Raw genomic sequence first — 119,479 nt, forward strand, 5'->3', positions numbered from 1 at the left:
ATGGTAACCAATGATGTTCTACTTATACATATATGTTACGTCCATACTATTTTGCGTCTTATTACTTCTTCTTCTTACTTTTCCGAACAATTTTCAAATTCAAAATTGCAGACATTGACAAATTTGACAGATAAGTGAAACAAAAGATACGAAAAACCATTTACATAAAAGAGACAGTTCTATTTTTAAACGTCGAATCGTATCGCTGTCTCTTTCTTTGCCTGAGCTATGACGAAATTTTCAATTTATTTAGGTAAGACAAGACGCGGCACGTTCGTGACTGCGCTCGATGCAGACTAAACAACAGATGGCCCAATTGGGCCGTATTTGAAGTTTCACAACGCGCGCGGTAGTAACATATCTGGTTTGAGTATTTCATCATTGATGGTAACGATACTTCTTAACGATACTGGTAACGTTAAAACGTTAAAAAGTAGCGGTAATTAATACCGGTATAAATTAACGTTAATGACAACGTTACTTTATGTTTTGTCTCAATATTCAAATAAAATGCTACTTTATGACTTAGAATTTCAGTATCATTTTCTACTGACATTTGCGTGGCGACCCACGCTGCCGCCGGCGGCGGTGGCGTAAGCTAGTATGTAGGTAAGTAGAGTAAAATGAAACCTGTTGCCTATATCATAAAGTGGCATTTCGTTTGAATTTTCGTCAGTCATCTTTATACACTTCAAATTTTCTTTTGAAACGACGAAGTGCCTGTTTTTTCACACTTTATATCCTTTTTTCCGTCCCTTTTTGATAGTAATCCTACTAATATTATAAAGGCGAAAGTTTGTTTGAATGTATGGATGTGTGGATGTTTGTTACTCTTTCACGCAAAAACTACTGAACGGATTTTAATGAAACTTTACAATATTATAGCTTATACATTCGAATAACACAAAGGCTACAATTTTAACCGACTTTCAAAATGGGGGAGGTGTTTGTTTTCTTATGTTCAACGATTACTCCGCCGTTGGTTAACCGATTTTCAAAATTTTTCTTTTGGTGTAGGTATAGGGTATCATCCTAAGTTGGTCTTATATTCACAAAAGTAGTAATCTGATGAAGTATCCATATGTAATCGAGGGAACTCCTTAAAATTTAATGGGAAACATGTGAGAAGTATTCTAAGCATATCCTACAAAAAAAGTAAGATTTTGCATCGAGGTATACCTGGTATACCGTGGTTTGGAAGGTGCTGAGAGAACTCCTGATTCTTTATAGTTTGGGACAGTGTATGTTCGCGACAAAGTTCGCGACAGCATTCGTATACGAATGTTTCGTCGAATCAACGTCGAATGACGAGGCGAATAGCGAACGCGAATGTATAATGCAGTATGATGTGTCAAGTATGTTCCTAAACGTATCAAATGTTTTCGGTGCCATCTGATGTCTCTTTAGCAAATAAAACCTCATAAAATCGTGCAAGCCAGTTGTTGCTAGAGTTTAGAAACGCACCATTCGTTTGTTGTGGTGTGTTCTTTTCTTATGTCAATGGTTATTTTATATTTTTGTCAAACTGGCTAAACGATTTGATGAGATTTTATTGGCTATCGTAACGTCAGTCCATACTGACTTATATAAAGGACGTCATGCAAAAGTCGTGTCATTAGTCACCACTTCACCAGTCATTATTTCAATATTTTTTTTGTAGTAAAATCTCCTTGTGAGTATAGTATTCGTTGAGTAAAATACTTTTATGAATTTCGCAAAAAATTGCCCCACTTTAATCGAAATTGGAATTCATCAAAAATTGCGTTGCGGTGCCGCAAACCTTTACATCTGCTTAGTGCTTACCACACTAATTATTAATCTACGATCGTGATCTCCAAAATATCTCATAAATGAAGACCCACAGACCTAACTGATTTATCACTATCGAGTAAAAGTGGTGTAAAGCGATAACTACAATGGGCAGAAATAAGATGATTGCTAAAAGCTGTCCCAAGTGCGAAATGCAGGTATGATATTATATCTCAAAAAGTCTAATGTTACTTAATACGAAATGAATAAGTTCTTTACATCTATACAGTAGGGAAATATGGATTCTATAAAGCGACATAGACAGCAGTTGCTAGAGATATTGTTAACATAATGCATTTTATGTATTGATAAAGTGCTCATCAAATCAAATAATAGTTAATTTTAAAGTGTTTAAAAAAATGGTATTGGCTTCAGAGCTGTACTTACTACACTAGCTGCACAGACAGTGCTCTGTCTAGGACCTAGGTACTATTTAGACAGCATCGAAAACCATAGTCTTTATTACTAAAAATAAATATTGCAGGTAGCAGTGGCATCGAAGTCCTGTAAGTGTGGTCACACATTTTTTGCCTCTCGTAAAGGGGCAGACTCCCTGCCTGCTGTGGAGGATATAAAACGCAGAACGGGGAGAGTCAGACGCTCACAGCCACAGTTTTATGATGCACAACATTATCAGAAACAAAAGAAAAGGGTAAGCCAAATGAAAATTGAAAAACAGTTTCGTTACTTCAACTAACAGTTGGAAAATAAGTTTACCAATTATTTTTCTATACTAAAAGTTTTCAGTGTGAAAACATGCCCTGTGTTTTAGGGTAGAAAGATATGCTTGTCATGTCATTTTATTAAACTCCCAAACTGCACCTGGGTGCCGCATAACAATTGAATATCTATTGGGTCTGCAATTTGTATGATCAAGGTATTAAAACACCATTCCTTTGTTTGAAAACATTTATTGCAAAAAGGACATTTCTATTTTTGTATTTGTATAATAGGTACATTAATATTTAATCAAGCTTTGAATGTTAATTTCATATATTAACCTATCAACCTCCCAAGCAGTCGAATTAAACTGCGTAAACAATAGATTTCCAAGAATCCGCAATTGAAGGATTTACATGTAAATTTTAATTAATTGCAGTCACCAAAAAAGAGGTCCTTATCGAGATCTATGGATGAAGATTATAAAACTAAAGAGAAAAGTGATAGTGGTGAGTTTAAATTCTGTTTACTATAATTTTGTATGTGTGCATTTTCACAGAAAATAATCTTGTATTGTTTTTGTAGCAACAGCAAGAGCGAGAAGGAGAAGAGCCTTGCGTCGGGCACAGCGAGAGCGTCCAGCACAGGAGAGGACTCGTGATCCCACACCGCAGCTCCGACCCGCTCAGATAGCTCGGTGTCAATTGATATTATCGGAAATTAATAGGAAAATGCAATCTGTTACGTGGCAACCTCCGGCTGATATGCAATAAAAAGTGTCTCTTGAAAGACTCTTCCATTTGGAGTGGCTGTATACCATGCACCTTTAAGAAAACAGGATTCTATGGACTGTGCCTATAAAACAATTTAAGACCTCAAATAAGCCCATTGGACTGACAAACAGTTTGTGTATGGCCAAAATAATGTAGAAATTATGATAGTATGACAGAAAACTTAGCAGGTTTCCTTTGAATCAAAAGGATCAAATGCGTGAAAAAATGATGCGTTATAAGCAGGTTGTAACTTTGTAATTGTCAAAGTGTATTAGCTAACTTTATTAATTCGCTTATTGAGAACTGAAGTAACCTAATGGAAATGTTTATGAGAAAGATTAGATAGAAAGAAGAGAAGAAGAAAACAATTTTGAGTTCTTTGACAACAACTGAAAAACCGAGATTTTGGTTTTGGTCTCAATGAGTTGTATGTAAATGACTGAAGAGTGAAGCACTATAACTATGTTAGTAGACTGTATAATTAAATTAATGTTAAATATTAATTAAATATTTTATTTCTTTGCCTACAGTACTTTTTATAGCAGTGGTACTAAACCTTTATTTTTTGTTTGGGTCTTGGTTTCGCGGGCCGCAAGTCGCAACCAAAATTGTTTAGGGTTAAAAAACAAAGTTCTGCAGCGATTTAGAAGTGGAAAATTTTTCACGACTATTTTACTGGTGGGCGTGAATTTTAAAATGGTTTTAACTTCTCGCGGGCCACCAACAAAGTTTCGGCGGGCCGCAGAATCTATACTAATATTATAATTGGGAAGAGTTTGTTTGTTTGTTTTTTTGAACGCGCTAATCTCAGAAACTACTGGTCCGATTTGAAAAATTCTTTCAGTGTTAGATAGCCCATTTATCGAGGAAGGCTATCCATACTAATATTATAAATGCGAAAGTATCTCTGTCTGTCTGTCTGTCTGTCTGTCTTGCTTTCACGCCAAAACTACTGAACCGATTGCAATGAAATTTTGTATACAGTTATTCTAGAGTCTGAGAAAGGACATAGGCTACATTTTGATGTGGGAAAATATCTTATTTCCATGAAAATTTCGATGATAATGAATTCGCATTGCGCGTGGCCAGCGCTCATCCCGGGGGTCCTGGGTTCGAGTCCCGCAGGCGGAACAAAAAGTTTTCAATGTTCCTGGGTCTTGGATGTGTATTAAAATAAAATTTCAAAAATCTTAAACATATTTTATGTATAATAAGTATTATAAAAAATCCAGAAATATATCGATGGAATGAACATTTTAGTTCTAATACGATTCAACAGATGGCGTTTTATTTTTTACTTTATTGTAACATAGAACTAATCATACTTATTAGTTAGTATGTTTTTGTTTATAGTTTTTAATACGTTAGAATATTATGTTTAATAATATTATCACTTGGTATAATAATAATCAATCTATCTTATCTTATGTAGAACTCCTACTGCATTTCTAATCCATACTATCCATACTAATATTATAAATGCGAAAGTATCTCTGTCTGTCTGTCTGTCTGTCTTGCTTTCACGCCAAAACTACTGAACCGATTGCAATGAAATTTTGTATACAGTTATTCTAGAGTCTGAGAAAGGACATAGGCTACATTTTGATGTGGGAAAATATCTTATTTCCATGAAAATATCGATGAAAATGAATTCGCATTGCGCGTATATATATATTATATATATACGCGTATATATTGAACTAATCATACTTATTAGTTAGTATGTTTTTGTTTATAGTTTTTAATACGTTAGAATATTATGTTTAATAATATTATCACTTGGTATAATAATAATCAATCTATCTTATCTTATGTAGAACTTTTACTGCATTTCTAATCCATACTATCCATACTAATATTATAAATGCGAAAGTATCTCTGTCTGTCTGTCTGTCTGTCTTGCTTTCACGCCAAAACTACTGAACCGATTGCAATGAAATTTTGTATACAGTTATTCTAGAGTCTGAGAAAGGACGGCTACATTTTGATGTGGGAAAATATCTTATTTCCATGAAAATATCGATGAAAATGAATTCGCATTGCACGTGGCCAGCGCTCATGCCGGGGGTCCTGGGTTCGAGTCCCGCAGGCGGAACAAAAAGTTTTCAATGTTCCTGGGTCTTGGATGTGTATTAAAATAAAATTTCAAAAATCTTAAACATATTTTATGTATAATCTATACTAATATTATAAATGCGAAAGTATCTCTGTCTGTCTGTCTGTCTGTCTGTCTCGCTTTCACGCCAAAACTACTGAACCGATTGTAATGAAATTTTGTACACAGATAGTCTAAAGCCTGAGAAAGGACATAGGCTACTTTTTAACTGGAAAAGGGGGTTGTAAGGGGGTGAAAATGCGTAAATTTGGTCAAATTAAGTTAGTTCCAAAAACTCAAAATAGATGGCGCCAAGAGTCCCCTAGATCGCGCTATTGCTTGCTCATGCGTATTTCTATAAGAGGTGGTACCATGTTAAGCCAGGTTTTTCGATTCTTTCGATTGTTATACACGTTCTATACTTAATATTATAAATGCGAAAGTATCTCTGTCTGTCTGTCTGTCTCGCTTTCACGCCAAAACTACTGAACCGATTGTAATGAAATTTTGTACACAGATAGTCTAAAGCCTAAGAAAGGACATAGGCTACTTTTTAACTGGAAAAGGGTAAGGGGGTGAAAATGCGTAAATTTGGTCAAATTAAGTTAGTTCCAAAAACTCAAAATAGATGGCACCAAGAGTCCCCTAGATCGCGCTATTGCTTGCTCATGCGTATTTCTATAAGAGGTGAAACCATGCAAAGCTAGGTTTTTCGATTCTTTCGATTGTTATACACGTTATTAACTATGAACTCACCTACCAACTTAGATTAGATATCAAATTCAAAAACAACAGCGCCAAAACTACTGAGCCGATTGTAATGAAATTTTGTACACAGATAGTCTAAAGCCTGAGAAAGGACATAGGCTACTTCTTACTGGAAAAAGGGGTTGTAAGGGGGTGTTTATGCGTAAATTTGTTCAAATTAAGTTAGTTCCAAAAACTGGAACAGATGGCGCCAAGAGTCGCTTAGATCGCGCTATCGCTTGCTCATATGTATTTTTATAAGAGGTGGTACCATGTTGAGTTAATATTTCGATTCTTTCGATTGTTATACATGTTATTAAATAACTCACGTACCAACATAGAAATCAGAAACAACAGTCTACCAATAATAAGTACTAAATAGTTTATGGCCTATGGGTATTGGCTATTGGGCAAAGCTAAAGTTGTGTAATGCATTATGCAGCTAAGTTGTGTACCGCTAAATAAGCTTTAAAAGGTATAAAAAAGTTTAGGTACCAGGGTTTTAAAAAGCTTTTGACACCAATTTTATTGACACCGCGCGCTATAAACTGAAGTCCACGCGGACGAAGTCGCGGGCAACAGCTAGTAGGCTATATTTTATCACGCTAATACTAATAGGAGCGAAGAAATATGAGGGAAATGTGGGAAATATTAACTACACATGAACAATAGACCACTTAAAAGGACATAGGTTTATTTTTTGCGGAAAAATGTACGGTTTCCATGACATTCCAAAATTACGCGGGCGAAGCCGCGCGGAACATCTGGTGATGCCGGCTGTACACTCTCGTCGAGACACAGCGAGGCGGCCCGAGTGGCGAGAGTGTAAATGGCTGCGCTCGCCTCGTCTCGCCTGCCTCGGACCCTCTCGGTCCGGTGTCGGTATTTTGCGCCCGAGACAAAGGGCCTCGCGAGGAAAGCGAGCGCATTACTGTACACTCTCGTGTTTTTTATTACTAGTCGCGCCTCTAGACAGTGCAGAACAGAAAAATAACAATAATAAAATCAGTCATTATCTGTGAGAACTGAGAAATAAAATGAAATAAGATTATAGATCTTTGGATTACAATGATATCTTTCGATGCATGGCGAATTCTCTTAACTGCGATTGAACTAAGCGAGAATGTACATGATCGCACTCGGGCAAGGCTCTCACACGAGACTCTCACCCGAGAGCTCTCGGCGAGAGTGTACAGCCGACATTAAAAATATAATCTATAATGTTGATCATGTTGAGGATCACTGGTCAAATCTAGACTGAATTTATTAAGCTTTGTTATTTGTACATTCAAATACCTAACTATCCTATTCTAATATTATAGTTAACTGATAAAATGAAATTGTAGATAACGGAGGTCATTTTATCACAGATTGACCTATGCTTGACCTCAGGGAGTACATAAATACAATTTTTATTCGTGATAGCTCGTTATTCAATCACTGGCAACGATGGCTAACACAAAGCTTTGCTTATTTCTTTTCACAGTATGTCTGAGTTGCGGTCTATGCAAGTAAGTAGTAATAATTCAGTGTTTTACGTTTTAACTTGTATAATATGTAAATTGTAATTTCTGAATGATAAGGTTTTAATCGTATAATAGATACCTACTTAATTTAACTGTTTCTTAAATTTAAGTATCGTGTTATCCATTTCACACAGTCACAGTCCATAACAACTATTTAATTTAAGTTTTTTGCGTTCCGATTCACACACTGAAACTTGAGAGCGGAATAATAATTATAAACGTCACAATCAGCTGGCCTCAGTTGACATGTCTGTCATTCCACCACAGAGTACTTTATTAGATACAGTAATCTGTGTTAGATACTCATTCCACATCCACAGACGACAGCGGACAACTGAAAATTATGATTTTTTGTAAACAAGATCCTAATTATTGCTAATTTAAAATTAATTTAGATTAATTATAGTTGCGTAATAACATAATATCTAATCAACAGGTAGGTAAACGATGTCCAGATAAATTAACAGCAGAAACAAATTGGTCACAGTCAATTTTTGTTGAAAGGTGTACAAAATTCTAATTCTATTTTAGACCCAATATGAGTAACTCGTACGATACGATCGTGGTGGGCATGGGCGCCGCCGGCGTGACGGCCGCGGCGACGCTGGCCAAGGCCGGCAGGAGAGTACTCGGGCTGGAGGCCGACGACAGGATCGGCGGAAGAGTCAAGACTGTGCCCTTCGGAGACGGCGTCGTCGAAGTCGGCGCTGAATGGTATATATTTAGAAAACACCATATTTTTTATACATCCTAAGATAAATCGTACTTTTAAGTTTTATGTTACAATTTTGCAATAATACCACAAAGTATAATAATCACAATGTCGGAAAACACTTTATTATGTATGTCTGTAATTTGTATTAACATAACCATGTTGTGCTTGTAGGATCCATGGCACAGTAAACAGCAGAGTGTATGATGCTGCTGTCCAACACAACGTGTCTACAGTAGAGCAGAGTTTATCAAGTGAAGTGTTCAGATCTGATGGATCATATGGTAACCGAGATCTATTTAATGAGCTGACAAAGTTTTGCATAGAAATAGTTGAACAATCAAGTGATACTCCCGAACCGCTTGGACAGTTTGTCACTGCAAGGTGAGAATTATTTGCTCTATTTTAGAGTATGATAAAAACTCACTTTTATCTGGTTTGTCTAAGATGTTTATTCAAAATAGTGTGATTGATTTATTATTATATCTTCCTGTCTTTTGTTAGCAATAACATAATTAGTTGTTTCCCATAAATTAATGAAGTGTGATAATGATAAAAATAATTTTTAGACTCATGGAATATTTAAAGAAGAATCATCCAGATGTGTTGAAAGACCAGGACTTTGTTACTGAGTTTTTGGAGGTAATGAACCTCTTCACAAACAACCACGAGTCTTCGAACGACTGGAATGATGTAACAACTCACACAACCTACGAAGTACTTGGAGGACATTTACATGCTAGTTGGCACAAACACGGATACAAAACTTTTTTTGAAATTTTACTGGTAAGTTTATTATTATCCTAAATCTGGAATGGCGAACCAACGGCATACAATTTAGAGCATGCCACTGGTCCCAAAACTGGAATTGTAATTATTTTAAGCAACAATGAAGGTTATAGTTCCTCCTCTGCACATTTTGAAATATGCATAGGATCACAAAAAATATTGAATAGCATGTTTGACTTAACTGAAGATATATTCAGAAAAGATAACATTAATATGAAAAGGTTTACCATCCCTGTCCTATATTATGTCATAACTCATAATGGATGTTACTAACTTACCAACAACTGTTTAGGTTCAAATGAAAACTATGTGCAACGATTTTTTAAAAACTTGACACAGTCTATTAAATGGATGGAGCTGGATGGGGCCTATTAAATCCAAAAAAATGTAACTAAAAATGATGTATGTTTCAGAATAAATACAATAATGGTTCTGGTTTGCCTTCCCTGGACATCAAATTGAACAAAGAGGTGACCCAGATAAAATGGCCAAAAGACTCAACAGGAGGGGTGGAGGTGGTGTGCAAAGATGGGGAGAAATTTACTGCTAGTAATGTCATTGTAACTGTGTCTGTGGGTGTGCTTAAAGAGAGGTATAATATTTGCAGTTTAATTTTATATTCCTGATAAATTACGTGCTGGTTTTTGTACAGCAATTAATTAATTATTAATAATTACAATACAAAATCCGCCACATATTATGTCATATGCGTTTTAGATTAGTAAAGTATATTGTGTTCATCCAGGGTCGTTGATTAGTTAAACTTATTATTTTCAGATACTCACAACTTTTTTCGCCGTTGTTGCCACAGGAAAAAATTGATATGATCCAAACAATACCCATCGGTGTCATGGACAAAGTTATATTGAAATTCGACCAGCCCTGGTGGAAGAGTATACCGTATACCTTCATGTTTTTCCTCTGGAAGGGCCAGGATAAGAAGCAAGTCAGTGACGAAGACTATTGGACGACCAGAATATTCGGCTGCAGCACTCCCATGGGCTCAAAGAATGCTCTAACGTTATGGACTAGCGGGGACGTCGGAAAATTGGTATGTTACCGTACACACACACGCACGCACGTACACACACACACACGCACGCACCCGCGCAAACACGCACGCCTCCGTTCACACACTCTCACATCCGCACCGCACGCTTGCACTCGTAAACACACGCTAGCACCCACACACACACGCTTGCACCCGTACACACACGCGCTAGCGTGCTTACCCGCACACACACGCACCCATGCGCACATATAAAGTTAAAATTAGTAAGATAAACTAAAGATGATGATGACTTTTTTTCTTTAGGTTGAAACACTTCCTGAGGATGTTGTTATCAAAAAGTCGGTGGCGCTTCTCAGAAAATTCATGGGTGCCAACTTCACGATACCGGAGCCCACCGGAATGGTGAGGTGAGTAAAACGCACCGAAAAACGAAACTGTAACTTCCCTCTCGGTGACCAACATTTTGTTGGAGAAAATAGAACATACTGATTGCAATGGTACGCATATGTCATACTAAACGTCAGTCCTAAATATGCACATTGATCGGTCCTATATAAATATACAATAAGTATGACGTGTCACGTGAGAACTAAGAGGGCCCCTAATGCAGTCTAGGTTTTTCTTCTGCAGAAGAACAGCTTTCCTCACTGCCTTATACATACAACTCTCTATAAATAAATCACATTCTCCAGATCAACGTGGTACTCCAACCCGTTCACTCGCGGCAGCTACTCGTACGACAACCTGGCGATGCCGCAGCACCCCGACGCCAGGTCCGTCCTCCGGCAGCCGCTGCTGGATGCCGCCGGCACGCCCAGGGTGCTCTTCGCCGGGGAGGCCACGGACCTCACCCACTTCTCCACGGTCCACGGCGCCAGCGACTCCGGCTACAGAGAGGCCATGCGACTGCTGCCAGCCAGCAAAATATAGAATATTTGTACATGAACAATGGAGGTACCGCAGTAGTGTAGTAAACTTTTGTACGCCGCAAATATAAGGAAAATCCAGCCCCCTTATTATGAACATGGACTTTGTTGCTTATGTTCACAATTTTGTCGTTTGACCTTTTTATATCTTAGTATTTAAAAAGTATTTATACTTTTAAAATACTTAGATATAAAAAGGTCAGGTTTTTTGCCGAAAGCCAAAAAAATATATTTTGACATTTACGTCAAAATATATTTTTTTGGCTTTTGGCACTGACACCGGGGGTGTACTTTGCCACATACAAGGGTAGTCGGGTTTCTTCATAATAATTTTAATCAACGTTTTACTATATCGTCAAGTCAAAGTAAAAGTCAAAGCAGTCAAGGAGTCAAGTCGGTCAATTCAGCAAAGTGATAGACGCTGTGCACAATAACGAATATCTAATGGTTAATATTCTACCAATATATCATACTAAATACCCAGTAGGAAAAAAATACAAAAACACAACAGCATACTTTCACATTCCCGGCAAAACTCCAGCAATGAAGTTCACGTTCATCAAAGTTACATATTTATTAGGTCTGTCACTTAAACTATTAGGGCTCAGCCTCGTAATCAGCGGGCAGCGGGGCGGTGGTGGTGGCGGCGCGGGAGCGGCGCGTGTGTAGATTTATTGGCTTCGAAAGCAGCGGTGCGGCGAGCGGCGAACACATACTCACATACTAGAAGACGACTTCCCGCGCTGCCGTCACCGCTCCCACCCTGCTGCTCGCTGGTTTCGAGGCTGAGGCCTTAGTAACATAGATGGCGCTGTAATATCTAGGCGACACTAGAGCCAATGTGATAAGGCCTTTTATCGAAACATTGTTGTGGTTTCAGCAAATCAGCAGTGATTTAAGTTACACCTATTTTTGTTCGTTCAGTCACACTGAAAAGTGAAATGTAATGCCTCTTAATTTACTATGATCACCCTAGTTTATGTATTTTAATTAAAACGTTATTGTGTTTTTTGAAGATTTTTACAATTTTACTTTGATTAAATATTTTATTTATTTCACTGCCAAAGATTTTGTAATTTTTGTAAAAAGAATCAACTATTATACGTGCCATCTTATTATAAATTTGTGTGAGTAAAGTTCATATTATTTATAAACGCGCGGGCGCACGCTCGCGTGCGTATAAATGAAAAATAGTATGGGCAGCGTAGTCGCCCGCGTCCGCGCTCCGTCGCACGCGCCTACGCTGCTCTGGATACTAATTTTCATATACCCACGTGAGCGTGCGCCCGCGCGAGTTTTAGCGTTGGTCCTTAAGGTACACAATATCAAATAAAATTTTAATTATAATTGAAATTATACATATTCAAATTTTAATACTATGTAAATATGTTTTTTACCGTACGCGTATGTATATTGTATGAATTTGTATACATATTTACAAAATAAAATATTATTTATTTATACACCTTTTGAAAATAATGTTGTTATTTAGATCACCAAAATACTAAAACCATTACTTACTTTATAACTTGGCTTTGACGGCCAAGTTGACAAAAATATGCAAAAATGAGGGCGCTCGCGCTAGTTCCTGGGGCCTACTACCACGATTGGCGTGCAAACTGTCATAAAGTGTCAACGGCTGCCGTCGACTGCCGCAAACACGTGCCGTCGACTGCCGCCGACACATGCCGTTCGTCTGTAAGAAGCCTTAAACAGCGCTTAATGGTTTGGTTGTGGCTGGCCATATAAATAATGGCTTATAGAAATAATTCTCTGAAACTGGGCATAGGCATATAAATTCAAACCTATTATAATGTTATTAGTTATTACAACGCAAGGCTATATTGTCAATCTAAATAAAACGAAGAGCCGTGCAGTTTTTCACAACTACCCACCAAATAACATATTTTTATTTCATTGCAAACCATAATATTATAACACTATTAAAATATGTTGTCAACTTATTTAATTTATAATGATTAAAGGTGGATTATACTCAGATATTTTGAATAGAAAAAATAATATTTGTCTTTTAATATTGAAATACGAAAAATTTTAAGTGGATACCACTTTTTAGAGTTCCGTACCTTTAGTACACCGACGCTGCGAAACGCGAAACAGCGGAGAACCGATTTGCTGTCTCACTCGCCACACGGCAATGCGTTATATGGCATCTCGCTCTATACCTGTTTCGCAGATATTGTAATTTGTAGTGTGTACTAGAGGCGTAAGGGTTCCGTTTTTTGCCATTAGGTTGCGGAACCCTAAAGGTGACCTGCGTATGGCCTTCGTGACAAATATATATTGCTGGCATATCTACCGTGTTGCTTGAGTATTGTGCAATAAGATGAAGAGTATAGTACTGCTCGTGGTGATATTTACAGCATGGCTGAGCTGTGCTTTATGCGAGTAAGCGCTACATTTTTTTATGCTTGTTTATGGTATTACAAGAAAAAGCTTCTCCAAGTAATAGTAATTGAAATTTGAACCCAGAACAGAACAGCTTTTTTTATATTTTATTTATTTATTTATTATACAGTCTTACAAATATCATTACAGACTAATATCCAACTCGATAGTGTTGCGTCGATTATGAATGTTACTAATAAGTAATATGTATTCTGTGTTATGAATGTAATAGGCTCTATGAAAGTGAAATAATCTCAACGAGGGCGCCAAACGCAAACAAAAGGGGCGCCGCCGTACAGGCCCGGATCTAGGGGGGGCGAGAGGGTGTACTTGCCCCGGGCGGCAAAGATTGGGGGGCGGCCGGAGGCCACCTGCCAAACTTTTGCCGCTTTTTTCACCGCCGCGTGCGCCACCAATGGCCCACCGCGCTACCTTGTCAACGTTGTTTCGCAGAATTCTATCTGTTGTTAAAATACTTGGAGGCGCCCCTTGTCGCGGGGCAATCATAGCATTTTATTTAAGTACCAATTGAAGACGCACATTTTTGCTTGGAGGGCGGCAAATTGGGATTCTGCTCCACCCTTTTTAAAACGTAGATCCGGGCCTGCCGCCGTACCGTGGACGCCGAAGAAATCTCGCCTAGGCGCTGGTAGTGCCAAAACTGGCGCTGTCTCAACAATGTTTTCAGGCCAAACGAGAAGTATGACACGATCGTGGTGGGCATGGGCGCCGCCGGCGTGAAGGCCGCGGCGACGCTGGCCAAGGCCGGCAGGAGGGTGCTCGGGCTGGAGGCCGACGACAGGATCGGCGGGAGAATCCACACCGTCGCCTTCGAAGACGGCGTCATCGAAATCGGCGCTGAGTGGTGAGAATGGTCCAATGGTTTAGGGCGCAGCTCTTGACACGGAGGTCGTGGGTTCGATTCCCATGTATTGTATATGTACGATTCCCATGATAAATGTTAAGAAAAAAAAACATACCAGTTTCATACTCTACCTGGACTTGTGCTGTGCTTTTAGGATCCATGGCACAGTAAACAACAGCGTGTATGATGCTGCTGCCCAAAACAACGTGTCGACAGAAGAGCAGAGTTTAACAAACGAAGTGTTCAGATCTGACGGATCATACGGTGATAGAGATCTATTTAATGAGCTTATAGAGTTTTGCGAAGAGACGATTGAAGAATCTGGTGATGCTCCCGAACCGCTTGGACAGTTTGTCACTGCGAGGTGAGAATGACTTGGTGATTTCGATCCGTTTTATTTTGCTTTTCGGTTTCATCTGGTTCAATCTCAATTTTTTATTTAACTCCCCGATGACTCCTGCAAAAATCGTTCAAAGCGCGGGAACCGTACACTATTTCGGGATAAAAAATATCCAATCCATACCAAATTTCAGCAAAATCGGTGCAGCGGCTTAGGTGTAAGAGCATATAAACACGATACGACGTCGTGTCGTACCACATTTCACAATGCGATGTCGTGTCGTGGGAATCTACGACGAACATCGTTGTGTAATCTTTGAATTTCTACGTGAGTTTCTACGACGCGACGTCGTGCCGTATATCGTGGCACGTCATGATATCGCTTCGTAGTTTTTCACGTCGCATCGTGAAACGACGCCGCGTCGTGGTACGACACGACGTCGTATCGTGTTTTTGTGTCCCGGCCCTAAGGATGTAAAGACATAAATAGACAGACGCACTTTCGCATTTATAATATTTGTATGGATTTAACCTATCAAGCCCCACAAGATCAACGGTGATCGCGAGTCACGACAACAATAGAATAGCAATAGATTTCCAAGAATCCACGATCGAAGGATTAATCTGGTAACACTCAATGATAATACATTTCAGACTCATGGAATACTTAGAAGAGAATCATCCAGATGTTTTAAAAGACCAGGACTTTATAACCGAGTTCTTGGAAGTGATGAACCTCTATACCGACAACGACCAGGCCTCCAACGACTGGAATGACATCACAGCTACCACAACCTACGAAGTGCTCGAAGGGCATTATCATACAAGTTGGCATAAACACGGATATAACACTTTCTTTGAAATTTTATTGGTAAGTTTATTAATGTTTTAAATGAGGAAGATTTGACCCGAGGGCGCTATTTGGGTATATTATTTGTTCTATAATCAGCCAAGCTTATGTTGTTATGTCGCACCGGTGCAGTGTTACGTCACACCGCTCACACGTCAAAACAACCAATCACGGATATGAGCGAAGCGGATCGTAGTATCGCGATACATAACGTGATAATTTGGCAAAAATCTTCCCCTTATACTGGATGTTATTAGCAATTACTGTTTTGGTGCAAATGAAATTAGGTAGGTAAAGGTATATATCGGACTAGTTTGAAAATTTTATTTTTTTAATTGTACATTTTTTGTATGTTTCAGAATGAATACAATGACGGTCCCGGTTTGCCTTCGCTGGATATCAAATTGAACAAAGAGGTGACCCAGATAAAATGGCCAAAAGACTCAACAGAAGACGTGGAGGTGGTATGCAAAGACGGGGAGACATTTACCGCCGACAATGTCATTGTAACAGTGTCTTTAGGCGTGCTTAAAGAGAGGTTAGATTTGAAGCAGTTTGATTTTCATTCCCTAAGGCTCTATTTATATACGTCGCCCGAACGCGCGGTTTGGCGGCTACACGGTACACCGCGAGATCACAAGCAATATAGTATGTAAATGACTGTTACGGATACGGACACACAGTACCATCTGGCGTCAAACCAGTGGAACTTATCGGGGGAACACAGACTACATAAATACCCTACTCGATACTAGATGGCGTAACTGCCAAATCGCACGATCGCGCCGCTGCATATAAATCCTTCTTAAAAGTTTAGTTCTTTTAAAAGTATTTGCTCAGGAAGTAACTACACAAATTCTTCCGTCTTTGTCAGTCAAACATTTTATTTACAGATATTCCGAACTATTTTCGCCGTCGTTGCCACAGGAAAAAATCGAGGCGATCCAAATCATATCCATAGGAATTGTGGACAAAATAATAATAAAATTCGACAAGGCCTGGTGGACGAGTATACCGTATACATACATGTTTTTCCTCTGGAAGGGCGAGGATAAGCAGCAAGTCAGCGACGAAGACTATTGGACGACCAGAATATTCGCGTGCAGCATTTCCTTGGGCTCCCAGAATACTCTAACGTTGTGGACTAGCGGGGAAGTCGGGAAATTGGTATGTTAACGCACATGTACGGACTCGCACGCACCCGCACTCACACGCATGCCCACTAACAGATACGCGCGCACCCACATATGCATGCGTGGGTGTGTGTATACTGGGCGTATGTGTGAATGAACGCGTTAGGTGCTTGTGCGTACAGTTTAAACTTAAAAGAAAAAATACCAAAAAAAAAACGAACGATGACATTTCCATTCCTTCAGGTTGAAACACTACCTGAGGACGTTGTTTTGGAAAAGTCGGTGGCGCTTCTCAGACAATTCATAGGCAACTTTACGATACCAGATCCCATCGGAATGATAAGGTGAGTAAAAATGAAGTGTAAAGCTGATCACACATATGTCAGCACTATACGCGCCGTACGCATCGAACGTACCGCATTATACACGTAATGTGGCGCGTACGGTGCGTGCGAGCTGAAAAGTGTCGCGTCGCTCCATTGCAGCACCGTCGCCTAGTGCGTTCTCGCCTTAAATAAATCACATTCTCCAGATCAACGTGGTACTCCAACCCGTTCACTCGCGGCAGCTACTCGTACGACAGCCTGGCGATGCTGCAGCACCCCGACGCCAGGTCCGTCCTCCGGCAGCCGCTGCTGGACGCCGCCGGCACGCCCAAGGTGCTCTTCGCCGGGGAGGCCACGGACCTCACCCACTTCTCCACGGTCCACGGCGCCAGCGACTCCGGCTACAGAGAGGCCATGAGGCTGCTGTCGGCCAGCAAAATATAGCCGAAGCCAGCCCGTGACCGATAAAAGGGTGGCGTTTACGCCACGAGTCCGCGACGCGCCGTATTCACACAGTATAAATTGTGCAAAATTTGTATTTTCACAAAATAAAATTATTTATTTTGTTTATGCACTTTATTAATTATATGATCACTAATTAGTAATCACCCTTTTAAATTATTCTTATTAACCGGCTATTTCCGAAGAGGAGGATCTGCGTTCGGTTTTGTACTCTGGTTAACATTAAGTGCCATTTTCGTCAAAACCTGATCTCATGCACCGAAAATTATGATTTTCTCATTCGATTAGGAATACCATCTAGAACATTCTATCAAAATTACAAGAGGGGCTGAAAAAAAATGCAAAAGTTATAAACAATTAAGTAAACATAAAAAGAAGGGTTTGGTTTTTTTTTAATATTTCGAAAACTATTTGAGATAATCAAAATTTGAAAACAGATCCTTAAAGAGCAGGAAATTTCCTAAAAAAATCCTCGATTTTGGAACCTTATCAATAATCCTTATAGCTTTAATTAAGCGACGAAAGTAACGGTAAAAACGCGTGGTTCGGGCTTCGCGTATGCAATCTGCCACGTGAACTAAAAAATATATTTTAACTGATTAAATATTAATATAAAGAAAGTAAAAAAAGTCGGACGGAGTCTCATCAGAATCATCAAGCTGCTCCCACACATTCTCACTCCAGTCGGCCATATCTTCTATCTTTACGAGCAATTCTTATATATATATATATATATATATATATATATATATATATATATATATATAATCGGCTCCAAACGATTTTCATGAAATTTGGTATATAGGGGGTTTCGGGGGCGATAAATCGATCTAGCTAGGAATCATTTTTAGAAAATGTCATTTTCTTCGTGTTTTATCGTATACCGAGCGAAGCTCGGTCAAATAGCTAGTTTTCCTTTATGTGACACAGTTTCGTCTTATTAGGAGCTCTGTACGACTTATTTTACGTCCATGGTTATAGCAAATATAGAGTTCTGAAATAGTAATAAACAAAGATAATTCGTAATACAAAGAAGTGAAACAAACTAAAATTTAGTAAAATGTAAAAGTAGAAAAAGATACCTACATTCGTACTACTCTAGTGAATGGAACTGCTTGCAATGCGTCAAAAAACGAATATCTATCAGCGAAATGAAAAAATATTGATAGCCAATAGCTATACCAACAATAACTAACTATAAACATAGAGTAATATCTGCTATAAATTATTAAACCTATGTTGTGACTTAGCTCTAGGCGTTGGGCCTATATTTATCAATACTTAACAAAAATGACCTACATGACCTACATTTGACCTCAAGTATTACTGTATATATAATAATCTGTTTGGAGCACCCTCGAGTATTCATCAGAATGAAGGGATCAGTGCATCTTGTGGTGACATTAGCTTGGCTCGGCGGCGCTCTGTGCTTGTAAGTATTTATAAACAGCTACAATTTCATTATATAAATATAAATAAGTACTGAAATATAATGATATTGGACGAGTAATATTCTCAACAATTCTAGACCTACAGAGAAGTATGATACGATCGTGGTGGGCATGGGCGCCGCCGGCGTGACGGCTGCGGCGACGCTGGCCAAGGCCGATAGGAGGGTGCTCGGGCTGGAGGCCGACGACAGGATCGGCGGCAGAGTCAAGACTGTGCCTTTCGGAGATGGCGTTGTCGAAGTCGGCGCTGAGTGGTAAGAATAGAGGATTGTGGTTTTAGCAGAAGGGTTTCACATGATAGGTGGCACTAATCCCACTACCAATTCATAGCCCTATCTACTGATGGTACGATGGAGCTTTACGGGCTGAGACATGGGAATGCCCTACTGTACTCGCATGAGATAAATCAGATTAGCTATGTCCACACTGTGCACTTTCCTCTTAAATTTTCGTCATCTACTTTCATATTGGCGCATTCAATAATTGAATGCGTCAAGGAACGCAACGCCAATATTGTCATTTTTTAAGTTTTGGATACGGTCAGAGGGCATGCGTCGCGGGCATGCCTCACGTTCGCTGTTGACTGCGCTATAATATAACGCATGCCCTTGACGAACAGAAAAAGGCACAGTGTGGACAAAGCTAATCACCGAGATGGAATAGGTATGTGGAGTGCCATAACGTTTTCTATGTTCTAATTTCATTTTTGCGGGTTGTTGAGCGGTTTTGCGCTTGAAGTTGATAAGTATACGTGAAACCAATTAATAAGTTGCGAAAATCCCAGCAAGAGTAGACCCTTTTGGATGCAGCTCCTACTGGCTGTTTTCTCTTTCAGGATCCATGGAACAGTAAACAGTCGAGTGTATGATGCAGCAGTACGGAGCAATGTGACCACTCTGGAGCAGAACTTAGCTAGTGAGGTGTTCAGGTCGGACGGAACGTTTGTTGATAGAGAGCTATTCAACGAACTCATCAAGTTTAGTATAGAGATAGTCGAAAACTCTACTGGCGATCCCAAACCACTTGGACAGTACATAACTGGAAAGTAAGTTAGCATAGCTCTAAATCTGTTTAAGAAAAACTCAAGCTCAATATAATAATTCGAGATGCCTTGAATGTAATATTAAACTAATCTTATGTCCCTCTGACCTTTGTTTAAATCTCGGCGGTGGTACCAGTCAAGGCATTTCTCCAAACCATAAAATGGACATTTATTTTTATTTTTATATTAATAGGTACATACATAAGCCGATCAGACCATGCCTTATCAATTGTTTACCTATATTGTGCATTTATTGATAGAATCTCACAATAACAAACTAAGAATTATGAAATGTAAATATTTCTAGAGTTATGGAATATCTAGAAAATAATCATCCAGATATTCTGAAAGATAAGGATTATGTTCATGAGCTTTTGGAGATCTTGAACCTTTTCATGAACAATCACGAGGCTTCCAACGATTGGAACGACGTCTCCACTCACACATCCTACGAATTTCTCGAGGGACACTTGCATACGAGTTGGCACAAGCATGGATACAAGACGTTCTTTGAGATCCTATTAGTAAGTCCTTATTGATTGCTTCGAAACCTGACATTACAATTATTATAATAACAGCGCCCATACCGATTTCAGAGATATTCACCGGTTTTGTTAAAACTAATCTACCAACTATAAAATTATGTTTTGTATATTTTATTCAGAACAAATACAACAATGGTGCCGGTTTGCCTTCGCTCGATATCAAACTGAACAAGGAGGTGATGCAGATAAAATGGCCAAAAGATTCGTCCGGTAATGTAGAGGTAGTGTGCAGGGATGGGGAGAGGTTCACCGCCGACAACGTCATCGTCACCGTCTCGCTGGGGGTGCTTAAAGAAAGGTAGGGTCATGCTTATTGGGTAGAGATTATAATTTTATGGCAACAAATCTCAAAATTATCAAAAACATCATAATCCCTAATCAAATATTTCAGGTTCTCAAGTCTTTTCGACCCACCTCTACCACAAAACAAGATAGATATGATAAAAATCATGTCCATGGGAGTAATGGATAAAATTATATTAAGATTCGATGAGCCCTGGTGGAAGGCGATGCCATATGGCTTTATGTTTTTCCTATGGAAGGGCGACGACAAGAAGAAAGTGAGCAAAGAGGACTACTGGACGACTAGAATATTTGGGGCCAGCACTCCAATGGGCTCAGACCAAGCCCTCACATTATGGACCAGTGGTGAAGTTGCCAAGTCGGTATGTGTTTTAAGTTATTCTTTATCTCGGGCTAAACATGTAGTAAAAATAAGTCCGCGCCTTGGGTACCCCACTCTCTTACGTCTGTATGATCGCAAATAATATTTTGCATGCGTTTGTAACTCTGTAGCAAATGAATTGAGTTGAAAATCGAACACATGGCGGCATAATAAATAAAAACATAGTAAAGATAAATTAATTAAAATCAAATCATATTATTTGATTAATTTATAGGTGGAGATACTACCGGAAGACGTTGTAAAGGCTAAAGCTGTAGAACTTTTAAAAAAGTTTGTAGGAGCTAACTTTACGGTACCAGATCCGACTGAAATGATACGGTAAGTACATACATTCTATAGAAAGATAAAGATTGGGTAGATGTCACTATTAAGGGCCCCGAAGACCATCAAACGGTTTGACTCAAACACGTAATTTCTGGTTTGACTCAAACCGATTTGATCGTTTACAAAGCTAGTTTGAACGGTTTGTCAAACATTTACGTGTTGGAAGCTTGTTGGATGAAATTTCATATTTTCGTTGTGTTGACTCGCCGTTTGATCGTGTACCGACGCGTTTGATCAACCCCGCTTAGTTTAGTGCTGGATTATAAAGAAGAAAAAAAAGAAGCTGTAGTTTCTAGCACTTTCTGTAGATGTTCGTGAGTACAACGATATTATCTTATTCGATAGGCCATACCATTAATTTGGACCAAAGTCGTTTTCGTTTTTTTTTTCTCTTCTGACGCAGGACATTAACGTTATAAACATAAGATAAGAAAATCGCGATCCTCGTCTAAACTCTAAGAGTCTAGATTCTAGAAATCTAGACTCTTAGAGTTTAGACTCTAGAGCATCTTCTGCATCACAAGACGTGTACTCGACAGCGCGTACTGAATGAAACTGCGCAGTGTCGTTTGACAAACCATTCAAACCGACATCAAACGGTTGCTTGATGCAACCGTTTGATGTCGGTTTGAATGGTTTGAATCAAACCGTTTGATCGTCTCGGGGGCCCTTTACACACCAAAAAGTGCTAAACGTTAGAATTTAAGCTCTGAATTACTCGATTACTTTCGTCACTAATACAAGCTAGCTGATAATGAAAAACTAGAAATACCAAAAAACCTTGATTTCCAGATCGACCTGGTTCTCAAATCCTTACACGAGAGGAAGCTACACCTTCGATAATATTGAGATGCTCCAACATCCGGATGCCAGGAAAATTCTCAGGGAACCACTACTGGATTCTGCTGGCACACCCAAGGTGCTGTTTGCTGGCGAGGCAACAGACCTCACTCATTACTCCACAGTCCATGGCGCCAGTGGCTCCGGATATAGAGAAGCTATGAGGCTGTTACCTAAATGTGGTGTGTTATTCCGTCGAAATAAATAAAGATGTTTTTACCTATTAAAATGTTTTAAGTATTGTTAAACTCAAGGTTAAACGTAAGACAAAAATAAAAACTAGAATACACTTTACTGAAGTATAATATTATCCCACCAAAAACATTTTCATGTAAAAATGTTGCCAAGATGAGAACATAATATTATAGTTGTCGTGTCAAAAAGTAGTGAGATCTCATGTAGAGCCAAGTTTCTAACCTTACATACTCAACCCTAAATCTAAAAACCTATGGAGCTCCCGTATGGTTGGAAGGCCTAAGCGAACAGGATAAAGCGCTTTTAAAGGGTGTCCAGCGGGTAATGGCGTTGCGAGTGATCCGTGGCTATCGCACAATAGCTGGTGATGCAGCACTTGCTCTTGCGGGGACCCTGGGACATTGAGGCACAAGGGCTGGCGGAGATTTATTTTCGAACAGCGGAGATTAAACGGAGCGGGGAACGGGTGTCACCCGAGCTTATAGCCCGATGGCGCCGCCAGACGCGCATAATCACAATGCGTACCTGGGAAGACAGGCTGGCGGCTCCGACTTACGGACGACGAGTCGTAGAGGCGATTCGGCCTCACATACGACAGTGGGTGACAAACCAGAGGGGTTCTCTCACATACCGGATGGTGCAGATGTTGACCGGGCATGGCTGCTTTGGTCATTACCTGCACCATACGGCCAGACGGGAGCCGACCCCCCGGTGCCACCACTGTGACCATGACGACGACACCGCACAGCACAAGGCTGGGACGCTGTGGCTACCTTCTGTGAAGATGTTATCTCACAGAAGGAGGCCGCCGAACGGGTCAGAGAGGCGGATGTGGCCGCAGACCCGGCTCGAAGACGGCGCGGAGGGCGCAGGCGCGCCGAACACGAACGCCAGCTCCCGCCGTAGATAGGACTCGGGCGACGGAATGGGGAACCCGCCGCCCATTGCACGAGTCTTTCCGGTTATAGAGCGCCCAGAGCCTTGGGCAGCTCTCCCGGAGTAAGCGGCAGCAGAATGTCGCGCGGAGGAGCTGCGCTGGAAGCAGGTGCCGCTGACTGGGCCGCTGCAGTTTTCGTCTCAGACGGGTCCAGCGGCCCAGCACAAAGCGGAGGAGCAGGCACGGACGGGTTTTAGTGGGTAGAGCTGCGGCCAACTTACCATCTTCTCGGCCGTAGCGAGTCCCACATACCCCGGTGGTCTTTCCCCAGTGTCGCCGGGCATGCTTAAGCGCATTTCCCGTCTTGAAAAAAAAAAGTTATACCCTGGATCCTAAGGTACCCAACAGAACTTTTGAATCCTTATACATACAGGTTCGGGGATTTCGGCATTGTTTAAACAACTGAAAGCATAAGCCAACACATAAATTTATTTGATCATCATCATCAAAATCATAATTATTCCATGGGTCATCACATTATGACCCAATTATTGATGCTTTTCGTGATATTTTGCGTCGAAGCAGATGTTTTTGATGATTATTTCGCTGTTTGTGCACCGATTTTCAAAATTCTTGTGTTGTTTTATAGGATATAATCTTGATTTTGTATAATAATTACGAAAGTGGTGAGCTGATGATGGGATCTATGAGCAATCGAGGGAAATCCTTGAAATTTATCAAAAGACTCATAGTGGTTAAAATGTTGTTTCTAGTAACTTAAACATAATATGTTACGAATAAGAGAAAGTTCATACGAAGGTGTCTCTTGGTCCAAAGGCACTGAACAAAACTCCTGAACCTTTAATTTTTTAAATTGCAGCATCGCTTAGATAACTGCAAGCATTTACCACAATTTCGCTTACAGTAACATAATGTGAATAGTTAACATTCGTAGTGGTTATTTACGCATAAAGTCTTATCTTGTAGATAACTAAAAAGAGTGAAATTATTATTTTTAACAAAAAATTAAAACCGACTTCCAAGGTAAAAACAATAATAATATGAACTAAAAGGTATAATAACTCTTCCTCTATAATAGTGCCTTTTTCAGAATTCGTCTAAATCTCAACTATTTCTGTACATACTACAGTCTTCATTATTTTAAAGTCGGTACCAGTCCCAAAAGCTTCAGATATTCTGACATTGACTGAACTTACGATAAAATTAGCTGGTACCGACTTCAAATAATGAAGACTGTAGTATGTACAGAAATAGTTGAGATTTAGACGAATTCTGAAAAAGGCACTATTATAGAGTAAGAGTTATTATACCTTTTAGTTCATATTATTATTGTTTTTACCTTGGAAGTCGGTTTTAATTTTTTGTTAAAAATAATAGTTGTGGACTAATTTGTCTGTGAAATATCTAATTTATGCGAGCGAATCCGCGCGGAACGTCTAGTAACATTATAATAACTTGACAATAACTTCTTAGATATAACATGAAAAATACTAGGCCTAGGTTTGAACCTTGCGGAACTTTTATTTTAAAGTTTGCAGTTTAAAACGCTAAGGCGTTTTATTTTAATTATATAAACATGAATGATTAGTTAGTACCGCTGGATATATTTATTGTCCTAACTGATATTTTTATGATTAACTTTCTATGATTATTTCGGCTCAAGTGACTATCTTTATGTCACCCTATTTTATCATTTATCAATCTACAATAATAAAAATGACCTGCGTATGACCTTTGAGACAAATATATATGGCTGGGATGCCTACCGTGTTGCTTGAGTATTGTGCAATAACATGAAGAGTATAGTACTGCTCGTGGTGATATTTACAGCGCGGCTGGACTGTGCTTTAAGCGAGTAAGTACTACATTTTAAAATCCATGTCCATATACTAACAATTATAAAATTTATAGATTATGATTTATGATTATGAATATAAAATCTACGAAAATGATCTGTAATCTCAATAATGACTTTCAGGCCAACCCAAAAGTATGACACCATCGTTGTGGGTCTAGGATCATCCGGTGTGACGGCCGCGACCACACTGGCCAAGGCCGGCAGGAGGGTGCTCGGGCTGGAGGCCGACGACAGGATCGGCGGCAGAGTCAAGACTGTGCCCTTCGGAGACGGCGTCGTCGAAGTCGGCGCTGAATGGTTGGTAAATTAAAATCTAAGTGCTGATTTACAATGATACAGAGCGACCAGTGTCACCATAATAGAACCAGTAGCATTGGGTTCCAGTACTGGATGATGGATCTGTAGCAAAGAAAACATGTCCAGCATACGGTGATTCTATATAATATTATATACGTTGCACTATGGATTCTATGTATCTAGTGCCTGTTCTGTGTCAATAAATCAGAACTAACACATGTGAAAAATGAATAAGTAACTGCCATAAAAACACTATTTTTAGGATCCATGGGATAGTGAACAGTAGGGTTTACGATGCAGCAGTACAGAATAATGTGACAACATTGGAACAGAAGATGGAAAGTCAAGTTTTCAGGTCAGACGGATCGTTCGTTGACAGAGATCTGTTTATTGAGTTGTTTGAATATGGCACTGAAGTGGCTGAGAACGCAACCGGCGCTCCCAAACCAGTTGGACAACATACACAAGAAAAGTATGTAATCTATACATCTATAGATACATATAAATAAAATTGGAGTGTCTGTTTGTAATATTAAAATAACCGTGTTTTACTACATGCATATGAATATTTAGACGTTACTTACACCAAAATAACAATTTTTAGAATTTTTGTCTGTCTGTATGTCTGTCTGTTTGTTCCGCCTAATCTCCAAAACGGCTGGACCGATTTTGACGGGACTTTTATTGGCAGATAGTTGATGTAATAAGGAGTGACTTAGGCTACTTTTAACCGACTTCCAAAAAGGAGGAGGATATTTTTTTACTTTTTTATTTTTTACCTATGTATTTTACATTTTGTTGACGCGGACGAAGTCGCGGGTAACAGCTAGTATAAAATAAAATAATTTAATGGTTGCACTTATTCGGTCACGGTTTTTTTTCTTGGGTACGTGGTAGTAGTTAAAGGAGGGAATCATTCCAGCTGTTGGAAAGGAAAAGCCTTGATACCCTAAAACCCCTCCGGGTCCGGATATAAGACTGCTTCCTGCATAACAATCAGTGTGGGATCAAGAGCATATTTGAAAATTTTACACAAAACTAGTAATAGCAAAACAGCACTATATCTATCTTATCTTAATGACCATTTCACCTTCCAATATTATATAACGAGTTAAATGATTAGGTCAACCTCACTTATCAATTGTTTACTTTCGCTATTTTGTTACTTATCAATTGTTTACTACTTTATTATATTTCTAGACTAATGGAATACTTGGAAAAGAATCATCCGGATGTTCTGAAGGATCAGGATTACGTTAACGGGGTTTTGGAAGCATTAAATCTTGCCTTGAGTGCTCTCGAGGCCACTAGCGACTGGAACGAGGTTTCGACTCAGTCTTCATACGAAGACCTTGGCGGAAGCCTGCACTACAGTTGGAACAAGCATGGATATAAAACATTTTTTGAAATCTTATTAGTACGTCCAGCTGATAATATTTGGTTTGCTAATTCTACTCCATAGCTTTAATTTTTTTTTTTAACCTTTATTTATCAATAAAAATTACAAAAACATGTTATACGGCGCAATATAAGCTTATACAAGTTTTACCATGCGCCGTCCAGTCGTTGTTTCACATATCAAAATAAGTGCAAATTATTATAAGTACATTGATCATCTATTAACGTGTGTATAAGTGTAAATGTAGTGTGTAAGGCGTCATGATCATACTAAACGTGCGCGCGCACCCGCGCCGCGCAGCGACTGACGTGCACTGCACAGCCCACGGCTGCGCATATGTCTTATTGTCGTCGCATATGTCTCCAAACTATCGAAATAATCTCTATTCTGCTGATTTGTAGAACAAATACAACAATGGTCCAGGTTTACCGTCGCTGGATATCAAATTGAACAAAGAGGTGACCCAGATAAAATGGCCAAAAGATTCGACTGGTGACGTGGAGGTGGTGTGCAAAGATGGTGAGATATTCACTGCCGACAACGTCATCGTCACCGTCTCGCTGGGGGTGCTTAAAGAAAGGTAGGATTAACACAGGAGTCTTCCTTAGTCAGAATTCAAATTGAGGCTCAGAAAGAATCAAAATTTTCAACCAAACATTTTAGATACTCGGAGCTCTTCAAACCAGCGTTACCACAAAAGAAAATCGAATCAATCAAAGTCATGTCAATGGGACTCCTAGATAAAATCATATTTCAGTTTGACGAACCGTGGTGGAAATCAATGACGTATGATTCTATATTTTTGCTGTGGAGAGGAGAAGATAAAAGGAAAGTCAGCATTGAGGATAATTGGACAACAAAAATATATGGAGCCACTACTCCTATGGGGTCAGATAACACCCTAACATTATGGATTAGCGGTGAAAATGCTAAACTGGTATGTTTTTCACTTAATGCCGTATACCATGTAGACTTTTCACATTGGTAATATGTAGTTATATATTAAATTAAACTTATTTTTTTTTAGATGGAAACACTTCCAGAAGAGGTTGTTAGAAGCAAAGCTTTTGGAGTTATCAAACAATTTATGGGAGCCAACTTTACCATACCGAGACCGACTGGAATGATAAGGTGCGTACCTTAGAAAGAAATATTTTCGATCGAAGACCAAAAATGTGTTTGTTTCTTGGGTTTGTTTGAATAACTAATATAATATGTAATTTTATGAATTTTTAGGTCCACATGGTATTCTAATCCATACACAAGAGGAAGCTATACCTTCGATGACGTAGGTTTCCCCCAACATCCCAACGCAAGAAATATACTTGGGGAACCCTTGCTTGATTCTGCTGGGAAACCCAAAGTGTTGTTCGCTGGAGAAGCTACAAATCCTAAACATTATGGAACCGTCCATGGTGCAAGCGAAACCGGATTTAGGGAGGCTCAAAGGCTGCTAGATAGCAAGATGTAAGGGGGCATGTATAATGTTGGAAGTGATTCCGTATTTCTTACAGTTATTTCGCCTTTTCAAAACCTTTATATGCTATCGAGACAAGAGCAGTTATAAAAACTCTGAGGTAGAACAACTATATATGTACTACACAAATCACTTTTGAATATATTACGTTCCTCGGTATTATAGGTATCCAAAGATTACAAAACAGAGTTTGTTGAATAAATATATTTATTTTCTTATTAAAACTTTGTATATTATTTATGCTTATTGGTCATCCAACCTTATTCTCCTTACTGTATAGTTGCACTTGATCATTTTACTAATAAACGTGTATAGAAATATTTCAGTACAATATCATAAAAACACCCTGTACTAGTTTGTACATCATTATTTAAAATCATCATTAATAATAATAAATAATACTAAGCCAAATATTAGACCTTGTAGTACTCTTTTTCACATTCAGCATTGTGATCTATATCAAAAAATATTAAAGTGCTTAAACAGTATTTTAATGCATAATATGATAGTAACTTAAAAATAGTATTAAATTCAGTAAATTGTTCTATTACAATTAAATAACTGAAAAATCACACCATATCAAATGCATGACTGAGTTCATTTGCCTTTTGTTATTATTTAAAAAGTGTTACAGGCAATTTTTTTTTTTGTAAACTTTTGATCTTCGAATATTTCGTAATGAGTAATACCTACGATATCAAGAAAAAAAATTGATTTTTCTCTTACTTACACCATCTTATAGTAAGAAGCGTTTAATGTTTTCATAGCTTCTCTGTATCCAGTCTCGCTGGCTCCGTGCACGGTAGAGAAGTGGGTTTGGTTGGTGGCTTCTCCGGCGAACAGCACTCTTGCTCTTCCGAAAGCATCTAACAACGGTTCCCCTAAGATAGTCCTCGCGTTTGGTTGTTGGGGCGTCAGCAAGTTGTCATACGTATAACTTCCCCGCGTATACGGATTCGAGTGCCACTTGGTTCTGTAAAACGATTATTTAATCTTAGGTACTATCAGAGTAGTTGATTCATAGGTAGTTGACGGACCTACGTAAGTTGATGGCGTTATGTCAAACCCAGCCGACAGATCTCGATTTATATTGAATTGACAGAACTCAACCAAATGACGTAGGTCCGTCAACTGCCTATGAATTTCTTCGATGGTACATAGTTTGGACTACATTTCATAATATTTTTGTTAAGAGATGTTTTTGATTCAATTTAGTACATATTTTTTTTTTATGAAATAAGGGGGCAAACGAGCAAACGGGTCACCTGATGGAAAGCAACTTCCGTCGCCCATGGACACTCGCAGCATCAGAAGAGCTGCATGTGCGTTGCCGGCCTTTTAAGAAGGGAATAGGGTAATAGGGGAGGGTAGGAAAGGGAACAGGGTAGGGGATTGGGCCTCCGGTAAACTCACTTTTCTGTGAAAACGTGGTACAATAACCACTATTGGCCATAATAATACTATTTTTTGATACAACTTGGTCGCAAATGCTGTGTTTGTATGAGTCGGTTCACTTGCTTAACAGACAAGGATAGCAAATGTAAATAGGATAACCACTTAGTAAATGTTTTTATTAGTAACGGTGTCTACTTACATTAACGTTCTTTTTGGTTCGGGTATCGAGAACTGCTTTCCCATAAACCGCCGCAGCAGCTCCATGGTCTTTTTCGTCACCACCTCCTCTGGAAGTGTTTCCACCTGAGCGGAAACCAAAAGAACCGCTTTTAACATTTAAAAAATGGTCACAAAATATGGTAAAATGTTACTCAGAGGAATATGGCTTAATGAACAACACATTAATGAAAACGTATTATTTGATATATAACCATATCTATTAATTGCTCATGTGTGGGTAATGTGATCGTGCTAAGTGAGATTTGGTATATTTTCGAACTTACCAATTTCGCAACATCCCCACTTGTCCATACTGTAAAAGCATTCTTGGATCCAATAGGCACGCTGCATCCGAATATTTTCGTAACCCACAAATCCTCTTCGCTAACTTTCTTCCTGTCCTCTGATCTCCACATAAAAATTAGGGAGGTAAAGGGTGAATCGTTCCACCATGGAGTCTCGAATTCCAGGATAATCTTGCCAAGAACTCCAATAGACATCGAATTTATTAGGTCCACCTTTTCTTTTGGTAGGCTTGGCAGAAACATGTGTGTGTGTCTGTAATCATATAAATTGTTATTAGGGATTAGAAGCGTTCTGAAATGATTAAATACTGATAAATATTGGGACCCAATGTTTATTTGACTACATGATTGTGTGTGTTTTTTAAGATTACCTCAAAACAAAAAGCCAACCGTTTTCAGTAGTCATTTTATTATAGCGCGGTAAATAAATGGTCTGTAAAATGGACATAGTATGAATTCTATCAACCTGAAAGTATGCCTCTTTTGAATTTACATCAAATTAAATATGAATGGCCTTTACCTCTCTTTAAGCACCCCCAGCGAGACAGTCACGATGACGGTGTCAGTGGTGAATCTCTCCCCGTCTTTGCACACCACCTCAACGTCACCACTCGAATCTTTTGGCCATTGTATCTGCATCACCTCTTTGTGCAGTTTGATATTCAGCGAAGGCAACCCAGCACCATTGTTGTATTTGTTCTGTAAGTTTAAATATCAGATTGAATTATTATTATTGCGTTGCACTTTAACCTCAAGCATATTATTATTTTCATTAAAAACAGTTACGAAATCCCAAAAACCTCTCTAATCATTCCTCAGTCCTCATTGATGTGAGTCAGCTAATTGACAAAACGTAACTTTTAGTAAGAAACATGCATGATACTCGTATGGCACTGAGATCGTCCGTAAGGACTGTGCTATGTGAACAGCTGATTATATATGAAAACTGATTTTAGGGCCTCCACTGCAGATAACTACAAATTCGCATCTAATCGCAATGTCATATTTAGAGTTTTGCCGCAGATATTTACGATGCGAGTTCGCAGTTCTGAGTCTTTAAAGTTCATAAACTCACCAGAAGTATCTGGAACAGCGTGTTATAGCCGTGTTTATGCCAGCTCAGGTGCTGATGGCCGTCCAGCGGCGCGTACGAGCTGTGCGATGTGCTGTCGTCCCAGTCGCTCAGAGCCAGGTAACCGCTCATGATACAGTTGTTCATCGCCAGGAACTCTCTCATGAATTCCTCGTCTTTCGCGAGGTCCGGATACTTCTTCTGTGTGTACTCCGTGAAGCTGAAATAATAATTACTTCCACACCTGTTTCGGTGACGGCGGCCGGTTTCATCGAAACTAGGCCACTTACGCAGGAGTGATTTTTATAGTGCCCTAGTGTGTGCGCAGTGAACAAGAGCACTATCTTTTTTCTATCTCCTTTTACTCTCATAACCCTGGCGAGAGATCAGGCATTTTACGAATTTCACTTGTCAGACATGAGACAGACTAGACGACATCTTACTTGTCAGAGCAGTCAGACAATCGGGTGATCAGCCTGCAATCTGCATTGTCCTAACCAAACTTGGAAATAACACGTTTCCAACGCGGGAATCGGACAAGACATCCGAGTCAAGAGCCACGCTCTAAACCACTGGACCACGCACGGAGGCATCCATATGGTCGCGTCGGAAGGTGAAATGGTAGTAATTTGTACAGCATATTTTACACTTTGATGACCAACTTAATATTTTAAGTAGGTATCAGTAGGTAGTTGCAAATATTAAGGTAGTATCGTCCAGTTTTATTGGTTAAGAGGGTACGTGATATGCCCTCGCCTGACAATATAGCATTTAAAATATAGTGTTAGGGGCTACAGAAATAGTACCTATATTGTTCGAGTCATTATCATAATATTCACGTACACGACATTCAGACGCTTTGAGAGAAAGTTTATACCGTTCAGCGATGCTCTTTCCAAGTGGCATTGGAGTTACAGGCGGGTCTTCGGAGCATGCGTAGCAGTAGTCCATGAGCTCGTTCATCAGCTCCGCATCCGTCAAGCTCCCATCCGACATGTAAACGCCAGATTTGAAGTCTTGCTCCACAATCGGGATGTTGTTTTCGGTAGCCAGTTCGTATATCCTATTGTGACTGCTTCCGTGAATCCTGAAAAGTAAGTTTATTGTCATTGTATTCTGATTGACTTCGGGAGTCATTCATATCCACACTTCCTACTAATATTGGTGAAAGTTTGTCAGTTTGTATGTTAACTCTTCACGCCCAAATCACTGAACCGATTTTGCTAAAATTTGGTATGGAGATACTTTGAGTCCTGGGAAAGGACATAGGATACCTTTATCCCGGAAAAATGTACGGTCTCCGCGCGATAAACGATTTATCTAGTAAGATCATAAAACCGTTCCATATGCATCCCATGCATATTCGCCAAGAACGGGACGAGAGTGGTGCGATTCGGCAGCCTTTACAACTTTCGCCAGAGGCCTCAAAGGTTGGACTCACAGAGATGTCCTTTTACTGCTGATGTCTATTGTTGGATGTTTAGCGCCTTACAAATAACGCAGTTATCCCGAAAACATAAGTCTAATTGTTTAAAAGTACTCACCACTCAGCGCCGACTTCGACGACGCCGTCTCCGAAGGGCACAGTCTTGACTCTGCCGCCGATTCTGTCGTCGGCCTCCAGCCCGAGCACCCTCCTGCCGGCCTTGGCCAGCGTCGCCGCGGCCGTCATGCCGGCGGCGCCCATGCCCACCACGATCGTATCGTATCCCATCGAGCTGCAAACCCGTTGACTCACATTATTAATCATATTCCAAATTCAAAAAGAATTGGATACGCGCCAATTACGTCTTTATTTTTATAAGCACATTTTCGTGAACCCTACGCGAGGCCCACGGAATTAATGGCCAAATTAAACGAACCTTAGTAGTGGCAATGACGCAATATTGATAAATCAACAACACAATTTTAAAACACGCTAGCCCAGCACTCATTCGTATATCACACGTACAATACGATACTGCAACGGTGTTTTTATCTATTTACAATATTGTGTTTACCATTTTCCTTGATTGTTGTGAATATTCTGCACGTGTAGTCATCGGTTGTGGCAACTGGCAACTCGTTTTATCTTATCGATATCACCAGACAACGAACTGGTTCCTTGAAAATTAAAACAAAATAATTATTATGATATGTATACAGTAGAAACTCGATTCGACCGCTCTCAGTTATATGGATCCATGATTATCCGGACTGCTATCATTAAATGTATATCTCTTTAGTCTTTACTCTTTATGTGTTACATGTTCTGAAGTCTAACTGTGTAATATTATGCGCCGATGACCGAACCCGCAATTTCTTCATAAATTCGATTAATTATTCAGGTTTTGAAATATCCGAATGCCCAACTAGACAGTGGTCTGTGACTGAATATATTGATGAAATTGTGACTGAATTGCGACTTAATAGGGATGATGACAAGGTCAACGGTAAAAAATAAGTGTTCCCAAAATTTCAGCTCGATAGCATTTGTATTTTTTTTGTTATGCGCCTTCAAAGTTGGATATTCAAGTCGATTTTTTTTTCAATTATATTTCTTAATACTTGTATACCATTCGATAACTTATGCAATTAAATGCAACATTTGTTATAAAACCACTTTCATAAACGCAATATTTAATATACCTATCGAACAAAGTTCTCTCCCGATGCATACAAACTACGAAAGAGTGACGTCAGTCTTTCGTAGCACTTTGTATGGAGCGTTTCGGGCAGGTCTATTTTATGAGATGTTTGAATTGTCATATCTTGGTGAATTTATAAGCTATCAGAGTCATTCTTTCAGCGATGTTTCTATATTTAAAAAAAAAAATAGTCATCAAGCCTATTGTATAACTGCGACCGACTTGCAACCAAATGGGGACAAATTTGAGGCCAAATTGCGATTGCATTGCGACTGAACCGCTATTGAATTGCGACCGAATCGTGATTGAATTGTGACTGAAATGCGTCCTACAATCGCGTTTTAGACCTTATCAACTCGGCTAAATTAAATGAAATGACTCGTAAACATAATAAAGCAACAGCAGGCATTTAATTATTATTTTCATTCCAAAACTCTACTTTCTCGAACATGGTTCTCTTATATTTTGTGTTGCTTTTGAAAAGTGTTAGCTGTTTTGTTAACTTGACGGACATAAGGCCGCCGGTTGATGCCAACCACACCATAATGGCAGATGGAAATTTCACCGTAGAAGGTGTTGAAAATTTGTGTGAAAACCGAGAGAGTATTTGCAGAGATGCCGGCATTCGCGTTTGCGCAAAAAGGATTAAGAATTCGACGACAGAATACAAAGAATTCAGTAACGCCTGTTTCCTTTTTATGGGCAATCTCTGTGAATATTCAGATTATGGTGCGTAATTAGACTAATTACTTAATTAGTAATTAAATACTACATTTATTATTCTATGAGATGACTTCCGCGACACCGTCGCGCCAAAATGAGTTTATCGCGCGCTACGAATAATAAATAGTTTTTATTATTCGTAGATCGCGCGGGAACCGTAATTCTTTTTCGGGATAAAAAGTATCTATGTCCTTTTCCAGTATCAAAGTAAGCTCATGAATAGGTAACAGACAGACATGAGATAGCCAGACAGGCACACTTTCGCATATATATTATAAGGATTAATATTATTTAATACCATGACGCTCGCAACTCCGTTGCGCCAAAACTCTCACCGGGAACTTACGAGGGCTGCTATTTATGTATCCGGAACTGGCCACTTACAAGAACAATATTTAAAAAGTAATTACAACATTTGAAAATAGAACTCTTTGGTTGAAGAATACATTTTGTTTCATGTGACTGTCAATTATTTTTCCATCGTGGCGTCATTTTGAAAATTGCGTGTCTTCATTTGCCATGGATTTAACGCGTGAACATTTTCGTGCAATGATTTACTACGATTTTCGGCGTGGGCTAAATCAACAACAGTGCTTTATTCAACTCACCGCCACTTTTGGAGATGAAGCACCATCAAAAACCACTGTTTATCACTGGTACAGTGAGTTTAATCGTGGGCGGTCTATGCTCACGGATGAAAATAAAGAAGGTCGCCCAAAAACAGCTGTTGTCCCACAAAATATAGATGCTGTGCGGGAACTAATAATGCGTGATCGTCATGTTACATATCGCGAGATAGAGGCGTCCTTAGGCATAAGTATGACGAGCATACATAAGATATTACACGAACATTTGGCTGTAAAAAAAATATGTTCGCGTTGGATTCCGCACAACTTGACAATCGATCAAAAACGGGCTCGTGTCGATTGGTGCAAAAAAATACAACCGTGGTACGTCAAAAGCCGTTTATAATATCTACACAGGTGATGAATCTTGGATCTATGCATATGACCCCGAAACTAAACAACAGTCAACGGTGTGGGTGTTCCAAGATGAGCCGAAACCAACAAAAGTTACTCGTGCAAAAAGCACTTTGAAGCATTTGGTCGCCTGTTTTTTTGGAATTAATGGACATGTGGCTACAGTGCCATTAGAGAATCGTAAAACGGTTAATTCTGAATGGTATACGACCATTTGTTTACCAGAAGTCTTTGAAGAAATAAGAAAGAACAACCGACAACGCAGAATCATATTACATCACGACAATGCTAGCTGTCACACCTCAGCTGAAACAACTCAGTTTTTGGAGGGTCAAAAGATCGAATTGACTGGTCATCCGCCGTACAGCCCTGATTTGGCACCTAACGATTTCTTTTTATTTCCATACGCGAAGAACAAATTACGTGGTCAACGTTTTTCGAGCCGCGAAGAGGCTGTTGATGCGTTCAAAATGCACGTTTTGGAGATACCTCAATCAGAATGGAAAAAGTGCTATGAAAATTGGTTCCAGCGTATGCAAAAGTGTGTCGATCATCGCGGCGAATATTTTGAAAAGCAATAAAACCATATTAAATGATATATGTTTGTTTCTTTTTTTCATTCCGGATACATAAATAGCAGCCCTCGTATGACATTTGTTACGCCATGGTATTTGGTAATTAACTTATTAACAAGATTTTGGGAGGGAGTCATAACCAGTGGCCAATTAAGGCCAGTGGCTAAATAGTCGAAACATTGGTAAACATTCGAAATGAATTATTTTCAGAGTTTGCAATCGTCCGAAGCGGTCGTTGCCGTCCTACTGAGACGAGGCGAATCTACACTGTCGATTTCGCTCAGACAACTACTTTGAGGAAATTTTATAAAACTAGTAAGATTTTCAGATTTTTTTACCGACTTCCAAAAAGGAGGAGGTTATACGGCTGTATGTATCTTATTTTTTTTTTGTATGTTCAACGATAACTCAGCCGTTTGTGATCCGATTTTCAAAATTCTTTTTGTGTTGTATAGGGTTTGACTCGAATTTGGTACCATGTTCACAAAAGTGGTGATCTGATGAGGGTATCCTGGGGGAATCGAGGGGACTCCTTAAAATTTGTATAGAAACATATAGTGATTACAAATTTCGAAAATTCGAGTTAAATGCTACCAAAAAGTAAGATTTCGCACCAGGTTATATCCTGGATCCGAAGGTACCCAACAGAACTTTTGAATCCTTATAGATACAGGTACGGGGACTTCGGCGTTGTTTAAACAACTGAAAGCATAAGCCAACACATCAATTTATTTGATCACCATCATCAGAATCATAATAATTATGCCATGGGTCATCACATTATGACCCAATTATTGATGCTTTTCGTGATATTCTGCATCGAAGCAGATGTTTTTGATGATTATTTCGCTGTTTGTGGACCGATTTTCAAAATTCTTGTGTTGTATAGGATATAATCTTGATAAATAAAAAATATTAAAAATATAAAAATAATAAATAAAATATCTTTTTATTCAAAATGGGTATCATGATACACTTTTTGAAAGTCGAACGAAGAAACTACGTTGCCTACCACCGGTTCGGGAACAACCCCGCCGAGAAGAACCGGCGTAAGAAACTCGCACGGGGCCATCTTTTACTAAAAAAATGGAAAATTACAATGTTATGGCTTACAGCTATGTAACAAAATTAAAAGAAAAGTAACCTGCATGGAGCCACCCTATTCCCAAAGTGTGCTGTCCTCGAAGAAATCATTGACTTTATAATACGCTTTATCACACAAACGTTCTTTAACTGCTTTTTTAAATTTGTTTAAAGGTAGATTTTGAACATTTTCTGGGATTTTATTGTATAGGTAGGCGTATACATTGGCCTTTAAAGGATTTGCTTATTTTGGCTAGTCTGAACATTGGTATTGCTAACTTGTTCTTATTTCTAGTATTTACATTATGATTATCACTTTTCTTTTTGAAAATATTTATGTTCTTTGTAACATATATAAGAGATTTTCCAAAATGTATTGAGATGTGACGGTCAGAATTCTTATTTCTTTAAATTTTTCTCTTAGACATTCCAAAGACGACATCTTATAAATAGAACGTTTATAAGATGTCGTCTTATAAATATATTATCTTCGTCTTATCTTATAAATAGAATTGATTTTGTATAGTAATTACGAAGCGGTGAGCTGATGATGGGATCTATGAGCAATCGAGGGAAATCCTTGAAATTTATCAAAAGACTCATAGTGGTTAAAATGTTGTTTCTAGTAACTTAAACATATATTACGAATAAGAGAAAGTTCATACGAAGTTGTCTCTTGGTCCAAAGGCACTTAACAGAACTCCTGAACCTTTAAAAAGTGTTTAAATTGCAGCATCGCTTAGATAACTGCAAGCATTTACCACAATTTCGCTTACAGTAACATAATGTGAATAGTTAACATTCGTAGTGGTTATTTACGCATATAGCCTTATCTTGTAAATAACTAAAAAGAGTGAAATTATTATTTAAAAAAAAAATAAAACCGACTTCCAAGGTAAAAACAATAATAATATGAACTAAAAAGTATTAAATAACTCTTACTCTATAATAATGCCTTTTTCAGAATTGTCTAAATCTCAACTATTTCTGTACATACTACAGTCTTCATTACTTTGAAGTCGGTACCAGTCCCAAAAGCTTCAGATATTCTGACATTGACTGAACTCACGATAAAATTAGCTGGTACCGACTTCAAATACACGTTGGACACGCTCTGGGGCAGTCAGAACACCTCCTGTGTGAGTCATCTATTTATTATAACGTATTAAAATAAACAACTAAGAAAGCAAAACTGGCCACTTGCACTTCGCGTCTCGTAGATATTTATCACAGTGTGCAGGCCGCCCCGCGAAGTGGCCTAGAAAAGCCCACACGGGGGCCGCGATGCGCAGGAGCACCATGCCTTTCACGGCTCTCTCTGGGACGCGGTACAATCGGCGGCGGCGTTGTCCCCACACTGCCACTCCGAGTATCCCGGCTAAGGCATTAGGCAAGGCGCTGCGCCCACTCCGTGGTGCGCGTCTTCTTCTCGGCCGTCTAAAGGGGTCGAGCGCGTCCCGTTTCCGCTTGCGCTCGGCCTCCTCCTTGGCAGAGATGACCTCCTGGGGCCCAAATATATAAAGATGATGATACAGAATATGTTGTCGTTTAGTCGTGCCGATATTCAACGATACGCCTACGACGATATACGAGATACTGACGGCGATCGACGGCCACCCGTGCCCGCTGAGCTGCCCCAGCACGTACGAACCGTGGTGCATCTTCGCCAACCCCAACGACAAGTACGTGAAGATCTACAAGTTTGCCAACCACTGCGCAATGGACCTCTACTACTGTAAGAATTGGAATGGTAAGTCCAAGAACAATGACTACTGTAAGAACTGGAATAGTAAGTCCAAGAACCATTACTACTGTAAGAACTGTAATGGTAAGTCCCAGAACCATTACTACTGTAAGAACTGTAATGGTAAGTCCCAGAACCATTACTACTATAAGAACTGTAATGGTAAATCCAAGAACTATGTAACGAGAGAAGAGAGAGAGAGATTGTGACAAGGGGATGTGTGGCTTTTTTTAATGAGGTATTAAAATCTCGATACTTATTAAAATTAAACATAGTTTATACGTACAGGTTTTTAAACTAACCAATTCTTAACATAATATTCTCAGACTAAATTTGTTATCAAATTGTATGTAAATTTTATAAAAAACCGGACCAAATTACGTAGTTAGGTGCACCATCTGCTCTATCAATTTCTTTGATAGATAAAACGTATGAGTTATGAGTTATGACTACTGTAAATTACGCTCTTTTTCCGTTGCATACATTATGACCATGATTAAAAGACCAAGACATCTTCTGTTCTGTTTCTGTCACTAGAGTTCGAGCCGCCAGATGAGTTGCTAGATAAGGATCCCGACGCGTACACCAGCACCGACCAGTCCGCCCTGAAAACTACCGGCTGTGCTTCCCAAAGGTATGGAACACTTTTTGGAACAAAGTTCCTTATCGCGCGTTGCGAAAGGGGGCTAGACGAAAAAAGTTGTAACGACATGACACAAAAGTGTCGACTAGAGCAAAAATGCTATAGTTGTAAGCCGTGCGGTAGCGCGTGTTTCTCTCTCTTTTTTTTGGGTTAATTTTTTTTATAACTTCGTTCCATCCGGGTGTCCCTTGACACCTCTTAAGTTTTTTTATTATAATGTGGCTTCCCGATCCTCGCAGTAAGCGACTGCGACCGACAAAAACCAAATAAAATGCCACTTTATTTTTCAATGGAATATATGCAATGTTTTCACGCTAGATGGCGACACCAGCATAAACAGTAAACAAAAAGTTTTGTTCGACGTTTGACAACGTTTCTGATAATATTCTGATATTATGACGTGTGCAGCATGTCGGATATTGGTCGGATTCGGGAATTATTGGTCGGGTCGGACATGCAGTAATGTGAAATTAGTGCCCTCTGCTCCATCCTTTGCTTAATATCCCCCATTTGTGACTTTGTCTACAGAGTACAGGCTATCGGCAGCTCTCGTTTACTGAAAGAAACTTAAGTCTCCTCTCTATGGTGGCCACACTTTAGGCCCGTATAAATAGTCAGTACGATGCGACCCGGTCTCAAGACGCGGTTCGGCTCTGTGATTGGTCCAAATTTTGACAGCCAACCAATCACAGAGCCTGAATCGAGTCTTGAGACCAAGATGCATCTTGAGTACTATTTATACGGGCCTAAGCTTGCTGATTGAAGTGTTGAAATATTATAGTTACAATTATTATTGCAGATTTTACTACTATTTTCATTTTGCTGAGATAGCATCGTCCTTGCAGAGGCACGGCTTTTTGGAGGGAAACCAGAGGTAAGATTCTTTCAACTCAAAGCCATAGTCTGGTCTTGAAGCATCTAGGAATTTCTATATTGCACCCTCGAACCGTTGATATTCGAATTTCTATGTGATAAAAGCATTAAACATTACCTACTGAAAAGATGTTTTTTAAAGTGTGATGAGACGTGCAAATTTGGAACAGGCAGCCCAACATCGCGAGCCGCAACTTGTATCTTCTTGCTTCTTGTGAAGTAAATCTAGTGTGCTTATTGATATAATAATAATGAATAAATAAAGTTCCGTCTTGAATGGGCAATAGGCATGATGACTATTTTTTTTTCTTATCGGTAATTGAAGGACACTTAAAAAATAGAAACATCGTTGAAAGAATGACTCTGATAGCTTAAAAATTCACCAAGATATGACAATTCAAATATCTCATAAGAAAGACCTGCCCTAAACGCTCCATACAAAGTGCTACGAAAGACTGACGTCAGTCTTTCGTAGTTTATACGCATCGGGAGACAACTTTGTTCAACAGGTATATTAAATATTGTGTTTATGAAAGTGGTTTCATAACAAAAGTTGCTTTTAATTGCATAAGTTATCAAATTGTATACAAATATTAAGAAATTTAATTGAAAAAAAATTCGACTTGAATATCCAACTTTAAAGGCGCATAACAAAAAAAATACAAATGCTATGAAGCTGAAATTTTGGGAACACTTATTTTTACCGTGATTTCTTTATTTTCTTAAGAAAGTTCGCTAAACTTTGACCTTGTCATCTATTATAAATGCATCGCATTGCATCAACTCGACATGTTGCAATACAAACTGTTATAATATTTTAATCTTTTTTTCAGATATAACAAAATCTTAAGGCCCTATGAACGTAATCCCGCATTTGGTAGATAAAAAACATGTTCCAAGAAAATAATTTGTTTCTTTTGCACCAAGATTTTTTTTTAATGTTTAAAATTATTGTCTTAAATTGTATTTAGTTTGATTTTTTTTAAACTAGACTAGGATGACTTATAAAAAATAAATTATTAGAGGTGATAAGTAGTATTTGTGATAAATAACTTTTTAAATTAAGAATCACCTCAATAAAGATTTTACACATAGGTGAGGGGTCGATAGAGTTTTTAAAGTGTGTAATTTTTTATAAATTTTTATTGTGTGTACAGTATTATTTGGCATTACTTCTAGGTATATAGCAATAAACACTTACATTATTCCATGTTTTCGCAGTATTGAAACATCAATAAGATTTTCATCAACTGTTTGCGGATGATGTACCAAATGTAATAATATTTTGGAAATGAATTTTCTGTGAAGAGAACCACTCCAATCGCACATAACGCATTGGAACAGCCCCGTCTGTTTCTTGAATGTCTTAATATTGTCATGTTTAAGCTTGTGTTTGTCCAAAAGAGACTTCGAACATGTAATGTAGTCGCATACATTACATTTTATTTGCACAGAAATATGGTTGGCTCGGTCCAATGCTGTAGAAAATGTTTTGTTACAAACTAAACACACCAACCCCTGCAGCTTTGAATGGAAATTCCTTAAATGATAAGCTAATCCCTTTTGGTGCCTCGCAATATAATTGCACTGGCTACATTTCAGAGGGTTATCGGAGCGGTGTATCAGCTCGTGCTTCTTTAAATTCTTCTTTGATACACTCTTGTGATTGCAGAAGGTGCATTTATATGGTTTTATACCTTTATGTATGTAGACATGCTCCTCAAAAAGGATTTTGTTGTATGTACTATAATCACACATATAGCATTGGAATGGATTTTCTCCTTTGTGGACCTTCCGGATGTGACGCAATAACTGATCCTCATCTTTAGCTGTATATCTGTTACACTCTGTGCACCGAAATCGAACCTTTTCAGTCTTTGAGTGACCTCTGCTTCTAGTTTTAGTATATTCCGGTTTCAATTCTATTGTCGCATCATTGGAGTCTTCTTTGTTAATAACTTCCCTAAAAAAAGAAAATATTTTTCAATTTTGTTTTATATACTTACTTACCTAATTAAATACTTGGGGATGCGAACGTGGGGACTGGGGAGGCATCGCATTCCAGCGAGGTGCGTAGTTAACTTGACCGAGTTGTAACTTGTAGGTACCTAGTATACAGTATTACTTGCTTCCGCAAAACGAAGGTCAATGTACCATACCATACCATACCAGACATAGTTATCCAGTAGTCTGTGCAATGTACTTACGTTTTTATTTCTGTAGGACAATCATTTAATTCAGGTTGATCCTGCTCTTTTGCTACAATTTCGATGTTCTCATTATGTAGGTCTTTTGCAAAATTATCAAGGCCTGAAAAAGCGTTACCCTCAGTAACGTCTATGAATACCGTCGTATCTCTTAGCGAATCATCCATTCTGTTCATCCAATTAACAATAAGGATCTTATTATACATGTACGAATAAATATTATTTCTGCACTACAAAACAGAACTCAATACCTACATGGTTTTCAATCAGTGTTTTTATTTTGAGATTTTTAAATTTACGGTACTTTGTTTTTCTTCTTCTTCTTTTAAAAATGGCCGCCTCGGTGAGTTGCCAATTTTTTATCAGCAGCTGTGGAAATTGGAATAGATACAAGAGAAATGTCAATTGTCAGATTGTCATGTTGACTGTTGTCTGTTGATTGCTGATCGCGCGAGCCACGAGACGAGTCACGAGCCGCGAAACGTGCCGCGAGCCCTGGGTGTAAACTCGAGCTCGCGGCTTGTGGTTCGCAGGGCTCCACCACAGATTAATATATGTAGCAAGCTCCACATATACAAAGGAGCACGAGGGGGACGCGAGCTTTGTGTACAGGGGGTGACAGACACGCGAGTAAGTACGCGGACTTATGGCTCGACGACCTTACTCGCCTGTGTCAGCAAAGAGCCGCGAGCCTGGGGGTATGGTCAAGACTGGTCAAGGCTGGTCAAGGCTTGTACCAAGGTCACCCTCTATGGCGCGTCACGCGGGCCGCGGCCCGCGAGACGCGCCTCAAGCCGAGCCACCGGCCACGAGACGCGAGCACAGAGTAGGTACTTTATTATATACTGGAAGTCTGGAACGCGAGTAATCTCGTGTGGCTCGCGTCGCGTCTCGCGGCTCGTCTCGTGGCTCGCGCGCGAGTGTAAATAGATTATCAGATTTCTCAGCCAGTAAATAACTAAAGACTGGATTGCATCAACTAACTTTAACTTTGACTACAGTGTAAAATGTCAAATCTTTGGGTAAAGGAAAAAAGGAAAAAAATGGACGCCATCAAGACGCCATATTTAACTATAACCATAGAGCTCGACAAGGTTTTAAATGCATATGGCGAAAAAAGGAACTAACGCTGTCATCATACATGACAATGCCATGCAATTTTTGACAGTTTTCCTTTACCAGCAGCGCCCCCGTCCACGCGCATGTATAACCTTGTTGGATCAGCTGTCATCTGTCAATTTCTCCGGGCAAAGTTAAGGGTAAAGTTAAAGTTAAATTTACCTTAACTATAACCATAACTTAAACTTTACTCACGCCTGTGGTGCAACCCAGTCTAAAAAGGGCATACTATCAGATGAACTTTTGACTACTGACAGAGTTGAACACCACTGGAGTTTATTTCGCATTTATGTCTCGACTCTCGGATACAGATGGGTAATGGAAAATTTTCCGAAAGAAAAGAAAAGAAAAATGAAAAAATTCCAATATATTTTTCCAGTTTTTCACACAGACGTAAAAAAATTTCAAATATTTTTCCAAATTGAAATGTCAACCAAGAATAGAAAATAAAACAAGATAACTACGGGATAACATTTTAAGGCTTTTATTTATTCTTTTTCTTGAAAACTTCTATGATTTGTTACACAAGCCGGCCCTTAGACGATCAATTATATTGTGCAATATCACGCTTCAATTTTATTGAACAGTTTATTTGAAGATTATTAGATTGAAGACGCGCGATGTTCAATGTCAACCCTGGACGGTCAATATTATTACGCAATACCTACGTGATAATATGGCGCAATAAAATTGCTCGTCTAGTAGGGGCCGCTAAGATTATAGCGTTCATCATCGGTATTACAGTCGCGTTAGATATTTTCTGAAATTAATATTTATAGAAAGTTTTTTTTGCGCTAGTGTTTAGAAGAGGCCATAAATAGCTCAAATTAAAAAACTCCACCAAATCTGACAAATCTGCAAATTTAATTCTCTACAAGTTTGATTCTTACACTTTTTTAACAAGTCGAAGTATAATTTCGCCTGTATGACATCAAAAGAAAAAAAAATACATTATCATTCAATTTCCTCCAACTTTTATTCTTATGTTTTTTCAGTAATAAATATTTAAGTCCCTTTTTCACACTACCTAACGTTGGGTTACACCTTCAGGCGCCTAGTTTCTTTTACGTGGTATCCCCAGTAATTATAGATCTCATTAGCGCCTGTTAGCGCCTTCTTCATTATCTATACCTACTTCTATACTAATATTATAAATGCGAAAGTATCTCTGTCTGTCTGTCTCGCTTTCGCGGCAAAACTACAGAACCGATTGTAATGAAATTTTGTATACAGATAGTCTAGAGCCTGACAAAGGACATAGGCTACTTTTTTACTGGAAAAAAGCGTTGTAAAGGGGTGAAAATGCGTAAATTTGTTCAAATTAATTTAGTTCCAAAAATTCAAAATCATAAGTTTGCTTTTTAATTTCTTATTAATACTTAATACTACAATACTATCTAAATAATATAACCTTTTTTATATTATAAATAACAATAAATACAAATCTGTGCTGTTTTCCTAAATTTAAATGACATTTTAATAGTAAGTACCTTATGGGTGGTTGACGATGTAATTTTAATACTTACCCAAAAATATTCAATAATAATTAATTTAAACATTTTCTCACTATTTAATTATACTTAATATTTTTCACATGGTTACTTTGCTTATTTTTTTACACTCTTTAAAATATAAACTCTATAATATCTCCTTTACTCATTAACTAATGAACTTTTATAAAACCTCTTAAATTACAAAAATGCAATATTTATTCAATTCATTGTCAAATATTCACTATAGTACCTACTCATAAAATATTATATTATATGAAACCTTCAAATTTTAATTAATATTAATAATGTTTTATCTTTCAATATTTTATATGTAATAATGTAATATTCTATTTTAAATTCATTTTCAGTAGGTATCTATTTCACTTTGTGACCTATTCATTTTATAGTCATTCGTCTTATATAAATAATAAGTAGCTGTTTGACCGAACTTTGCTCGGTATCCGATGTAAATGACATTTTCTAGAAATGATTCCTAGCTAGATCGATTTATCGCCCCCGAAACCCCCTATATACTTACTAAATTTCATGAAAATCGTTGGAGCCGATTCCAAGATTCCAGTTATATATATATATATATATATAATTAATAATTATATTACATTATTACATATAAAATATTGAAAGATAAAACATTATATATTATTTACATAATTAACATATATATATTATTTAGATAGTATTGTAGTATTAAGTATTAATAAGAAATTAAAAAGCAAACTTATGATTTTAGTAAGTAGATAATATATAACATTAGTATTTTAGTAAAAAAAAAAAATCTAGTATAAGTATTTTTTTTTTTTCAAAAAAACGGGGGAGGTGTAGTGTATGTCACACCTCCCTCCTATATAAGTTAGGTTAATTAATTATTAAGTTAGTTAATAAAGATCAGTCACGACTAAAACATCTCTTTCAATCAGTCTCCCCTAAGCCGCACATTGCACCACCACACGCTCAACCATTGAGCCACAGAAATTGTCAAAGTAAAGTCATAAAAAATTAGTGATAATTTAATACAATAACATAAATAGAGCTTGTAGAACTTATGGACCTATTTCTTAATACCAATTATCTCTGAAGTTATAAAATGAAAACAACTATAGCAGGATTTTTCAACTTTATTTCAGAGAGAAGAATACTTTTAATTAAATGTTAGACAAGCAGATTGTTTTATTTCATCGTCTACGCTTCTTGGACTTCTTTTTAATATTATTTTTACTTTTAGTCATTTTAGCAATCTTTCTTTTGTGGAGCCATATAGGAAACTGGCCATTTTGATCCCTCAATGTTTTTGAACTGTAAACCTTTTTCTTGCCATTTTCAGCAGCTACCTCAACTTTCTCGTCGTCTGAACTCATTTCCACGTCCTCCTCTTCAACAGAAGCAGGCTTCTCTTCATTCTTCTTTTTCTTATTTTTACCAATTTGACCTGCGTCGAGGAAAATCACCTGTTCTGATTCCATAACCTCACTTTCCTTAACATTTTCGTCTTCTTTCACACCAAGCATCTTTTTCAATCTTGCCAACTCCTTCACGGCGTATCTTTCTCTTTTGATTGCCCTGCATTTTCTCTTCCATCTGCTTCTTAATGATTTAGCCATATCAAATAAGTTTTATTTTAATAAAACGTGTTGTATTTTGAAAAACATTGGAAAATGACATTGATAAATGATAGCCGATCGGGCCATTGACACTGTCAATTTGACAGGAAACAATGTTTTTTCTTTGCGCTCGGCTTTGGCCAATGTCAAGTAAAATATGGCGGAAAAATTTTTTTTCGTAAAAAGTATACAAAATTTAGTCTTTTCCATCTGCTTCTTAATGATTTAGCCATATCAAATAAGTTTTATTTTAATAAAACTTGTTGTATTTTGAAAAACATTGGAAAATGACATTGATAAATGATAGCCGATCGGGCCATTGACACTGTCAATTTGACAGGAAACAATGTTTTTTCTTTGCGCTCGGCTTTGGCCAATGTCAAGTAAAATATGGCGGAAAAATTTTTTTTCGTAAAAAGTTTACAAAATTTAGTCTTTTTTCCAATTTATTGTCAAGTTGAAAGTCTAGTACAGGGTTGGGAAAACCATAGACATAATATATACTAGCATTATAGGTTTATGGGGAAAACTACGGCCCGCGGGCCATCTCCGGCCCGCGACCATCAAACAAAAACCAAGAGAATATTTCGTATTGTTAGTTGTTAGTAAATAAAAGTTTAATTTAATTACAATTTCTAATTTCTTTTTTATTCCAACAGTTATTTTGTAATATTTGCACAATAAATTAGTGTTTCAGAAAATACATATCAATATTTGTATTTCAGTACTTAATTAACATAGTCAAAAATGCAACAACTTGGCCCGCCATATAATTTGATAAGATTATATTGGCACGCGAAGGAAAAAGTTTCCCCATCCCTGGTCTAGTAAAAGTCTAAAAAGTAGTCAGTAAAGTCAACGAGTCAAGTCAGTAGTTTTAGTAAAGTGGCACCCTACCCTTTAATGGCACGTTTAACTGTGTGTGTAAAACCCCTTAAAATATGATCAATCCATCAATCCGTGGGTAAAGGTACAATTCCGTGCATCGCGACAGTCGTAAGCCGCGCGCGGCTACTTTGATAGGCGCGCGCGGCCGATGACAGTCGTAAGTTACGACTATCGCGGTACCTTGACGATCAAATCGTCAATATTTACCGGATTGATGGATCAGATCACAGATCCTTAGGCAGCCATTACACAGTCAATCCAGATCGCGATCCAACCGAGGTCACTGATCAAAGTTTGATCAGTGACCTCGGTTGGATCGCGATCTGATTGGATTGAACGTTTGATCATCAAACGTTCAATCCAAATCACATCAGTCGACTGTTCGCTACCGTATGATGAACACGCGTTTACTAGTATAAAATATAAATTGGCTTCCGATAAGAAAAAAGCTTGTGCAGCAATCGTTATTGCTACTGCTGTGAAGAAACGCGTTAAGAGGAAACGTTGGGTTATATCAGCCTTTCACAAAGTGGGCGATAACGCCTCCTTGTGGGCGCTGAAGGTCTACAGGGTGTGGGACCCAGAAAAATAATCCCCTTTTTTCTGGGTCCCAAACCCTGTTGTTTTGAGGCTTGGGCCCGCTTGGGGGTTATTTATTTCATCTGGATGCGTTTTAAATTGAAACAAAGGGAGCGCTAAAACATAATTTGTTCTCAAATTAGAGGGCAGTAGACGAAATAAGTTTGGGAGCCCCTGGGTTAAACCTGGTTACTAAAAAGGAACATCACTCATTTGAACTTGTTAGATGAAATTCATAGTACTGAGGAAGAGGAGGATTATGCAAACTAACTAGTCTAGTCGTCCGACTCCATTGCGGTGTGAACGCTGACTGATGTAAATAGACCTAATTTCACATTAGGTCTATTTACATCATTCACGCTCAATCTGGATCGCGATCTTCGGATCACGATCATGGATTTCAAAAAGTCTAAATATTTGGGATCCGATTTCGCGATTCATCAATCCAACACGTTACACAGTCAATCAGGATTGCGATCAATGATCACGATCACGGATCGCGATCTGGATTGACTGTGTAATGGCTGCCTAAGGGTTATAATAAGTTTATTAATCACACTTTAAAGAGGCCCATTCACGGCAGGACTGCCGTGCAGTCCTGTGGGGCTAAAATGGTCGCTTTGGAGAATCATATATAGAATCATAATATGATTCTTTTTTAAACTCCACTTTGCGTGCAATTCATATAGTGATCCGCTTCGATTAATGATTGGTCGCTGCGCGCGAGCGCCGTGCGAGAGACCAATCATTGATGTAAGCGAATCACTATATGAATTGCACGCAAAGTTGAGCTTAAAAGTGATTCGCTTCGATTAATAATTGGTCTCCGCGCGCGAGCGCCGCTCGCGGGACCAATCATTAATCTAAGTGAATCACAATATGAATTGCACGCAAAGTGGAGTTGAAAAATTAATCATATTATGATTAACTAGCTATTTGACCGAGCTTTGCTCGGTATTCGATGAAAATGTCATTTTCTACAAATGATTCTTAGCTAGATCCATTTATCGCCCCCGAAAACCCCTATATACTAAATTTCATGATAATCGTTGGAGCCTTAGGTCAATGATCGCTTAGGCTTAAGATATTTTGATTTATGTCACACTTGACAGTACACTGATATTTTTTGGAAACACAACCCATCTCTAGTCAGTGATGCCAACCTGCAGATAATTTCAGATCGGTGAGGAACCAATAGAAAATCTAGAAGTGTCTATCCTTATTCCTTACTCTAGTTGGCGCACTGATCTCCATTATACAAGTACGCTGGATCTATGATACCCACTTTTTTTGTGCCATTTGAAGCGGAATCAGCGCCCCCATTATTAGGACCGAGAACTAAATTTGACGTAACTATTGGTAACCATGTATTTATTTTAATTCTCTATGGCCTAATCATTTGAATTGTTTTCGTGTTTTTAAAGTGTTTTAAAAGGTTTTACGCGATTAGGTAATAGTATATATATCTTAACAGCTCATTTCTGCGATATTAAACTTTTATTGATAATGTAGGCAAGTTGTAAAATTTGGCACTAATCTTACCACATATTTACCTTTGTTTTACCGATTTTTGATACACAATAATATTCAATAGTGCTGGAGTTTTCTGTCGATAAAACTTATCGATATCTATAATAATTGTATTGAAATCTCCGTTAACCGATTTTTATTATCAAATACATATTATGCTCTTAAAATAATTGACAGGTTTCCGTCTGACGAAGGAAGACTGGAATTATGGTTGAAAAAAATTAAAAAGCCTGGTTGGCGTCCGAAAATTGCTACTACCGCTTGCCGTTACTATTTGAAGATTGATTTGAAGTGTACAAACGTTCCCTGTGAAAATACAAGGCGCCAAATTACCATTTGATCGTGATTATGTTTGGAAAATTTATTTCAGCGTCTACTCTTTCTTGACAGACTGTAACTGTGTAACGGTAACTAATAAAATATAATGTTAAAGTATCGCACATATATTTTTATTATTTATAAATAAATACCTTACCTACTCCACCCCAATAAAAAATGTATTCAAACGTTCCATATTTATTTATGGATCGCATTATCCAATAGTCTACTTGACCTATATTCAATTTCATTGAACAAATACATATTTCTAGTAGAACTTGGCATAGGAAACCGTATTTTACCCTTATCATCAAATAAAAGCTTATGATTGAAAGTCGATTTGAAAATACGATTTTATGAAAATAGGATTTGTACTGACGAAAACGCTTTTGCGGTACTTCCGAATTGGATGTGACGTCATTCTATTCGTAATTTAATATCTTTTATTTATCGCGCTCGTTATATGTAAGTTTATTTGTACATAAATAATAAAAATAAGCCTAGAAAGATTTGTAAAATATATTTTCTTGAATAATTCAAATAAAACATCAGTTTTATAAATTATCTCCATTTATTGTAGACGGGAAATGAAATGGTCAAAACTTTTCTCCAAAAGATGTCAACATTACAAATGATTTCTAATTTCTTATTTAATTGTTTTATAATTTTTGGGCACTTTTAGACGCGTACATTTAGCATATAAAAAATTTTCAATAAAGAGAGCTTAAAATACAAAACGTCACACTATGGCGGACAGTGTTTTCGGCGCCATTTATAAGGCATATTTTTCAATTAACATTTTTATGGGTTTCTACTGTGTAAAATATTAAAATATTAGTTTTTTTTGTAATAATGAATGATTATGAAGCGATTAGCATGAAGGAAAAAAATGAGGTCAACATATATGTCTCTAATGTCTAATCTGAGCTATTCCTATCTCTAGTAGGGCAAAACCAGAGATAGATCAAATATTGGGAACGGCCGCAATAGAGTCTGGCTAGCGAAAGATGAGACTGGAAAAAGGCGGCAAATTAAAAAAATCGACGTTTAACAACCATGTCTATAGCCGGAATTATAGTTTTGATCTACGAACTTCGAATAATAAGGTTTCTTAGTTTTTATTATTCGTAGTTCGTAGATTAAAATTCCGGCTATAAACAGGGTTGTTATACGTCGATTTTTTGAATTTGTCGCCTTTTTCCAGTCTCATCTTTCACTAGCCAGACTCTATTTTACCAATAATGAATATCACAAACCCAAAAACCACAATTTGGGAAAAAATAATAAAAAACACACCAACAATAAAAAGTAGAAGAAGTTTGAAAGTGACATGCTCGCCAAAACTCTTTCAGTTGTCAAGTTTCAGTTTGACAAGTTTTTATTATGTCAGCGTGTTCCTAAACTATTACGAGTGTACTGGCGTAATACGCCAACTCACTGACCTCCATTATACAAGTACGCTGGACTGATGATACCCTTTGAAATGACAGCTATTTTTGTGCCTATTTGAAGCGGAATCAGCTACCCCATTATTAGGGATAGGAACTAAATTTGACGTAAAAATGACGTTTGAAAGTCACCATCATGTCGCCATATTGGCGCTGATAGTAGTAGTGGGAGTATTTGGAACTAATACTAGTGATGTACAACTGTCTTTTCTATTATCGATGAAATGTTTCCAGATTCAGATAATGTCGACCATTAGGATAAAAATATTAAATTGAACAATACAAACGCTACATATTTGTATTAAAGATTACAAACTTCCTCTCCGTTATTTAGATAGGCGTAATAAATTAACAACGATTTGATACGTAGATAACGTGAAGTAGCAGTACCTATCTATAATCCATTTATTTTTAGCAGTTAGCACTACGAAAAACTAAAAACAAAACTGAAGATAAGCTTCTAACGAAAACTTTGTTGTATTGTATTTTCTAATTTCATTTCTAATATTATCAAAGTAGTGCTACAGTGTATCGTATTAAAGCTGAACAAAGCTGACTAAGTGTTCTGTGTGATTAGACCCTAACTAACCTCATCATATTATATTATAAAGCGGAAGAGTTTGTTTGTTTGAACGCTCTAATCTCAGGAACTGCTGGTCAAAAACGTGTTTAAAAAAACCCATTTTACGTAGTTGCAACAACCACAACGCCTTAAAGCGCTGTGGCCGGCCACAAATTTATATTAGTAATCTGTGGCCGGCCAATGCGGGCGCGCGACGAATGGGGCTCCGTTGCGAGCGGCGCTCGGCGCCCCTAGGGCCGCGGCGCCCGTGTGCAACGCACACCCTGCACATAAGGGAAAGACGCCCCTGATCCCGTGTACAGCATGCTAGTGTAGCCAGCGTTGAGCTACGTATGCACCATATTCGAGCAAGCCACGTATGTCAATCCATACGTAGCGTGCTCGTGGGTTGCAGTGGACACAGTCACATATATTTTCTTGAAGCTTGAAGCACGTGCGTTTTCTTTCCGCTGCGGTGGATCCGCGCCTTAAGCTTGGTGCGATTTTATGCAACCTCAAATGTCTAACTTGACTGGGTATGAAGGCGCGCGATGTTCAATATCAACCCTAGACAGTTAAAAATATTACGCAATACGTGATATTGCACAATAAAATTGCTCGTCTAGGGGGCCGGTTAGTTTTCCAAAAAGAGAGCATGGTGCGACTCAGTGGCGCACAATGCCGAATTATGCTGAAGCTTAATTGGAACGAGAATTAGTTTTGAAATGCACCAGTACAGTGCGCTAAGTGCAGTGTTGAAAATAAAACATAGGTAGCAATAACCACAGATTTATTGTTGCTTTTTCATGTCAATCTTATAAGTAGGTCCTTACTTCCAGTCCTTATGATACATAAAAGATCAAGACTTTATCTTCTGTATTGAGGTGATTCTTATTTTTTTTTAAATCACTTATAATATTAAGCAAGCTTGCCTTCTTTTTTATAAGCCTACGATTAGCTTCTCTTAATTTTTTTATTTGCTTTAGTCGTTTTAAAGCAATTTTTTTTGCTCTTGCCAATTTTGATACAAGTTTAAATGAATAAAAATTACAATATCTTGGGTCGAGACCACTTTCTAGCATCCTTTTGCGCTTTCTTGAAGAAAATTCAATTTCAGTTATGCGCTTACTTGGTTTTCTTTTCGGCACTGCCTAAAATCCAGATACAAATATCTTTGATTGGAATTGTTATTTCAAGTACATACATGTGTATATATAATTAAAAAATCTTACCAATTGATAATATGTCGAATAACCTTCAAAAATTGTTGGTACTGCATCAGGTTTTAATTTTTTAATTGACAATCCCTCGACAAAACAAGATTCATCAAAGTGCTTTGAACAGAGCCTCGAGAATTTTGTTGGCTGCCAATTATCACGTCTGACAGCTTTTAACCATTCGGCTCTTATCTCTGGATATTTCGGAAATCTGGGGAAAAATAAAGTTATGTATATTAATTATCTTCTGTGCAATAAAATTGCTCATCTATAACGGGCCCGCTAAGAGTGCTTTTCCTGTTATGCGGTTGTCACTCGCGCACATTTGACCCGCATGACAGGAATACCGGCCATTATAAAGCGCTCCCAAGACAATCATGCAGCATGACATGCGTTACGTGCTGTCATGCACGCATGATCATTTATTTTATTCATTGATGCGCATGACATGAAAACTACGTGCATTACATTGCAGTACATTTGATTGTTTAATTTTTCGTCATCACTGACCTCGTGTCCGTCATGCAATATGTGCATGACATTGCACGCATGATCGTTTCGCGATCGGCATGTCATGCAACAACTGAGTTCCAGGGTGGTTCTTTCGAACATAAAAAAATTGCATGGGGCATACACTGATAATCTGTGCAAAATTAAAAAATCAACTAGGTAGTAGGTACATATTTTTTACATACTTAATATATTTTTACAACATAATATTTTCATTTATTTTACCTTAGCTATGTGTAATATTTGAGTGAAATTATACCTTTTGAGCCTTTGACAAATACTGATCCATAGTGACCTTCGACAAAGATGACCTTCTCACCGTATATATATTAAGTCTATGGTATTACCAGGTATTACATAGACGTCTTGACAAAAATAAAATGACTAGCTGTTGCCCGCAACTTCGTCCGCGTCAATGTATATAGTTTTATGAACGCTATTAAGAACATTATTTTGCGCCTTCGTGGTCCAGTGGTCTAGAGCGTCGCTCTTGACTCGGAGGTCGTGAGTTCAATTCCCGCGTTGGAAATATGTTATTTCCAAGTTTCATTAGGACAATACAGGCTGATCACTTGATTGTCTGACAAGTAAGATGATCCATGCGTCGGATGGGCATGTAAAAAGTCCGTCCTACACCTAATCTCTCGCCAGTCGTGTCGGTCTTCCGTCCCACTGGGTTATGAGAGTAAAGGAATGAGTGTGCTCTTGTGTACTGCGCACACACCTGGGCAATATAAAAATTACTCCTTCTTACCTGGCCTGGTATCAATGAAACTGGCCACCGTCACCAAAACCGGTGTGGGGAGTATTATCATTATTTGCTGTGATGTTATTTAAATCTGCGATATCTTTTAAGGTTTTCATTAGATTGAATGATGTAAAAGGCAATTTTATTTTGAATTAAATACTTGTGATGAATTTATTTATTTATTTGGATAAGGATCATCCTCGTAAAAACACCTTCGCCAATAATGCATTATTTTAGAACAAATTTGGTTAGAATAAAAAAGGTTATAGAGAGCTAACCTTAAAAGATATATAATATAAAGTCATGGGCTTTTTTTACAACAAATGTTCTAAAAAAAAGTGCTCCCAAAATTTCAGCTTGATAGCATTTGTATTTTTTTTGTTATGCACCTTCAAAGTTGGATATTCAAGTCAAATTTTTTTTCAATTAAATTCCTTAATATTTGTATACAATTCGATAACTTATGCAATTAAAAGCAAATTTGTTATGAAACCACTTTCATAAACGCAATATTTAATATACCTGTCGAACAAAGTTGTCTCCCGATGCGTACAAACTACGAAAGACGTTGTATGGAGCGTTTCGGGCAGGTCTTTTTATGAGATATTTGAATTGTCATATCTTGGTGAATTTTTAAGCCAACAGAGTCATTCTTTCAACAATGTTTCTATTTTTTAAGTGTCTTTCAATTACCGATAAGAAAAAAAAAATTGTCATCATGCCTATTCATGATTTTGAAAATCTTTTACTGTTTATGCAGCGCATGCAGCTCAATAGGAAAAATCCCCCGCTTTTTTCCACATTTTCCTCTGTTTCTTCGCTCCCAAAAGTCACAGCGTGATGCTATATAGCCTATAGCCTTCCTCGATAAATGGGCTATCTAACACTAAAAGAATTTTTCAAATCAGACCAGTAGTTCCTGAGATTAGCGCGTTCAAATAACCAAACAGAAAAAAAAAAACAATTTTTGTGACTTTTCACCCCTGATTTTAAAACTTGCAACCATCGAATTATATGTGAATTTTGAGAACTGTTTTAGGATGCCAAACTACAAATTTTGAAGTGGTAATATTATATTGGGTACCTCGATTTTCCGAGGTTAACCCCCTATAGTGACTGGGCTATAGTGTAATTCAGTAATTCCGAAAGTGGTCCAGGTGGACCCCAGGAAACTCGACGGGGGTCTACGATGTGCGTGGCAAATACTGGGGGTCCAAAATCGTGAGCTGGGGGTGCATGAAAATGTAATTTTATTTTTATAGTAAAAAGCTAAAATGCTTGCTTGATTCCATATTATATTCCATAAAATATAGGTACCTTATGTTATATTGTGTGTATTGACCTCTAATCTTAATCGCAACTTAATATGTTTAGAAGCTTAGAGTTTGTTTTTGCATGTTTACAACTGCAGATCTAATGTTTAATTTCCTAAAGAAGATTTGGGGTCCACGGGATGGAGCAAAATTTTAAAAGTGGTTTATAAAACAAAAGAGTTTGGGAACCTCTGGTGTTAATCATAGAATTCGCTGTAGTTTGAGCTCTATGATTTTGAATTTTTTCCATGCATGGCAGCAAAATCATACTTATGTACTTACAAATAGTTTTTTGAGTGTGCATAATTTGTATAATTTTTATTACTTACAAATGAAATGACACTTCCTGGTTTTTACGACCTCCCTTTGTCGTCCTGGAAGTGCAATATATGGCGGAACAGCTCATTCTAACTTATCAGTATCTAAAGAAATTTTAAGCAACGAAGAGTCCTAATAGTAATAGTTTCAAACAGTGACCGTCTTCGTTAGCACTTATGTAACGTAGTTTATATCCTCTTTGAGCACTTATGAAACGTAGTTTATATCCTCTTTGAGCACTTATGAAAATTATTAACGTAGTTTATTTATTGTTTATATCCTCCAAAATATCCCCTTTGAAAATTGAAAATCATAAACACGAGCGAATTATCTTGTTTGTTCTTGACCACAGATTACTATATAGCAGGGTTGCCAGATCAAAGACCGGTCAAATCGCCACTTCGCGATAAAAAGATAGCCCAAAGTAGTCCAATAAAAAAAAAAAAAAGGGCAATTAAAAGCATAGACATAATATATAGTAATGTCAATAAAAATGTTATAAGGAGACTCGCTTCGTTTAATTCAAGAAGCTTATATACCTATAACATAAGATTCTTGGTTTAATTGGATACTTACTTGTAAATTTGTATTAAGTAGTGGTAACCAGTTGTTTTTATTTTTGGCGTTTTTTTTTCAACTATAAAAGTGATATTTAGCAATGAAAATCTATAATTCATATTATGTATTTATTTTAAAATTATGTATTTACAAAAAAAATCTTTTATGCATATTAATCGTCATCTGCTGCAAAAAGTTGGACTGAAAGTGGATTTCCATTTTGTAACCGGCGTGTCGCATTGGATGCGATGCCGTTTTATAATATTGTTAATCCACCAAGTGAGATCCTCAAGAATAGAACAAGGTAACTTTGTCTTACGTTCGTAATTTGGATTTTCTAGTATTGAAAAATATCTACGGCCGGACTCGCCGCAACTAGATTTCCATTCAATTGAGCAAATTCTCGCAAAGTGCATTCGGGTAATTTTTTTTTGCGCTATAAAATACTGTTTCTTTTACTATCTGGAAGTGAGATTATTAAATTTTTAGTATCGAAAAGAAAACCTAAAAATTTACGCTTGGGTTTATCAAAATTAATCACGAATCCCAGGCAGTGCAATAGTTTCAAAGTCTCATTTACGTTAGCTAAGCAATCGTCAATCAAAACCTTAAGGATGAAATAACTTCCTTTATAATTTTAGTAAAAACCCTAGGAAGCAAGAGCCACGGATAATCCGTAGGTCATTGACGTGAACTCGTAAGTTGTGATCGAGTTACCATTTTTAATTGATTCCTTTAGGCCACATAGTTGCTAAATAATACTGTCTTTAGGTATTAATTTAGCAGCTCTTTGATGGTCTTCCATCTGAAAATGTGACTTTGAACAAAATTGTTAAATAGCTTTAAGTTTAAAATGAAACGCTTACCCCAATTAGGCTTGGGGGCAAGAAATATTTTGGATACGAACTGGTCTTTGCATGGTGAACATTTTGTCACGGCGCCTAATTCGACTAGTTTTTAATTCGCAGTGGACATTTCTTGATGTTCCGCTTTCGAAAAAGTATTACGAGGAACATTACTTTGATGAACTTCTTTGCAAAGAGGTACTATGTAGAGATAATTTTGTATCCAATCAAGAAATACTGCATTAAGACGAGATTTTGTAAAAAATCTGATTCGGCCAGCATGTACCTTGGTCACTGCGGCGCCGGAGTACGCGGCTTGTTCGCCGTCGTAGGTGCAGACTGTTGCTGCATCAAGTTCGCGTATGCTCGGCTCTGCGTTGTTGTTCTCCTCCTACCTTGGTTGCCACGGTTCGGTGTATACCAGTGTGGGCCCGACCAGTTTCCCGAATTAGTATAGGAACGGTTATTATTGGGATGTGAACCGGAAGCTCTCGGATTGGTTTTTTGAATTTTTTGACCCCGTCGTTCGATCGCTTTAGCCGCTTTGATCTTTTCCGACAGCTTGTTTCCGAAATGAGTGTCATCTCTCACTGAATCCTGGATGACATGATGTAGAAAGTTCTTGTCCAGGTTTGGTGTAATTACGTTTTATATTCTACTGTGAGCATTTGTGGGATCCAAATCCGACAGCAAGCGACAGACGTTGCTTAGGTGGTGAATGACACTCTTCCTGTCCTCCCACTTAAGAGAATATCGAGAGCCCTATATTTAACAGCCGTTATACCACAACAAAGGTGTTGGTGGATAAATAAAATTTTATCTCAGTTCCTAGTGAATCGGAATCGGGGACAGCTGCTGAAATTTCAGCATTGAGTTTCGGTGCTTGTAGCAACCTGTGGTTGTCGGGAATTGAATAGTCCTTTAATATCTTCTCCCGATTCTCTAATTTGTCAACCCTTTTGTTAGAAGAGGAAGCCATATGGCTAAATTATCATGAATTTTAGATCCATAGTCAGGAGTGTCACTAATGGATTCTTCGAGTGCTTCCGAAATTTTAGGATCAAGTGCTTGATCCGCTGCCTCGGTATTTTATAATTGTTACACCAGAACTATTCCTGGAACCGGGTTCTTCGGTTCCAATGTGTCTAAATTCTAGAATAACCTCGGTTCCCGAAATGGATTCGGGTACTACGAGGGACGGAGCAGGGCTCCATCTAACGCCATTGCCAGCGTTTCGGCATTTATAGGTCTTTGCTCAAAATTGTTGTCGGCATTAAGAACGCCCAAAAACAAAATATATTATGATTATTATTATCATCCCTTCAACGAGCAAAAGGCTCACGGCCTGCCCTGATGAAGGATTTAGTTTGATTGGACAAGGCTCACGGCCTTTCCTGATCTCATTTATTTGCAATATTATAACGGATAATTAATTATTATGATTACTTCAACGAGCAAAAGGCTCACGGCCTGCCCCGATGAAGAATTTAGTTTGATCTTACAAGGCTCATGGCCTTTCCTGATTTCATTTATTTGCAATATTATAACGGATAATTAATTATTATCATCACTTCAACGAGCAAAAAGCTCACGGCCTTTCCTGATTTCTTTTATTTGCAATAATAAAACGGATAATTAATTATTATCATCACTTCAACGAGCAAAAGGCTCACGGCCTCTCCTGATGTAATTTATTTGCAATATTGTTAAGTGTTATTGTAATACAAAAAAATCCTACCTTCAGTATCAGATGGGTCTGATGATTTAACTTGTTTGCGGTGATAACGTTTACGTAATTATTTTTCGTTCGTAATGAACGATTTTTTCTTCTGCACTTCGTTTTGGCATTAAGAACAACGTGGAATAAATAATAAAAATAATAAAGAAAATAAAATTTATTAAGAGTTTGAAAAAATATTATATTTTTTCAAACTCTTATTAATAGAAAGGTGCGTGCTGTCGCCACCGTGCACGAAAAAGGAAAATGAGTCCAAAATGGCCGTCTGCCCCATCCACAACTCCGGCGGTGGTGCGGGTGGTAGGGGAATATTGACTTTTGAGTCATAACTGACTCTCAAGAGAGTAACTAGTTTCATAAATGTCTTTTAAAGCGTGAAAAAAATCACCTGTAGGTTAAAGGGACTACGTTGTGAATAAAATATCTGAAAACTGAAGCGATGAAATATAATTTATTTTCACTTAGCTTGCTTTATATATATATATATATATATAAAGCAAGCTAAGTGTATATATATATATATATATATATATATATATATATATATATATATATATATATATATATATATATATATATATATATATATATATATATATATATATATATATATATATATATATATATATATATATACAGATATATATATATACAGAGCGAGACAGTACTTCAATCCGAAATAACTTTATCACGTGTTTTAATTTGATTTATTTAGGCAGAAATCTCCCGATTTTTAGTTGGTAGCAATCTCCCTATTTCTCACGATTTTTAGTTGGTAGCAACACCGATTTCACAAATGTCATTTCTGCAACACTGTGCGGCCACAATAGACTTTTCTGTGCGGCTGTCCTAAGTTGGAACCAGGGTTGCCAGATTGGGGGTTTTTTTCGCAATTCTGGGGAAAATTTTGACTCTAGGCGAAAATTTGGGGAAACAGTATCTTTGGGGAAATGTTTGGGGAAAATAAATACACTATGGGGATTTTTTGGGGTTAGCACTTCTAAAAAACATAACAAACAAATGAAACCAACGTCCTTTTCATTCGATTAACATCCTGACAAATTTGTTGTTTGTTTGTTTTGGTTTGTTTGGTCGAGTGCGTAAAAGGCCTGACAGACGTACGAACTTAAATTACGCGGGTTTTAAGTTCGCGAACTTACTCGGCTCGCGTCGGTGACACACGAGAATCGCTCACACTGGATTACCATGCCCCCAGGCTCGCGGCTCGCGGCTCTTTGCAGGCGATTAATTGTCTCAAGACACGGTTCAGGCTCTGTGATTGGTTGGCTGTCAAAATTTAGAGTCTTGAGACCATATCTATATACCAACCTAACTCCTAAGATCGTCGAGCCATAGTCCGCCTACTTACACGCACGTCTGTCACCCCCTTAAAAAAATTGTCTCTTTGATCGAGCGAGCGACCATGTGTTGTGTATCTGTTTAACTGTCGAGTGATTGAAACTACTAGATCGAATAAAAGTAGTTTCAATTTTATATTCGCTTTTTTTTCTCTAACAAAGCGATTGGGGATTTTTTTTGAAAACATATCATTTTGGGGAAATATAAAAATCAGTTTGGGGGAAATCGTAAAATTGCATCTGGCAACCCTGGTTGGAACTTGGCTGCCATCCAAGTTTTGACTGTGATTCGTTGCAACTTTGTAATCAACGCTATGTTGGAGTCCTTTGTTGTAAAATTTGTGTAGTGTCGTAAAAATAGGCGCAGTGTTGGGGCTTGTGGCGAATATTTATTGTTTGATTCGTAAAATGGGCTCAATGCAAGTCGATTGCGATGTTCTTGACGACAGCGGCTGCGTCCAGGACGGTATGTTCTATTTACTTTTTATGATTTTAAGGACCATTGCATGTATCCTACTTACATACTATGTGGCTACTCCTAAAATCTAGCTACAGGAGCTGTGGCACCGTAGCTACAGTATAAATTACCCACTGGAAGTGCTACAGTTATAGTAATAATTTTTTACCACTGGTGCCACAGCTCTTCTAATTTTTTTATCAGTTACGGTACTACAATGACTGATGTTAAGGCCAAAACAAAATTATTTATTGTAGCCTGTCAGCTCTTCATGCTTTAGCCCCTTACCAATTAACACAGCAGGTAGCTAAATAATACATAATTTAAAAAATACACAATACATAGGTATAATTTCTCCTGCCTTTGTCTGGTATATTAGAAAATGTCACATGACGTTTAAAATTCAGTGGACCCTGAATAGTTAGCTGGTTCTAGGCGATCAATTGCATTGTGCAATACCACACTTCAATCTTATTGAACAGTTTATTTGACTATTAGTTAAAGGTGTGCAATGTTCAAGATCAACCCTAGACGGTCAATAATATTATGCAATGTGATATTGCACAGTAAAATTACTTGTCTAGGGGCCTGCTTATATACAACATAAACATTTTGTTAGTAAGGGGGTATAAGTAGAAGACATATTTGCAGATCATTTAACCTTGATGCTGTTCACAATCAATATAAATTTATTTTAAGATAATTTTATAAATTGTAAGATAATTTTTTCTTTGTTTACTATGTTATGTTATTACTCCTCTACACAATGGCCACATTCAGCTGTGATCAAAATGTCTTTCAAGATGGGCAATAAAGCATTAGCCTTTACTGCTGCATTGATTTCATCACTATTATAAAATTTAATTACAGATCCGCTGCAGAAGTCGGAGCCAGAGAGTCCAGTCCCACAAATAAATCTGTTGGATCTGTCGGATGATGTGCTTCTGTACATCCTACGACATTGCTCTCCAAGGGATCTCAAGGCACTTGGATTGTATGTAACTTATTTGTGAAGCAACATAAAACAAGATATTTTTCTATCATATAAAACATTGTAGATACTGTATAATAATGTGCTGAAGATAACCAATAAATTTTTGCATGCTGCTGCTGCAGCATCACCTGGATTCTATAGGAGCCGAGCTCCAAATGAACCCTAAGTGGAGGTTTCATGTTTGGACTCATATTGACGGCCTCATCCAAAAGGACATTCGTAGATGGTATTCATTGGGATATAATATGATCGTGTTGATAGGAATTATTCTGCACTATAACCAACACAAGTTTAAAAAGCATGAAATAAAATTAAATTAAAAAATTAAAAAAAACCCCGCCAAACAACTTTAAAAAGTAATGAAATAATATATTTTACTGACTTTAAGTTTAAATAATTCCTAAGTGTAAAGTGATATTTTAGTCCATAATTGTTGTCAAGGTGTGTCGGGGTACTGCTAATGTAGATGTTTGATTTCACATAACATTATAGTTTAAGGGTCAGTTCACAGCGAGCCGAATCGAGACAATCAGTGACATGGCGATACAAAATTCAAAATAATAAAAATGCAAAACTGTTGGCGGTCCCCCGACACATCCTGACAACAATTATGGACTAAAATATCACTTTACACTTAAACTTAAAATTTCAGTAAAATATATTATTTCATTACTTTTTAAAGTTGTTTGGCGGGGGTTTTTTTAAATTTCTTAATTTAATTTTATTTTTTGATTTCCCAGCATTGTCCTCATAGAAAAAGTTGTTAATTTTGATGGTCTCATTTAATGGTTTCAAGGATAACGGTGTTTATACAAACACGCTGTATATAATAATATAAAGATGGACACTGTAAATATATAATGTAATATTTACAGTGTAGATCTTTATATTATTCAGGGGTTAAATTATACCACTATTCCACACTATTCTGACTACTCATATGACATCTTTTGAGCTTAAGAATTTGAGCCAACCCCTACAACACAAGTATGTTTTGTAAGTGTAGGGGTTGATCACTTCAACTTGTATGTAACATGTAATATCCATATTTGTATTTATTTTATGAGACAATAAAGTCATATTTATTTATTAACTTTCTCTAGCTCATGCGCTCGTCTGGGTCGTCTGGTCCGCGAGCGCTCCCTGTGGCGGAGCGTGGACGCTCGCTCGGAGCTGTGCAGCCGGGCGCGCCTGTGCTGGCACCTCCAGCACACGTTGCACGCTGACACCAGGACCCTGCTGCTAACTGGATACGCCAAAGTTGCCGCCGGGTTAGTATACTTGTATGGTCGTTGAATGTAAACCATACAATTTTAAAACAAAAAGAAAGATATTTTTAGGTTCCTCTCAAAAATGCAGAATCTCAATTTGTCAGTTAAAATAATTATCAGTAGCTCTTGTAAGTTGTAACACATAAAATGCATTTACATAGTATAAATCGGAAATCGGAAATATATAATCAATCTGTTATGTATGTGAGTCCATACTAATCTACGAATAACAAAAACTAAGAAATAGTAACTCTGTCAAAAAACATGTTCCACAATACTTGTCAGAAAAGTGTACCTAAGGTACACATTTCAATGAATTTGCGATATTTAGGTGGCCTTGAGCAGTATCAGGCTGACGTTACATGACAGATCGAAAGGAACCTTTAAAATGGTGATACTATGGGAGTTACGTTTCCTTAGTTTTTATTATTCGTAGATACTAATATTATAAGTTCGAAAGTGTGTCTGTCTGTTTGTCAGTCTGTCCGTCTGTCTGTTTGTCTATCTGTCTTTTACCTCTTCACGCCCTAACCGCTGAACCGATTTTGTAGAAATTCGGTATGGAGATATTTTGAGTCCCGAAAATTCCCAAGCGATAAACGAATTTTGGCGCAAGGGAGTTGCGGGCGTCATTTAGTTAAGAGGATTCCACACCGCCCTTTTTTCCATACAAACGTTGTCCCCTGTTTCCTCCCTGGATAATGCTAGTAGAGTTATAATTTTTTTCCTGAATATCTACGGCCACTAATACAATGTCCCTATGTTTTCTTTTTTTTCATAATTTAATTATTAAATAAGATATAAACGTTCAAAAACCCAAAAAAATGGCCAGATTTTCCACTGTGTTCAAACGTCCAGAAAACAGATTTGGCTAGATTATACAAAAAAAGCAAAACATAGGAACACAGCTCAAGCCTTTTTTTAATCTTTAATGAAAAAAGTACTTAAATCGGTTAAGTTTTGGAGAAGGAATCAGGGGACAACGAATCGTTGATTTTCTGGATTTTCTGCAGTTGTCTCTATCGCGTTCTGCGGTATAGGCTTGAGGTAAGGGAGACAGCTATAGATATTACACGTACTTTTTTTTCATTTCTCTAGTCCCTGTTGTATCCTCTTAAATCTGTGTACGTTTAACTACGTGCATAATATTATTCTCGCGCTATAAACTAATTTCAGCACAACGAGGTTGCTGGCAACATGTAGCATACAACATTTAAGGAGTGATCACACTGAGACGGGCCGTGCCGGGGCTCAGCGTGCCGGGGCTCAGCGTGCCGGGGCTCATCGCAAAAATCCGCCTCCATACAATTTGTATGGAAGCGGATGCGCGTATCGCACACTGTCGGGGCGCAGCGGATTTCCGCTTCCATACAAATTGTATGGAGGCGGATTTTTTGCGATGAGCCCCGGCACGCTGAGCCCCGGCACGGCCCGTCTCATTGTGCTCAGTCCTTTTAAGTAACTAATTTGACTATTTTATCTAACGTAGGTGCCTCGGCCTCGCCAACATAACGCGGAAAGAGGCAGAGGATGAGAAGCAGAACTACAACCGGAGCGCCGGCAACAACGACGGAGACTTAGTTGTCTATGGTGAGTTGTATACAGGGTTGCCAGATGTCCGGTATTTAAGCGTACAGTCCGGTATTTTCGAGGCCTGTCCGGTGAAAAATAAACTGTTATACCGGACAGTTTTCATTTCAGCACGTATATGGCGACCACAATTTTATAACAATTATAATATAAAAAACTGTATTTTTGCGACCTACCATACCGCATTTGGGGTTGTCCGGTATTTTTTCGTGACTCACCTGGCAACCCTAGTTGTATACGATTATTGTGATTTTAGACCGAGACCAGTAGCACTCAACCTTTTTGATGTGAAACTTCTTTAGGCGCGTTGAGAGTAAAATTTCAAGGTCGCGTCATGGCAATACCGTCAAGGAATAATAAGGATTTTGACTAAGTTTCTCTTCTGACCATAAAGTTAATATACCTAGCGGAATAGAGAAACAAAGACCTGAGCAAGCGAGATGTCACTATCAGTAACACTGCATGGTAAAAAGATACATGTGATAACTGATACATGACAGCAGAACCAATTTTTTTCATCTGTTTGACTCCAGTCGCCACGTTAATCTCTTAGAAAGATGCATGTGTAAGTGTATACCTTAACAAATTTTTACACACGGATGTAAATCAATTTCGGTTTCATTCATAAAGTTAATATACCTAGCGGAATAAAGCAACAATCTCGAGCTGTCAAACGTTACCGAAATTGGTTTCATATGTGTGTAAAAATATGTGTACAAATACACTTACACAAGCATGATTGAACATGATTTCTATGAGATTAAATTGTCGACGTGCGGCACGTGCCGACTGGACGTCAAAAAAAGAGTGCTGCTGTCATGTGTCACACGTCTCTTTTTACCACGCAGTGTTACTGATAGTGACATCTCTCTTGCTCAGGCCTTTGTTTCTCTATTCCGCTAGGTATATTAACTTTATGGTTTCATTTGACAGCTCGAGGTTGCTCTATTCCGCTAGGTATATTAACTTTATGCTTCTGACACGTGTGCTCGTCGCACACGCTCTTTTTTTTTTATACGGGCCTCAAACACGTTAAAGGGCCCATTCACGGCAGGACTGCACGGCAGTCCTGCAGTAAATGGGCCTCACTGATTGGTTCACACTCGGTGTTGCCGGCCGGAAACACCGAGTGTGAACCAATCAGTGAGGCCCATTCACTGCAGGACTGCCGTGCAGTCCTGCAGTGAATGGGCCTTTTTATAGTCTTGGTGTCGTAGGTCACAAATAAAATAATTGAGGGTAAAAAATAACATAATAATATGTAAAATGTAGATACATTTTCCGGTGATAGTCTTTAACAATTTACGCTCCAATATGCCACCAGATGTCCAGCACGTGCGTGTGCCGGTGTTTGTGGAGCGTCACCGAGGCAGGTGCTTCTTCAACGGCCAGCGTTCCTCAGCTTTGGCACGGTAAGTACCGCCATCTTGGCTTTATCCATGTGCTCTATACTTATACATAATATACTTCCTTACTGCGCAATTAATAACATTTAATTTAGTATTTGGTAGCATTATAATCGTCTTATATATAGATAAGACTATTATAATGTATCAAAAGTAAGTGTTAATACTTTAGGGTGTGTACGTGTTTTACAAATTCTTTTTTCACTTTTGTACGGGCAAGCGTCCCAGCGTCACGATTTTCCCTATTCAAAGGTAAAAAATTATACTTTTAGTTTTGAAATATAAGTGGAAGTTCAGGGAAGTTTCATATTAGGAGGAAAGTGATGCAAAGTTCACCGGGCAATCTAATATAAGTAAAATATTTTCAGCTACCGCGGTTCTCCAACTTGGCCGGGTCACGTGACGACGGGACGCGGCGGCGCGGCCGGGTGTCGCGGGCCGCAGTTCACGCTGTCGCGGCCGCTGTGCGCACGCCTCGCCGCCTGCTGCGCCAACCTGACCCACCTCGCGCTGGACTACTGCAACATTGACTGCCAAGTTGTAAGCCTTAATTTTGGACTCCAAAACTAGGACAACTTTTAAAAACGAAGAGGCAAAGGTATTTGGATTATGGATTTCGGTTATGAATACCTAAAATGTTTTATGAAACAATTTTAACCTTAAAGGTTTTTATTCATCATCCATGTTTATTGACAGTGCTACAAGAATCAAGTGAAAATCGTATGTGGTTAATTTCAGACAAGTCTGCAGCAGCTACCGAGGACGCTGAAGAAGCTGTCGCTCCGCGGCTCCAAGCTGTTCAACATGACCATAGACAAGTCGTTCCTTTTTAAAATACAAGACTATCAGCCAGGACTAGAGGTAATTCAGATTTGGAGCTTAAATTTGACATAGTATGTAGACGACAGGACTAATTTGCAACCTAAAACATTCTTAAGAATTTTTTAGGTTGCAAATTAGTTTTTATTATAATATATATTATATACTATTAGTTAGATAGACTTACTTTCGCATTCATAACATTAGTAAGTACTAATGTTATGAATGCGAAACTAAGTCTATCTGTCTGTGTGACTATTTGTTAAAAGAAACTGTGTACCAAATGTAATTATTTTCTGTTAAATGAAATTTGGTACACAGGTAGTTTGGAGCCTGAGAAAGGATATAGGCCACTTTTTATTGCGAGAAAGCGGTTGTGGGGGATAGGGTTTTTTTTTTTTTTTTTTTTTTTATTATAAAATTGGGGCCGTCTATAGACTGTTCGTCCATATCCTTTTTTTGTTATTTTATTATTTAGATTTTTCGCACCAAGGATAATTGAAATAATATTATGAATTTTAATTAATTGTGGTCCATCACGCCATGGACACTTTTTTTTTTTTTTTTTTTTTTATATATATGTCTATATGTATATTTAATAGAATAGAGTATAATATGTTATACATATAATAAATAAATATATACATTTATTGTTTTATAAATTGCATAATAATAATATTAATGTTTTGAACGGTGAGGTCCCAGTCGGTGTGGCGGCCAGTAGATCCGACATTTTCCGATTTCCTTAGATTTTATGCTGCTCCACCCTTTGCCTTTAGATGTTGTGACATTGGCTTGGTGGAGAGGGGTCACTCAAGCTGGGTGGAGTTTCTAGGTTGTTAAAAAGACATCGTTCTGTGTCGAATCTACCCGCCATGTGGCTTAGGACTTTATCGTTCCTGTCTTTTATAGCCATTTTTATATTATAATCTCTTATGTGTTCGGTTGACACCTCCGTGGCTCTTTTTATGAAGCTTGCCACAGCGTCTCCATCAGTGTCAGTGTAATAGACACAGGTGTTAGTGTGCCGGGATATGGCTACAACTGCATGAGGAACGCTGTCATGGATTGCCAGCTTTCGGGACTTGGTCTGTATGATGATCACCGAGGGACTCGTTAATCCCTGAGCTTCATGGATTGTGAGGACGCGAGAGTCCGTTCCCGATCCATAGCCTGTATTAGTGAGGGCTGCTTTCTCCTCTTGTGTGTGGACAAGATACAGGGTATTTAGATTGGTTTTAGGTATTCTCGCTCCTGAATACTTCATTAGCTTTAGGGACCGCACTATTTCCTTCGATGAATAGATGTTATTATAGACCATGCTTAAGGCGTATGCCACATCCATAGGGCTCCTGTGTGTGCAAGACAACTCCTGGGTGATGCTGGTTACCAGGTTTGGACGAGTGTAATTAAGTTTAAAGAGGTTTTCACGCTCTATAAACGGGAGTTGGTTAATATCTCCAATGAGGATAACATCGTTGGCGCCTGTTAACTGATTCGCCATGACGATTGAGCCGAAATGGTTCATGAGGGCCTCGTCAACTATCAACCTTTTGTAGGTTTCTTTTGTCCCATTTACCAGCAAAGAGGCCATGGTACGAACTTTATCTTTAACTTTGTTGCCAGTTCGTAGCGATAGCCTTTGCTTTAGATCCTCGGCTGCTTCGATTGTCGTTGTTATTATAACGTCTGTTTCCTCATTGAAGTTATTAATGATCCAAGTTGTCTTCCCACATCCAGGAACCCCATTGACCCACGAGTAGTTGATAGGTTTCGCGAATATATCCCAGTCCATGCTGGATTCGGGGTCCCCAGATAGGACGTCTGCCATTTCTAGTATCCTGTCTTCCAGCATTATTCTGGTACATTCCGCTATTACCACTATTGGATCCTTGGATTTTGTGATAAATTTGAGAGTTCCCGTGCGTTTTGTCTCATCCTCGTCCAGAACCACGAATCCGCAGTCGGCACTTAACGCCGCCATATACTGCCCTGTCATCGCCCCGGCAATTATTGTGGAGGTGACATTGTCGTATATGGCAGCTTTTGCATCCTCGAGTCTCACTTCTAACAGCTTTTGATTTTTCCGCTGATAGGCCTGCATGATCTTATTGCAGGTCAAGAGCTTTATGGTCTTATTTGCTCTTATTATCGCCTGGAACTCGAGGAAGGCATTTATTATATGATCTTCGGGGCTCTGGGCCAGTCTGAGTTTTGGCGGGAGCACTTGCCCGAGATCGGCCCTATATCTTTTGTTTTTATTTGCCGGTGTTTGTGTAGATGGTTCCCTCAAAAAAGCCTCCATTGCTAAAGCCTGCCGATTTGTTTGTGACGAAGCCTTGATCCGAGAAAGGGTGTTTTTATCCTCGATCATTCTTTCACGATGAAGTACTTTTTTGATGGAGCCCACAAACGCTTTTAATTTGGCCGTTGAGTTTAGAGACTTCTTAATTTCATTTTTATTTCTCTCTTTCTCATCCTCTTTTTTGGTCTCCCGTGATGCTTGGAGTCGTTCACTTGCGGAGGATGAGTTCGCCTTATTGCTGGGTTGGGACGTTGCTGGCTGATCATCACGATTCTTTTTGAGGAAGCTTAGGTCATCCCCTCTGTTCTCGTAGACGATTATCTCATGATGTTCTGAGGCTTTTACTATTCCATAGTAATTTGCAGCCCTGCCTTTGTCCTGTCCCAGTGACATGGCGTCTACGCTGATTATGCGTGGGGTGATACTGTGTCTTATTCCCATTGCTCCCAACTCCTTCAAAGACGAACATGCCCGTTCAAAGGCTGTTTGCGCATCCCATTCGAATACTATTATCGTTTTGGTGTCTGATTTCAGTATTCTGCATGGTTGGCCAGCGAAGGTAGTTGTTGGGAGAGCTAAATATTTGCTCATTTTCATGTTCGTCTTTGATGTACTTCCGTTTAGGATTGCTGCTAGTCCCGGTGAGATGTTGACGTGGTTGGGAGTGCTAAGACGGCTGTATGTTATACCCAATGTTTCGGTTGGATTAGACATAAAGAGAGGGATCGGCCTTAGTTTAATTTTCGGTTCCCCGTTTTGTCCGCGGGCTAGTAATTGTTGGGTTTGCTCTAGGGTCGGCTGTGTTACAATTTCGGTTGAAACTGCCCGTTGTATTTCTGTGTGTGCCTGTGATTGTGTTGGCGCATGTATTTCTCCTGGCCTGTGGGTTGATGTGAAGTGTGTCTGTGTGGACGTTGGGGTTTGTGATCGTGTGCGTTGTGTTTGATTTCGTGTGTGTTGTGTTGATGTGTTTGTTATTACTCGCCTTGGTGTATAGTTTAATTTGTTGTGGCCTGTGTATAACGTTGAGCCATTTGCTGTGGCTGCACTGGAGACAACTTTGCTAATGAATACCATCAACGGTTCTCTGGTGGCTTTTTCCTCCATGATGGTAGGGAGGGTTGCCTGACTTAGCTCCATTTCCAGTTGTATTTCTAAGTCAGACCTGTTACTACCAAACCTTGGGCATTCAATGAGCAGGTGGAATATTGTCTCGTCCTTTACGGGGTCACAAATGCAGGAGGGGCTGTCTTTAAGGTGGAAACGATACAAGTATGCTGCGAATCCTCCATGACCGGTCATGGCTTGCACGTGTGTAGGCGTTATTGTAACGTGCCTTAGTATTTCCCACGCCTTTTTAACAGTGGGGAAAAAAACTTTTGTGACCGATCCGGTTGAGGAGGATTGGTATCTTTCCTGCCACTTAACTGTTGTCCCCTCCCTTATTTTTCTCCGTATATAGGACATTGGCACTCTGTTGTAATCTGAGGCCGTGTTTATGGTAAGTGCAGCCTTTTTTGCCAGTTCATCCGCTCTTTCGTTTCCTGGAGTACCCGCGTGCGCTTTTAGCCAGAATAGCCGCACTTTTCTGCCTTCCTCTGTTATAGCTCTTAGGTCTTTCTTCATTTCGATCGCAAGTGGGTGAGTCACCAAAGGATTTCTCAGCATGTTTAGTGACGATCTGGAGTCACTCATGATGTTAATTAAGCTTTCCTTTGATGTCCTTGCCAATTGGATCGCTCTATAGAGTGCATAGATCTCAGATTGGAAGACTGTATTGTGCGGTTCTAGGTGGAAAGTGGAGTGTCTGGTTTCCCGGCCGTTATTCCACCACGTTAGAGCAGCTCCGGTTTTCCCCTCTATTTTACTTCCATCCGTGTATATTTGGGGGCCGGTTATTTGGTGTTCCTCGGTGGGGCTTACGTCTTCCAGGCATTCGTACTCAGTTATGATGAGTTGCGATGGATGTGGGTTTTGAAGTGGTCCCACTTTAGCTTCCACTTTCCTGTTTGGTGGTAGGTATTCTTGTGAGTACCCTTTTTTTATTTTAAATAGGGTTGCCGCTTCCTGGATTCTCAGGTCTAGGGGCAGCAGGCCGGATAAGATTAGTGCCGAGGTCAGAGATACCGTACGGTACGACTTACAGATTTTTTGGGCGAAACCTCTTTGCAGTGCATTCAGTTGTTTTTTTATATACAACTTTTCTACCGCAGGGGCCCACGCACATGCTGCGTAAAGCACGATTGGTTCGACCACTGACACATATATGGTTCTGATTATCTCCTTGTTTAAACCCCAGTTTATCCTCGCTGCACACGCCAGCTGTTTGTATATGTCAGCTGCTTTCCTGCAGGTTTTGGATACGTGCGCAGCGAAGGTCATTTTGTTGTCTATAGTTAGGCCCAATAGCTTGATCTCATTTACTAATTGGATTCTAACGTCAGCCATGTGAATGTTGGGGGTGTCATATTTTCGTTTATTTGTTATTAACATCGCGTTGGTCTTTTGCGGTTTTTGGGGGATAGGGTTGAAAAAGGGGATGAAAGTTTGTATGGAATTACTGTCATTTTTAAATAAAAACTGTCAATCAACAGTCTCTGGACGTGTCGGAGTGCGAGTGGATGGACCCGGCGTCGCTACTGCCTCTGAGCAAGCTGGAGGCGCTGACGGAGCTCAGCATGCGCGACTGCCCGAAGCTGGCCGAGTTCGTCGCGTACGCGTCTCTCACATCGCGATACGGCTTCAAGACGCTCAAGGTTTGTCTATGGCTTATCTTTAGTCTATGGCCTGTCTTAGTCAATGGATCCGGCGTATCTGCTGCCGCTGAGTAAGAAGGAGGCGCTGACGGAGCTCAGCATGCGCAACTGCCCCAAGCTCGCCGAGTTCGTCGCGTATGCGTCACTATCATCGCGATACGGCTTCAAGATGCTCAAGGTTTGTCTTTAGTCTATGATTAATCTGTGGTTTTTAATGATACAGGTTTAAAATGTCTTAGATTTGTCCATGGTTTGTCTGTGGTTTTTAATGATATGCCCCTTATTAAACAACTTTAATAAACATGAACTTCATTGCTTATGGTCACAGTTTTGATGTTTGAATTTTTTTAAAACACGATTTAAAACAGTTGTAATGTCAATATTTTGATGTTTATATTTTTAAATTTACCGCGAACACAATAATTATTATTAAGTGTTTTGGTAATTTTTACGTTACAGTCGCTCGACCTGCGCGGTTCACCAGTGGGCGACTCCGAAGTGTCGGCTCTGGGCTGGCTGCCGCGGCTGGAGCGGCTGTGGCTGAGCGCCGCGCGCCGCCGCCAGCCGCCTCGACACCTGCACTACACGGACGACGAGCCCGCGCCGCACACCGAGCTCGACGACTGGGAGCAGGAGGTGAGTACTGACCCTAAATCTTAGGCCCAACGCTGAAACACGGGCGGATGCGAGCGCGAGCGGGCACCCGTCGCGTGCGCCCATCTCATTTAGCGCTGCCAGTATAATTTTTATCTCGAGCCTGTACAGTTGTGTCGAGTAGATTACCATGGATTATTTACTTATTTATTATTTAGCAAAAAGACGTTAACGGAAACGTCGACTGCGAAAAGCCCGCGCCGTGTGCCCGCCGTCCGCCGCGCGTGAGACAGTCCGTCGCCCGCGTCCGCGCTGAATTTATTTTGTGGCAGAAGATCTGTCATAATTGGGGAATATTTCAATCGTGTAAATTGAAAGGTGTATTGCTGTTAAATATTCTATCTCAAAAGTGGCAAAACAACATGTTCATTCTAAAGGAGACACACCCCTTATTTTTTTTTTATTGATTGAAGACAAAGACATGATGTAACAGGCTCATTTAGTTACCTAGTGGTTATAATTCAATTAGTGTTTATATAATACAATTTCTGTTTTCAGGAACCAGAATACTTCAAACCAACATGGACACCAGAAGAGTCGGAGAAAAGTGAAGCTTCCTCACACAGACCGGTCCAATCAACAAGGTACCTTTATTCATTTTGCATTATGTAACAACATTGAGTATGGGTATTATTATACACAGCAGCCAAGCTAATAGGGATCATGAATTCATGACGAGTTCAATCCACATTTTGAAATTGAGTAACCCAATCAGCAGCCGTGTCCCCGAAACTGATACGATTTTGATTTACGAGTCTGATTAGTTCCAAATTGAGCTGCAGCACGATCGTGCTCTAGTATAGTTTATATGTCGCGTGGGCGTATATAAGGGGGGGGGGTCCTGGGGGGTCCGGACCCCCCTCATTACTATCCATCTTACTTGTCCAATTGACAATATAATATTATGTACCCACCGATTTTCATCGGCGAGGTACCCATGAATGGGCGAGTCCAACTTGCACATGGCCGCTTTTTTACGTTACGGAACCCCCCCCTTTATCAAAGCTATATATACGCCCGTGATATGTCGTCTCCAATTCATAGGAGTGAGAGTAGCCGTTAACAAAGTTTAAACTTTTAGAACATCGCGTCTACATGAGGTCTAAAACCTGTTCGGGAACTAACCCGGCGAGAAGAACCGGCGTAAGAAACTCGCACGGTTAATAATAGTTGCGGATGTTAATTATTGCCACATAAATAATCTGTTCTCAACAATAAACTTCCAGCACCGCATTCCCATCTACCAGCAGTCGAGCAGACGACAGCGCGAGCGACTCGCAGGCCAGTAGCGAATACTCCCCGCCTAAGAAGAGGAAGCGATACAATGAGGTTGTCATTGGCCAACGGACGGAGTCCATAGACGCCAGAGACGGCGAGAAGTACATACATACTCTAGAGATCAAAGTGACCATAGACGACGAGGGAGAGACCAGAGACAAAGGTGAGGCCGACAAGAAGAGCAAAGAGAACGACACCAAAGCATCAGGCAGCAGCAGTCCGAAAAAGGATAGCCCCAAGAAGGATCCAAAAGATGATAAGCCAAAACGAGATGACGATAAAGGTGCAGGCGCCAGCACATCCAAAGCCGGCCCATCCAAGTCCGATAAGACTGAAGGCTACGTCTGCTTCCGACAAAACCGCAACCCCATCTACGTCAACTTCAAGAAGACCGCCGAAAACGACAGCGACGACGATGACGCCGACGACAATGACGACGCCAAGAAAGATAGCTCAGATAAGGAAAAAGATAGCAAAGATAGCTCAGATAAAGATAGCAAAGATGCTAAAGATGATTCCGAACCCGGTACTTCCAACGAAGGAGAGCGGTACGTGTGCTTCAGGAAGAATCGAGATCCGGTGTATGTGAACTGCTCGCCTGAGCCGGCGCCGCCCCCGCGTCAGGTGAACTACCAAATAGAGCCGAGACACCACGTCCTATACGTCAACTTCGGCCCCCAACCCAGCACCTACCGCTTCCCCCGTGACGAAAACGACCAGCTCCGTTTGGACTTCAGATCGTCCCACATCAACCCGAGCTCTCTAGTCACCGATTTCGCCATCAGACGATTCGGCCGCGCGGACGGTGAGGACGTAAATATTATTAATCTAGGCTACATATATTACAACGACGCTCAGGGCAACAACGATGTGAACAACTTCCGCCCAGACCGCTCCAACCTGAGGTTCCTCTCTGTGACTGGGTACAGAAATATAACGGACAGGAGTCTGGTCCACCTGGCTACGTCTGCCCCATTCCTGACCGAGATCGACTTCACCGAGACCAGTATTACGGAGAGGGGTGCAGAGAACTTTAGGAGTCTTCGTCCGGACTGTGAACTGACTTACAGCCAGTTCGTGGACAGAGAAGTTAAAGATAAGAAGGACGAGGAATGTGTCACAGAATTCTTTCTGTAAAACTTTTCACTATAAGGGCAAACTGCAATAGAAGCTTGAAATTTGGTAGGACCTAGATTTGGCAGTTGAAAATAGTTTGGGGAGTCCAATTTTATATTTAGTTGGAAATCATCCAACGCTATTATCCTGTGATTTTAGCATGCTTTTAGTAATCTAGTACAAAAATGTTATGAAGCACCAAAATGTTGGTTCGCCAATAGTGCGGTCCAGGGGGGTATGCCTTTGATATGATCTCAGGGAGTACAAGTGCACTTGATCCCAACGAATTGATTTCTTACGAAACAAATAAAGTGTTTGCTGCTCTTGTCAAAATTAAATAAGGAGTCCCCAGCGGTCATTGATCTTTTTGGTCTAGGAGCTTTATGAAAATTTATCTCCAACTTTTTATGACTTCGAAGTGATATACTTCATAGTTCATACTCTTCTACTTCTTTTGGCGTATGCCTCCCCGTTTAGGAGTTGACAGCGTCAGAGTGGAGATACAAATAATCAGTTAACAGCATACTGATTGTATCGTATATCGTATTTTGCATACAAACAGATGTTTCTAGTCTAGACTAGAAACATCTGTTTGTATGAAAAACGAAGAAATATATGCGACAAGTTTTTAGACAGTCAGTGACAGGGGGTCAGTGACCGCTACGGACAGGTTACGACATTACGAAAATATCAAAAGTTTTAAAACTCGGTTTACTGTGATTAAAATGTGGCAAAATCTATCTGACATGAGGCAGCATCACACGGTATAAGAATTTTGCGAGATTTTTAAATTAAATACATAACAGTCTTGGAAGAGGTGACAACTACTGCCGTGGTTAAAATACCATGAGTTATTTATAAAATTAAAATGACCAACGTTATTTTAAGGGAATTATGCTTTAATGTTATCAAGGCTAGCTATAACAGGATGAAGTATACAGGGTATTTTTTTTAGTAGAGAATATCTGTCATACATAAAAATGAATCCAGAAAGATCTTCATTCTGCAAAGGCTTAAAACAGTGTGAAAAACAACTGAAGCACTTCTTATGTTTAAGATTCCTCTTAGTCATGCACTGTCACTTTTTTTCTGGCTAAGAATGACAGGAACATAAGAATTACGAGCCCCTGAATCAAAGCCAAAATGTCAGTGTTTGTAACTTGTACTAAACTGTACGTAAAGGTCACGTCTAGATATTTCTGTTATAGCTAGTCTTGAAAACAATACTTATACTCTGTTCTAATTCATTTTTATCTAAATGTAATCAATTCTATTATAAAGGTGCGCTTCGCCCTCACCGCGAGCATTCACGTGTAATGTAACATTTTAGATTCGATTTTACATTACAATACATACTACCTCCCTGACTGACGAGCATTTGCTTGTAATGTAATATTATAGATTCGACTTTAAGCATTCCAAGCTGTCAGTCAGCAAGCTGACTTCACTGTCACGTAGCATTGATGTTACAAGTTGTATCAAGATATTACACATTGTAGCATTACAAGGTGCGCATTGTAATGCTCGATTCCCCTCCCTCACTGATGTAATGTTACATTACAACTTACAAGCGAATGCTGCCGGTGAGGGATCACCTTAATGCTATCAATTTTAATGTCAAGGATTAACAGTGCAATAAAGAAATAATTACACATAAGTTTGGTGAAGTTAAAATGTTTGTTTACATTTAGACAAAAATGAATTTAAATGGATTATACTATTATTATTACTCAGTCCATAATGTATGTCACAATGTAGTAGTCGTTTGTAAAACCTATTTATTCAATAACTATTTATGATTCCTCTTATTAATAAAAATATGTATACAGCATGTAGAGCTAGACAAGGCTTTAAATGAACGTCAAAAACGTCATTTTTAACAGTTCTCCTTTGCCAGCAGAGCCCACGTTCATTTAAAGCCTTGTCGTACTTTAACTATACAAGTCTGTCTTTGTCTCACACATTGGAAAATTCACATGAAAGATAAGGACTATCAAAGGACGTGAGTGGATGAAGTGGGTAACTAACAATTTGAAAATGTTCGATTTTTTGCATAAATGATTTGAAATTAAAAAATAGGAATATATGTATAGCCAGATAAGCCAGATGATGAAGTAGGTAAGTTACAAGGTTTGTTTAACTTTTAAGGGAGGAAATGAGTATTTGCACTTATGATATAAAATATTAATTATCCATTTCATCCACTCATGTCATCAGTTATTTACTGTTAGGCCGTGTTCAAACCAAACTGACTGTGAGCCGCCGAATGTGAGCGAGCGTTACGCAGTTTATTGTATTTCCATACATATTCACTTTTTCGTTCACACCTAACCGACAATACGTTATTACGCTAGGCGTAGGCGCGGACGTTCGATACCGTTTATTTTCACGTTCACACGGGGGCAGTGAGTCTGAGCTCACATTCGGCGGCTGACAGTTAGTTTGGTTTGAACACGGCCAAGTATTTTTGTTAGTAAGAGGGCTAGTGTATTTCCTTATGAGGTTTTTAATACATTAACTTTTAAGCCATAATATGTACCACAAGTAGGTGTATTCACTCGAATGTGTATTTAGATGTAGTTTAGTATATGCTTAAACTGGCTAACTAAAAGTTGCCAGGTTTAAGAGTATAATATAGTATGTACTATGTATAAGGATCAGCACAGTTACATTTTATTTTAATTTTTACATTTAATTGAATAAATATAACTATGAACTTTCATTGAATTCGTAATTTTTGGACTATTTTTCAGTTGGCGTAATCGAAACTTAAATGGTTTAGAAATAAAAGAAGTTATCTGCATTTCCTTTACACTTATAATTGAAAACTTTATCCCCTACTTTAAAAATATAATCAAATTTGTGTACAGACAGGTCAAATTCTTTTTGTCCTCATCTGGTATGTGAGGCTCAATATTGCTTGATAGGCAAATACAAAACATCGCATTTCCACCTTCGTCCATGTCTATGCTCTATTGAATAATAATTTTATAATTATTTAAACTTAAACTATCAATTTTGTATTTTCGAATATTAGTAGTGACTTGTAAGTTGTAAGGGTAGGCGGTTTGACCGAATACTAGCCTTGGTAGAAGTTGAGGTAATATGGGAGTTGGGACAGCCAAGTCCAAATGAAATGTTAGATTGGTAGTTGATACGCACAGACAAGTAAAGTCCACTTTTGCAGATCTGGGTTAAAGTTACACTGGTTTTAATGTCACGTCTTTTGTTCTTTGTATTATTAGAAGAAGTGGAACCTCATCAAATTACTAATACTGGCTAATCCTCATAGGTGGCTGTTTTTTAAAGAAGAGAAGAAGTGGATGAAGTGGACATATGGAACTAACATTTTATAACATTTCATAGCAAGACTCATTTTTTCCCTTATAATTTGAAAAACCTTATATCTTATCTATTTCATCATCTAGCTAATATATCTAGCTATACATAGAATCCACATTTTTTATTTCAAATAATTTTCCCGGTACCAAAGCCTTCATTTATGCAAATTTCAAAATTTTTAGTTACCAACTTCATCCACTATGAGTCTTCATTTATGAAAGAGATAACAATGTTTAATTCAAGTTTAACTTTAATACAGATCTGTATGTGGGCCTAAAAGATAGAAACTAGGATAAGATCTTGCGAAGGATGCAAAAATATTTTTATCTCCAAAATTAGTTTAGTAATTTATTATATTATTTTTTATTTTATTTTATAAATAAAATATTTTAATTACAACATTTTAGACACGCGCCATTATGGTCATTGCGTTTGGAAATATCATGCCTTCTCTTTCATTAATAAAAGGAAAGAGATAGATAACATGAAATATCAGAGAGTACCTATATTATTCGTAGGTGAGTACGTAGGGCAGTCACTCTCAAAATGTGCTTTATGTATAATTTAATATTTATAATAATATTACATCTTATATATAAAAATGGATTTTCAAATGTGTTAGTCGCGCTAAAACTCGAAAACGGCTGAACGGATTGGGCTGATTTTCGTCTTAAAATATTCGTAGAAGTCCAGGAAAGGTTTTAAAGTGACACGAAGTTCGTCGGGACAGCTAGATAATATATTTGTAATTTATTTACGAGTCCTTCTATTGATGTTGTATTTAAAGTTATGGATTTGAATTATTGTATTGATATTTTGAAGGTTTTTTGTAGGTATTTATTTTATTCCTGGGGCCGACTTGCACGATCTTTGTTATAAGTTATAACTTATATTTAATCCTTGATAAAATTTTGTGTCATCTCTTTCGTCCTTTTTGTTTACGAAAGAGATAAATGATATTTAATCTGAAATTCTAAGACAAAGAAAATTTTCAAATAAGATATTTTATTTAATAAATTCGGATCCAGAACTAGTTATATTGATATACGCTATTACTATTTATTATTTAAGATTTATATTTTCTATGATTTGTGAAATTCAAGCTTTATCTAGTAATAAATTAACTGTCGATGGTAATAGTGTTGTATTATTTACCAATGTATTATGAATTAAAAACATCTGAACATAGAATCTCCTCCTTTTTTGGAAGTCGGATATACGGAAACAAAAAAATTATAAGGGTTTCACTTAACATAACCAAACCCACTTATCTGACTTGGTGTGACATATTTGACGCCGTTTTTCTAACAAGGCCAATTTGTGTCCGGTCGAGCCAATTATATTAAATAAAAGCCGAGCAAAAAAATAACTTCATAAGGAGATGGCGGACCTATGTAATTTGTGCGGGTTGTACAGCGCACACATGACACAGGTCACTGTTAACATTGATTGTATACCGTATAAAATAAATGGAGAAGAAATCAATTTCTTAGATTTTAGATTACATTACAAATGGATGGACTTTAGTAGTGGTAGCTAGTGTTCCTAAACCAGCTATACTCAACCTGCGGCCCGCTGGGACTTTCTCAGTGGCCCACGTGAGGTTAAACCATTTTGGAATTCAAGCCTACTGTCAAAACTATGCAAAATCGTCGTGAAAGTCGTAAAAATTTTTAAGACTTAAGTTTTCGTTACTTATTTATTGGCTCTAAAAATTTTGGCGAAACGTGTTTATGGGCCTGTATAAAAAAAGCTTGAGTACCACTGTCCTAAAGTGTAGTACTACTAGCTACATATCAACTCTACGTACACGTTATGTAAGCCGAATACCATTGATACTTTTGTGTGAAATCCTGCGACCAGACTATGGCTAACCAAAATTCTTTAATCGTATTGCTCCTTCGGTACAGGTATTAGCAACGTGTTCAATCGTTAATTTTGATTGCTACAATAAAAGTTGTTAATTTTAACAAACCAATTAGCTTAACAAGATGGATTAGGTTTTAGTCTTTGACAAGTTTCATAAGGATGGGTGCTGTGCTGTTTGTTCTATTTTTGAATATTTGGAGCGTTCTATCGATATACCAACCGGTAAGTTATTTACAACGTACTTAATAACATTTGACTGACTTTGAGTTGCTTTCCATCAGGTGATCCGTTTGCTTTTTTGACCCCTTACCCCTTGTGTTGTAGACAGGTGAAGATGTGATGCCGGGTAGTGTCCTCCTGCCGGCGACGCGGCGGGGGCGGTATCTAGCCAACATCGTCAGGAGACAGGCTGTGGTATGAATTATGATATACATTTTGTATAACAATCCGTTGGAAAAGGTAAACATATTTTTATCTGGAAAGAGAAAGTGGGTGAAGCCAAACGAGCGTAATTTGTGAGTTGTGACTTGTGAGTCGCAGTCCGCAGAATTTCTGCCCCGTAAATATCTTTTCATACAATCGTGTGAGTCAAACAGGACTTTTGTATGAAACTGAATGCAGCAGAATTATGCCGAACCAAAATTCTGCGACTCACAACTCACAAATTACGGTTTTTTGGCTTTGCTCTAAGTAGGAACTCGAACTCAATCTTTATTTGCAACCAAGTATGTACATAAAATCAAAATACATTGACAAATATAAAACCTATGCCTTGTTCAGACGCGGGCGTTAGCAAAATACAATTGCTTATTTTAACCACGTATTTAGACCTGATGTCAAGTAATTACGCATATTGAACAGAATTACCACAATATAGTCTGTAGTTATAACTTCTAGGGCTTGTTTCACCACTTCCTGATAAGTGACAAATAGGCTATTCACCTTAATTAACTTGACAGTTAAAGTTTGGAGAATCTGTCAAAAAAGTAGTGAATTGCCTATTCGCCACTTTCTCAGAGAGTGGTGAAACAGGCCCTTAGTCTTATCACTTATAGGTACTTTCCATTAGGACGTTATGTGTTGGAAAAATATTTCACTTTTCTTAGGAATTTATAAAACCCTCATGCAAATTCAATGTTCACAGGACGGAACGGGCATTAAATTTAACAAAGATGCTGATAGAGTAAGTATCAAGCTATTGCCTCATATATGAGTTTATATTTGCTATACTGATAAATAATTTTTGGAACGAAGTTCCTTATCGCGCATTGCGAAAGGGGGCTAGACGGAAAAAGTTTTAACGACACTTTTTTATTAGTACCTGCATAATAGGGGCAGAGGGCATTGATAGTATTTGCTATTTCCTATAGCCTGCTAGGGAAAATTAGGGCCATAACTCACCGGGGCGCCATCGCGACGTGGCCAGTGACTTTACCATGGCAACGTCCAAGCAACCTCTGGCGTCTCTACGTCGCTGCAAAGTGGTGTTTTTCTTAAAGTTAAGTTTAAAAATACCGCTTTACGGCGACGTAGAGGCGCCAGACGTTATGGCTCTCAATCGCACCAATCTCCAGATGAACGCGGAAGCGAAGAAGAAGGTGGACGTGCTGTCGGAGGAGCTGCTGCCGTACATCATAGCGGAACAGGAGCGGCGCACCACGCTGTACAAGCGCGTCATGACCGCCGTGCAGAACGGCGAGAAGGGCATCACCGTCGCCGAGATACGGAACAAGCCGCCGCTTATTATACGACGAGGCAGGGCCGGATTTATATTTTTTATGAATATAGACCACTTTAATTTTGCCGCCCTCTACCGGCATCCTAGGACGCTGCCGTCCTTTACGTCATAGGACGCTGCCGCCCATAGGCCACGGCCTATACTGCATATAAATAAATTCAGAGCTGCGACAAGGTATCGCCTGCCGTAGTACCTACAGAGCACACCAGAAATGGTTTTCTTTGGTTAGGACTTAGGACAATGTTGAAAACAAGTCGATTTTACGCATGATCTCTTGTCGGTCGTAGGCTCGATTCTTTGAATTAACAATTATATTTTCAAATTAGGTTAGGTACGACAATGCTGATAACAAGTCGAATCTGCGCATGTTCTACCAGTCGTGTCTTATTTTCCGACTAGGTTGTAGAAGTAAATGAAAATATATCTCTCTGTACTGCTCACAAACATGAGGACTATAAAGTTCAGTACTATGCGTAGCTTAAAAAAACGCCCTAAAATAAGCAAAAATTTTGACTTACTCGCATAGCTTATACGTGGGAGAGCCACGCTTCGGCACGAATGGGCCGGCTCGACCGGAGAAATACCACGTTCTCACAGAAAACCGGCGTGAAACAGCGCTTGCGTTGTGTTTCGCCGAGTGAGTGAGTTTACCGAAGGCCCATTCCCCTACCCTATTCCCTTCCCTATCCTCCCCTATTCCCTTCCCTTTCCTTCCCTTCCCATCCCTACCCTCCCCTATTACTCTATTCACTCTTAAAAGGCCGGCAACGCACCTGCAGCTCTTCTGATGCTGCGAGTATCCATGGGCGACGGAAGTTGCTTTCCATCAGGTGACCCGTTTGCTCGTTTGCCCCCTTATTTCATAAAAAAAAAGCTTACTCGATGCTTACTCGCTACACTCTGACAGCCACACTATCAATAATAGACCATTGGTCAGCTGATTTAATACATTGTTACATGATTAAATATCTGCTATAAGTTGCTATCTTACAGGTCAGCTATACCGGTGTCCGGCGAACCGCGCGCCGAAGGAGCCGGACGGCTCGGGGACTCTCATGTGCGAGGAGGACATAGAGCCGACACAGATCTCGTACGACTCCTGTCTCAGCGCGGAGGACAGGGAACTTTATGTCGCACGGAATAAATACTTCTTTTGCAACCGTAAGTTAAACTTATTGAGTATATATCTCCTAAAACAGAGCTAGGTTCTTGTCTCTATTATAGGCACTATCTTATTATCTTGTCTGTTTTAAAAATGTATAAATATCTAAAATAGTCTACAGGCTGTTTCAAATAAGGGGGTGATAATATAATTGATTCTCAATAAAAACTTTGTTGGTCACGTGACTTTTTTACTATGGATAAGCAATTTTTTTTTCGCGAATTTCCAAAAGTTGTAGAACAAAAGTTGTTCACAATGACCCCCTGCGGCTTACTGCATCTTATTTAAAACTCCCAGTAGAATCAAGAATGTTCTCAAATAGAAAAACATAATTATTGTTGAAGTGTTTTAATCGGTTGTTTAATAGATGTATTTTCTCATTTTATATCAAAAAATGTCTGTGAAGTTAAACTAATATATATTCTGTGGTAAAGTATAAAGTTGTTGCTCTGTGTTTTTCATCGTAGGACGTACTTAGTGAGTTTTTACTTTTCGACCCACGCTCCCTTTTTTAAATTTTACTCTATAGTAGGGGTAAAATTCAACACAGTGGAAGACCGAATGGCTCTAATCCTGTTGCTGAACTTACCCTGATCCATTCAGGTCACCGTCTCGAAGGCCCCGACCTGCCGCGCAACGGCACGGCGGTGGTGGGGTGTTCGCCGGACGAGCGCACGTCCCTCAACTACACCTACCGCAAGTGCGCGCTCGAGGACTCCGAGGATGTTGTTGTGCATTTCAGATACTATCCGGATAGAGTACGTATTGTGCTGTTGTTATTGTCGCCGTTATGTATTTTCTTCTCTCTTCTCTTTAGTACAGGCTTCTATAAACCATAGTGATGGGTAAAATAGCCGAGAAACGCAAACCAGGGAAACGCAAACATCTTGGCTAAGGGATATCCGAGAATGGACAGGGATAAAGTCTGTTGAAGAACTTTTCAGACTCGCCTTAGACAAGGAAAAGTTTCCAAGCTTGACTGCCAACCTTCAGTGACTGGAGAGGCTCTAGAAGAAGAAGACACTGAACGGGCCCCCTAGTCAAAATGTTTTCGCTAGTTTAGAGCTAAGTTGAATGTCAAAAATGTATGTGTCTGGTTTGTTTTTAAATTCCTTATTTAACACTATTGCATCATAATATATGGTTACAGACGTACAAGTTCGTAAACGAGCTGGACCCGGAACGCGAGGTGTGCGAACACTGGAGCCCGTGCCAGATCGGGTACATCTACAGCCTGCCCGCCGCCGACCAGGCCGTGCCCGCCAGCGAGCTGTGGCGTGAGTAGCCTCGTACTTCGGTCGCGTTACGTCAAATCCATCCGACGGATCACGACTAATATGAAATTAACCATACAACTCGACCAAATGACACGGTCCGTCATTCTGCCTATGAATAAATTTCTTTGATGGTACAAAAAAAATGATAAGTAAGTATTAATATTAAGATTATTATTGTTACAGGAGATTACGGTGAGTAATATACATACTCTACATCGAAATCTGGCTGTAAGGGAATGCACCGTATTTAATTTTTTGTATTGATTATCAACATTATAATTATTTTATACTACGTTTTTTTTTTTTATGAAATAAGGGGGCAAACCAGCAAACGGGTCACCTGATGGAAAGCAACTTCCATCGCCCATGGACACTCGCAGCATCAGAAGAGCTGCAAGTGCGTTGCCGACCTTTTAAGAGGGAATAGGGTAATAGGGGAGGGTAGGGAAGGGAAGGGAATAGTTGAGGGTAGGGAAGGGAATAGGGTAGGGGTTAGGGGATTGGGCCTCCGGTAAACTCATTCACTCGGCGAAACACAGCGCAAGCGCTGTTTCACGCCGGTTTTCTGTGAGAACGTGGTATTTATCCGGTCGAGCCGGCCCATTCGTGCCGAAGCATGGCTCTCCCACGTATAATAATTATTTGTTTTTTTTTTTTGTTTCTAGAGGAAAGTAAGTATTTTTCTTCTGTAAAGTTCTTAGGAATAGGAGTAGCTTGCAAAACCATTTTTACTTATTTTTAGTGCAAATCAATATTGCTATGTTCTTATTCGCAAAAACACCTTTGTCCATTACAAGAAGCTTAATATAGTTATTTTTTTGTTTTTGCAGAAGAAAGTGGTAAGAAGTTTTTAAAACGCAATAAAAATTGACGTCTAATTATCCAAAATTTCTGAATCCATATTTTAGATCGCATTTATTTTTCACTTCTAAATATTTTTTTACGTCATAATAAAATTACACTTATAAACTCAATAAATATTATAATTTACAGAATATGAAGGTAAAGCGTTTTCTTTTGTACCATCGAGGAAGTTGATTCCTATGCAATTGACAGACCAACGTTATTTGGTCGAATATGTCAATTCAATGTGGTTTGTATGCGAATTTAGTGGACTGTATTAGGTTTAAAAAATTTATAGACTATGAATCGTTACCACACCACAAGATAACATCTGCTGCTGCATGAATACACCAATATAACAAATTAGAGATCTTACCTTGGATGGGATTTGCGACGAACTTCACTATTGGCGCAAGTGGCGCCAAACTCGCGTAGCGGATATCGAGGGAAAGAGAGGATTATTAGGATAGGATCGATAAGACCTCGTCCAATGTCATAACAGTGCACAAACACAACAACAGATGGCGTTATAAATTATATGCGGCAACAATTCATAGAAATATAACAAACGGCGCCTTCATCCTCCCCCCCTTGAAAGGGATAGTCTTATCCACTTTCAAAATATAAATTAGCTAATGTTTAAATGCGTTATAATTAAGCGGTTATTATACGAGAAACAAATTAAATTAACGCGAGTTCACCCGAGTGAAATAGTTAACAAAATAACTTAAATAATACTTATAGACTACGAATAGAGAAAATGTTACATTTACTGGGTAGGTAATGGACGAAGCTTAGTAACGGAGCGACGAAAAACACCGGTTTTTGTTTTAACATCTACCACACGTACAACTCCGTCAGCGCCGGGATAAGTCTTGACGATAATACCGATTGGCCACTGTAATGGCGGAATATTATTTGTATTAATCAAGACAATTGTACCAGTACATATTGACTTGGATTTCTGTATCCACTTTTGTCTACTCTGTAACGTGTTTAGGTATTCTACTCTCCATCTATTCCAGAAGGATTGAACAATTTTATCTATCAGCTGATACTTTTGTAGCAAGTGTTCGCGGTCATTATTATAATCAGTATGTTGCAATGATTTAAGCGGCGTTAAAGTTAAAAAATGAGCGGGAGTTAAGGGTTGCGGATCATTTGGATCCGAACTGAGTAATGAAAGCGGACGCGAATTGAGTAAAGCTTCAATCTGAGTAAGTACGGTTGACATCTCTTCATAAGTTAATAATTGATTGCCTATAATTTTATTTAAGTGTGATTTGATACATTTTATATTACTTTCCCAAATACCACCGTGATGCGGCGATTGCGGCGGGTTAAATTTCCAATTTATACGGTTTTCAACTAAAACTGTGGAATATTCCTTATTGTATTCCGGTGAGTTAATTAAATTATATAGAGCGTTAAGATGAGATCTAGCACCGATAAAGTTAGTACCACAGTCAGAATAGATAACACTGACTGGTCCTCGGCGGGACAAAAACCGTTTTAAAGCGTTTAAAAACGTTGCCGTTGATAAATCGGATACAAGTTCAATGTGAATAGCGCGCGTTACTAAGCATATAAACAAACAGATATGTGCCTTACAGGAGCGTATTCCACGCTTGCGATAAGGGATAATTTGAATAGGTCCTGCGAAGTCCGTGCCACTCTGTTTGCTACATAAGTTTGCCAGCGTGCGGGAGTTGAATTAATCCATGCTAACGTGACCATACTATCAGAAAAAGCGAATGTATTGTGTACGTTACAACGACTGCGATATGTATCTTGAACAGTACTTATTAATTTAGATAACATTAAAGCGGCATTTAATTCTAATCTAGCGAGCGTGATTTTTGTTTTAGACGGCGCTACTCGTGACTTAGCACACAGTAAACTAACCATAGATCGGCGAGTTTCTTTACAATAAACATGAAGATAAACTACTCCACCGTATGCGCGCTCGCTTGCGTCGGCGCAACCGAAAATGGTGAGAGTTATATGCGGTTGAATACCTACAAATCGCGGAATTATAATTTGCTGTAAACAAGGCAACTCATTTACGAAAGTGTTCCATAAAGAAATTATATTTGCGGGCGGTGGGTCATCCCATTCTATATGACTTTCCCATAGCGATTTAATAATTAATTTTGCTAAAAGCGTGACAGGAGCTACGAATCCCATCAAATCCCAAATCCTAGCCACAAATGAAAGGATGTTACGTTTAGTACACTTACGGTCATCCTCTGTAACGCGAAAACAGAAATTATCTGAAGCGGGCGACCACTGTAGGCCTAATATTTTAAGGTTTCCGTCTGAACCTATATCAATTAAATCGGTCACTCTAGCCTCAGAAGGCATAGCACCAAGAAAATTTGATGAATTACTAGCGAATTTGACTAAGTCAAATCCGCCGGCGGCGAACAAATCAATCAGCTGTTTTGACGCGGTTATAGCTTCAGCGGTATTTCTAAAACTCAGGGCAACATCATCTGTATATATTGCGTCCTTTTCTAAGGCTGCAACCGCAATAGGAAATCGTGAACGTTCATCGTTCATAAGTTGACGTATTACGCGCATGGCTAAGTACGGACTACATGTCATACCAAAAGTTACTCTATTAAACTGATACAATTGAATAGGCTCATTCGAGTTAAATCTATACAAAATTCTTTGATATTGTCGAAAGGACTCTTTAACTGTCACTTGTAAAAACATTTGTCGAATATCAGCGCTTACCGCGACCGGAAACAGTCGGAAATTTAAAATAATTCGAAACAAATCCGATTGTAAATTTCTTCCCGTGTGTAAAATATCATTTAACGAAATACCTGAGGATGTTTTCATACTAGCATTTAAAACCATTCGAACTTTTGTTGTTAATTTATCTCCTCTGACTACAGCGTGATGCGGAATTACATAATATTGATTCAAATTAAGTGTGTTGTTATTTACAATTGTAATATAACCCTTTTCTATATACTCATTTATTATTTTATCGTACTCACGTTTAACTAGCGGATTTACTGACAAACGGCGTTCGAGAGATAAAAAGCGGCGCTCGGCGATATGCCTAGACTCTCCTAGCGACGCGGGGTCAGCCTTAAATGGTAGCGCGACCGAGTACCTACCATTACTATCTCGCGACGTAGTCTGTTCGAAAATATTTTCACATTCTTGTTCAGCGGGAGTTAAATAATTATCACTAGGTAATTCTTCCGTATCAAAGAAACGGGAAATACAATTTTCAAACGTACAATTAAAATTACAAAAGAAAGTTTGAGCGCGATCGTCAGTTGACGCGGTCTGAGCTTTGCCTAAAATCAAAAAACCGAGTGTAGTTTCTATAGCGATAGGTTCGTTTGAACCGCGAGAAAACTTACGTTGTAACAATATGCGAGCGAATACTTCACAACCGAGTATCATATCAATCGTACCGGGCTGGTAATAATAATTATCTGCGAGCGGCAAATCCTTTAAATAAGATAGCGAAGAAATGTCAACTTTACATGAGGGCAATTCACTAGTAATTCTATCAACCACGTAAGGCTGTAAATCAAACCGAACCTTATCATTTAAGCGAGAAATTAATTTTAAATTTGTTAACCCGCAGGGGTTATTCACAACATCACCTAAACCAGAAACTTGAGCGTTTTGAGCGGAAAATAGCGGTAAATTTAAGCGATCACAACATTCACGCGTAATTATATCTTTCATAGAACCAGAATCTATTAAAACACGAATAGGTATTAATTTTTTCGTATCAAACTGTTGGGCGTAGCATACCGCTGTACCTAAAAGTACAGTTTGACAATTATTGTAAATGTTACGCGAAGGGTCAATGACCTCCGAGTGCGTATTCGTAACACAAAGCGAAATATTTTGATTGTCTCGTGCGGAAGCGAAATTAATTTGTTGCACATCCTCTGACTTAGAAGTGCGTGCGGGCGGGAAATGCGCGGGTGCGTCTGCAATATGCGCGGTTTGTGCGTATGCGTGGGGAGCGTGTTCTTCATAAGAAGCGGGAGCGGGAGGGTATGCGGGAGGGCGAAGCCCTAATGAGAGAGAGTTGCTGCGTGTACTTACGCGGGGAGGGGAATTCTCATATGCGGGAGAATAAGAGGGAGCGTTGTTGCATGTATTTATGCGGGGAGCGGAATTCTCATATGCGGGAGAATAAGAGGGAGCGTTGTTGCATGTATTTATGCGGGGAGCGGAATTCTCATATGCGGGAGAATAAGAGGGAGCGTTGCGTGCTTCTATTCGGGGAGCGTGCGAGTAGGCACCAGCGCTGGCGCGCGGAAGCGAACTATTATAGCGAGCTGCGGCTGCGGGCGAGCGGGAAAACATTGCGATATGTTTATCATTGCGGTTATGATTAGGTTTTGCGGGAGTATTTAAATTATTGTTATGACCTTCAGCGTGAGTCATTGTATTAGCGAAAGTTTGTTTTGTAGAATCCGAAAAATGTATAAGCGAGTGATGATTACGCGAACAAAAACGACAACGTTTAATAGAATTACAATCTACTATTGAATGACGGTGGCTAAGGCAATTAAAACATAATTTATTAATTTTCGCGTACGTATAACGTTCAAAGGGATTTAATGATGTAAATTTAGGACATTGATACAACTGGTGTTTATCAACATTGCAACAATTACATTTTAATGATTTAGTTTCATTAAATGCGTATGGAGACGGTGAATCATACCTACTTTGAATGTTGACAAATGTTTTAAACGTTTTATTCTGTGTCGCGGCGCGAGTTTTGTAAGAATTAGTATTGTTATTGTTTTGTGAGCTAGAAAACTTTACAATATTATTAACATTGGTGCGACTTAGAACGCGATACTGGTCTCTGATAAATTTAATTAATTCAGATGATGTTGGGAATTCTTTGTTTTCTCTAATATGCATTTCAAAACACTTAACAGTTTCTAAATCTAACGATCTCAATCCTAAGTGAACAAACATGAACTCAGCTAAATTTGTTATATCGATTTGTTTTAAAGCGGACACAAGCGTCGAGTATTTATCTACAAAACCCTCCAAAGCGGCCGGAGTTGCGGTATTTATTACTGGTAATTTAAGAAGTTGGTTAAAATAAGACACTGCAAGTGAACGTTTATCGTTATATTTGTCACAAAGTGCGGACCATAATAATGAATAATTGTCGCCCGTAGGTAAAATTCCTTTACTTAAGTCGAGCGCGTGCCCCGTTAATCTACCAAGCAAATATTGCATTTTCTCTGAGTTGGATAAAGTATTATTACTATGTATTATGTTGTGGAAATTTTCATAAAAAATAGACCAATTTTGAATGTCCCCGTTAAAAGAAGGCAATTCTAATCGCGGCAATCTAATTTTAGAATTATTGTCGTTATCATGATTACAATTCGATTTTACAACGCTTTCTTTTGATTCTATGGTGGAGCGGTTGGCTACTTCAATTTTGACTCGATTATACAAGTCATCAAATGCGAAAATTTGCTGAAAATCAGGCGATGCGTTAGGATCAAGAATTAAAGTTAACTCATTTTTATTATTAATTGCGGAAATAAATTCGGCGCGGATACTATCTATAGTTACGCAATTGGTTAAAAAATCTTGCGAACTTCTAGTGGGCGCGGTCGATATTGGAATCGAATCAAAAACAGATTGCATACGTTGAAAATACGCAGCGGCTTTAATTTCAGCGAGTTTTAAGTTCCGTTCGCCTGCCATTTTTGCTGAAGCGTCAGCGTGCTCATGGCTTCGCGTCGTCGCCATTTTGTTTTACACAAATTATACGAGAAAAAGCGAGTTTGCGGATAAATTTAACTAAAAAACGCGGTAAATAACGCACAAATTAAGAATATTATGCGGCTCGTATGGACCAATGGTTTGTATGCGAATTTAGTGGACTGTATTAGGTTTAAAAAATTTATAGACTATGAATCGTTACCACACCACAAGATAACATCTGCTGCTGCATGAATACACCAATATAACAAATTAGAGATCTTACCTTGGATGGGAACAGCGGATTTTCAGCGTCACATGTATAGGGGGGCCCCCTTTTTTAGCAGTTATAGAAAATTCGCGGCTTTTAGCGAAGCGCGGTGCGGTGCGCGGAGCGCGGCTCAAGCGGAACAGAACAACTTCACTCTTTTAGTCCTGCGGCCACGATTTGCGACGAACTTCACTATTGGCGCAAGTGGCGCCAAACTCGCGTAGCGGATATCGAGGGAAAGAGAGGATTATTAGGATAGGATCGATAAGACCTCGTCCAATGTCATAACAGTGCACAAACACAACAACAGATGGCGTTATAAATTATATGCGGCAACAATTCATAGAAATATAACAAACGGCGCCTTCACAATGTTAATAGTGACCTGTCAGCTGGGTTTGACGTAACGCAACCAAACTACTTAGGCCCCCGATTTGCATAGGAATCAACTTCTCTGATAGTACATACTCATATAAAAATATTTTTTTAATATTTTAAAATAACCTGGGTAAATAATATGTTTATATTTATTTATTGTAGCCTCTGGTGAGTTAAATAACATTTCAATTTGAACATGAAATAGATCTACTTACTAGATCTTTTTAACCACAGCCATCACATTTTTAAACCGAATGTTAATTTGTTGAAATTATAATTCAATTTAATTAAAACTTTGAATTGAAATATATTATATTTTCAGAAATTGTGCCACGTAAGTATATGAATTTTAAGTTTGAGATTTAATTGACTTTGGAGCTTTAAAGTGTTATAACTTATAAGTTATAACATGATACATTTTAATTATACATAAGACATTAAAATCTAAATTGTATATTTACAGCTATTCCGGGTAAGAAAATCATTATTTAAAATACTTTTACAAAGATCCCTTTTTTACGTTTTAGATCACGTAACTCAAGTTCCGACCTACCCCCATGTAAAACACCGTAACATTTTATAGCCCTCCTCCCTACGCTTCCAAAGCAACGCAAACAGTCTCCCATCTGCAACATATTTCAATTTCTCTTTTATTGCAGAGGACAGCATGACAGAGAATGTGCCGCATCTGGCCACTAACTACACCAGCAGCGCGCGCCGCGTGGACATCCCCGACAGCTACGTGTACCGCCAGCTCGTGCACTCCAGCCCCGTCACCGGCAAGAAGGTACACTGATGTGTTGTAGATGACAGCATGAAGGAGAATGTGCCACATCTGGCTACCAACTACACCAGCAGCGCGCGCCGCGTGGACATCCCCGACGGCTACGTGTACCGCCAGCTCGTGCACTCCAGCCCCGTCACCGGCAAGAAGGTACACTGTTGTGTTGTAGCATCATGAAGGACAGCATGAAGGAGAATGTGCCACATCTGGCCACCAACTACACCAGCTGCGCAACTTCATGAACTTCATTGCTTATGGTCACAATTTTTACGTCTGAACTTTTTAAAAGCCAATTCAAAAAAATATAAACGTCAAAATATTGACATTACAACTTTTTAAATATTTTTTTTTGAAGGTTCAAACGTATTCTTAACGGCGTAATTCGTTTTTTTCGCATAACCATTTATGTACGGAACAGGAATATGTCTATCTTTTTTTTAACTAATTTCACGGCAAAACATTGCTTTTTATCAAATATCATTTCTATTGCTTTTCATTCTTCTTATTGCTTCTCATTCTTCATCAGGTCCCAGTCCCAGAGAAGTATACGTCAGTGAAGAAGGACAACAACACGGTGACGGCCAAGCTGGTCTTCCCGTCGTGGTCGCGGGACAAGCACACGGGCGAATACTATGTCGAGGTAGTCAAGGGAGACAAGAAGAAGTATATTAAGTTCTTGACGCTGGGTAAGTATAATTAATTTAGTTAATTATTAGGCTGCAGTTTCGAAATCAGCGGGGCGAGAGCGGCGGCGCGGCGCATTCCAATGTATAGATTTATATGGATAAGCCGTCTAGTACGCCGGTTTTCGGCTGTTTTCGAGGTCTGTCCATATAATTCTATACATAAGACCGCGCCGCTCCGCTTTAGCAATATCCCGCTGTCTGTCATGTGTGTAACTGTCATGTTAAGTAGCATTCTACTCCTTTCATTTTTTATTATATTTACGTAAAGTTTGTGTAGTTTATTATATATCTTTAATATAAATATTATAATATATTAAAGTAAGACGTATGTAGTATTTTTAGCCATAAGTATTAGATTGTTTTGTTTTAAGTATATTAATTTAAGGTTGTCTGTAAGAAACCGCTTTCAGCGGTAAGACCGCCTGTTTGTACAGGATCATATATTATTTTAAATTGTAATTTAGTCTCTAATTTTTGTACAAATAAAGCATTTTCTATGTATCTATCTATCCCGCGAAATAAACCTTAACATCCTAGTAAATGAGTGAGTGCACACATGCCTATACGTACACTCGCATGCAAGAATGTGCAAAAATCACACACAACAGCGATGTCTTATTCGAATTCATGCAAGACCTCTCACCAGTCAACACCATTTGATCGAGGTTGGACGTGCGTTTCCCCCCAACACCACTACGGATGTGGTCTCTCTGAACAACGTTCGTCAAGGATATCATGATCGGCGTAGTTCGATAGCTCTTCAAGCCAGAGTACATTATAGCCTTTGGGTAAGGTTGCAAAAATGAATACTTCCATTTCAGCCAGCACCACCACAGCGCTGACCCCCCGCTCGCAGGGGGTGCTCCCTGGTCAGAAGGCGTCCCCCCCTTCTCGAAGGTCGATGGCTGACCCAACCAAAGTGACCATCCCTTTCCGAGCCACACGCATCACCCTACTCAGCGTGCTGGTGCGCGCCACAGACGGCAGAGTGTATAATGTTGAGAACACCAAGTATACGTATGTGGATTATACGGACGTGTGAGTAGTTTTCATGTACTTACGTATAGGTAATATTACGCTAAGATCGAAGCAGAGGGCGCTACTGGCACATACGGTAAATAATCCGATCATAATCCGACATGCTGGAAAACATAAAGTTAATATACCTAGCGGAATAGAGCAACAATCTCGAGCTGTCAAACGAAACCGAAATTGGTTTCATCTGTGTGAAAAATATGTGTACGTATACACTTACTTACACAAGCATGATTGAACATGAATTCTATGAGATTAAATTGTCAACGTGCGGCAAGTGCCGACTAAACGTCAAATAAAGAGTCATGTATCACACGTCTCTTTTTACCACGCAGTGTTACTGATAATGACATCTCTCTTGCTCAGGCCTTTGTTTCTCTATTCCGCTAGGTATAGTAACTTTATGGTGCAAAATGTGGGATTTTGACGGAAATGTTGTCAAACGTCGAGCAAAACTTTTTGTTTACTGTCTATAATCTATATTTTAGTGCTGCCTCTAGCGTGAAAATATTGCAGAAGTATATAGGTACTGTTTGGTGTGCGAGTAAGAAAGACATGTAGCGATGAGTAAGGCCCTAACCTTATAACACTAGTGTTGAGCGGGCGGAGCGGTTGCGGTTGCGTAGCTCTGTCGAACGCCTATAGCTCAGTCAACAAAAAAGTTTTTTTCACTTTTCCTGAGCGTGTAGTTCGAAAACGGACGAGAATTTGGAAAAAACTGTATTGATACGAATTTATAGACAAATTAATAAGCTTTAATTTCATCATAGGACTTTTAGTGTGTTTTGTCCCTAATGACTTTGAATAAGTTCTAGCAAAGATCGCTTAGGTTCCCGCTCATACCCTCGTTTGAGCCATTCGTTAACCGGACTATATGATCCAGTGACAAAATAAAGGTGATGACGTGATAGGGCCCATAATAATATACGTACGAAATTCTCTACGCGGCAAGCCGCACTAAAATTTTACTTACATATTATAATTTAGAGTTAATAAAAAACGAAGAATTAATAGATAAATAAAAGGAAACATCGAAATGTGATACGTGAAAATATTCTTTGCAGGTACGGCAGATCGTGAGTATACCTTTGGTAATATATACCTAATACTAGTTGTTGCCCGCGACTTCGTTAGCGTGGACTTCAGTTTATAGCGCGCGATGTCAACAAAATTGGTGTCAAAAGCTTTTATAAAAAAAACCCTGGTACCCCTTAAATCAAAACAGCTGTGCAGTGTGCACATAATATTTCATTTTTTTAAATTAAACGTTATATTTTATGCCAAATTTTAAAGCTTATTTAGCCTCCCAATTACACAACTTTACCCATAAACAATTTTTCATTGATAGGTTTAAGGTTACGTCACTGTATTTATTATAAAGTACTGACTTATTAAATAACGTAATAAAGAAATAACAATCGAAACAAATCGAAACTCGAATTTACGATGATACCACCTTTTATAGAAAGATGTTGGGCAAGCGTTAGCGCGATGTAAGAGACGCACGGCGCCATCTAGTATGATTTTTTGGAACTAACTTAATTTGAACAAATTTTCGTATTTTCACCCCCCTTACAACCCTTCATTCCAGTAAAAAGTAGCCTATGTCCTTTCTCAGGCTTTACACTATCTGTATACAAAATTTCATTACAATCGGTTCGGTAGTTTTGGCGTAAAAGCGAGACAGACAGACAGACAGACAGAGATACTTTCGCATTTATAATATTAGTATAGATATAGATTAAAGACATAAGAAGAAAACATAATAATATTAAGATTCGCACTCAAGGCGGTGCGGATTCAGTCGCAAGTGATAGCCAGACTTTTTAAGCATTATGCTTAGGCAATATAGTTAAATAACTTGTTACATACACTACAGTATTTCAAGAGTGGTTAGTAATAGTTTTAGAATTTGTCTTAGTTTTAGTATTATAAGCACTAGTATTAGTTTAAACTAAACTAATACTAGTGCTTATACTACTAAAACCTACACGATTTTTATATCATTCCCAATTTTCTATCGTAGCTACAAAAGGTTGGCTGGTAGAGATTGCTTAGTAGCAATAAGTTCGCCTTTTGTACATCAATTAGTAATATTTATTATTGTATCTTTCGTATTATGTACTGTATTTTGGTGTGCAATAAAGAGTTATATTATTATTATTATTCTCTGGGAGAGCGCTGTAAAAATCATGTAAGAATGCAAAGCCCGAATTTATTCTCTTACAAATAGTTATCTGAGCCTGTAGCCAATACTTTTTCTTTATCGCTTCTTTAAAGGATCGCCGATTAAAACATATGTAATATGAAATTGACATAAGCGTTCGTTAATATGACGTTGACGTTAGACTCGTGTAATGTCAATTCGCGATTCTATAGAGAAGCGATAAAGAGAAAGTCTTGGCTAAAGCGCTGATAAAGTTAACTCTGTCCTGCAGGAACCAGTCCATAACCATAGACCTGGAAGGCTTGAGGGCTCAGGACTTCGGCGACTACTTTCTCGTAATACAGAACTCCGACGGCATCGAAGAGAGAATTAAGTTCTTGGAACTGCTACGTATGTTAACTTATTGCTTGCTAATATTATACACTCGGCGAAACATGGCGGTAGCGGTCATTGCTATGTCCACATTGTGCACTTTCATCTTCAATTTTCGTCATCAACTTTCATATTGGCGCATTCAATAATTGAATGCGTCAAGTAACGCAACGCCAATATTGTCATTTTTGAAGTTTTGGATACGGTCAGAGGGCATGTGTCGCGGGCATGCGTCACGTTCGCTGTTACGACGCGCGACTGTTACGCTGCGCTATAACGCATGCCCTTGACGAACAGAAAAAGGCACAGTGTGGACAAAGCTAATTGACTCTGATGACTGAAATATAAACCGCGATTGACAATGAAATGTCAGATGTTGTCAATCGTGACTTTGTATAGAAAATGACGAGTTTTTGAAAGGGAGTCAATGACCGCTATCGCCATGTTTCGCTGAGTATAGCCTGCAATTTATTGGTATAGTAGCCTATGTACGGAGAAGTTGTATTCAAGACAGATGGCGAACCTAAGTTATTAGGTCGCGTTAAGTCAAACCCAGCCGACCGATCACAATTCACAGCTAACATTGAATTGACATAAGCCGACCACTTGGCGTAAGTCCGTCAACTGCCTAGGAATCAATTTCCTCGAATGGTACTGCTCCGTGATCTACCCTGTATCAGAGCCAAATTATACACAAATCGGTTAAAATAAAAAGCTCTTTAAACTTTGGCTTTAAGTATTAGTAAAATCGCTGAACCGATTCATATAAAAATTCATGTTACTTGGAAGATTTTTTGAACCACGCGACGTAACCAATTTGGATTTCTTTTTCAGGCCCTGGTATGTACACATGTTTAGTAACATATTATAATGCAATATTATACGTACCAACGTAAAAAATATTAACATACCGTATTTTATTTGTTTTTGTTACAGAAATAGGTAAGTTTGAATATACTTATATTTAATGATTAATGAATAATAAAGATGTCATTATTTACTACATTTCATTACTTTTATCTTTTCTAATATAATAATAACAAATTTTTAATTTTTCAGATATTAGTAAGTTACAAATTTCTTTGAAATTTTTTATCATAATTGAAAATATATTTTCTCTTCACACAATAACAGCTAATTATACTTACTAGAGATCGCCCAATGGTCGAAATTCGACCTTAGTTTCAACGCCATTAGGACTACTACCTAAATTTTGTAAAACATAATATTATATACTTTATCCACACTTTATCATTTTTTTCAACTCTTGTCTCTGGGACCTAGCTGATCTCAGATTGACCGTGTAAGCATTGTCTAATAGTATCTTAAATTCAATAAAAAAAACTATAATACATTTTCAATTTGTCAACTTGTTGTCAACAGACTTCAACCATAAATAAAAGAGTATATTTCGTATGTATAGGCTTGTCACTCAAAAATCTGCCATTTTTCATGTGTGTGTGTTGTAGTGTGTGTAATGTTTTATTTGTTAAAAAAATGTATGATAAGAACATAATTTCAAAATAATATTAGTTCGATGCACTCCTTCACCATATAAACTATAACTGTGCAAAATTTCATGCACCTACGTTTCCCCATTTTTCGTAAAAAGGGTTACAAAGTTTTTCGTTCGCGTATTAATATTATGATTTAAAAATTGTCTAATATTTAAATTCCATTCCAGATCACGGTGAGTTTAATTTTAATAGTATGATAATGAGTACGTTGCGTTTAAGCATAAGTTGTACGTGGTCATGATTAAAGATAAATATTTAATTTCGATTTAAAAAAACCTTTGATATTTGATAAGTGATAACTATATTACTATATTATCTTCGATGGCCAACCCTGATAGGGCCGTATTTGGAATAATGAGTGGGAGAATCAAATAACAAACACTTTATAATATAAGGAAAAAATATAATCCATTTTTTTCTGTATAATTTGAACAATCCTCGTAACTTATCTACTTAATCATCTGGCTAATATAAACACATAAAAACCATAGTTTTTTTTTTATTTGTGATTAGTTTTTCGGTCCTAAAGCCTCCCTTTATGTAAAAAAACGGCGATTTTTTTAATGTTACTTACCTGGTTCTTCCACTCACGTCTGCATTTCCATAGACTTAATATGTCAGCATTATAGGTTTATGTGCATTTCAGAGGTGGTACTATCCCGCGTGACGCGATCGATCGCGGTCGGCGAACACTTCGACTACACGCTCCGCTACGAGTGCGCGGAGTGCAGCGTCGCGGACGTGCTGTGCAACGGCCGTAGCGTGCTCAGCGCCGGCCGCGTCACCGTCGTGCCCGCATCCAACATGATCAGCTTCAACTTCCCCAGGTGATCACGATGCCTATGATCAACTTCAACTTCCCCAGGTGACCACGACGCGTTGGCGACAATAATGCCCACGATCAACATGATCAACTATAACTTCCCTGGGTGACTATGATGCACATGATCAACTTCAACTTCCTCAGTTGACCATGATGCCCATAATCAGCTTTAACCCCCCCAGATGACAACGATGCGTTGGTGACAATCATGCCCATGATCAACATGATCAACGATAACTTTCCCGGGTTTTCATGATGCCCATAATCAACGTTGACTTCTGCATGTGGTTGATCATGAATCATGATACGCATTATCAACTAAGTACTCTATGACTAACCACTTCAGTACCTCATAACGATACGCATCACGCGTCTAAACTAAAACTTCCCCAGGTGACCACGATACGCATGATCTGCAACTTCAACTTCCTCAGATGACCAGGATATGCACGATCAACTTTTAGTTCCTGTATAAACTATACTGTACTGACCGCGATACTCATGGTCATTGGTCAACGTTAACAACCCCAGATGACCACGATCTGCGTAAACAAATGCTAACTTATCCGGGTGACCACGATGCGCATATTCTACGTTATACTTCCTCTATAACTGACCATGACAAGCATGATCAACGTTAACGTCCTCATGTGATTGACCACAAGTCCACGACCAACATGCAAAATCCGCTACAATTTCTACGACTGACCACGTAAATTAAATCTAATCACGTGATTCGTGATCAAATTCAACTTTTTCGGGTCAATAACGTGGTCGCTCTACACGTGATCTTCGTCAACTTTTTAGCTACTTAAGTCTTAACATATAATTTTGCAGTGTATGTTGATTTCAGTTTCGAAGACGAAAACGCATGTGTGTACATGGGATTCTTCAAACACAAAGACTCTATATTGCAGGAAATTCTCGCAGTCATTGACAGTGTGTATTTTTTCATATGCTTTAAGATTTCGTATTCAATATTCCTACATTTAATTTATAAATTTTCCTTTATTTTTATTTTAAATGCTTCTTAAAATTGTTTACGTTTGTTACAGATAACTGTAAGTATCTACTTACATTATAATAATGATAAATTACTTAGCTATCATAGTTAATATCTACACTTACTAGCATGCTGTGTCTCATATGAATGTCTTGTAACTTGCAGCTCCAGGTAAAAACCTTTATTACATACGTAGTTTAAAAACGAATCAAAAACTTATTTATTATACTAGATGTCCCGCGCAGCTTCGCCCGCGTAAATTAGAAATTTTACAGAATCCGTAGGTACATTTTCCCATAAAAAATATTTCCCCCGTTTTTCCCACATTTTCCTGAGTTTCTTCTGTCGTATTAGTCTTAGAGTAATAATATAATATAACCTTCTCGATAAATGATGAGTCTTACTCGATAAATGATCTATCTAACACTGAGATAAGTTTTTAAATCGGACCTGTAGTTTCTGAGATTGACGCGTTCAAGCAAACATACTCTTCAGGTTTATAATATTAGGTAGATATAGATTTTTTTTAATTATCGCTTGACAAACTCGAGTCTCGATCTAAAAGACTATGAAATGGTATAATATGGTAGTGATGATGATGATGATGATGATGAAGAATGTAATTTGCATAGTAGCATATGCTTTCTGTTCTTAAAACAACGCCGAAACTCCCAAACTTGTATCTATAAAGAATCAGGAATTCTCTCAGCACCTTCCGAACCACGGTATACCAGGTATATCTCGGTGCAAAATCTTACTTGTTGGTAGCATATGCTTAGAATACTTCTCACGAAACCGAAGTCACCATATGTTTCCCTATAAGTTTTGAGGAGTTCCCTCGATTACTTATGGATCCTTCATCAGATCACCACTTTTCTGAATATAATACCAAATTGGGGTGATACCCTATATACCAAAAGAAAAATTTTGAAAATCGGTTAACAAACGGCGGAGTAATCGTTGAATATAAGAAAACGAACATAACACCTCCCCCATTTTGAAAGTCGGTTAAAATTGTAGCCTATGTGTTATTTATTTAATATTTTAATCAGCACATGAATTGAATAACAAATTTTTTTTCAAATTAATCGTAGCACCATCTGTCAGGACAAACTAAAATTGAAATAGAATAATATTGAATGCGATGATAGCGCCGTCCGCCGGATCTAATGTAAAACATTCCAAAATCAACAACTCCTTATAAATAAGAAATTAATTGAAAAAACATTTTCCAGTAGACCAAACTGTAAATCTAAACCATTCTCGAATCTCCACGAACACACACAAAAAATTTCATCAAAATTGGTCCAGTCGTTTAGGAGGAGTTCAGTCACATACACACGCACACAAGAAATATATATATTAAGATTATCCTACAATTTTTTTTTATTTTGTTGAATTGAAACTTTAAATTAATACTAAATTGTTTTGTTGCCTGTGCACCCTGGTATCACAACGTCATCTTGTTTTATAGAAGTGACTGTCACACCCCAAACTGTGGAGTCGCCGAAGATAGGCTCAGAGGTGCAGCCAGAAATACCCTACACCTGCAAAACATGTAGCGTCGAAAACGTAAGTATACAATGTCAAGTGACATACAAATAAAATCGGCTGAAGGGTTCCGTACCGTTATAGAGCGAAAGTCCGAAGTCAAGTCAAGCTATCGTAAATTGTCATTCTTAAAAATTGAAATACAGCCGGGATATGGAAAAACGGTCCAACGGTTTAGGCGTAAGGAGGTAACATACAGACAGCCACACTTTCGCATTTATAATATTAGTATGTATGAAAGCTACGTACACCTTTACCTAATACCGATTGATATCTTCTAAGTAACCACAATCAAAACTCTATAGTCGCTGATCATTCTCACCTCTATGGCTGCGTCCCCATCAGACACGGCGCGGCGCCGGCACCGTGTTACGGCACCGTGTTACTGACAAATTCAACCGGCGCCGCGCCGTGTCTGATTGGGACGCAGCCTATAGGGGACTTATACAGAAAAACTTTTATCCTATATAAAACGACTAGACGACGCCCGCAACTCCGTCAAAATTAGTTTATCGTGCGGGAACCGTACATTTTTCCGGGATAAAAAGTATCCTTTCCCGATACTCAAGGTCTCTCCATACCAAATTTCAGCGAAATCGGTTCAGCGGTTTGGGCGTGAAGAAGTAACAGACAGACAGACGAACTTTCACATAAATTATAATATTATGAAGGGCCTGTTTCACCACTTCCTGATAAGTGCCGGATAGGCTATCCATAACTTTTATCTGACAGATACTCCATACTCTATCTGTCAGATTAAGACCCAATTTCACCAACCTCTGTTTGTTAAATCCTAACAAGGCATTACTTAACGGACCTTGGAAAATTAAACAGACTGTTAAAATACTTATGTCCCACAGTAAAAATTTAACAGCGGATTAGTAAATACAACGTTAAGTGAACAACGAGTGAATAACATTCAATTCGTTCGTTCTTGTTATAAGGCGACGAAATTGTAATGTACAAGATTAATACGACATGTTGGTTGCAATGTGTAATTTTCACCTTATTCGTATAATACGTCATCTGGTAGATAATGCGACCAAATTAAAATATCACTAATCGCATACATTTGTTACACTACAATAGTTCTTTTTAATAATTACTCGTATGATCTGTCAAAGCTGAAAACATGAATCAAGATACAAACTTTTATTTACTTATTTCGGCTTGGTAATTTTGATACAAGTCAGTGTATTTGCAATGTCAAGGAAAATCCGAGGGCTGAATTATTGACAAAATGAAAATAAATAATTATGCATAACATGAAAAATAATAAATAATATGTAAGGATGTGGCGAAACATGGTGGCAACGCTCAATAGTCAAAACAGATTCTTTTATTGATATTGGATATTGTCTTTAAAAAGTTGTTGTTTTGACTATTATAATGGCCTGTTATATATTTAACGGACCTCCCCAGCAGGAATTAAAATTTAACACCGTGTTAGGCGATTTGACATGACATTAGCGTATGGTGGCACGCTCGATAGCTCTAACAGGCTGTTAACTGATTTAACAAGCCGTTATTTATTTAACATTGCTTGATGAAACTGGGTCTAAATCTGGATAGCCTATCCGGCACTTATCAGGAAGTGGTGATACAGGCCCTAAGTATCTATAGATATGGATGAAGGTCTGGCTGATCCTGGTTCTTACTCTAATTGGAGCATATAATTGTAGGTGTACGTGAACGGCGTGGTGCTGGACAGCGATCTCAGCGTGACCACGAACAAGGACGGCGTGCCCGACCCCTACTACGAGGTGAGAGTTAAAACTAGCCACTATAAGGGTCAATAATTCAGACCGCCATGGGCGTACCCAGGATTTTAGTTTTGGGCAACATACCTGTTTCGAGAAGATGGTCGGTCTGGTATATTGAAACAAAAAATCATGAACTTATTAATCTTTTTTTTTATTTACTTTAATAAGGTTCACCAACAGTACATACAATGATACACATATAAAATAATTAAGCAAAGTAAAGATCTGATGTCTGTACCAATTATAGGCGTACACATCATTACAAATTGAGTGACAAATTATTACACTTAAATAAATGATATTAGACAAAGATAACAAAGATAAAGTTATTAACAGAGATAACAATATGACTAATATTTGAGTTACAGGAGAGAGTGCTAAGTGGTTTGAAGGCGCAGGTTCGGCCTCATATGGAATATTGTTCTCATCTCTGGGCAGGGGCGCCAAAATACCAACTGCTCCCTCTGGATCGTATCCAACGAAGGGCTGCTCGAATTGTTGACTGCCATAGTGTTTCAAACAGCTTGGACCCCCTGGAATTACGCCGAGATGTTGCTTCACTCTGCATCCTCTATCGGTTGTATCACGGGGAGTGCTCTGAGGAATTGTTCGGAATCATACCACCTGCAACTTTTCGCTATCGTCCCACGCGAAAAACATACCATCCTCATCACCTTGATGAGTGGCAGTCTTCCACAGTGCGTTTTTCGCGTAACTTTCTGCCGCGCACTGTAAAACTCTGGAATGAACTGTCACCAGCAGTATTTCCGGACCAATACGACCTGCAAACCTTTAAAAAAAGAGCGTATACCCTCTTAAAAGGCCGGCAACGCACCTGCAGCTCTTCTGATGTTGCGATTGTCCATGGGCGGCGGTAGTTGCTTACCATCAGGTGACCCGTTTGCTCGTTTGCCCCCTTATTTAATAAAAAAAAAAAAAAAAAAAAAGGGCATTCATCAAAGAGTTTTTAAATTTATTTATGTTATGGATAAATATGTCTATATCTTTACTGTCAGCTTTTAAGAGATCGTTATAATGACGAGCCATTATAGTAATGGGGTTAAAATATGAAATATTGTTTTTATAAACTCTGCGTGCACTGTACTTAATATTAAAGTTTAGACAAGAAAGAAGTTCAGGACAATCTATTAGAGAATGTACAATTTTGTAGAGGTAAATGCAATCAAAGTATTTACGACGTGTTTCTAAGGTTTGAATGTTAAAAATACGGAGCCTGTCTGCATATTTCAAGTCTGAGCGTCCGGGTTTATGACGATAGAAGAGAATCTTAAGACACTTTTTTTTGAATCCGCTCCACAGAATCTATATGTGTTTTATAGTGAGGTGTCCATATTACACTACCATATTCCAAGACACTGCGGTTCAGTGCAAAGAAAAGGTAAAGGAGACTTTGTGGATTTTTAAATTCTAGGGTAGATCTACAAACAAATCCAAGAAGTCGAAAAGCCTTTGAGGTTATATGCTCGTAATGGGCTTTAAAAGAAAGCTTGTCATCAAATAGAATACCAAGGTCTTTTATTATTGTAGATCGAGCAAGTTCTTGATTGTTGATATTATAACAATAAGTAATTCTAGTCCGTTTGTTTGAGAAAGAGATGACAGAGCACTTTTTAATATTTAGGTGCATTTGATTGCGTTGACACCAGTTAAGAACAACATCGAGATCTCTTTGCAGCTTGTTGCAATCAACAATAGAACTTATTCGATTAAAGATTTTTAGGTCATCTGCATACAATAAACAATGACAAGATAAAAGCACAATTAAATCGTTTATAAAGATGACGAAAAATAAAGGCCCTAAATGGGAGCCCTGCGGAACTCCAGATGTCACCTTTAATGGCAAAGATAAGAATCCCTTAAGAGCAACTAACTGACTTCTATTGTTAAGGTAAGAGCTAACCCAGCGCAATAAGCTACCACTGATACCGCACCTCAAAAGCTTATGACAAAGTAAGACATGGTTTACTCTGTCAAAAGCCTTCGAAAAGTCAGTATAAATGGCTTTTATGAATAGGGGTAACAAAGGCTGTTTTCCATCGTGTCGGAAAAGTGCCAGTACTTAGCGATAGACTGAAAATGATGGAGAGAGGCTTAGATAATTCCTTATTACAGCATTTGACAAAACTAGGTTTTTTTTTTATCAAATAAGGGGGCAAACGAGCAAACGGGTCACCTGATGGAAAGCAACATCCGTCGCCCATGGACACTCGCAGCATCAGAAGAGCTGCAAGTGCGTTGCCGGCCTTTTGAGAGGGAATAGGGTAATAGGGGAGGGAAAGGAAGGGAATAGGGGAGGACAGGGAAGGAAATAGGGTAGGGGATTGGGCCTCCAGTAAACTCACTCGGCGAAACACAGCGCAAGCGCTGTTTCACGCCGGTTTTCTGTGAGAACGTGGTATTTCTCCGGTCGAGCCGGCCCATTCGTGCCGAAGCATGTCTCTCACACGTATAGGTGGAATCGGGACCAGAGCCCTTGCTTTTATCTAATTTTTTTATTTTACGTTCTACATCTTCAGTAGATATGGAAATATGCGATAAACAATTATTGTTCAAGTTAGGCGATGCTATGCAATTACTTGAGTCAAAATTATTGGAAAAATTCGAATTGCCATCATAAACAGATCCAAAGTATTTAGAAAAAAGTTCGCATATTCCTTCACCTGATGAGGCAAAAGTGCCTTTATATGACATAGTGTTTGGAACAACTAAACACGTAAACACGTAAACAAAATAAACCGGTCAACACGTAAGCAAATGTTGGACTTTTCTAGAAGGTTCGAGTATGTACTTGTTCACCTCATGCCATCTAGTATTGAGTAGGGGATTTATGTTGTCGGTGTTCCCTCGATAAGTTTTGCTGGTTTGACGCTAGATGGCACTATATGTCCGTGACAATATTTTGTTTCCAACACTTTATTTTGCGCAGAGTAGGTAACACGGCAGCTGCCCCCTCCTACCCCTACCTGGGTAGATGCATTGCCGTTGAAGTGCATGCACGCAGTTGCTGCACTCAAGAGATATCAATAATAATTACTTAATTTTGACATGAACTCTACGAATAATAAATAGTTTTTATTATTCGTAGCATGAACTTCATACTTACAGACAAATTCTTCATTTTAGGTGATCGCACATTAATCGGCAATGTACGCGCCGAAAGCGTCCAATTCTAGAATTTGTTGTAACTTGTATGAAAATTGAAATGATATGAAACCTCGCACATTCGTCCGCACCGTATGTGCCACATTTCGTGTACTATAACGTATGCGGTCCGGACGAACACCGAATTTTAAAATGGGGCGCGTAGAGCGTACGGCGCGTGCGACGCGTACGTTGCTGATAAATGTGCGATCACCTTTAAATTAAAGTTATTAAGGTAAGTAAGACTGTTAAATGATTTTAAGAACTTAATGATACAAATACTTGTCTAGCTGAAGACGTCCCCGACAGCCATACTGATCACCATAGCGGAGTTCACGGAGGTTTACCAGGGGGTCTACCAGGCGGTATTCAAGGAGGCGGGGCAGACCATCACCAAGACGGTCATGGAGATCAAGTGAGTTTATGGTACTGTTTACATGTGGGTATGGTTGGGAGTCCCAAAAAAAGCTATTGACCGAGCGATGTGCCATGCTGAGGCATTGTTTTAAATAATAATCATCTTTCCCTTATCGTAGATCTTCTAGCAAATAAGAATGTGATTCAGATAGAAGAAGATATTTATGTTTTTATTTTAAACTTAACACCTAGGAGATCGAGCTTTGATTGAAGTTCAAATGCATACTATTATTATTTTGCAGGGAGGTGACGACGCCTGCGGCGGAAGTGACAGGTATAGGAACTCTGCGTTTGCTATTTATTTTCATTGGTTAAAGAGCTTCGCCCCAAAGTTTGAAGAAATGTACGATTAAAAAAGTTGTAATAGTTGTGTTGGAACTTGGGGGGTCAGTACGATACATAAAAGAAAGCGATAGTTTGGTGCGAATAGACCGGTTTCATAATATTTTGTCCGTGGGCGACGGTCGTTGCTTTCCATCAGGTGACCCGTTTGCTCGTTTACCCCCTAATTTTATTAAATAACAGCTTTACAGAAAACCGGTGTGACGCTTATACTTATTGTGTTTCATCAAGTGAGTGAGGTAAACATTTAAGACCTGGATTTGATATTGAAAATTATGCGTGTATCTTCTATTATAGCGATTGCTATGGCTCTCCGCTAGGCAGTGCGTTTATTTTACTATTGTTATATTTAAATTACTGTTTTATTAAAAATCCCTCAGAAGGCGAAGATAATGAAGAGCCAACGACTGAACCGACGGAACCTGAGTCTTCTGTGACACCAGATACTGAGGGTCCGTCGTCCGAATCTGAAGCAACTGTCACGGCAGAATCTAAAGCGGAAGTATCGACAGAAGTCGCGACTGAGGCAAATACAGATTCTGAGGCGCCACTCAAAACAACCGAGACACTTCCAAATGCTGAATCTACCTCAGGTACGACTTGAGATGTATGTGTAGCTGTAATTATTAATAAAGATGAATCTACTGTTATTAAGGGGCCGGGTGCCATCGAAATTCTCATACTTACGTAATACCAAAATCATTTCCTCATACGAAAATATTTAACATGTTTGAGTTTTTTTCAGCTTAAAATAGTAATTACCTAGGTTCCTGCGTAAAAATTTACTACAAAATATTTTAACTTTAAAAAATATTTTTTAGTATTTAAATATTTTGTAATAAAACTATTTATTTATATATTTTTTAGTGTTTTACTAATTTTTTTAGTGTTTAAATATTTTGTAGTAAATTTTTACGCAGGAACCTAGGTAGTTACTATTTTAAGCTGAAAAATAACTTAAACATGTAAAATATTTTCGTATGAGAAAATGATTTTGGTATTACGTATGTATGAGAATTTCGATGGTACCCGGCCTTTTAAGTATACCAAAGTATAATTAGGGTCAGTGATAATCTACGAATAATGTCTTATAATGCTTTGGTTTGTTTTGCCTCGTTTAAGTAAAATCTTACAAAAGTTAGGTTAGATTAGTTAGGTAAAATCTTACAAATCTCAAGGGTCAAAAATGTTCAAAAATGCGGCACGCAATTAATGGACGCCCCATTATTTGTATTAAGTTATCGAATAATCAAAGTTTTATTAAGATCGTCAAGCTTCTTGTTCTCTAAATCTATCGATTTCTAAAAATTGTGTAGTAAAGTCATTCATAATTTCTTCAACCAACTCAGCTACGCCAGAACACGACGATGGTGATGGAAAGCCTGGACCAACAGGTATGTGTATTTGGCCATTAAGTATATATTTAATTAATGTCTAAAACTGATAGAGAAATAACAACGATATTATGTAGAAAATATTATGGTACGATGACCATAATATTTTGTATTCTTCGGTGTAAGGGTTATTATAATATTGTTGATTTAGTTGGTGGATATATTTTTTCAACTGCTTACAAAAATTTATTTGCTCAATAAAACTGTAGAGGCGAAAAGGTTGTAAACAATATCAGTATTCAGTGGTATAAGTAGGGTTGCCAGGCGTACGGATAAAGCCGGACATAGTCAGGGTTTTTGTTTGCGTGTCCGGCCAAAATTTTAGGGAGTCCTTGTATACTTCTTGTATAGGGGTATAAAAATTCTACAAATTTTACATTTTATTTAACGGCAAATTGTGCGCGTGATGCCAAACCAATTGACATTCACAAAACACTTATAAAACACAATTTTTCGTGCACTTTTTCTAAATACACCTACTGGAAAAAGTACACAAATATTGTGTTTTATTAGTGTTTAACGTGAATTTTCACCAAAAACCGACAGTACAATCAAATAGACATACACGGAGTTGGTAATGTTAGTATGAGCGAACGAATTCAGTGATCCAAATTGAAAACAGCGGTTAAGCTGAACTGTAAACGTTTTATTTGTTATTTTTAACAATATTGGTAACCTTAATATTATTATTTTAGAGGAAGGAATAGTTTCTTCTACGGAAGCAGTGGCTGCTACAGAAGAAAACAAAACTGCGGACGGTATGAACTTAAGCTCACGATGTCTGAGCCATGTCTTCAGGGAACTATCAGACAAAGGGCGGTCAAGCGTTCAATATTACCTTAGATTTTGCGCTCATTGTGTTATATAAGTTTCATAGCTATACAGGGTGCAATTAAACCTTCCTGCCAAATTTTAATACATTGATCCTTGTTAAAAATAAGACTACACGTATTTTTTCTTTTATAATCACGCAGTACTAAAATGTTGAGAAATAGCTTCCGAAAGTTATCCTAAAAAACACTACAATTAATGGACACGATGCGTCGGCCGCGCGTAACGTGCTCCCGCGCGCGCGCCTCCCCCCGCGTCACCCCCGCTAATTCCCCCGCGCCGCGAGTGACCGTTCTGCAACGATTTTAAATGGGATAAAATATGTCGTTGAAAAAAAGTAACACCCAATTTGTTTTTGTTAAATGGACTCTCCTAATGATGACGCCTTGGAAAAAAATTGGCAGGAAGGTTTACTTGCACCCTGTATATCCAGTATTTTGATCGCGTCACTCGTCAGCTCGAAACACAGACGCGAACGCAGATCGCTTGAACGCGTGACAGTTCTGTCTGACAGGTCCCTTAAGTGTCATATTCTCATGGGTATAGGTCCGTACTCCGTACGTATAGGGCACGGACCAAACATCCACTCGTTGGGTGGTTACTGGTTACCAACCACTGGTTGGTCCGAGGACTCCGAGGTATAGGGAATATGCGCCGTAACGATGGTGTTGAGAACTGGCATCGCCAATTCGAAATTTAAAATTGATTATATTACTTGACCTGCCACTTAGTTTCTTCACGTACAGTTTTTAGGGTTCCGTACCCAAAGTATTTTCTATGTGTTATGGCGGCTCTCGACATAGGCGAACGCGTTGGCCAACGCGTCTGCAGACGCGTTGGCAGTGCGCTTGCAACGGCGTTTGTGAGTAATCCACACATAGGAAGGTCGTTCAGTATGCTTTGGATCGCGCCAATGTGCGGACGGATTCAAAATGGATGTTGAGTCGCTAACAGCTGCAGCTGTATATTTATTCACAGCTTATAATTACTTTGTAAATGTGGACAAGAAAAAGTTTTAAAGGGTATTCTCGAAATAAATAAATAAAAGGCGAGAAAACGTAACTAACAATGAAATAAACTCACTTTTACATAATATTTTATAATATTAAAATAATATAAGTAATTATTTTATTATCTACTTATTATTTATTTAATTATTACATATAAAAATTGTTACATATTATTATAATTATCATAACTATAACTCCGGGCGAACTGATCGCGCGGCCTATGTGTGGATGGAGCGCGAAGCTTGCGACAAATGTCCTTTGATCTTTTGCCGACATTTCCGACCCGCGCGGCATGCTCGCAGACGCGTCGGCCAACGTCTAAATACCTACGGCCAACGCGCGAACGCCCGTTCTACACATTGGGCCAACGCGTCTGCAGACGCGTTCGCCTATGTCGAGAGCCGCCATCAGGCGGAGACCGCTGATCTTGATAGGATTATGTACGGTATATGTATTAGGCTGCGTTTCCCCCGCGCGGAGTAGCTAAAAAGGGCTCTGCACGGCGTCTGCGATGCTTTCTATGCCACGTGTAGGGCCTTTAAGACCACGGCGCCAAGCATATTGGTGGTGTCCGGAGCATTCTCTACAACAAGAATGCACGGCGGCCCGTCGCCGTTACAGGAGGTATCGCAGACGGCGTAATAGAAACCAGCAGGAGGATTATGTGCTGTACGACGCACACCGCGCGGTCTGTCTCACCCTTCGTGATGCCATCTCCCAGGCGAAGGCTGACGCGTGGCAAGAGTGGCTGCAAACTCTCGAAGAGGACCCATGGGGCAAGCCCTATAAATGGGTACGACAAAAACTGCGACCTACTGGGCCCCCAATAACACAGATGATTGCACCGGAGCTCCGAAACAGAGTTCTATCTGCTCTGTTTCCATCTGACACTGAGCGGTACCAACCAGCGTCTAGACCACCAATGGAAGACTCTGAACTTGAAAGCAAGAAGTTCCGCCCGTAACGCCGGCTGAGCTAGCGGCGGCGGTACTTAGAATGAGTCGTAAAAACACGGCTCCCGGTCTCGATGGCGTGCCAGGCCGTGCGTGGGCCCTGGCAATGAAGCACTTAGAGTCAAGGGTGCTCGCGGTTCTGACCAATTGCCAGGGCCGAGTTCCCCGATTATGGAAGACGGGTAAATTAGTGCTTCTTGAAGAAAAATGGGCGTCCCGAAGATCAGCCGTCTGCGTACCGCCCCATTGTATTGCTGGATAAGATGAGCAAGATATTGGAGCGAGTTCTGGTATCGCGCTTGGTGCACCATTTGGAGACCGTAGGGCCGAATCTGAGTGACAACCAATTCGGTTTTCGCTCGGGCCGGTCTACAATTGGGGCGGTCGCTCGTCTGAGAGATATTACGGAAGTGGAGGTGAGCCAGGGTGGTGTAGTGTTAGTTTGTGTCTTTGGATATATCAAACGCTTTTAACTCACTGCCCTGGTCCACAATAAAAGATGGCCTACGATACCACGGCGTTAAAAAGTACCTGCAAAGGACGATTGGCAGTTACCTCTCGGAGCGGTCAGTGCAGTTCCCGACTCAGGAGGGTTGGGAGGAGGAAGAGGTTGACTGTGGTGTTCCGCAGGGTTCCGCTGTTGGTCTGACCTTGTGGAACATTGGATACGACCCGGTATTGGGAGGCACCTACCTCCGGGGCATAGAGGTGGTCGGCTACGCTGATGATACGGCCGTCGTTTGTCGTGCCAAAACCTACCGCGAGGTGGTGATACTTGCTACTGCGGCTGTGGCGCAAGTGGTTAATCGGATTAGAGCACTCGGCCTAACGGTGGCCCTAGATAAATCCGAGGTCCTGTGTTTTCACAGGCCAAGGAATCCGCCACCACCGGATCTGGCTGTGGTTGTGAGTGGAACTACTATAAAAGTTACTCCCACACTCACCTATTTTGGACTCATCCTAGACGGTCGATGATCCTTCAAGGAGCACTTTCGTCGGCTCTCTGACAGGGTAACCAAATCCGCAGGGGCCTTGGCATCGTTGCTCCCGAACCTCGGAGGCCCAAATTTAGCATGTCGGCGCCTGTACATGGGCGTTATCCGCTCCATGTCCATGTACGAAGCTCCGATTTGGGCTGGGAGACTGTCGGCCGTCAACAGGCTTGTACTGGGGCGGTTGCAAAGAGTGATGGCGACGCGAGCGGTGCGTGGGTATCGTACCATCTCCCGCGATGCGGCATGCTTACTTGCTGGGAGTGTCCCGTGGGACATCGACGCAGAAGCTCTTGCCGACGTTTATTGGCGTTGCGCAGCGGACAGCAACCCCCTCCTGGACGTCATGCGTCGGTGGAGAGCTGAGGCGAGCGAGAGGTCGTTAGACCTTTGGGCGGAGCGTTTACAGGAACCGCTGGTAAGCGTCGCGCTGATAGAAGCAATCCGCCCACTATTTAAAGGGTGGGTAAAACGGAGACACGGAGCACTCTCCTTCCATCTGACACAGATGCTGACCGGGCACGGCTGCTTTGGTCGGTACCTGTGCCAGATCGCGAGGAGAGAGAGTGACACAAGGTGTCACCACTGCCTTAACGAAATGGACACGGCCGAACACACATTGTCGACCTGTCCATCTTGGACGGAACAACGCGCGGCCCTTACGGCTGCCATTGGAGTGGACCTCTCCCTGCCATCAATAATCCGGGCAATGTTGAGCAACGAGATTGCGTGGCAGGCGGTGAATGACTTTGCCCAGGATGTCATCACTGCAAAGGAGGAGGCCGAGCGCAGGAGAGAACGGGAGGCGTTCGACCCCTTGAGACGGCCGAGGAGAGGACGCGCACCACGGAGTGGCCGCAGCGCCTTGCCTTAGCTAGGATACTCGGGGTGGCAGTGTGGGGACACCGCCGCCCATTACACCGAGTTCCAGGAGAGCCGTGATGCGCGCATGGTGCTCCTGCACATCGCGGCCACCGTGTGGGCTTTTCTAGGCCACCTCGCGAGGCGACTTAGAAAAGCTTGCATGTTTTGATGGGTCTGGCACAGACAACCGTTGGTAAAGTTGCGGTGGGTTGATCGTGCCCGTAACTTTGCCTAAGCGGTGAGTGGAGCACCATGGGGTTTTAGTGGGTAGTTCCTCGGAGAGTCCCACATACCCCGGCCGATGTCCCCAATCCGCCGGGAATGCGTAACGCATTTCCCCATGTAAAAAAAAAAGGCTGAGTTTCCTCCCCCAGAGATGTGTTGCGAGGAATGTGTTTTTGAGAACCAATAGAATCGCTTCATTGACGTGTCACGTGAGCTTGCCGTGACCTCGCTCAGCGCAGCGATTCTATTAGGATCTTAAAAACACATTCCTCGCAACACATCTCTGGTGGAAACTCAGCCTTAGGAGGATATTTATTTAGATTTTTTGCCCCTACAGAAACTGGATCTAAACGCCGTTCCCAAGGCAAAGGTTTGTATGCTGTATAATCTATTCAAATAAGATTTTATTCGTTATTACTATTACAAATGTGAAATTGTGTCGTCTGTCTGTTTGTCACCACTTCACATTTGGTATGGAGATACTTGAAGGTTAAAAAGTACATATAGGTTTTGTCGCGGCAATATGTACGCAGTACGGTTCTCGCACAATAAACCCTGGACCTTTTTTATTGTATACTAGATGTCCCGCGCGGCTTCGCCCGCGTAAATTAGAAATTTTACAGAATCCGTAGGTACATTTTCCCATAAAAAATATTTCCCCCGTTTTTCCCACATTTTCCTGAGTTTCTTCTGTCGTATTAGTCTTAGAGTAATAATATAATATAACCTTCTCGATAAATGATGAGTCTTACTCGATAAATGATCTATCTAACACTGAGATAAGTTTTTAAATCGGACCTGTAGTTTCTGAGATTGACGCGTTCAAGCAAACATACTCTTCAGGTTTATAATATTAGGTAGATATAGATTTTTTTTAATTATCGCTTGACAAACTCGAGTCTCGATCTAAAAGACTATGATATGGTAGTGATGATGATGATGATGATGATGATGATGAAGAATGTAATTTACATAGTAGCATATGCTTTCTGTTCTTAAAACAACGCCGAAACTCCCAAACTTGTATCTATAAAGAATCAGGAATTCTCTCAGCACCTTCCGAACCACAGTATACCAGGTATATCTCGGTGCAAAATCTTACTTGTTGGTAGCATATGCTTAGAATACTTCTCACGAAACCGAAGTCACCATATGTTTCCCTATAAGTTTTGATGGAGTTCCCTCGATTACTTATGGATCCTTCATCAGATCATCACTTTTCTGAATATAATACCAAATTGGGATGATACCCTATATACCAAAAGAAAAATTTTGAAAATCGGTTAACCAACGGCGGAGTAATCGTTGAATATAAGAAAACGAACATAACACCTCCCCCATTTTGAAAGTCGGTTAAAATTGTAGCCTATGTGTTATTTATTTAATATTTTAATCAGCACATGAATTGAATAACAAATTTTTTTTCAAATTAATCGTAGCACCATCTGTCAGGACAAACTAAAATTGAAATAGAATAATATTGAATGCGATGATAGCGCCGTCCGCCGGATCTAATGTAAAACATTCCAAAATCAACAACTCCTTATAAATAAGAAATTAATTGAAAAAACATTTTCCAGTAGACCAAACTGTAAATCTAAACCATTCTCGAATCTCCACGAACACACACAAAAAATTTCATCAAAATTGGCCAAGATAAGATAAATCCGTTCAGCCGTTCTCGAGTTTTAGCGAGACTAACGAACAGCAATTGATTTTTATATATATATAGATTTATCTTTCGATTTCTATATAGTCTTATTAAAAAAATAATCGGACAGAGTAACAACTTAAGTTAGCTAAAATAAAAAAATAATCGGACAGAGTAACAACTGAAGTTAGCTAAAATTGTGTTTATTTATGTACTATGTATTTTGAGACTATGCAATTTTGTCGCGTTCGCGATTCACTTTCACTTTTGTTGAGTTTCAGAACGCGATATTAGGTCCTCCAACGCGCACGCGAATTTGAACTTTATGCAGCGGTAATAAATTACAAATTGACTCTCCATTTTATTTAGAAAACGTTTGTATGGGAAATAGAAAAATGCTGTTTTGAGGATTTTCCCGGCAATTATTCGAATTTTTCTCACCTTTTAAACCTTCCCTAGACCTCCACGAATAATTCAAGACCAAGATAAGATAAATCCGTTCAGCCGTTCTCGAGTTTTAGCGAGACTAACGAACAGCAATTGATTTTTATATATATAGATTATTCATTTAGAAACCCTGTTTAATTAATGTTGGATAACTAATGCAATTTTTAACAATAATTTATATTTTTATGCTTTTAGAAGCTGCAAGGAAACAAAATACAAGCCAAAAAGGATAAACAGAAAAAAAATAGCATTATTTTCATAATAATAAAATTCTGTATATTTTCTGATTACTTACTTTGTGAAATAAAAAAAACCTAGGTCATAAGATATGTTTTTTTTCTAATAAGTACTTATTATGTAATTGTAAATAAGTTACTCAATAAAATTTATAATATAATAAGTTGTACTATTATTGTTTTCATTGAGTAACTTATTAGGTAGGGGGACGTTAATTATTTAAAATATCATAATTACATACTTACTTAAAAATTGTATCCACTTGTAGTGTGTTCTATTAAGTAAATAATACTATATTATTTAGATTTATTGTAGGTGTATTACAGTTTTAAATCATAAAACTAACATAAAACTTTAGAAATAAAATAACATTTTGAAAATGGAATCGGTCATTTACAAATGTGACAATATTTTATACATAAACTAGGACAACTACCAGTTTTGTAAGGAAGTAGTTTGAATATTACGAACACCATAAAATATGAACTTATGAAGTACATAAGTAATATACTGCATGACTGGTAAGACACGTTTAATACTCCGACGTGATATTTAGCTATTATATTAGATGGAAAAAAATATAAAAAATAATATCAATTGATCACTGAGCAAATGAAGCTTAAAGTTAAATAATTATTTACTTACCTAAATAACGCATGGACACCGCGCGCGGGAAGGGTAGCGGTGTGGTCAGTGGTGTTTCTTTGGTGGTGCACGCCGCCGCGCCGCCGGCCGCATAGTATGCTTACTTGCCTAACCGCGTAATTTACTTAGTGTCCATGATTCGTTTATACAAGGGAAATTCAGAAAAAAATTAAGTACTTACTTACCTAATTTTATTACATAACTATAATGAGAATCGAGTACAGAGTACTCTTCTTAAGTATTGAACATCTCTCACCAGTCATGTTGTATACATAATTATTATGTAAAATAAATTTTATTAATTATTATTTATTACTATTATAGATAGTTAGATAGGGTAGTAAATATTTGTCTACTTTTCTTAAACTTGTTGTCATATTATAATTTGTTTGAATGCTTTTGTAAATGTAATAATAATTAATATACTCGTGATATCGTCATTCCATATGCTGTAGTCACTGATTAATACGTCGTGTTACAGGCCTACCACGCGTTACAAATTGCAGCTTGCCTCACCGAGGTTTCCGTTTGGTTTAAAAGCGTATTAGGTATAATATTTTTAAATGTAAATATTGTTTAAAATTATCTGCAGCTGATATTATATTTTGTATGTGTGACTGTTAACAAATTGTCATAACTAATAAGATACGTAGAATAATATGGTGTACGTACGTAAGTATAGTACGCGATGGTTTACTAGGTAAGTTACTAAAAAGAGTGAAATTATTATTTTTAACAAAAAATTAAAACCGACTTCCAAGGTAAAAACAATAATAACATCCATATTATATGAACTAAAAAGTATTAAATAATTTTTCCTATCTAATAGTGCCTTTTTCCGAATTCGGCTAAAAATCAACTATTTCTGTACTCAATCTTCATCATTTTGAAGTCGGTACCAGATATAGCTGAATCTTCAGTCTGCCAGAATATTTGAAACTTTTGGAACTGGCACCGACTTCAAAATTATGAAGATTGAGTACAGAAATAGTTGATTTTTAGCCGAATTTTTAGTTCATATAATATGGATGTTATTATTGTTTTTACCTTGGAAGTCGGTTTTAATTTTTTGTTAAAAATAATAATTTCACTCTTTTTAGTTACTTACCTAGTAAACCATCGCGTACTATACTTACGTACGTACACCATATTATTCTACGTATCTTATTAGTTATTAGTTATTACAATTTGTTAACAGTCACACATACAAAATATACTTAATATCAGCTGCAGATAATTTTAAACAATACTTACATTTAAAAATATTATTATCGAAGCAACTTACTTCTCAGAAGTAATGTCAAATGTGTGCCTTACGCTCTGGAGTTAAGGTTGAATTTTTTATGTTCAATTTATGTGCCATTGGTGACCATGTCGTGGTAATGATGATGATGAATGTATTTTGCATAGTAGCATATGCTTTCAGTTCTTAAAACAGCGCCTAAACCCCTAAACTTGTATCTATAAGGAATCCGGAGTTCTCTTAGTATCTTCGGAACCATAGTATACCTCGGTGCAAAATCTTGCGTTTTGGTAGTATATGCTTAAGATGCTTCTCATAAAACCAAAATCACCATATGTTTCCATATAAATTTCAAGGAGTTCCCTCGATTACTCATGGTTCCCATCATCAGGTCACCACTTTTGTGAAAATGGGACCAAATTGGAGTGAAACCTCATACAACAAAACAAAAATTTCGAAAATCGGTTCACAAACGGCGGAGTAATCGTTGAACATACACAAATAAAAATAAAAACATTAAAAAAATATCCACAGCCGAACATAATATAACCTCCTCCTTTTTGGAAGTCGGTTAAAAAGCGTATTAAGTAGTGTTTTGCTTTCTCGAATTCTAAAAAAAATGGTGAAGTTTGCATGCAGATTTTGTATTCTTCCTTATTTTTTGTTTAATTTTGTTTTTAAGAGGCAGTGAATGTTCCCGTTACTTTCGGAAAAAATTGATTTTTGTGGTCATATCTACTAACTCATAGTCTTGACATAAATACAAGCATAAATGTATCACAATGTTCAATTTACAGAGATATTCTTTAACGGTTAAAATTTACCAAGAACCTGCTAATAAGTTAACCTACATTAGTTCTAGCATTAGGAACTGCAGCAAATCGCCTACTTACAACTTAAAAATAAACGTTTTCGGTAGTACTATAATTTATGTTGTTCGTAAGTATAATATTATGTTAATTATTAACATACAATCAAATTATGTAGCATATTTGGTACAAAATTATGGTGTAAATCTATAAACTAAAACGAAATTACAAGTGCCTATTAGTAAGTATGTA

General features: G+C 38.7%; 10 protein-coding genes, 1 long non-coding RNA gene and 1 pseudogene across 17 annotated transcripts; 7 read left to right on the plus strand and 5 right to left on the minus strand.

Annotated features, from left to right (window-relative positions):
* Positions 1–1,632: 1,632 nt before the first annotated feature.
* Positions 1,633–16,066, plus strand: LOC121736699 (UPF0547 protein C16orf87 homolog). Of its 2 annotated transcripts, XM_042128068.1 has the most exons (5): positions 1,633–1,967; positions 2,294–2,461; positions 2,909–2,978; positions 3,055–3,245; positions 16,056–16,066. In XM_042128068.1, the coding sequence occupies exons 1-4, from the start codon at positions 1,917–1,919 to the stop codon at positions 3,240–3,242; spliced, it is 477 nt and encodes a 158-aa protein (XP_041984002.1). In that variant the 5' UTR covers positions 1,633–1,916; the 3' UTR covers positions 3,243–3,245; positions 16,056–16,066. The 2 variants fall into 2 exon arrangements, with proteins under 2 accessions (XP_041984002.1, XP_041984001.1); XM_042128067.1 differs by lacking the exon at positions 16,056–16,066 and having other exon boundaries at positions 1,634–1,967; positions 3,055–3,767.
* Positions 7,504–12,057, plus strand: LOC121736694 (probable polyamine oxidase 5). The gene is made up of 8 exons (XM_042128061.1): positions 7,504–7,595; positions 8,142–8,324; positions 8,497–8,706; positions 8,892–9,108; positions 9,525–9,703; positions 9,889–10,162; positions 10,427–10,530; positions 10,816–12,057. Exons 1-8 carry the CDS (start codon positions 7,534–7,536, stop codon positions 11,051–11,053), a joined length of 1,467 nt encoding a protein of 488 aa, XP_041983995.1. The 5' UTR covers positions 7,504–7,533; the 3' UTR covers positions 11,054–12,057.
* Positions 13,874–22,543, plus strand: LOC121736728. The gene is made up of 17 exons (XM_042128113.1): positions 13,874–13,885; positions 14,112–14,323; positions 14,478–14,687; positions 15,317–15,533; positions 15,872–16,050; positions 16,406–16,679; positions 16,889–16,989; positions 17,178–17,414; positions 18,381–18,384; positions 18,690–18,865; positions 18,962–19,138; positions 19,720–19,929; positions 20,234–20,450; positions 20,591–20,769; positions 20,863–21,136; positions 21,371–21,474; positions 22,273–22,543. Exons 1-17 carry the CDS (start codon positions 13,874–13,876, stop codon positions 22,526–22,528), a joined length of 3,039 nt encoding a protein of 1,012 aa, XP_041984047.1. The 3' UTR covers positions 22,529–22,543.
* A 2,577-nt stretch (positions 22,544–25,120) lies between these two features.
* Positions 25,121–28,668, plus strand: LOC121736695 (lysine-specific histone demethylase 1A-like). The gene is made up of 8 exons (XM_042128062.1): positions 25,121–25,268; positions 25,392–25,568; positions 25,831–26,040; positions 26,769–26,985; positions 27,369–27,547; positions 27,631–27,904; positions 27,995–28,098; positions 28,204–28,668. The coding sequence occupies exons 1-8, from the start codon at positions 25,207–25,209 to the stop codon at positions 28,436–28,438; spliced, it is 1,458 nt and encodes a 485-aa protein (XP_041983996.1). The 5' UTR covers positions 25,121–25,206; the 3' UTR covers positions 28,439–28,668.
* A 176-nt stretch (positions 28,669–28,844) lies between these two features.
* Positions 28,845–39,476, minus strand: LOC121736525 (spermine oxidase-like). Of its 4 annotated transcripts, XM_042127773.1 has the most exons (10): positions 39,470–39,476; positions 35,798–35,804; positions 32,980–33,168; positions 32,313–32,522; positions 31,439–31,655; positions 30,884–31,062; positions 30,343–30,616; positions 30,039–30,142; positions 29,175–29,417; positions 28,845–28,898 (listed from the first exon to the last, which is right to left on the minus strand). In XM_042127773.1, exons 3-10 carry the CDS (start codon positions 33,147–33,149, stop codon positions 28,886–28,888), a joined length of 1,410 nt encoding a protein of 469 aa, XP_041983707.1. In that variant the 5' UTR covers positions 33,150–33,168; positions 35,798–35,804; positions 39,470–39,476; the 3' UTR covers positions 28,845–28,885. The 4 variants fall into 4 exon arrangements, with proteins under 4 accessions (XP_041983707.1, XP_041983706.1, XP_041983708.1 ...); XM_042127772.1 differs by lacking the exons at positions 35,798–35,804; positions 39,470–39,476 and adding an exon at positions 33,436–33,522 and having other exon boundaries at positions 32,980–33,153; XM_042127774.1 differs by lacking the exons at positions 35,798–35,804; positions 39,470–39,476 and adding an exon at positions 33,298–33,368 and having other exon boundaries at positions 32,980–33,153.
* On the minus strand, positions 33,483–43,190 carry LOC121736527 (zinc finger protein 600-like). Of its 2 annotated transcripts, XM_042127776.1 has the most exons (4): positions 43,146–43,182; positions 42,891–43,058; positions 41,885–42,646; positions 33,483–33,538 (listed from the first exon to the last, which is right to left on the minus strand). In XM_042127776.1, exons 2-4 carry the CDS (start codon positions 43,055–43,057, stop codon positions 33,517–33,519), a joined length of 951 nt encoding a protein of 316 aa, XP_041983710.1. In that variant the 5' UTR covers position 43,058; positions 43,146–43,182; the 3' UTR covers positions 33,483–33,516. The 2 variants fall into 2 exon arrangements, with proteins under 2 accessions (XP_041983710.1, XP_041983709.1); XM_042127775.1 differs by having other exon boundaries at positions 42,891–43,190.
* On the plus strand, positions 34,503–41,587 carry LOC121736528. The gene is made up of 6 exons (XM_042127777.1): positions 34,503–34,791; positions 36,551–36,655; positions 38,976–39,173; positions 39,705–39,801; positions 40,610–40,684; positions 41,517–41,587. Exons 1-6 carry the CDS (start codon positions 34,512–34,514, stop codon positions 41,566–41,568), a joined length of 807 nt encoding a protein of 268 aa, XP_041983711.1. The 5' UTR covers positions 34,503–34,511; the 3' UTR covers positions 41,569–41,587.
* A 3,432-nt stretch (positions 43,191–46,622) lies between the features above and the next one.
* LOC121736529 (protein LLP homolog) lies at positions 46,623–47,381 on the minus strand. 2 transcript variants are annotated; one of them, XM_042127780.1, is made up of 2 exons: positions 47,332–47,381; positions 46,623–47,098 (listed from the first exon to the last, which is right to left on the minus strand). In XM_042127780.1, exons 1-2 carry the CDS (start codon positions 47,352–47,354, stop codon positions 46,696–46,698), a joined length of 426 nt encoding a protein of 141 aa, XP_041983714.1. In that variant the 5' UTR covers positions 47,355–47,381; the 3' UTR covers positions 46,623–46,695. The 2 variants fall into 2 exon arrangements, with proteins under 2 accessions (XP_041983714.1, XP_041983713.1); XM_042127779.1 differs by lacking the exon at positions 47,332–47,381 and having other exon boundaries at positions 46,623–47,190.
* A 5,838-nt stretch (positions 47,382–53,219) lies between these two features.
* On the minus strand, positions 53,220–56,785 carry LOC121736794. The gene is made up of 3 exons (XR_006037064.1): positions 56,564–56,785; positions 53,679–53,874; positions 53,220–53,597 (listed from the first exon to the last, which is right to left on the minus strand). It is a non-coding gene; the product is annotated as an uncharacterized LOC121736794 (long non-coding RNA).
* A 1,461-nt stretch (positions 56,786–58,246) lies between these two features.
* LOC121736729 lies at positions 58,247–60,496 on the minus strand (annotated as a pseudogene).
* Positions 60,497–61,316: 820 nt separating this feature from the next.
* LOC121736730 lies at positions 61,317–107,586 on the plus strand. Its single transcript, XM_042128115.1, has 34 exons — positions 61,317–61,517; positions 62,379–62,502; positions 63,606–63,773; positions 65,263–65,363; positions 66,688–66,775; positions 67,138–67,309; positions 67,508–67,630; positions 72,488–72,649; positions 73,109–73,285; positions 73,802–73,887; positions 74,530–75,635; positions 77,929–77,933; positions 81,233–81,322; positions 82,053–82,091; positions 82,483–82,663; positions 83,640–83,807; positions 84,412–84,566; positions 84,959–85,085; positions 93,111–93,238; positions 93,615–93,774; positions 94,596–94,812; positions 95,874–95,885; positions 97,248–97,366; positions 98,183–98,188; positions 98,285–98,290; positions 98,408–98,413; positions 99,033–99,038; positions 99,512–99,692; positions 100,542–100,627; positions 100,744–100,749; positions 100,857–100,862; positions 102,166–102,263; positions 103,925–104,005; positions 107,458–107,586. Exons 1-34 carry the CDS (start codon positions 61,460–61,462, stop codon positions 107,584–107,586), a joined length of 4,377 nt encoding a protein of 1,458 aa, XP_041984049.1. The 5' UTR covers positions 61,317–61,459.
* A 5,617-nt stretch (positions 107,587–113,203) lies between these two features.
* LOC121736731 lies at positions 113,204–113,980 on the plus strand. Its single transcript, XM_042128116.1, has one exon. The coding sequence runs from the start codon at positions 113,204–113,206 to the stop codon at positions 113,978–113,980; it is 777 nt and encodes a 258-aa protein (XP_041984050.1).
* Positions 113,981–119,479: the final 5,499 nt, after the last annotated feature.

Source organism: Aricia agestis, chromosome 19 (genome assembly GCF_905147365.1).
Source record: "Aricia agestis chromosome 19, ilAriAges1.1, whole genome shotgun sequence".
Lineage (NCBI taxonomy): Eukaryota > Metazoa > Arthropoda > Insecta > Lepidoptera > Lycaenidae > Aricia > Aricia agestis.

Excerpts from the sequence above, each read along its gene's own strand:
- LOC121736699 (XM_042128068.1), top strand. The coding sequence starts at position 1,917 with ATGGGCAGAAATAAGATGATTGCTAAAAGCTGTCCCAAGTGCGAAATG. Across the intron at positions 1,968-2,293 it reads GTCCCAAGTGCGAAATGCAG|GTAGCAGTGGCATCGAAGTC; the intron begins GTATGATATTAT and ends TAAATATTGCAG. Across the intron at positions 2,462-2,908 it reads ATCAGAAACAAAAGAAAAGG|TCACCAAAAAAGAGGTCCTT; the intron begins GTAAGCCAAATG and ends AATTAATTGCAG.
- LOC121736525 (XM_042127771.1), bottom strand. The coding sequence starts at position 33,185 with ATGATTAATAATGTGAGTCAACGGGTTTGCAGCTCGATGGGATACGAT. Across the intron at positions 32,523-32,979 it reads GTCGAAGTCGGCGCTGAGTG|GATTCACGGAAGCAGTCACA; the intron begins GTGAGTACTTTT and ends CTTACTTTTCAG. Across the intron at positions 30,617-30,883 it reads CTGGGGGTGCTTAAAGAGAG|ACACACACACATGTTTCTGC; the intron begins GTAAAGGCCATT and ends ATATGATTACAG.
- LOC121736694 (XM_042128061.1), top strand. The coding sequence starts at position 7,534 with ATGGCTAACACAAAGCTTTGCTTATTTCTTTTCACAGTATGTCTGAGT. Across the intron at positions 9,109-9,524 it reads CTTTTTTTGAAATTTTACTG|AATAAATACAATAATGGTTC; the intron begins GTAAGTTTATTA and ends TGTATGTTTCAG. Across the intron at positions 10,163-10,426 it reads GCGGGGACGTCGGAAAATTG|GTTGAAACACTTCCTGAGGA; the intron begins GTATGTTACCGT and ends TTTTTTCTTTAG.
- LOC121736728 (XM_042128113.1), top strand. Across the intron at positions 20,451-20,590 it reads CGTTCTTTGAGATCCTATTA|AACAAATACAACAATGGTGC; the intron begins GTAAGTCCTTAT and ends TATTTTATTCAG. Across the intron at positions 21,137-21,370 it reads GTGGTGAAGTTGCCAAGTCG|GTGGAGATACTACCGGAAGA; the intron begins GTATGTGTTTTA and ends ATTAATTTATAG.
- LOC121736730 (XM_042128115.1), top strand. The coding sequence starts at position 61,460 with ATGGGCTCAATGCAAGTCGATTGCGATGTTCTTGACGACAGCGGCTGC. Across the intron at positions 62,503-63,605 it reads GATCTCAAGGCACTTGGATT|CTCATGCGCTCGTCTGGGTC; the intron begins GTATGTAACTTA and ends AACTTTCTCTAG. Across the intron at positions 93,239-93,614 it reads GCCCCGTCACCGGCAAGAAG|GTCCCAGTCCCAGAGAAGTA; the intron begins GTACACTGTTGT and ends ATTCTTCATCAG.
- LOC121736695 (XM_042128062.1), top strand. The coding sequence starts at position 25,207 with ATGAAGAGTATAGTACTGCTCGTGGTGATATTTACAGCGCGGCTGGAC. Across the intron at positions 27,905-27,994 it reads GCGGTGAAAATGCTAAACTG|ATGGAAACACTTCCAGAAGA; the intron begins GTATGTTTTTCA and ends ATTTTTTTTTAG. Across the intron at positions 28,099-28,203 it reads AGACCGACTGGAATGATAAG|GTCCACATGGTATTCTAATC; the intron begins GTGCGTACCTTA and ends ATGAATTTTTAG.
- LOC121736528 (XM_042127777.1), top strand. The coding sequence starts at position 34,512 with ATGGTTCTCTTATATTTTGTGTTGCTTTTGAAAAGTGTTAGCTGTTTT. Across the intron at positions 34,792-36,550 it reads CTGTGAATATTCAGATTATG|AGTTTGCAATCGTCCGAAGC; the intron begins GTGCGTAATTAG and ends AATTATTTTCAG. Across the intron at positions 36,656-38,975 it reads GAGGAAATTTTATAAAACTA|TCGTGCCGATATTCAACGAT; the intron begins GTAAGATTTTCA and ends GTTGTCGTTTAG.
- LOC121736529 (XM_042127780.1), bottom strand. The coding sequence starts at position 47,354 with ATGGCTAAATCATTAAGAAGCAG. Across the intron at positions 47,099-47,331 it reads GCTAAATCATTAAGAAGCAG|ATGGAAGAGAAAATGCAGGG; the intron begins ATGGAAAAGACT and ends ATTAAGAAGCAG.
- LOC121736527 (XM_042127775.1), bottom strand. The coding sequence starts at position 43,096 with ATGTATAATAAGATCCTTATTGTTAATTGGATGAACAGAATGGATGAT. Across the intron at positions 42,647-42,890 it reads TGTCCTACAGAAATAAAAAC|GGAAGTTATTAACAAAGAAG; the intron begins GTAAGTACATTG and ends TTCTTTTTTTAG. Across the intron at positions 33,539-41,884 it reads CTGCGAAAACATGGAATAAT|GAACCAGTTCGTTGTCTGGT; the intron begins GTAAGTGTTTAT and ends TTAATTTTCAAG.
- LOC121736731 (XM_042128116.1), top strand. The coding sequence starts at position 113,204 with ATGGGCGTTATCCGCTCCATGTCCATGTACGAAGCTCCGATTTGGGCT.